The sequence below is a fragment of the Megalobrama amblycephala genome, linkage group LG1 (assembly GCF_018812025.1).
Source record: "Megalobrama amblycephala isolate DHTTF-2021 linkage group LG1, ASM1881202v1, whole genome shotgun sequence".
Classification (NCBI taxonomy): Eukaryota; Metazoa; Chordata; class Actinopteri; order Cypriniformes; family Xenocyprididae; genus Megalobrama; species Megalobrama amblycephala.
Genome location: NC_063044.1, coordinates 15,988,949 through 16,133,127, shown reverse-complemented (window position 1 = coordinate 16,133,127; position 144,179 = coordinate 15,988,949). Strand labels below are relative to the sequence as shown.

Sequence of the window (144,179 nt, the reverse complement as noted above, 5' to 3'; positions counted from 1 at the left end):
TTTGGTTAATTAAAAAAATATATAAAGCAAGATGCACCATTGAAATACATTATGTGAGATGTAAAGTTTATTTAAACTGCAAAAGTAAAGCATGCATTTAAATTGTGACAGATATGAAGGGGAAGGAGAATTTATGTGCATCAGGTTTTTTGACGAGAAAGACTTCTGCAAAGGACATGTGTGTGAATTGAAAAAGCTTGCTCTTCCCTGTTCGCTTCGTGCCAACGCACCGTCAGTCAGTCTCTCGCTGTTTGAGGATGACGAGAACATCAGTAGCACTAAAGTTCTTACAGTAACATAATGGTGCTCGCAGAGAGACCAGTGGAAATACCCCACTGACTGCAAACACTCATTCAGGCCTATACATTTTGGCATGTAGCTGTTTTCCAAGCACAAAACTGAGATGTAGGACAGCTTCATTACTCCAATAAAAAAAAAAAAGTTTGTGCTTGTCACAGACTTGAATGTCTGATGGAGACAGCTAGCAGTTCAACAATGTAGGCAGTTAGTCACATCAACTCCACTACAACACCGATTTAGAACAATGGTCTAACACCAATCCTATTGGTTGGATTATTAGAAATGTAATGCACCTGTCACTGCCTTAAAACAGCCATCTGATGCTTGAATAACTTAATCCTTTAAAGTTACTCAAATGCAGGTGACTTTTAGTCTTCTTAGATAAACAGCAGTAGCTTTAGGCTGTTGTCACTTTAGAAGCTGCAGTTATCTGTAACAGATGGTTATATCTTAAACTCGGAGGTGAAACATCAGGACACGCAAACAGCTCTGTTATTGAACATCCATTTATTCTTCTTTTCTCATTACAACCCTATAACCTTTTTCTGCACAGGAGTGCCCTCTAGTGTTCTGTTGGTTACACTACATCCCCCCCTTTTAGTCTCAAAATCTCATTATTATTATTCTACATACTTATATCCCCATGGTTATATATTCTCTTTTTTTTTTTTTTCCAGGGAACAAACATCTCAATAACATAACATTGAACTTTCTTTCTTAAGCTGGAAGCCAGGGTAGACTACCTGGGCATTCCTGACTCTGCTGAAGGGGTTATTCTGCCCTTTTCTTGACAGCAGGTCTACCTATGCTAATTCATCTTATAAGTCCATTCTTTCTGGTGGACGGGAAATCCTACCTGACCTTGTCACTGTAACGTTGACCTCTTGCTGAGTTGGTTCTGGAAGAACAGTAAGATGAGCTCGATTCCTTCTCAGTGTTCCCATCTCTGTTTCTACCTGATACGATCTTGGCGTTGCTGCTTCCCCCCGGACCGTTCCAGTGGTTTTCGATGTCCTGATCCACACTTTCTGTCCAGGTATGATGACTGGTAGATTTTTCGCTCTGTGTCTAGATCTGAATGTTTCCTGTTGTTTCTCTTTTAACATCCTATCTTTTCTTCTGAACACTTTCAGGTCAGGCCATCTTGGGGTGAGAGATTTAGGTGGAACTGGGACTGTTGACCTTATTCTTCTCCCCATCAAGAGTTCTGCAGGTGAGATCCCATGAGCTAATGGAGTCGATCTGTAGGCCAAAAGAGCTCTCTGAGGGTCTTGGTTCTTTCTCAGCATTTGTTTTACTGTACGCACCGCTCGCTCTGCCTCTCCATTGCTCTGGGGGTGACGTGGACTGCTTGTGACATGTTTGAAGTCATAGTCTCGGGAAAACTCTGCGAACTCACATGACGCAAACTGTGGACCGTTATCTGTCACCAGTGTTTCAGGGATTCCAAACCTGGCAAAGATGACCTTCAGCCTCTCCACTGTTGTTGCTGTTATGAGTTTTGGCAAGTTTGCAACTTCAATATATCTCGAGAAATAGTCAACCACCACCAGATAATGTCCTCCTTCCCATTGGAAGATATCAGCTGCGACTCGTTGCCAGGGTCTCGCTGGTAAAGGTGTTGGCATCAATTGCTCTGTTTTCTGCTGGGAATGCTGACAGCAGATGTCGCATCTCTCCACTAACTCTCTTACATCTCTTATAACACCTGGCCACCATATAGATTGCTGTGCCCTTGCAATGCACTTCGTCATTCCTTGATGACCTTGATGAAGTCTTTCGAGCATCTCTCTCTGCATGGGTTTTGGAATCACAATTCGTTCTCCTTTCAGTAGGATACCGTTTGCCACGTGGATATCTGCCCTATGAGACCAGTATGGCACGAGATGTTCCGACACCGTTTTCTGATGGTCTGGCCATCCTTTTTGTGTATACTGTCTTAGTTGTTGGCAGGTTAGATCCTCATTCTGCATTTCCTGAATCTGTTTCAGTTTTGTTTTTGTTGCAGGGATTTGTTGAACTATGAGATCCACAAAAACTCTGCACTCATCCTCCAATGTTTCGTTTTCTGTTGATTTTTCAGGTCCCGATGGCGCTCGTGACAACGCATCTGCCGTGACCAGTTGTTTTCCTGGAACGTACATGATGTTGTACTTGTATCTGAGCAGCCTCAGTCTGAAACGAAGAATTCTTGGAGGTAAATCATCAATTGGTCTGTTGCCCAACAGTGATATTAGGGGTTTGTGGTCGGTATGCACTGTAAATTCCAATCCAAGCAAATATGCACTGAGTCGCTCACATGCCCATGTTGTCGCAAGAGCTTCTTTTTCAATTTGTGCATATCGTGTCTCTGTGGGGGTTAGACTCCTTGAGATATATACGACAGGCCTCCACTCACCATTTTTTTGTTTCTGCATGAGCACCCCGCCTAGACCATAAGATGAAGCGTCGGCTGAAACTATAGTCTCACTGTTCGGACTATACTGTGCTAGTATAGCTGGTGAGCTGAGTTCTTTCTTTACTTTTGCAAACGCTTCTTTCTGCTGTGCATCCCATGTCCAGGTGTTGTCATTTCTTAACAGGTCTCTCAGTGGCTTCGTGAGAGTCGGCAAATGAGGTGAAAACTTCCCGACGTAGTTAACCATTCCCATGAAACGTCTCACACCTTCCACGTTCTCTGGCTCAGGCATGTTGAGGATGGCTTTAATCTTGTCCTCGTCTGCTTCGATCCCTTGAGCACTTATGGTATGGCCTAGGAACTTCACTCTATCAACAGCAAAGACACACTTATCATTCAGTGTTAGTCCTGCTTCTTCAAACTTCTTCAGCACCTCACACAGTCTCTCATTGTGTTCTTTTTGATCTTTTCCAAACACTAGGACATCGTCTGCATGACAAAGAGCTCCAGTCGTTCCTGCAATGATCTGAGAGATCCTGAGCTGGAAATGCTCCGGGGCTGAAGATATCCCAAAAGGAAGACGCCGAAAGCAATATCTCCCAAAGGGTGTAATGAATGTTGTTAGAGGCTCGGAGTCTTCATGCAAGGGTATTTGCCAGAACCCAGATGTGGCATCTAATTTGGAGAACACAGCTGCTCCCTCTAGCTGTGCTAAAGTCTCATCTACAGCTGGCAGTATGTGTCTTTCTCTGCACACATTCTCGTTCAACCGTGTGAGATCGACGCAAATCCTGATATTGCCATTCGGTTTTGGCACGACAACCATACCCGCGCACCAGGGAGTAGGCTCTTCGATTCGTCGAATGACTCCCATTTCTTCCATTCTGTGGAGTTCCAGTTTTACTTTCTCCACGAGCGGTAGCGGTACTCGTCGTGGGGCTGATAGAGCATACGGGACGGCTCCTTCCGACAGTTTGATCTTGTAGCTGCCCTCTAATTTTCCGAGTCCCGAGAAAACTTTGGGGAACATTGCCTTGTACTGCTCTCCAGGTTTGTGTATGTTGGCTACCTGTTGTAGTAATTGTAAGCTTTGAATTGCAGGCAGTCCAAGCAGCGGCATCACTAGATCCGTTACCACATATATATCCTGCCAAATTCTCTTTTTGTCCTTCTGCAGGCATGCACTAAACGTACCCATCACTTTCAATGGAGTACTGTTAGGTCCCAGGATCTTCTTTTTGGAATCTTTGAGTTTCCCTTGCTTTTCAGCTGAATACAAAGATGCTGGAATAGCTGTGACTGCTGCACCTGTATCTATTTTAAAGGTGATTGGTTCTTTATTCACCAGTATTTTCTGTTGCCACATATTCTCTTGTTTTTGGGTCTGGATTGTTCCCAAGAATGCAGACTCATCATATGAACTGTCAACGATCGCTTCGAGTCTTTGAACTGACCGGCATACTGTAGCAAAATGTCCTTTTTTTCTGCATTTTCTGCATTCCGCTTCTCTAGCTGGACACAATTTCCATGGGTGTTGTGGACTTTTTCCGCATCGCTTGCAGGAATCCATCTGTTTTATTTTAGGAGTCGCATTGTAAAAACTTTGCGTTCTCTGCACTGTCCCCTCTGCCTTTTGTAATGTCATTTTTGCTTTAGATGTTCTCTTTGTTACGACTGCATCAACGTTAACTTCTTTTACTTCGGACTTTTCTCGTCTTATTATTGGCTGCTGACGTTTTATTTCCTCATTTTGTCTGACCTGAGTTATTGTTTTATCCAATGTCAAATTTGGATCTAGTTGCAGTCTCTCTGAGAGCTTTGCATCTCTTATGCCCACTACAATACGGTCTCTGATCATTTCCTCATGAAGGTCGCCATATCTGCAGTGTTCCGCGAGCTTATACACGTCCGTGATAAAACTCTCTGCTGATTCGCCAGGCTGTTGAAATCTGCTGTTGAATTTCGCTCTCTCATAAATAACATTATGTCTGCCGATAAAGTGCTCACTTAAAGCCTTCTTGACTTCTTCATAACTCTTTTTCTCTTCCTCGCTTAGGGGTAACGTATTTAATATATCGTCACTTTTCTCCCCCATAATGTAAAGAAGAGAGTTTACCTGGTAGGCGGAGGGTTTTTCTGCAAGGCCCGATGCTACTCTGAATCGTTCAAAGCGGCGCATCCACTGTGGCCATGAACTAGGCTCGTCGAAGTTGAAACTTCCCGGAGGTGTCAGTGAAAATATCTGATCCATATTTTGACTGTTCACTTACTCTTAATCTCGAGCGCACTGCTCCGATGATCGTTTTCTTTTTTTCACTGGCCCGTTCTCAATTGCACTTGAGCACTGTTTCAATTCCCTTTTTTTTTTCTTGCAGTCCGTGTGCAACATCGCATTCTTTTCTCCCTCAATTCCTTATTTCATTCTTTCCAGGTTGTGGAAACCACTTCTGACACCATGTAACAGATGGTTATATCTTAAACTCGGAGGTGAAACATCAGGACACGCAAACAGCTCTGTTATTGAACATCCATTTATTCTTCTTTTCTCATTACAACCCTATAACCTTTTTCTGCACAGGAGTGCCCTCTAGTGTTCTGTTGGTTACACTACATTATCCACAGTTCAATTTACCTTCTCTTAATTTCTCATTGAGTGACCACACTAAACACTCCAGTATTTGTATGTTTATTTCCTAAATTCTAACCGTGTTTGTAAATTGCACAATTTGCTAACTGCATTCTTCTAATATTGTAATTTTGACATGCATTCTCTGTAAAGCTGCTTTGAAACGATATTGTGAAGAGCGCTATACAAATGTGAATTGAATTTCCTCTTGGTTTGGCATTGCAAAACTAGCTGTATTAGATATTGGTCTATAACTGAATATATGAAGTTTTTTTTTTAAAACAATCGAAATAGGGCTTGTAAATTTGTTAGTGAATGTCACCTGCAAAGTGTATACTAGTTTCAACCCATTTTCCATCCAAACTATGAATTATAACCTTATTTACACAGATTAGGCCATTACTCTGCAAAGTGTTTGGAAAAGCACCTTTGAGAAATCCACTACAGCTACAGGAGCATTTAGCTACAGGAGCATTTCATCTTTAACTTTGAAAGAAAAACAAAAACAAAGACTTGTATGAAATCCATTTTATTCAATGCAGGCATATTGGACAGGAGAAAGTGTAGGTCGTCTCAAATGCATCACCTAAAAGAGGGACAGGAAATGAGCTGGATCATATTCAGTGAACTTAGCAAGAGCAAAACAATTAAGATGCAAGCATACTTGTCTGATAGTAGTCATAAACCTTGATGACTGCTGGCTTGAGATCATTCACTGCAAGAACCTGATTCAGCTTCAAAGAGTAAGTCATGGGGACGCCTTTGGGAACCTAAGACGGAAAAGCTGAGTAGTACATAGACCGTACTCAAGATGACAGCCCCTGAATACACCCAATACACAGTCTCACCTCCTTCAGATACACTAGGACACCATCAGCTCCAGCATCAACCCGCTCCACTAGTGGGGCAAATGTTTGGGGTGAAGACCCCAGCTGAGGGGAAAGACCATTGTTTACATAAATTACATCCCAAGATGCTTGAAGCCAATCAGACTTTCTGAATATTAAAACATACGAACCAGTGACGTATCTGCCGTAAAGCCAGACAGGAGCTTAATGTCTACAATAACCATGTTAGTGCTTGCTTTTGCACCATTGTACCTGAATGAGGGTGATAAGGGAATAAAGGGGTTTAGTCAACAGGAGCAAGAACAGCTTCCTTTTGTAGGAGTCAAACATGAGCTTGTTTCAGGACAAAGCCAAAACTATTCTTACATCACAGTGAAGCTCAAGAGGAGATTGACTCCCAGTGGTTGGCAGTCTGCCTTCACCTTTGCTTCGACACTTAGCGTTTTGGGGACTTTAACGGGTGTTGGGATGTTGTAAAAACATGCAACCTACAGTAGTTCAGAGCAAACGAGAATTCACAAGTTCACTTACAAGTCAGTCAAGTAAATTGGTAAACATTTGGCGTGCTATACAGGGAGAGGGCTCAGAGCTCAGTAATCAGTCCGAACACAGAAATGGAGGGGATGAAGATAACGACCTGCACAGCCACACAGGAAGATCCTGACACTTTAACACTATATTTGCCAGGAACGTTCTTCAGCGGCATCTCCTGAAACAGCAGCCTGTTGTCCCGATTCACGGTGAAGCTATAAGACTCTCCTCCTGCCACCGAGGACTGTACAGTAACAGTGCTGGAGCCGTCCAAGCTGAATACTTTAGCAGCATACACAGACAGAGCATGAAGAGCCACCACAGTGTCCTAAAAAACAAGCACCAGATCAAAAACTCCACTCATAAATGATTGAGCTCATGTTTGGTCATCAGAGGTACCTGGGTGGAGGAAAAGCCTCCATAGGGATTCTGCTGGGCCATGAGCCAGTTGACAATGCGGTTAGCATAGCCCAGAGTTGCTGTTGAGAGAGGCTGTTCAGTGAGAACCGCTAAAAGCACATAAGAGCTGATCTCCACCGCCAGAGTATCACCAGATGAAGTCTGAGACCAATGGAGCTTAGTGCCTAAAAGGCAAGACAGAGGAGAGCAAGTTGATGACAAAACCTGATGAAGCAACATCAGGAGGCAAGTGAAATTTCACCTTCGGAAATGGCATTGTTGTTCAAGGCAGTTAGAAGCTGTGATCGAGTGCTGGTCTCTCCAGCAAGACTAAAGGAGTAGGCCAGCAGAGCAGTGGCATAAGTATTTCCCAGGTTACCAACGACAGGCCTCAAGCATGACAGAGCATTGGTGATGACGGGATCCTAAAGGAAAGAACAAAAACAAATTATGACAGCCTGAACAGGAAGGTTATCCACAAGTTGCTGATGCTCTTACTGTGACAGGGATGCCTAGTTCAAGCAGTGATACAACAACATAGGCGGTCATGGTCACACTGTCCCCAACGCCACCCTTAAAAAAAAAAAAAAAAAAAATAATAATTAATTGATTTACAGGAACTCCGCACCAAGCCTATTTGTTGGGGGCATATAAGACAAGTAATGCACCTTCATGTCATAGTGGTGCAGAGTTCCCTGCTGAATGAAACAACCATCTGAACCCTGCTTGCTGATCAACCAATCCTTTGCACTCTGCAGGACATGTGGATCGATGAAGATAAATTGCCTGGCTAGACCAAAAGTCCTCACGACAAAGGCAGTCAACCTGGCCATGGAGTTGACAAACTGAAACTTACAAACTGCTGGTGTCATGACGGATTACACAAGAGAACTGTCAAACTCACCATGTATTTGATTCATCATAACCAAATGTGCTGAATGAGCCATCGTTGTGCCTGTAGTTCAGTTGTCTTTGGTATCCTGTTCAGGTCAAAAGCCACATGTAAATTGGTCAGGAAGGGAGTGTATGAGGCAAGAGCAGGGGCCCCATTTCATAAAACAAGTTTGCCAAATAAGCTAGGCTCATCAGTTTGTCTCATTTTGAACCAAATCAACTGACAATCAGATTTACGGAAATCAGCCTGGGTTATTTGGTATACTCGTTTTATCAAACAGGCCCCAGGACTAAACCGCCTTGGAATTTAGTCCTTTTTTTATTTAAAGAGGATTTGGTCATCCATACCGCTTCGAAGGTAGCCAATGGCAGTCTCTCGGATGGCTGCGGTGAGTTGACCCGTGACTTCCAGGTACAGCAAGATGTAGATATTGGGAGCAAGAACAATCATATTCTGTTCTCCACAGCCATACGGCATCCTTAATAACTTATCCAGATTCTTCAGCGCACGACCCATTATGTCCCCTATAAGAGGTCAAGCATAAAACCCACATCAGAAGCAAGTTATTCTGGAAAAATGTAACATGTCAGTATTCTCAGTGAAAATGCTTTACCAAGGACTGAAACGGAGCATCTGGCTGATCCCTGAACCACATTTGTTGGAAACGTCAGAGTCACGTCTTCAGAAAGAACATTTCCTACCGGCCAAATAGAACAGATTAGCATTGAGCATTAGGTTAATGTTTGGCTGTACAAGGAGAAGGTGTTTGGGAAACATTGATTGCAAACAAACCCTTTGGGCATAATAACCAACTCTGGGCATTGGTCCTCTCAACTCCTTCAGCCTAAAAAGCAGTAACACCACATCAGTAACCGCATGATCTCCATGATCAAACTCAAGGCAGCTGGTTAACACTCACCAGGACGAGTAGACTTCGAGTGACTACATCAACACGTCCTCTTTTCGGCACAGTCACAGTCTCAGTTCCACATAGAGTACGGGACGGTTCAGCTGAAGCATTGACTGTCACATTGACAGGTCCTGCAGTGACAGACAGTTAGCAACCAAGACGTAACACTTGCACTTTAAAACTAGAGAGACAGTCCAAAACTGACCAAGAACAGAAGCGGTGAGAACCCATTTAAAGGTCTTTCTACCATTAGCACAAAGACAAGATGAATATGGCCCCTTAGATGATCCAAGAGTGAAGGCCGTGGATGAAGCTGGAGTTACTTTAACCTGCCAATGAAACAATACATGGAGCAAAAGACACATTACCCTCTATATAGAGCCATTAAGTAGGGATGCACAGTGCCAATAAGTGGAATATAGATTTGTTATTGATCTGATATAAATCCAGAGGTACACCATGACTAGCACAATCAAGTTCACTTGTGTATTCAATGTTGTGCTATTCTAAGATGTAATATTGTTTAGTGCGCGTATGCGATTAATCTTGGTTAGAATACGTTTGAGTTACACAAACTAATAACCATGATTGGGACGGTCATGCATGAGAACACTAGTTGTACCAAAACTGACTTCTCTGGGTTTATTTGCCAATGCGTTTTAGCATGTCTTTGTGGGGAGTGCATCCAGAACATGAGCACATTCTGACCAGAACAGTCAAATTTACATACACTTGTATCACTTTGTAGTGATTGGCTATTTTACAAACTTGACATTGACTTAATCTCATGACAGGTTTAGAGTAAAAGCCACTAGAAAAGCTCTGACTCCTGGTACTCATTCAACTCTTCAGCACTCATGCCCAAACAGCAACACATTAAAAGCCATGATTGGGACTGTCGTATGCATAGCATTGTAGTTTAATATTTGTTACATTTCTATAGCGCTTTTCTGGGTACTCAAAGTGCGTTACATATGGACTGGGGAAATCTCCTTAACCAAATGCACAACATCCAGCGGGATGCGGCGACGGCCATATTGCCCCCAATCACCCACCACACAGCTTATTGGAGACAGTGATGAAGCCAATCATTTAATGGGGATGATTAGAAGGCCATGAATTTGGTATTGGCCAAAATTCATAGTTGCACCCCTAATAAAGAGGAAAATAAACCATGACTGACCATGATGCACTTTGACAGGTAACTGAAGACCGTGGCCTTCAGCTCAAAAGTCTCCCCACGGATGATGGAGTATGGCAGGGAGAGCTCTAGGAAGAAGGGCTGGAAGACCGTCAGCTGAGCAGGAGGAGCCAGACCGAGACCTTTAGAGGACAGACAGAACGCCTCTGTCTCCCATGTGGTGATCGTGTCAGGAACCATGAGGGGAACTTGTGTGGATCCAGTAGCTCTAAAGTACAGGAGAGAGAAATAAGGGGAACAGAAGAACTAAACGAGATGCAACAAGAGATTCTTCACTAACCCCACTTGAACAAGCTGCCAGATCCAGGTTTCTGGAAAGTAAGATCTGACAGTTACTTTAACAGAGCGCATTTCTCCATCACTTCTGGCTTCTGGAGGAGCAGGAGCAGCAGCCACCACCACGTCAGGGGCTTCAAGCCTTTCCAAGGCTAAAAGAGCTACAGTTAGTTCACTGAAATAGAAGTTCTTACTTTCTGCATACACTACATACCAATTGTGTGGTGTTAAATCTTATGCTTGTAGATGCAAAGAAATTGGAATACCTCCCAAAACTCAAGAAAAGTTCAAAAGGCAATACATTTTACTGAATGACACTTCATAAACCAACCCATTGGCAAGCCGGGCCGATGCCGCCAGCACGGAGGGGCTCGTACAGCGAGATTTGTTGCGACTTTCATTCCCAGGCTCTGTCATGGTAACAAGTCAAAACAAGCCCAAGTTCAAATCAGTTACTGCATATTCCTCAGTGACTACATGGTCATAAATGGCTTTGTACCTTGAAGGTTGTGTAAGCTTTATTTGTAGGAACAAAAGGGCCACGATTTGGAGGAAGAATGAAGTCAAAATTTGCACGAGCAGCTCGACGGGGTCGAAAAGTACACTCCTGCTCATCCTCAACACTGTATGGGTAACCCGATAGTGATCGCACTGGGAGCAAGTCAAACACCTGGGACCAAGGGGAAATGGGACAAGATAGTAATGTTTCTGGAATCTTTAAAATGCATTAATTGTTGGTATATTACAGTCACAAAGTTTAAAATGTTACATGTAAAAATGTACACTAAAGCTGCTGCAAGGCACATTTCATACACCATGGTAATTCAAAGTGCTTTTACATGAAGAAAAAAAAAAAAAAAAAAAAAAAATTGCATAATAGAAACAGTAAAAAGAATTCCACTATCTGGATGGAAGAGTTAAGAGGTTCAAGTAGGAAGTTTAAGTATAAATCACATAATCACAACACAAGTTTGTCCAACTGATCAATCAGGATTCTTCATTCTAAAGCTGAACCTGAAGGTCAGTCAAGTCCAGTAAGAATTTAAAGACCCCGTGGTGAGAAGTTAGGAACTTGTTCATGTCTATCTGGGGTTTTAACATCCTTAACTGCAGCAAACTAGACAGTCAGAAATTACTCATGTTTCAGATGTCAAACTACCTTGTAACCAAGGAGTCTTAATGTTATCCTGCTATATTTTTCCATTGATATTGCTAAATCTCCATGATTTTTCATATGGCAGATGTATAATGCATATTACAAATGTCATGAACTATGCCTCTCCACTGTCGTTCAGAGTTGTTCAAAGGGTTTCTAAGGGTACCAATTGTTAGAAAGCAGCTGTCCAACTCCTGAATGAGAATATGGTTTAAAAAAAAAAAAAAAAAAAAAAAAAAAACAAATTAGCCATTTGATAAGTCAAAAGGCTAATCATAAGTTACCATTATGCATTGGACATTGTAAAAACTGATGGCATCATGCAGCGTTTACCTCAGTAACTTGACTGAGTGGATCTTGTCTGAGCTTGTACAAGTGAGTGGAGGCAGGGATATTTAGCATAGTCATAGATCAGTGTATATTAAATGAGGCAAAGGTATACATTCAAGCCATTTTAAAGGGTCATGAAACCCCAAAACACTTGAGATGTAAACAGATGTATAGGCTGCACATCATTGAAAACACTAAAAAGGTACTCATGTCATTCATAACTATATTTCACTTATTTGCATTTTTCAGAGCAATTTCTGTCTTCCTGTTTGAAAAGCTGAGTCGGAGCAACATCACAAAATCTGACGCCATAGTGTACTTTCGAACATGCTGACGTAGATTCTCGACATATACATTCATGACAAAGCTCATTCAATCCAATCACTGCACTGTAGTATGCATACAATTATAATTGCAGTATTATGCACGAGGAAGTATCACTCTCGCCTCGAACATATGTCTCTGACAACAGACCGTTTCCGCAGTGCTACAAAATGCATTTTCCTGCGACGCGACCAGAGCAGAGGTTTGTGCGCATGTGGATTACAGTAAAACAATCTACCAGCACAAATGGAAAATGTTTGCGTGAGATCGCATTACAGTGGAGAATTCAAATGGTCACAAAAGTGCTGTTCATTCTCCTCTGCCTGCTCGTTTAAAAACACGCGAGCCGTATAGGCTGTGTTTCCTTCAGCACAGCAGCACGTGTTTGTATTTTGCTCGCGATGCGGTCAGAACTGGAGTTTGAATACGAACACATGAAAAATACGATTGTTTTTATGATATACAGGCTGAGTGCGCATATGCTCGGCGATGAGTTTAATAACACTAGCCACGTGCACACTAGCCATAGGCACATAGCTCATACAGAATAAAGTATCTGTTTAAAGTTATTAACCAGCACTGTATAGTTATGCACATATTTCATCAAGTCTTCTTCAAATGAATTATGTACAAACTGGACACCAATACAGTGGTGTAGCCTCTCTGAACGCGACAATACAATTATTCTAATAGGCAAGACTGATTTTTGAGACTGCAGTGCTCGTAAATGTAATCAAAGTAGCCCATTATTAGCTCTATTATATATTATTTCACATTTCTCCCTTGTGCATGGGAGAATGTGGTCTTTCTCTCCGTGCTCATATATTAATATTCATTGTGTATAATGAGGTTGTTGTAGGTCTGTGCTTCATTGGTTGTTCTCCCACCCCCCACCCCAAAGAGTCATCAAGGGATTTTAATGATTCAAAGTCCAACTTTGTTACTACAGGGGGACTTTAAATCTGCAAATTGATACCATTTTAGGACTCAGACGTCTTCCTGGCTCCAGTATCCAGACACTTTGATCTACAGCGCTGAGGCCACACAGAGATCCTGCTTGAGCAGAGACCGTCAAAACGTTTCCCTCAGCAGGAACAGCTGTAGCGGGAGAGAACTGCAGAGACACCTGGAACAAGGAGTAACACGCTGTAGGACACGTCACCATTCCCCACTTGAAGCCAAAAATAGCTAGTGTACATACCTTGTTTTGGAAACATGCTTCAGTGTCAAAAGATGCACTAACAACAACTACATTCTCACTGGGCAGAACACAGTAGACCAGAATCTGCACTGCTGGAGCCATATCAACACCAACAGACAGCTGGAATGACACGGAGCCGCTCGTGACTTTATTAGAAGCCTTCGCTTTGACGGTCTTAAATCCATGGAGGACGATCACGCCTCTGGACAAGACCTGACAGAAGACAAAGTTGAAGATGGGTTTTTTTTTTTTTTTTTTTGGTCCAACACCCACCACACGTTCACTCACCATATAGACGACATCAGCACTGTAGTCACCAGACTCCCCAACAAAAGAATATTTCACGGTCACTGGAAAAGTAGCACCACATTTGAGTGGCTGCTCAAGCGTCACTATAGTCAGTTCACTAAGTGATGGGTTGTTGGGAGAATCAGGTTGGAGAAGCCGAACAACCCTCGTATCTGTAGTGAAGTATGGCGATTTGTAACTATAAAGAAGCCCTGGAGTCGCACTAGCCTGGGGAGCAAGGAATGCAATGGGTTTTTGCAAGAGTGATTGAAAGAAGTCTACATTTCACAAATATGAGCGAATCATACCACCAGATTCAGATCCGCTTTAGGAAGTTTAGCAGTGTTGAGAGAGAATGTGGCCAGTCCCTTTTGGTTTGTGGTCAGATTTAGCAGCGGTTTGTTGTCGTTACCATTAAGGAGATACACAGCTTTTTTCACAAATGGAGTCCCATCGAAACGAGACACTGTAATCTGTCAGGAAAGATCTCGGTTAGGAAACGGAACCAATGAGAAGGCTATGACAAGGGATAAATTTTACTTGCCTTTCCATTAATCTTTGACCCAGGTTCAATATAATCAGGGAGGTCCACAAATGTGACCTTGCCAACTTCAAATGTAATGGACACGGTTGCAGATTTTGACATTACTACATCTGAGGGAAAAAAAAAAAAAAAAAAAAAAAAAAAAAACCCACCAAGTCAACATCCTCCATACACATACTGTTGGTTCAGTTTAGACAATAGCTCACCTGTTCCCTCCTCAGTGACATTCACAGTCACAACAAACAAATCTTGAAGACTATTTTCAAATTTGGTGTTGAAAAACACTGAAGTTGAGATGGTAAAGGAGGCACATCCCGTGGCATTCATCTGGTAGAACAGAGTCACATTTAAGTCAAGCACAAGCAGAAGAAAAACCCTCCACTAAAAGGCAGGAGTTACACACCTTTGCGGTTTTACTCAGGCACAGACGGGTCACGTCTGGAACATATGGAAGTGGATCACGGCACACTTCCACCAATGCTTGACCAGGTACAGGTTGGCCATATGTGTATCTGGGAAAATTGTCACAAGATCAAGAATAGACTACAAACAAGACAAGAAAATAAAAGCCTCACTTACTTGGCACAAGCCTCAACTTTTAGTCCCACATCTGCAACACTGTATGTCTGTGACGTGTTTACAGTCACGTCAAACTTGGGTAAAACTAAACCAGAAACAGTGCTTCAGATTAAGAACTCTGATATGTTGTACTGTTGCACAGAGTGCTCAACTTACCATATTTTTTCACCTCAAAAACCTGGGAGATCTCTCGGTCACCAATAAAAGCCTTTAGGGTGTACATCCCTATCTGAGCCTCCGAGTTCAACTGGTGCGAAAGCTGCAATATCCACCCCGTTGAGGAAACATTGGTCCACTGACCAATCCGGTTATTATTATTGTCCTATTAAAAACAACAGCTCAGAGAAATACAATCAAGTACAAAAAGCTCTATTAAAAAGACTTGCATCAGAACGCTCACCTCAACCACGACCAGATTGTACTGCAAGAAGGGAAATATTAAGAATTGAAGAGCACAAACATTGATGTAGCAATATAAAAATGAACGGTTTGCTCATGGCTAGACCTTACCATCTGATCAAGAGGAACAAGTTGGTCATCCATGGTGACAACTCTGAAATTCACTGCGAAAACACCAACATACGTTTGTTGCATAATGCACTTGAAAGCGATAACTCGTAGCGCAATTGACTTTCTACACCCAATTCTGGGCACATTTAACGACTAGCTAAAACATTCTAAGACTGTGCTTAACACAGCGATTGTTTCCTGCAACTGAAGCGGATTTACATACTTGCACATGGAATTTGAACACCGAATGTAATCGCAGACTGAACACTACTGGCTCTGACTGGAAGCATTTGAGTGTGATCAGTCATAACTCATAAGCGTCAATTTACATTCATAATTGGCCTTACAATCATTAAGTGTGTGCACAGCTTAAGAGTCATCCAAAGATTCATTCACAGCTCACCTGTTTGTCCTGGATTGTAGATGGGTTTGTCTGTTTGGATGAAGGTCAAAGGTAGGTAAGACTTGAACATGACTTTCCTCTCTTCGGTCGCTCTGAAGACCTTCCCTTGAACTTCTACCTTCAGATTCTGCACTGATTCTCCATCTACTCGAGGAGCCTGCAGAGAAATTCAGTAAAACAAACGAGCCAGATGAAAAAGCCACATGCATCTAATAACAGACCTTGAAATCAAAGCAGCGGTGAAATGGCATCGTAGAGCACACGTTCACAAGTTCAGTCATTCCATTTTTGTCATCAAGCAGAGAAACAGTCATGGTAAGATGCTCTTGTGGATTCAGAAGAGTTGCACACAATTTGGCATCAGATCCAGACTCAATCACTGCAGGGAATGTCACCATGAATGACCTGTGTAAACAAAATTTAGGTTGAGACCAAAATGGAATCAGGCCAGAACATGTAGATGTTGGATTAACAGGGTTGCAGATCAAAACTAGCCCAGAGTGATTCTCCATCAGGGGGTGGGTTGGAGTGGGCAGGTGTAGTTGTAAGTAGTTGGGTTTGCTTATCTGGATGGGACAAGCATGCAGAAAAAAAAAACATGCACATGGATACCACAGATTTGGCAACACTGGGCTGCCATGGTCAAAATAAGAGCACAAGAAAAGTTGAACAGTTGGATCTTATTTATATTTAATCACTTGAGCACTAGATGGCTAAAGTACAATGTGACTAATGCACATTAACATGCAACTAAAGCTTGAGTCATTTTGCCATCTTTAAGACTAAACCAGCACGAACATTAGACCCCTTCTGTTCACTTCAAAACTCATGGTACTTACGGCTTTTTCTGTCCTTCAACAGCAAAGAGGAAAAGGGCTAAAATGAGCCCTTTCCAAACACAAATCTCTCTCACAGCCATGAATAGCAGTCATCCAAGACTAGACAGAAATCCAGGGTCTCTTTCAAAAACCCAACAGTACTTTAAAATTCACACTGTTCAAATGCTCTACAGCTTAACTTTGAATCATCTGCCAGTGTTATTTAAATGCTCTTAATAAATCAGAACAGGTTGATTTCGCACTCACAGGCAATCAAGCAGTCGTTAGGGCGGAGCCACTGTGATTAATCAGAGAGTTGGTTGCCAACTCTCATGCACTGAGGCAGAAGGGCAACACTGAACTGTGACTGGAGTGATGATGGTAGGAAGTGATGTTGAATCAGGAAGTGAGCAGGAAGTGGATTGGATGGAAGAAGGAGGTAGAATGAAATAGGAAAAGTAAATAGTAAGTAAAAGTAAATAGTCTAGTAAATAGTAAAAGGAAGAAAATACATCAACAAAACTCAGATAGTCATAAAGAGGTAAGCATACGGAAAGATATAAAAATAAATGAGGGACACAAGGTCATCGTTACATTTGAATCACCAGAATCAAGTAACCCATTAAAGATAAGTGAAGCATTAAAGAGCAAACTAGGGAACATTGTGTATGCCAAAACATTGCAAGATGGAAGCATAAGGTTATATGCAAAGATGAAGCACAGAAAGTAAAGGCATTGTAAATAAAATCACTGGCATGATACACAGTTAAATGTTCGAGCTGGAAAGAAAGAAGAGCAGTTAGAGGGGTAGTATATGGTATTCCTACAGAAGTGACTGAAGAAGAAATTAAAAGAAATGTATCAAATGCTAAGGTTAGCAAGGTGAAGCGGCTGCAATTCACAAGGGACGGACTGAAAAGAGACAGTTTATCTGTAATGATACAGTTTGAAGAAGAAGCACTGCCAGTAAGGGTGATGGTTGGATATATGAGCTTCAATGTAAGAGAATATGTTCCACCTCCGTTGAGGTGCTATAAATGCCAAAGATTTGGGCATGTGGCTGCTGTATGCAAAAGTAAACAAAGATGTGGCAAATGTGGAGGAGAACACCAGTATGGAGAGTGTGGAGAAAATGCGAAATTGAAGTGTTGCAATTGTGGGGAAGAACATAGTGCAGCATATGAGGGCTGTAAAGTAAGGAAAAGAGCAGTGAAGGTACAGAATATCAAGATAACTGAGGGGATAACATATGCTGAAGCCATTAAAAGAGTGAAGAATAGTGAAACTTCAGATCTAAATGAAAAAACAGACAGTATGGCTAGCCACAAAGGAAACAATCAATGCAACATCAAGTTTGTAACATTTATGGCAGAGGTGGTTAACTGTTCAGCTCAGACAACAAGTCGAACGGAAAGGATTAAAATCATAATCAGGGCAGCAGAGAAATACTTGGATGTAAGAGAAATAACAGTACAGAAAGTACAAGATACTCTAGTAGGAGATTTCCAAGGAACACAGAAAAGTAATGGATAAATAATGAGACTTGAAATTTTACAGTGGAATGCAAGAAGTCTTCTAGCAAATGGACAAGAATTCAAAAATATATAGATGAGTAAGAACAAAAACCAAATATAATTTGTATACAAGAGACATGATTTTAAAATACAGGGTTATGAAATAATCCATAAGGACAGATTTGAAGGAAATGGAGGAGGAGTAGCAACATTTATTGTATAAGCTATAGAGTTATAAATGTTAATGAAATTGAAGCAGTTATTATAGAAACATGGACAGAGGGAAGATGTATCGGAGTGATAGATTTTTATAACCCATGTAAGAAATTACAAAAAGATAAATTAGAAGAGATAATAGAATTAAGTGGTAATACAGTAGTGTGGTGTGGAGACTTCAATAGCCATAGTACGCTATGGGGTAGTGAAATCACAGATTATACTGGTAAAATAATCGAAGAGTTACTGGATGAAAATAGATTGGTGTGTATAAATGATGGATCTGGTACAAGAATAAATATTGTGAATGGGCATAAGTCAAAGGTAGATCTTACATTTGTATCAGAGAAGTAAGTTTATGGAAGGCATTAAAGGAATCAACGATATGGAGTGATCATTACCCAATAAGATGTAGTATAGGAATTATAGTTTCAAAAATAGAGCAGGGGAGATACAGTATAGATACAGTAGATGGAAGTTAAAAAATGCAGATTGGGAAAAATTCAGTTATATCTGTAGTCAGAGATTAATTATTATGGGTAATCTAAAATATGATGTGGAAGAATATAATACAAAAGTCTGTAATATTATTCATGCAACTGCAACAGAAATTATAGGTAAGAAAACAACAAGGACAAGGAAAGCAGTTCCGTGGTGGAATGAAGAGTGTGGAGTAGCTATTCGAGAAAGAAATAGAGCTTTTAGGAAGGTAAAATCATCGTTTTTATATGAGGATCTTGTGAAATATAAAAGGGCACAGGCGCTGGTAAGAAAAATAATTAAAGCTGCAAAAAGGAATTATTGGAGGGATTATTGTAATAATATTGGATGGGATGTACAAATTTCAGATAATTGGGGCATGATTAGGAAAACGGGTGGACAGCGTAAAAATTTAAGTATGCCGGCATTAAGAAGTGGAGAAGAAGTAGCGATTTCAAATGAAGAAAAAGCAATAAGGTGAGCTAAAGTGTTTTATAATATACATAGCAGTAATAGCAAAAAAAATATTAGGGAAAAAGTTAAAGGAGATAATCCTGAAATAACTAAAAAAATGTGAAGTTACTAATAATTGTTTAAATAAAGATTTCTCTCTGTATGAGCTTAAAAGGGCAATAATGAGTGTAAAAGAAACCTCTCCTGGAAAGGATGAAATTTGCTATAGCATGATAGGAAAATTATCAGATATAGCACTTGGAAGTATATTAAAATTATATAATAAAATATGGGAAGAAGGTAAATTGCCTAAATCATGGAAACATTCTATAATTGTTCCTATAGTGAAACCAGGGAAAGATAGATCAGAGGCAACAAGCTACAGACCAATAGCACTGACTTCAAACATGTGTAAGATAATGGAAAGACTGATTGTAAATAGACTTATGTATGAGATTGAGAGTAAAGAGAACAACAATAGACTCAATACTGTGTTTAGAATCAGAGATGAGAAAAGCTCAGACAAATAAAGAGGCTGTTATAGGAGTTTTTATAGATGTAGAAAAAGCATATGATATGCTTTGGAAAGAAGGACTACTAATAAAAATGAAAAATATGGGTATTTTAGGAAGAATGTACAACTGGGTATTAGACTTTTTATTTGACAGGACAATTCAGGTTAGAGTGGGAACATCATACTCTAGGGTTTATACAGTTGAAAATGGAACCCCTCAAGGGAGTGTATGTAGCCCCCTTCTATTCAATATAATGATCAATGATATATTTAAAGGGATGGGGAGGTCAATATAATGCAGACGATGGTGCACTTTGGAGAAGAGGTAGAAATATAACATACACAGTTAAGAAAGTTCAGCAAGCAATAAATAAAGTTGAAGAGTGGGTGCAGAAGTGGGGTTTTCGAATATCAGTAGAAAAAACACAGGTAATATGTTTTACAAAGAAGAAAAATGCTCAAATTAAGTTGTCTCTTTATGGAAAACAGTTGGAGCAGGTATCAGTAGTAAGGTTTCTTGGTGTTTGGTTAGTTGAGAAACTGAACTTTAATATACATGTAGAAAAGTTATTGACTAAATGTAAAAAAGCACTGAATGTTATGAGATGTTTAGCGGGTAGTGAATGGGGGGCGAACCGTAGTTCTCTCAGAAACGTATATCTAGCCCTCTGGCCCTCTTTGTTTAGGTGTCACACTTGCCTTCTTTATGGTCAAAAGTGACCGAAGCCTTGGAAAGTATCTTTCTTATTCAGTAATATTTTTTGATTATTATATAAAATTTTGAGGGTATTTTATGATACTATACAATATTTATACAATTTTTATTAACTATTTTTCCCCATTGAAAATAATAATAAAAAAAAAATTCTAACATATTTTTACATTATGTTTCAATTAAAGCAGTATTCCTTGTTAAAATAGAGACAAGGCATTTAATTTTTTTTTTTCAAGTTAGTGCCATTTGGTGAGAGTAAAAAAATAAAAACTTATGCAATGCCATGTTGTAACCACTAGATTCCTATAGATCTCTGTATAAAGTGGCTTATAAATTCTTTAGTGGTTTTTGGACACAAACACTTATTTTTATTAAGTTTTGGACATGGATTTATACTTAGACATTCTCAAAGACTACTTTTTGTCAAGGTTTAGATTTTTTTTTTTTTTTTTTGAAATGTTGATTTGAAGTGTCAGTTTTTGCATTAATTTTACTACAGTCAAACCTGAACACAGAGGAATAACATAATATAACAAAAATGATACAAAAATGAACAGGTGTGTTTTATAACAGCTTAATAAATCTGTGTCTGATCTGATTTCATCCTCTTATTTGAGTTTTGGCTCAATTTTACTATTATTGTTACAGCCACACTGGTTCATTTGTATGTGTATAATGGTGTGTTGTGTGTGTGTTTGTCTGTGAATGTGTGTAAGTGAGTGTGTGTTTGAGTGGGTGTTTCTGTTTTGTATTCTTGGTGTTTTAGAGTGTAACCTCTTTCTTGCAGTTCATTTTTTACTGCTTTGTGGCTGAATTTTTAATTTTAGTTCACACATTTGTATAAACTTGCTCTGTCTTATAGTCGTGCTAGTTCATATATGTGACCCGTCACGGAAACCAGGGACACAAGTCGGCAGCACAACTCTCGAGCAAAATGAGAAAGAAGCATTTTTTTTTCAAAATTGGTGATTTTCGTTTTTTTGCAGAATCTGTTAGTTGAGATCATGAAGAAGCCTTTCCATGTTTGAGATAGCAGTATTGGTATATTTAAAAGCGTACATTTTGAGGTTGAAATCGGTCGTTTTTCGGAGATTCTAGCACGCAGTAGGGGCGTGTTATTGTCTGTGTGTATTTCCATACTGGGAAGCGTGGCTACTTATTATGCAGCGCTCTGGCCGGCTCTAGCTGATATCAAAATTCAATGAAGAAACGTGGCCGTTACACCGAAAATGTTTTGAAGTACTTCTTCGACAAGCCGGATGCTTATGAACAAGCGCTCACTGATTCTGAAGACGATCTGAGTGACGATGAAAGCGGCATAATAAGACATTACCTCTCTGGAGTCGGGTAACGCGCCGGCGCATTTTGCAGGATTTTTTTCACATTGCAGCAAAACAGATTTAAAATAGGCCTACTCCGTCATTTTTTGTCAAAGAGACATACGTAATATCAATTGAAACTATAGAATGTCTTCTTTTATTTGTGTACACTCAGAGTAAAAACAAAATGTTGTGCTTTTTGAAAAATAAAGAAAACTAACATGATGCGTGATCTCTCGTCTCCCTCTGAACGAAGTCCAATCTGATAGTTCTCAGAAAATGAACTGTAACTTAGTGAATACTAATCACAGAAAAAATTACACTTATGTCTAAAAAAACGTTGAAATGTCAGGTTTTAAATCGTGCAAGTCAAATCGAAAAAAAAACCTTCTGTGTTTATGTAATCTGTATGAAAAGAGAGCCATGTCAGAAATCCGTGATTCAGCTCATTATCTGCTAATGCGGCCACGCCCACGGAGCCAGCGCTATTCAGACGCAAATTCAGTCAATACATGCATTCATCGTCTCAATCGTGTATTTATTGTCTTGAAAAGTGTTTTGAATAGCCATAGTTAGCGATCTCTGGCCTCTGTTAGTTCAGTTAGTATCCTTTATTATTAATAGTATGCGGTCCATGCAGCTTTACAGGGGGTATGGCTTATCTAAATGAGATGTAAATGAGCCCTATTGTCACTCCCAGCAGGTGAGAACTGCAACTTTAGAGGCGTTTTTCTCCCTATAGAGCTTTCTTGAGTGCCTACCTTCAAATGGCCACAACTTCTCCAAATATTATCAGATTTCCATGTGTTACACATCGTTGGAAAGCACTTTCAGAATCTGTGAATAACTCAAAATGCCCCAGAACCGACTTGTGTCCCTACTTTCCGTGACTGGTCACATATAGGTGTGTGGGGGTGGGTGTGCCTATTTTGCACTCTTGGCATTTTAGAGTGTCCCTCCTTCAGTGCTGTGCACTATGTTCCTTCATAGTGTCTGATTTGTAGTTTGTACAAACACAAGATTCTCTGAGTTGTTGTATTTTTTCGTATTTCCCATTAATTTCCTATGTCGGTCATTTATGACCAAAAAGAAGGTAAGTGTGACTATTTTTTTACGACCCCTTAACATGTCTGAATCATGTCCTTGATTTTTTTGTGTGTTCATATTGCTAATGTGACAAAAGTCACCAAGTGTCATCTCCTTCAGACGAAGCTAAAATTTTTCGGTCAAAAATTACCGAAGAGGGCCAGAGGGCTAGCAATTATTAGGTCTGCTATAGATTATGGATGTATTGTATACGGATCAGCAAGCCAGCATGTTCTAGAAAAAATTGACAAAGTGCAGACACAAGCTTTGAGAATATGCTGTGGAGCGTTTAGAACATCACCCAGAGCTGCTCTGCAGGTAGAAATGGGTGAGATGCCCTTAGAAGATGCATGCAATTAAAAATGACTTATTAAGTATCTTTAAAAGGCCACAACAGTAAGCATCCAACTAAGGCAATATTTGAAGATTGTTGGGAGCATGAGAGAACAAAAATAAAAAGCATTGGGTGGATAGCAGAAGAAATAGCACAAAAAAATGGATTTAGTACATAGGAAATACAGTTATACAGTGCCTATAGCTGTACTCCCTCCGTGGTTATTTAAAATGCCTGCAATAGATCTTTATTTACTAAAAGAGGAAAAATCCCATAGTGGTATAATAAATAAAGTAAATCATTGTATTGAACGGATGTACTATGATAATGTACAGATTTATACAGACGGTTCAAAAGATCCAGAATCCAATAAGACAGGAATAGCCACAGCTATACCACAACAAGAAATAATTATTACAAAAAGAACACCAGACTACTTATCTGTTTTTACTACAGAATTGATTGCTATTGTTATAGCTTTACAATGGTTGGAAGAGACTCAGATTAAGAAAGCAGTAGTATGCTCAGATTCTTTGGCGGCTTTAAAAAGTATTAAATCAGGTCAATCAAATTGCAGACAAGATATTATAATAGAAATAATGCAGCATGTTGGAATAGATGGAAACAAAATGTCAGATAAACATGCTAAAAGATCGTTAAATAAAAATAATGTAGAAATTGATGTAAAAATCAGTAAAGCAGAAGCAAGATAATTATAAAGCATGCTGTTATTAAATCTTGGCAACAAAAATGGGATATGGAGAAGACCGGTAGACATCTATATAATATCCAAAAGAAAGTAGGATTACAAATTGAATTGAATTGAATTGAATTAAATGGAAACTTGCATAAAATCAGGAAACACCCTTCTGGGTTTTGTAGATTTTGTGGTGAAACTGAAACAGTGGAGCATATTTTATTACAGTGTAGAGCATATAGTAAAGAGAGACAAATGCTGGAAACAAAGATACAAACAGAAGGGGCAAGTAATATGACATTAGAACAAGGCAATAGAAAATTGAGAAGAATGATAATAAAATATATAATAGATAAAGGAAATTTCAGGAGAATATATTCTTTTTTTAAAAGAATTTGTATGTGTATGTACGTATATAGTCCTTCTGTCTCTCCCTCGCTCCTGCTTCTCCTGGCGTTTTATACTCTCTCCATGCCAATTACTGAAACAAGAGACAGGTGTTCATTATTCGCACTTAACCCACTCACTCGCCGTGTGTCTCCTGACTCTCTCTCCTGCTGCAGACCAGCCTGCAGACCGAAAAGAAGTGTAACAAATTGGTATAATCCGAATGGCATTGTGAAAGCTGTTTTCTCTTTGGATAATGGAGACAAGGGGATCTGCCAATAACCCTTGGTTAAGTCCAATGTCGAGAAAAACGAGCCGTACCAAGCCGGTCAAGCAATTCATCAACCCTTTAGGAACCAAAACTATTGGGCTCATCCAGTTACTGTTGGATTCTTCTATTTCTCCCATTTCAAGCATCGCACCCAATTCATCCTGAACTACTTTTTTCTTGTGTACAGGTAAGCGATACGGCCAGCTGCGAATCACAACGCCTGGCTCTGTCTCGATATGGTGCTGAATGAGGTTTGTACAGCCCGGTAGGGGAGAAAACATGTCAGCAAACTTTGCCTGTAATGTAGTTAAAACAATGAGCTGGGAGGGCGAGAGATGATCTCCCCCTGGGGCCAGAGCGAGAGATTGTTTTTTTATATTCGCCTCTGGCCCAAGATCATCCTCTCCGCTAATCTCCGTCGCCAGCATCACTGCCTCTGCCTCATTCCTTTTTTTCAGGAGATTGAGGTGATAAATTTGACATGCTCCCCTCCTATTGGACTGTATTACCTCATAATCGAGGTCCCCAACTTGCCGTGTGACGTCAAACGGTCCTTGCCACTTTGCAAGTAATTTTGAACTTGACGTTGGGAGTAATACAAGCACTTTATCTCCCAGTGAAAATTTATGCAAATTGGTCCCCCTACTATACAACCGGTTCTGTCTGTCCTGGGCCTGTAACAAATTCTCCATAGAGAGCCGCCCCAAAGTGTGAAGTTTTGTTCTCAGGTCCAGCATATACTGAATTTCATTTTTAGATTGAGAAGGTCCGTCCTCCCAAGTTTCTCTTAGGACGTCTAACACCCCCCTGGGCTGACGACCATAGAGTAACTCGAAGGGGGAAAGCCCCGTGGAGGCTTGCGGGACCTCTCGCACAGCAAACAACAGAGGTTCCAACCATTTATCCCAATTTATGAATTATTGTTTTGAGCGTGCGATTAAAACGTTCGACCAGCCCATCTGTTTTTGGGTGAAAGACGCTGGTACGAATCGATTTAATGCCCAATAACTCGTAAAGTATGTGTAACGTCCTTGACATAAACGCCGTGCCCTGATCAGTGAGGATTTCCTTAGGAATTCCCACCCGGGAGATTAAAGAAAACAGTGCGTCAGCAACACTCTTAGCGGAAATGTTGCAGAGTGCCACTGCTTCGGGATATCGTGTTGCGTAATCCACAATGACTAATGCAAAACGATGTCCTCTCGCTGATCGCTCTAATGGCCTGATGAGGTCTATACCAATTCTCTCGAAGGGGACCTGCATTAATGGGAGGGGCACCCTTCTGGTGCATTTTTCCCCCAAGAGGCATCCGTACATAAAAACCCCAATAATTCTGTAAACGGCGGCCAATTTGTTCCCAAAATTAACGGATGCCGGAGGTGCGGATTAACTGCCACCTCAACACTATGCTTTTGGCCCCGAAATTGGATAATGACTGGCACGATAGGATATTCCACCACATCCCCATGCACATACCGCACCTTAACCATGCAGCTTATATCCAATGCCCCGGATTGTATCAGACTTTGATGGATCGAGGTTTGGTTACATCCTGAATCCACCAATGCCTGATAGGTGCCCCACTTGATACTCACATGTATTTGGTACCACCCAGCTTGACCGGGGGCAGCCTGTGGGACATCTGGGACCCGGACTATTGTCCCCACCTCCATAACAGGGCACCTGTCCACAAAATGCTCCGGGTCCCCGCAACGCCAGCAGGCTGGCCCAGACCTCCCCGCCACTCTAGTGGCAGGGAGTGGGTTAAACAACTGACGTGGAGAGAGCAGAGAAACACCCTTGATATTTATCAAGGGTGCCAACAATTTTGTTTGCGATTTTACGATTTTACGACTACGATTGAGTTTACGATTACATCAAGAGACATACTACCAGTTTCCCATGGGGCGAGGAGAAGATCGTAAATGCTTCTCATTTCCATGGTTTCTGAAATAAATTATAATAAACTATAATTATAAATATAAAAACAGTGTAAACACATGTAGAAACTACATCGACTGAAGCCCAGTGGACGGGGACAGCGTTGTGATGATGTGGGGCATTCTAAAACATTTACCATGAAAAACGCTTAACATGGCTTAATGTACTAAGACAAGATATTACCAGACAAAACCCAGTAAACATCATAATAATAAACCATGTACAGCAAAGCAGATGAGCCCAGAATATGATCGCAATGCGTTTTCCTCCCATAGAAACCAGTTATTATAAATACGTTTAACCCTTAAATGCATACCTCGGGTCTTTTGTGACCCGGGACGTCATTCACTACCCTCCTCCTCGTTCATTTTTTAAAGTTAGACATCAACCTTCTTGGTATTCCTCAATCAATTCATTATAAAGAATATAAGAAAAAAATCATAAAATTATAAAAGAATGCCTATTTTTGTATTCATTTTTTTGTAAAAATTGTATAGGGTCGCAAACAACCCGAGGTGTGTATGAGTGTACATATATTTTTCTGCACAACAATAATTGAATCTTAGATGACGGAATAAGTGTGATTCACCTTTATTCCACAAGGTGGCAGTGTCTGATACACAATGCTGAAGTGACGACTCATTTAGACAGAAAACAAAATAATAATAACAACATGAAATGGCTCAGTGATTTACTACAGAACAAGTACTGAACGCAATGAAATATGACTGTAACTGTTACTGGATTGATCTGGTGAAGCTGTTAGTGATAGAAATATTGATTTTGAAGATGCTGAAAATTAAATAGTTTTGAGAATACGTTTGAGATCGCAAATGGGCTCATATTCGTGACCAGAAACATAAAACTAGCCCATTATTTGCTGAATTTACTGGGAAATGAGCTCTGATGAGGACAGTGATGATGGCATAAAACATCTGCTCAGAATGAGCCCTTTCAAGCTCCAAAAGGTACCAAGATACGATTTATTTTATTCTTCTGTAATTGTTACTCTAATATCAGAGGAGTTTTATATTATCGCGACAGGTAGAGATCCTTCCATGTTAGATATAGTTCCGGGTCGATAAAGACCCGAATATGTAAGAATGATTGGCGAAACAGTCATGCATTTAAGGGTTAACATTCCTTTATGTAGCCTAAGTGATAATAAAAGATTAAATTCTGTACAAACCAAGTTTGGTCTTTTAATGTCACTATCTTTGTACATTAAGATCCAAATAAATCTTTTTTTACAGCTCGATTATTAAAATCAGCTTGATTATATGACAAGGATGTTTAAAGTTATGGAACTTACAGTATGTATACTGATACAAAAGAACTCTTAGACCTTATAGATCTTATTTCTCATGTCGTGGTCCCTTTAAAACACATGTACTCTATTTTTTTTTAATGGTTTTGTACAATAGTTGTTTAATGTTGTTTGTTCAATTTCCACATAAAGCTGTGTTAACTAGCTTGAATAGTGTGGAGAACTGCCACAAACACAAATAGCCTACACCTATTTTAAATTGATATAAAATGAATAATGGGATAATGTGTGCTTTTAAGTTGACCTTCCAATGTTATTTGCAAGGTATAAACATGTTTAAGTTCATAAAAGTCTATCAGAAGATTGAGCAAGTTCTCCTCCCCCAGTTATGCCATGCTAACTAGCGTTTCCCTCCTGCAGCGTTGCTGGCACTACCTGAATCATTGTAAGATGAATGTAAAACACGAACCCTTAATAAAAGTGAATCAGTTTAATTGAATATATAACAGTTAAATAAAGAAATTATAACAAAAATATATTTTTTTCTACACTGCCAGAATTCTAAAAGAGAAGGAGAAGAAGAGAGCTAGTTCAAGATGCGCATTTATGGTTAAAATTTATTTTCGACTGAAGAAAGAAAGACACGGACATCTTGGATGACATGGGGGTTAGTAAATTATCAGGAAAAGTTTATTTAAAAATGGACTAATCCTTTAACACTGTGATGCAACATACTAAATTATACAGTGCTAAACATGTTACAAACATTCTAAATTATGATAGCAACACTTATCTGAATGCTAAAGCGTGCTATTATCATCACGAAACAGGAAGTTGTTGTAACTCAATCATACAATGTCCAATCTGCCTAAAACTTCATATTTGATAAGTGCCCTACCTGAAGTCATCTACTCAGCAAAATTTAGTTGCAGTCATAGCGCCACCAGCTGGTAGCAGGAATTGTGGCAAATACAAATGACTAAAGTCATCCTCCTGTATTTATATACTTAAATGCATATTGCCTACCGTGCTGTTTTCCTAAATGCTTCTCAATTCTTATTTGTGCATGCTCTTTTCCTTTCCTCACTTCCTTTTCACGTCTTAGCTCCACCCCTTCAGGATGGGAGAGAAAAGATAAAATTTGAAGTTTTTCATACTTTTTCATATTGGTTAAAACAATGGCTATTGAGCAAACAGACATGTCAACATTAACATTGATGTCAATATTATCATTTATCAAATAAGAGCTGGACACAGAGATTATATTGTTAACTCTATATTTTAGTGGCTAGTGTTATTGTTGAATTGAAATTGTGTATTTTTAGTGGGGAGTCTTACTGATGAATTTAATGTAACTGTTGTTATTGCTGAACTGAAGTGCTCATGCACTCTAAAAAATGCTGGGTTAAAAACAACCCAAGCTGGGTAAAATATGGACAAACCCAGCAGGTTGGGTTAAAAGGCACCTATTATGCCCTCTTTCACATGATGTAATATAAGTCTCTGGTCAAGTTTCAGCTTAAAATACCCCACAAATTTGCCCCTATTTGGGGGTAAGCAAAAACATGCCTTTTACTATATTGCTGGCTAAAAAAAAAAAAAAAAAAAAAAAAAAAAAAAAATCGAAAATTGTTTGAAAAAAAAAAAAATGGCTGGGTGAAAACAACCCAATCCCTTGTTTTGTCCATATTTAACCCAGCAGTTTTTAGAGTGTGGTAATTCTGGAGGGTATTGTTTTTATGAAATTTGTGTATGCTATATTTTTTTTTTTTTTTTTTTTAGAGAAATTGTTCATCTAGTGACCTACCCAAGGACTACAGATGGAAATTAGCTAATAGCTAAATCTGGTACAGAGCATCTCTCTACTTGAGATTAATGTTTTTCTGTGCATTGTCCTTGATAAATAAGTGAAATGATATCCTCACTCCCTTTAGCGTTTCACTTCATAGCATCAACTGCACTGGAGGTATCTGCCTATATGTTGTTAAAGTTTGGTTAATTAAAAAAATAAAGCAAGATGCCCCATTGAAATACAGTATGTGAGATGCAAAGTTTAAACTGCAAAAGTTAAGCGTACATTTTAAATGGTGACAGATATGAAGGGGAAGGAGAATTTGTGCATCAGGTTTTTTGACGAGAAACTTCTGCAAAGGACACATGTGTGAACTGAAAAAGCTCGCTCATCCCCGTTCACTTCGTGCCAACGCACCATCAGTCAGTTTCTCGCTGTTTGAGGATGACGAGGACATCAGTAGCACTAAAGTTCGTACAGTAACAATCGTGCTCGCAGAGAGACCGGTGGAAATACCCCACTGACTGCAAACACGCATTCAGGCCTATACATTTTGGCATGTAGCTGTTTTCCAAGCACAAAACTGAGATGTAGGACAGCTTCATTACTCCAATTAAAAAAAAAAAAAAAAAAAAAGAAAGTTTGTGCTGGTCACAGACTTGAATGTCTGATGGGGACAGCTAACAGTTCAACAATGTAGGCAGTTAGTCACATCAACTCCACTACAACACTGATTTAGAACAATAGTCTAACACAAAGCCTATTGGTTGGAGTATTTTAGAAATGTAATGCACCCATCACTGCATTAACAGCCATCTGATGCTTGAATAACTTAATCCTTAAAGTTACCAAAAAGCAGGTGACTTTAGTCTTCTTAGATGAAGAGCAGTAGCTTTAGGCTGTCGTCATTTTAGAAGATGCAGTTATCTACACTGTTCAATTTACTTTCTCATACTTAATTTCTCATTGAGTGACCACACTAAACACTCCAGTATTTGTACATTTCCTCTTGGTTTGGTATTGCTAAACTAGCTATATTTAGATATTGGTCTATAACCAAGTAAGCTTTGTAAATTTGTTAGTGAATGTCACCTGCAAAGTGCATACGAGTTTCACCCCGTTTTCCATCCAAACTATGAATTATAACCTTATTTACACAGATTAGGCCATTACTCTGCAAAATGTTTGAAAAAGCACCTTTGAGAAATCCACTACAGCTGCAGGAGTATTTAGTTAATTTGGGTTTAACTTCAATAAGTGAAAGCTCAACCAGTTAAAGGCAGCCACTGCCTAAGTGAAACCCTTAGTCTTGCTTGAGTGCCTTCAGGTCATTAGAACAATTGAAAAGAACTTTGCAATTTAAAAAAAAAAAAAAAAAAAAAAAACACAAACTTATAAAACTGAGACTTATAAAATGGATTTTATTCAGTGCAGGCATATTGGACAGGAGAAAGTGTAGGTGGTCTCAAATGCATCACCTAAAAAAGGACAGGAAATGAGCTGGATCATATTCAGTGAACTTAGCAAGAGCAAAACATTATTAAAATGCACAAGCATACTTGTCTGATAGTAGTCATAAACCTTGATGACCGCTGGCTTGAGATCATTCACTGCAAGAACCTGATTCAGCTTCAAAGAGTAAGTCATGGGGATGCCTTTGGGAACCTAAGAAACGGAAAAGATTAGTACATAGACAGCACTCAAGATGGCAGCTCCTGAATACCCCAATATACAGTCTCACCTCTTTCAGGTACACTAGGACACCATCATCTCCAGCATCAACCCGCTCCACTAGTGGGGCAAATGTTTGGGGCGAAGACCCCAGCTGAGGGGAAAAGACCATCGTTTACATAAATTACATCCCAAGATGCTTTAAGATTCAGAAAGTCTGATTGGCTTCAACATACGAACCAGTGACGTATCTGCCGTAAAGCCAGACAGGAGCTTAATGTCTACAATAACCATGTTAGTGCTTGCTTTTGCACCATTGTACCTGAATGAGGGTGAAAAGGGAATAAAGGGGTTTAGTCAACAGGAGCAAGAACAGCTTCCTTTTGTAGGAGTCAAACATGAGCTTGTTTCAGGACAAAGCCAAAACTATTCTTACGTCACAGTGAAGCTCAAGATGAGATTGACTCCCAGTGGTTGGCAGTCTGCCTTCACCTTTGCTTCAACACTTAGCGTTTTGGGGACTTTAACAGGTGTTGGGATGTTGTAGAAACATGCAACCTACAGTAGTTCAGAGCAAACGATAATTCACAAGTTCACTTACAAGTCAGTCAGGTAAATTGGTAAACATTTGGTGTGCTATCCAGGGAGAGGGCTCCGAGCTCGGTAATCAGTCCGAACACAGAAATGGAGGGGGATGAAGATACAGACCTGCACAGACACACAGGAAGATCCTGACACTTTAACACTATATTTGCCAGGAACGTTCTTCAGCGGCATCTCCTGAAACAGCAGCCTGTTGTCCCGATTCACGGTGAAGCTATAAGACTCTCCTCCTGCCACCGAGGACTGTACAGTAACAGTGCTGGAGCCGTCCAAGCTGAACACTTTAGCAGCATACACAGACAGAGCATGAAGAGCCACCACAGTGTCCTAAAAAACAAGCACCAGATCAAAAACTCCACTCATAAATGATTGAGCTCATGTTTGGTCATTAGAGGTACCTGGGTGGAGGAGAAGCCTCCGTAGGGATTCTGCTGGATAACGAGCCAGTTGACAATGCGGTTAGCATAGCCCAGAGTTGCTGTTGAGAGAGGCTGTTCAGTGAGAACCGCTAAAAGCACATAAGAGCTGATCTCCACCGCCAGAGTATCACCAGATGAAGTCTGAGACCAATGGAGCTTAGTGCCTAAAAGGCAAGACAGAGGAGAGCAAGTTGATGACAAAACCTGATGAAGCAACATCAGGAGGCAAGTGAAATTTCACCTTCAGAAATGGCATTGTTGTTCAAGGCATTTAGAAGCTGTGATCGAGTGCTGGTCTCTCCAGCAAGACTAAAGGAGTAGGCCAGCAGAGCAGTGGCGTAAGTATTTCCCAGGTTACCAACGACAGGCCTCAAGCATGACAGAGCATTGGTGATGACAGGATCCTAAAAAAAAAAAAAAAAAAAAAAAAAAAAAAGTATGAGCTGTCATAATCCTAAGTTGCTCATACATCAACTAGAGACGCTCTTACCGTGACAGGGATGCCTAGTTCAAGCAGTGATACAACAACATAGGCGGTCATGGTCACTCTGTCCCCAACACCACCCTAAAAAAAAAAAAAAAAAAAAAAAAAAAAAAAAAAAAAAAACACACACACGATTTACAGGAACCCTGCACCAAGCCAATTGGTTATAGGGCATTTAAGACAAGTAATGCACCTTCATGTCATAGTGGTGCAGAGTTCCCTGCTGAATGAAACAACCATCTGAACCCTGCTTGCTGATCAACCAATCCTTTGCGCTCTGCAGGACTTGTGGATCAATGAAGATAAATTGCCTGGCTAGACCAAAAGTCCTCACAACAAAGGCAGTCAACCTGGCCATGGAGTTGACAAACTGAAAATTACAAACTGCTGGTGTCATGACAGATTACACAAAAGAACTGTCAAACTCACCATGTATTTGATTCATCATAACCAAATGTGCTGAATGAGCCATCGTTGTGCCTGTAGTTCAATTGTCTTTGGTATCCTGTTCAGGTCAAAAGCTACATGTAAATTGGTCAGGAAGGGATTGTATGAGGCAAGAGCAGGGGCCCCATTTCATAAAACAAGTTTGCCAAATAAGCTAGGCTTATCAGTTTGTCTGATTATTTTGAACCAAATCAACTGACAATCAGATTTACTGAAATCAGCCTGGGTTATTTGGTATACTCGTTTTAAGAAATAGGCCCCAGGACTAAACTGCCTTGGAATTTAGTCTTTTTTATTTTTATTTTTTTTTTTTATTTAATTTTTTTTTATTTATTTAAAGAGGATTTGGTCATCCATACCGCTTCGAAGGTAGCCAGTGGCGGTCTCTCGGATGGCTGTGGTGAGTTGACCCGTGACTTCCAGGTACAGCAAGATGTAAATATTGGGAGCAAGAACAATCATATTCTGTTCTCCACAGCCATATGGCATCTGTAATAACTTATCCAGATTCTTTAGCGCACGACCCATTATGTCCCCTATAAGAGGTCAAGCATAAAACCCACATCAGAAGCAAGTTATTCTGGAAAACGTAACATGTCAGTATTCTCCGTGAAAATTCTTTACCAATGACTGAAACTGAGCATCTGGCTGATCCCTGAACCACATTTGTTGGAAACGTCAGAGTCACATCTTCAGAAAGAACATTTCCTGCCAGCCAAATAGAACAGATTAGCATTGAGCATTAGGTTAATGTTTGGCTGTACAAGAAGAATGTGTTTGGGAAACATTGATTGCAAACAAACCCTTTGGGCACAATAACCAACTCTGGGCGCTTGTCCTCTCAACTCCTTCAGCCTAAAAAAGCAGTAACACCACATCAGTAACCGCATGATCTCCATGATCAAACTCAAGGCAGCTGGTTAACACTCACCAGGACGAGTAGACTTCGAGTGACTACATCAACACGTCCCCTTTTCGGCACAGTCACAGTCTCAGTTCCACATCGAGTACGGGACGGTTCAGCTGAAGCATTGACAGTCACATTGACAGGTCCTGCAGTGACGAACAGTTAGCAACCAAGATGTAACACTTGCACTTTAAAACTAGAGAGACAGTCCAAAACTGACCAAGAACAGAAGCTGTGAGAACCCATTTAAAGGTCTTTCTCCCATTAGCACAGAGACAAGATGAATATGGCCCCTTAGATGCTCCGAGAGTGAAGGCCATGGATGAAGCTGGAGTTACTTTAACCTGCCAATGAAACAGTACATTGAGCAAAAGACACATTACCTTCTCTATACAGAGCCATTAAGTAGGGATGCACAGTGCTAATAAATGGAATATAGATTTGTTATTGATCCGATAGAAACCCACAGAGGTACACCATCATGACTAGCACAATCAAGTTCACTTGTGCATTCAGTGTTGTGCTATTCCAAGATGTAATATTGTTTAGTGCGTAGTAATAACCATGATTGGGACAGTGATGCATAGAACACTATTGTACGAAAACTGACTTGGCAATGCGTCTTAGCGTGTCTTTGTGGGGAGTGCATCCAGAACAGTCAAATTTGCTTATACACTTGCATCACTTTGTAGTGATTGGCTATTTATATTACAAACGTGACATTGACTATTAATCTCATGACAAGTTTAGAGTAAAAGCCACTAGAAAAGCTCTTCAGATTCCTGGTACTCATTCAGCTCTTCAGCACTCATGCCCAAACAGCAACTCACTAAAAGCCATGATTGGGACTGTCGTATGCATAGCATTGTAGTTTAATATTTGTTACATTTCTATAGCGCTTTTCTGGGTACTCAAAGTGCGTTACATATGGACTGGGGAAATCTCCTTAACCAAATGCACAACATCCAGCGGGATGCGGCGACGGCAATATTGCCCCCGATCACCCACCACACAGCTTATTGGAGACAGTGATGAAGCCAATCATTTAATGGGGATGATTAGAAGGCCATGAATTTGGTATTGGCCAAAATTCATAGTTGCACCCCTAATAAAGAGGAAAATAAACCATGACTGACCATGATGCATGATGACAGGTAACTGAAGACCGTGGCCTTCAGCTCAAAAGTCTCCCCACGGATAATGGAGTATGGCAGGGAGAGCTCTAGGAAGAAGGGCTGGAAGACCGTCAGCTGAGCAGGAGGAGCCAGACCGAGACCTTTAGAGGACAGACAGAACGCCTCTGTCTCCCATGTGGTGATCGTGTCAGGAACCGTGAGGGGAACTTTTGTGGATCCAGTAGCTCTAAAGTACAGGAGAGAGAAATAAGGGGAACAGAAGAACTAAACAAGATGCAACAAGAGATTCTTCACTAACCCCACTTGAACAAGCTGCCAGATCCAGGTTTCTGGAAAGTAAGATCTGACAGTTACTTTAACAGAGCGCATTTCTCCATCACTTCTGGCTTCTGGAGGAGGAGCAGGAGCAGCAGCAGCCACCATGTCACGGGCTTCAAGCCTTTCAAAGGCTAAAAGAACTACAGTTAGTTCATTGAAATACAAGTTCTTACTTTCTGCATGCACTACATACCAATTGTGTGGTGTTAGATATTATACTTGCAGATGCAAAGAAATTGGAATACATCCCATAACTCAAGGACAGTTCAAAAGGAAATACATTTTACTGAATGAAACTTCATAAACCAACCCATTGGTAAGACGGGCCGATGCCGCCAGCACGGAGGGGCTCGTACAGCGAGATTTGTTGCGACCTTCATTCCCAGGCTCTGTCATGGTAACAAGTCAAAACACAAGCCCAAGTTCAAGTCAGTGACTGCATATTCCTCAGTGACTACATGGTCATAAATGGCTTTGTACCTTGAAGGTTGTGTAAGCTTTATTTGTAGGAACAAAAGGGCCACGATTTGGAGGAAGAATGAAGTCAGAATTTGCACGAGCAGCTCGACGGGGTCGAAAAGTACACTCCTGCTCATCCTCAACACTGTATGGGTAACCCGATAGTGATCGCACTGGGAGCAAGTCAAACACCTGGAACCAGGGGGAAAAGGGACAAAATTAAGATAATGTCAGGTTCCTGGAGTCTTGAACTAAATGCATTACATAGCATTAATTGTTGGTATATTAGTCACAGAGTTTAAAATGTTAAATGTATAAAAAAAAAAAAAAAAAAAAAAAAAAAAAAAAAGCTGCTGCAAGGCATAATTCATACACCATGGTAATTCATTCAAAGTGCTTTACATGAACCAAATACAAAAATTATTAATAAATAAAAAAAAAAAAAGGATCACATAATAGAAAAAGTAAAAAGAATTCCACTATCTGGATGGAAGAGTTAGGAGGTTCAAGTAGGAAGTTTAAGTATAAATCACAACACAAATTTTGTCCAATCGATCAATCAGGATTCTTCATTCTAAAGCTGAACCTGAAGGTCAGTCAAGTCCAGTAAGTATTTAAAGACCCCCTGTGTCAAAAAGTTAGGAACTTGTTCATGTCTATCTGGGGTTTTAACATCCTTAAAATAGTAAACTAGACTGTCTGAAGTTACTGATGTTTCAGTAATGTTTCAAACTACCTCGCAACCAAGGAGTCTTAAATGTTATCCTGCTATATTTTTCCCATTGATATGAAAAGTCATGTAGATTTAGCAATATGGCGGGTGTATGATGCATATTACAAATGTCATGAACTATGCCTCTCCACCGATGTTCCGAGCTATTCGAAGCATTTCTAAGGGTACCAATTGTTAGAAAGCAGCTGTCCAACTCATGAGAACATGGTTTAAAAAAAAAAAAAAAAAAAAAAAAAAAAAAAAGCCACATCATTATCAAATGGCCAAGTCAAAAGGCTAATCATAAATTACCATTATGCATCTGACATTGTAAAAACTGATGGCATCGTGCAGAGTTTACCTCAGTAACTTGACAGTGGATCTTGTCTGAGCTTGTGCGAGTGAGTGGAGGCAGGGATAATTAGCATAGTCATAGATCAGTGTATATTAAATGAGGCAAAGGTGTACATTCAAGCCATTTTAAAGGATTAAGTACTTGTCACTGGAAAAAGTAGTCGTGTCATTGGTGATCAAAGAGGCGTTAAGGGATTTAAAGGATTTAAAGCCCAACTTTGTTACTACAGGGGGACTTTAAATCAGCTGCAAATTGATACCATTTTAGGACTCAGACGTCTTCCTGGCTCCAGTATCCAGACACTTTGATCTACAGCGCTGAGGCCACACAGAGATCCTGCTTGAGCAGAGACCGTCAAAACGTTTCTCTCAGCAGGAACAGCTGTAGCTGGAGAGAACTGCAGAGACACCTGGAACAAGGAGCAACATGCTGTAGGACACATCACCATTCCCCACTTGAAGCCAAAAATAGCTAGTGTACATACCTTGTTTTGGAAACATGCTTCAGTGTCAAAAGATGCACTAACAACAACTACATTCTCACTGGGCAGAACACAGTAGACCAGAATCTGCACTGCTGGAGCCATATCAACACCAACAGACAGCTGGAACGACACTGAGCCACTTGTGACTTTATTAGAAGCCTTCGCTTTGACGGTCTTAAATCCATGGAGGACGATCACGCCTCTGGACAAGACCTGACAGAAGACAAAAGTTGAAGATGGACAACAAAAAAATAAAACCCACCAACTACACGTTCACTCACCATATAGACAACATCAGCACTGTAGTCACCAGACTCCCCAACAAAGGAATATTTCACAGTCACTGGAAAGGTAGCACCACATTTGAGTGGCTGCTCAAGCGTCATTATAGTCAGTTCACTAAGTGATGGGTTGTTGGGAGAATCAGGTTGGAGAAGCCGAACAATCCTCGTATCTGTAGTGAAGTATGGCAATTTGAAACCATAAACAAGCCCTGGAGTCGCACTAGCCTGGGGAGCAATGAATGCAATGGGTTTTTGCAAGAGTGACTGAAAGAAGTCTACATGTCACAAATGAGCAAATCATACCACCAGATTCAGATCCGCTTTAGGAAGATTAGCAGTGTTGAGAGAGAATGTGGCCAGTCCCTTCTGGTTTGTGGTCAGATTTAGCAGCGGTTTGTTGTCATTACCATTAAGGAGATACACAGCTTTTTTCACAAATGGAGTCCCATCGAAACGAGACACTGTAATCTGTCAGGAAAGATCTCGGTTAGGAAACTGAACCAATGAGAAGGCTATGACAAGGGATAAATTGTACTTGCCTTTCCATTAATCTTTGACCCAGGTTCAATATAATCAGGGAGGTCCACAAATGTGACCTTGCCGACTTCAAATGTAATGGACACGGTTGCAGATTTTGACATTACTACATCTGAGGAAAAAAAAAAAAAAAAAAAAAAAAAAAAAAAAAAACCCCAAGTCAACATCCTCCATACACATACTGTTGGTTCAGTTTAGACAATAGCTCACCTGTTCCCTCCTCAGTGACATTCACAGTCACAACAAACAAATCTTGAAGACTATTCTCAAATTTGGTGTTGAAAAACACTGACGTTTCGACGGTAAAGGAGGCACATCCAGTGGCATTGATCTGGTAGGAGAACAGAGTCACGTTTAAGTCAAGCACAAGCAGAAGAAAAACCCTCCACTGTAAGGCAGGAGGGACACACCTTTGCGGTTTTACTCAGGCACAGACGGGTCACGTCTGGAACATATTGAAGTGGATCACGGCACACTTCCACCAATGCTTGACCAGGTACAGGTTGGCCATATGTGTATCTGGGAAAAAGGTCACAAGATCAAGAATAGACTACACACAAGACAAGAAAATAAAGAGCCTTACTCACTTGGCACAAGCCTCAACTTTTAGTCCCACATCTGCAACACTGTATGTCTCTGATGCGTTTACGGTCACGTCAAACTTGGGTAAAACTAGACCAGAAACAATGCTTCAGATTAAGACCTCTGATGTGTTGTACTGTTGCACAGAGTTCTCAACTTACCATATTTTTTCACCTCAAAAACCTGGGAGATCTCTCGGTCACCAATAAAAGCCTTTAGTGTGTACATCCCTATCTGAGCCTCCGCGTTCAACTGGTGCAAAAGCTGCAATATCCACCCCGTTGAAGAAATATTGGTCCACTGACCAATCCGGTTATTATTATTGTCCTATTAAAAAAAACAGCTCAGAGAACAACAATCAAGTACAAAAAGCTCCATTAAAAGACTTGCATCAGAACACTCACCTCAACCACGACCAGATTGTACTGCAAGAAGGGAAATATTAAGAATTGAAGAGCACAAACATTGATGTAGCAATATAAAATTAGCCATTTGCTCATGGCTAGACCTTACCATCTGATCAAGAGGAACAAATTTGACATCCATGGTGACAACTCTGAAATTCACTGCGAAAACAAACATACGGGTTGCATAATGCACTTGAAAACAACTCATAGCGCAATTGAATTTCTACACCTAATTCTGGGCACGCATTTAATGACTAGCCAAAACATTCTAAGACCATTGCTGTGTCCCAATTCACCTACTTATACTACGCCCTAAAAGTATGTACTCTTTCTGTGAACAAAAAGTACTTTTGAGTATGTAGCAAAAGAGTAGACAAGCTTTGGGACATACTAACACGTCATACAATCGCGTCTTTTCTGTCGCATCCGGTCACCGTAAACTGGCCCGTCAATCTTACATCCTCCACATTGCATTTAGTTAATTTCCTACCATATCGGAGAGAAATGCAGCACGTTGATATGCAGTCGCGGGTCTTTCATGTGGAGAACTCTCCTCATTAATGCATAATGATGCATTTAAAAGTTAAAGGCCATTCAGATCTTTATAAAAGTCCACATTGGTATTTCCAGATGAAAAATAACACGGATAACATTAAATATATATTTTCTATCAGGTTAAACTGATTATTAGTCACTCAAACCTCTCAGCATCGATCGCGCATATAGGTTTTGTAGTTTAACATTTTTTACTTGTGTTTGTAGTTCTGAACTGTATCCTCATCCAATGCACAGTAGGTTGTGGGCAATATTAGCCTTTATAGTGTGCACGGATCCACACTTCGAAAATCTACCGGAAATAGTAGACCATCCGGGGACTTTTGGCATACTCTTTTCAACATACTATGCTTTGGGACACTTATTTTAATCTCACATACTATTTAGGATGAATAGTATGGACACTGGAACGCAGGGTGTGCTTAACATACAGCGATCGTTTTCTGCGACTGAAGCAGATTTACATACTTGCACATGGAATTTGAACACCGAATGTAATCGCAGACTGAACACTACTGGCTCTGACTGGAAGCATTTGAGTGTGATCAGTCATAACTCATAAGCGTCAATTTACATTCATAATTGGCCTTACAATCATTAAGTGTGTGCACGGCTTACGATTCATCCAAAGATTCATTCACAGCTCACCTGTTTGTCCTGGATTGTAGATGGGTTTGTCTGTTTGGATGAAGGTCAAAGGTAGGTAAGGCTTGAACATGACTTTCCTCTCTTCGGTCGCTCTAAAGACCTTCCCTTGAACTTCTACCTTCAGATTCTGCACTGATTCTCCATCTACTCGAGGAGCCTGCAGAGAAATTCAGTAAACAAACAAGCCAGATGTAAAAGCCACATGCATCTAATAACAGACCTTGAAATCAAAGCAGCGGTGAAATGGCATCGTAGAGCACACGTTCACAAGTTCAGTCATTCCTTTTTTGTCATCAAGCAGAGAAACAGTCATGGTGAGATGCTCTTGGGGATTCAGAAGAGTTGCACACAATTTGGCATCAGATCCAGACTCAATCACTGCAGGGAACGTCACCATGAATGACCTGTGTAAACAATTTAGGTTGAGAGACCAAAGAGGAATCAGGTCAGAACATGTACATGTTGGATTAACAGGGTTGCAGATCAAATCTAGCCCAGAGTGATTCTCCATCAGGTGGTGGGTTGGAGTGGGCAGGTAGGGTGGTATGTTCGAGCATCAAATTTGTAAGTAATTGGGTTTGCTTATCTGGATGGGACAAGCATGCAGAAAACACATGCACATGGATACCAGAGATTTGGCAACACTGGGCTGCCATGGTCAAAATAAGAGCACAAGAAAAGTTGGATCTTATTTATATTTAATCACTTGAGCACTAGATGGCCAAAGTACAATGTCTCATTTTGCCATCTTTAAGACTAAAGCAGCATGGACATTAGACCCCTTCTGTTCACTTCAAAGCTCATGGTACTTACGTCTTTTTCTGTCCTTCAACAGCAAAGAGGAAAAGGGCTAAAATGAGCCCTTTCCAAACACAAATCTCTCTCACAGCCATGAAGAGCAGTCATCCAAGACTAGACAGAAATCAAGGGTCTCTTTCAAAAACCCAACAGTACTTTAAAAACCACACTGTTCAAATGCTTTACAGCTTAACTTTGAATCACCTGATAGTGTTATTTAAATGCTCTTAATAATTCAGAACAGGTTGATTTCGCACTCACAGGCAATCAAGCAGTCGTTAGGGCGGAGCCCTGGTAATTAATCAGAGAGTTGGTTGCCAACTCTCATGCATTTGGGATGGAACACGTTCATCCATCAACATCTCACACCAAATACGAGACTGCCCCAGGGACAGGCAACGTTGGTCCCTGTATTTCGCTGTCCTGCAGAGTTTTGCCAAAGCCACCGGAAGGCAGGCTAGCAACCTTTAGCCAATTTTTTTTTTTACTGGACTCATTTACAGTTTTAATATATTATTTAAGTGTTGAGTGATGTTGTACAATATTGTAAAAATTTTGCCATGAAAAAGGAACTTGTTGTAACTCAGGCATACAATGTCCGATCTGCCCCAAACTTTGCATGTTTTATTAGAGTCCTGGGGCCTTATGTATGCAAATGCCTAAAACTCAGATTTTCCGAATGCACAAAAGTTTTACGGCAGAACCTCCGCAAAATTCCCAGTCATTATAAAATGCAGTCAGCTGAAGATTTGCGTACATGAACCTCCGCCCCATCTCCTCCCCAAAATCACCATCTCTGGAGCCTAGTTTTACTATGCATTATGTCATCTGCATATACTTTCCATGCATATTCTCATGACACCAGGTACATAACATTAGTAAAAATATGACTATAAATGCCATCATTGTTTTGTTTTGGAAAAAAAAAGAAAAAAAGAATCAAACTTGAATAAAATACTGTTCAGAATGTTTTTAGTGAAGAGTTATTCTCATTCTTTTTCACTAGCCAGATAATATTTTTAATGGTTTTATACAAATCAAATGTACAAATCAATTTTGCCTATAAGATTAACATAGCCTATATTTTAGGATGTTTATACATTTTTAATTGAAACAGATAGACAGACTTATTTTTGCATTGTAAATTATTGTAATCATTGTATGAGTATGAGCGTATATGAGTGCATCACTGGCAAAACATTTTAAAAATGGATATCCATTTTAAAATGGATAAACATTTTAAAAGTGGATATCTTACCATTTCCTTCAAAATCTATCTTTTAAATATAATTTTTCATAATATTGGAAAGCCTATGACAGGAGTTATCTTTAGTCTAGCCTACTAGCACAACTGCACTCAGCAGATGTTGTACGGTACTGTGTACAGTAGACATCATAAAACAAAATTTACAGTATTTCGCTGATGAATAAATAATGTCATGGCAGAAAATAACACAAATATCCTGTTTTGCATCTATTTAATATTGCTTATTTTTTGTTGTTTTCACCCAAAAATGAAAGTTATCCCATGATTTACTCACCCTCAAGCCATTGATCTTTCTGATGAACACAATCAAGAGATATATTTAAAAATATCCTGGCTCTTTCAAGCTTTATAATGCTAGTGAACGAGGGGTGAGATTTTGAAGGCCTTTATTAACCCCCTTGAGTCATATGTATTTTTTTTTTTTTTTATGATGGATGGATGTGTTTTTGTTGTTGTTGTTGTTGTTGTTTTTTTTTTTTTTTTTTTTTTTTTTTTTTTTATGGGTGCTTCAAAATCTTGCCCTCTATTCACTGCCATTATAAAGCTTGGAAGAGGAATTTTTATTTAAATATATATCTGATTGTGTTCGTCTGAAAGAAGACTTGAGGGTAAGTAAATCTTGGGATGTTTCTGGAGTAATAAACCTGAAGATTCAGCCTTGATCACAGGAATAAATTATATTTTAAAGTACATTAAAATAGATAAAACATTATTTTAAATTATCATAATATTTAACAATATATTTTTTCTGTATTTTTGAACAAATAAATGGAGACTTGATGAGGGTCTATGTACCCTCATCAAGGGTGACTACACACATCAGGGTGACTAGGAGCATGATATTGTTCAGCCATGACTTCCTGTTTCACAGGAGTATAAACATGAGGAAACACAAAGGCCAATTTCACGTAATCATTCATCACAATGAGAAAAACCAAAGAATATAGTTCTGATGTGCAGAAAATATTGTTGAGCTTCACAAAATAGAAAGTGTCTGTAAGAAAATAGCTAAAGCATTAAAATCCTCATTTCCACTATCAGGGCAATAATTAAGAAGTTACAATCAACTAAAGATGTTACAAATCTGCCTGGAAGAGGACGTGTGTCTAAATTGTCCTAATGCGCGGTGAGGAGGAGAGTTTGAGTGGCCAAAGACTCTCCAATGATCACAGTTGGAGAATTGCAGAGATTAGTTGAGTCTTGAGTCTCAGAATGCCTAAAAAAATTATCAAAAGCACCTACATCCCCACAAGTTGTTCGGGAGGGTTTCAAGAAAAATCCTCTGCTCTCATCCAGAAACAAACTCCAGCTTAATCAGTCAGACACTACTGGAACTTCAAACGGGACCAGCTTCTATGGTCAGAATAAATCAAATAAGAGCTTTTTGGCAGCAAACCCACCAGATGGGTTTGTGCACACATGGAAGTACCCCATGTCCATGATTAAATATACTGCTGGGTCTTTAATGTTGTGGGCCTATCTTTCTGCTAAAGTTCCTGGACATCTTGTTCAGATACAATCTTATCATGGATTCTAGTAAATACCAACAGATAAAAAATCAAAACCTGACCGCTTCTGCTAGAAATCCAATTATGGGCTGTGGTTGGATCTTCCATCAGGACAATGATCCAAAACAAACATCAAAACCAACAGAAAAATGTGTCACTTTTACTTAATCAACAGGGCAAACAAGGACTGTGGAGCATCAGGAGTCAGTCCAGATGAAAAAAAAAAAAAAGAATAATCTGTTTCACAAACTTCATCTTGAAGTCAGGCATTTCAATAACATGAGACCTGCAGATATTCTTCATATAACTGCACATTCTTTACAGTCCAATGAGTCTTGTACTGAAGAGGAGCTGATTTAGACTTTCATTCAAAAACTATTGATGATGAACTACAGAGCAAGATACACTGTAAAATGTTTATTGTCAAATTAACAGTAACTTACTGGCAACAATTATCCAGTAGTTGCTGTATTTAATACCACAGTAAAATTACTGTAAAAATAACTACAGTAGTTTTACTGTACTGTACTGTAAAATAAAGTATAATGCTGTACTTTATTTTACAGTATGCCTAAAACTACTGTAGTTATTTTCACAGTTCATTTTTATTTATTTTAAGTTAACTGTTATATATTCAATAACACAAATTATTGCTTCAGATCAACTTTATTTAGGTTTCATCTTTTATATTTCTGAACTTCAATACAGAAATTTACCAGCATATTAATTTAATCAATTAACAAAAAAATACAATTAAATTCATACCACTAAAATCACATTAACACATTGTGCCAGTGGAAAATAAATGTTGGAAATATAAAAATAAAGTTTGAAGAGTTAAAGTACTTAATTAGTAGCAGTATACAACAATAACCAGTGAATACATATCATCCTACATCTTAAAACCACATGCCATAAAGAAAAGGGTCTTCTTTATTGCGACTCCCCCCCCCCCCCTTTTCGTCTTCATAACGACTCTTCTGTCTCACGTTAGTTCAGCCGGTCTCTGCCAGCGCCGCTGTGGGAGGAAAGAGCTACTTAGTGCGGCTTAACAGGGAAATGAGCACCCGCTTCGATGTTCTTACGGATATTTATAAACTAAAACATATTTATACCTTGCAAACAATATTAGTACAAAACAAAAAAGGCGATTACATGCGTTTTAAAACTGACCTACCAATTTCAGGTAATAGGCTTTTCGTCTTCACGGCTCTTCCCGCCTGTCTCGCGATGGTCCAGCCGGTCTGCCAGCGCCGCTGCGGGAGGAAAATTCTAGTTAGTGCAGCTTAAATGGGAAATGCTCACCCGGTCCGATGTTCATACATATATTTATTAACTCAAACATATTTATACTTTGCAAATAACATTTGTATAAAACAGATAAGGCAATTACATGTGTTTTAAAGTATACCCACCTACCAATTTCACGTAGGCTACTCCATCCTCGAACTTTAATCTTCACCACGCTGCAGGAGGAAAATGGCAGAAAATGAACGCTTACTCATGTATTTTTATGGAAATGTATTAACTAAAACGTAGCTTTATATCTTGGAAATAACATCAGAATAAAACATAAAGTGAAAAAAAAAAGATAAAGTTAACCTACCGTTGTAGGCTTTCATCTTCATGATGAGTCTGTCATGCGTGAGGAGGTGTGTGGTTGTTTTTCGCGGTCATTTAGTAGCCTACTGTATTTACATATACAGTAGGCTAATATTTTCCCAGAATGCATTGAAAATCTACAGTAACATACTGTACACAGCTTATACAGCTGTGAAAACTACAAAATCTACAGTAATATGCTGTACTCAGATTCTACAGTAAGGAACTGTTGAGAACACAGTATAATACTGTGAAAACAACGGAAATCGTTTACAGTGTACATTAAAACTAAAGAGACCAGTAAACAGGTTCAAACAAAACAAAGACTGAAACAAGGACTGAAAATGTCCATGATATTTTTGAAATAATGTCTTTGACAAACAAAGGAACAAGTCGATCTGAGCAAATACACCCGATGGATGTTCAGATGGCCGTGTTTCATTGTGCCGATGGTTTCTTGAAGCAGCTTTTTTATTTTGGCCGTGACTGTATTTTGTGAGGTTTTTTTATGGTTAGCTCACAGAAATCCTCAGAAATCAGAGCTTGTTTGCCCATCCATCATCTGATTTTGTATGAAATCTGTCCAAAACTCCTCTGTCCCCCAGCCTGTGACCTGCAAGCAGATTGAACTCAGTTTGAAGGACATCTCAATTCTCTAATTGCACTGCAAGGAGATGAGGAAAGAGGAGTGAGAAAGCTTTTTTGAGGAGTAATGAGCGAGGACACAGGTGTATCTTCCCTCACATCCTAAGAGAGTGGAGCTAAAACGCAAGGAAAGGAAACAAGGAGAGGAAAAGAGGATTCACAAATAATAAATGAGAAGCACATCTATCCATTTCTTGGGATGTTTCTATATCATTTCCTCATTCTCTGCTGCCAGTAGGCAGAGATGTATAAAGTACTAGAGACCGCGACTTGAGTAAAAGTACAAGTGCTCTATCAAAAAAGTGACTTGAGTAGAAGTTGAAGTGCTCTTTAAGCACCACACTTAAGTAGAAGTACTAAAGTATTCAACATTTTTTGTACTTAAGTATTGCAAGTAGTTTATTTTAAAATTTACTACTCAAGTACTGAAAGTAAAAGTACAAGTATTGTGTTATGTAGTTATTAAAGAAAGTAGTCAAAAGTTTAAACATCATATTGTTTTTTATTATTTCAAATGATAAACCTAAAGGACAATCACAATTCCTTTGGCTGTAACTTTTTGTAAACAAAAACAGATGTTTTTAAGTAGGTAGGTACCACTTGAGATGCAGACAAGTTGAGATGCTTTGTTTGTTGTCAGCACTTTGATTTCATTACCAATTTTATAATTAGGCTAAATTATTTTTTTTAGGTAATTTTTCTACACATTGTCATATAAATAACCTAAAAATACTGTAGTTCATTAAGATTAAATCTTAGTAACCACTCTTACTAAAAAAATGGGGTATGCACACTTATATTCTCATTTCAAGAGGTGTTCTGAGTAAATGATTTGTTTGTAACACTTTATAATATGGTTTGATTTGTTAACACTACATTAGTTAATGTATTAGACTAATAACCAGCATGAACTAACCATGATCAATACATTTGTTACTGTATTTATTAATCTTTGTTAATCTTGGTTAATAAAAAGACAGCTGTTCATTGTTTGTATATGTTACTTCACAGTGCACATTAAATATGTAAACAAATAGAGAGCAATTTGAGAGCAAGACAGCGCTCGTGTTGTTTTAAGACGGTGAATGCGCGCGCGCGGCCGGGGCTCGCTCGCTCTCTCTCTCTCTCTCTCTCTCTCTCTCTTTCAGTGCAGGAAAACTCCTGCATTAGTTATGTCAGTGTAAAACTATAGCTACTACCATTAACCTATAAAACACTACTACACTATAAAAACGGGCATGTGATTAAGCAGCACCAAAGGAGACATGCTCTACGATTTATTTTTGGCAACAGTAGGCTGTCATAAAATAAGAGAAAGTTGACATTAGTGATGGGTCAAAAATACCATTCAACGCGCTGCGTGACAGCCTTTATGATAGCCAGCTAGTTAACGTTAAGTGAACACCGCAGCATGTCGCTAGTTAGCAAAAGGGCTTAATTTACTGATGGTGTAAGGTGGTGTTTTTGGTTCGTCCATCTTTTTCGCTGATCAAAAGGCAGAACGGGAGCACGCGCAGTCTTCTTAATCGCTTGATTCGCTCAATGATGTGCCAGCTTCATCAAACCTGCCATCCACCGTTCTGGCAGTGGTAATGTGGGTTTGGAATGGAATGATTCGTAACATTTTTATAATTGTAACGAGTAACGATGCAGCACATAAAAAATATCGGAGTAAAAGTATTAAACTCATTGAAAATATGTACTGAAGTAAAAGTGGAAGTAGGAGAAAAAAATAATACTCTAGTAAAGTACAGATACCGCATTTTAGTACTTAAGTACAGTAGTGAAGTAGTTCTACTTCGTTACTATACATCTCTGCCAGTAGGTCACATGTTGCCTGTAGTGGTTTAACGGTCAGAGAATGTGATTAAATGTTTTTTTTTTAATTGTACTAAATAAATATGAAAATGGCAGACTTGATTTATATCCATGTCCATGGATTACGTTCAGTACAAAGTTTCTTTATCGCAGTAAACAACTGCAGTTTGAAGTGTGTTTTTGAAGTTTGTCCCGTGACAGACGGGCATTTGAGGGCAACTTTCACACAGCTTTTACAAACCTCAGTATTTTTTTTTTTTTTTTTTTTTTTTTTTTAAGATCACTGCAGTGCGCATGTCTCTTTCAGACCAGATTTCAGGAGATGCGCTTCTCGCTTAAACACATTTCAAATAGGCTAGATTTCCTATAACCATGAAATAGTATACATAAGGCTTTCAGTCATGTGCACGAGTGTCACGATGAAGATATTCACTCCGTTTTGTGTTTTTCTTCTTTATGGGACTTTGCCTTCAATTCAAGCAGGTATTTATTATTATTAATATTATGATGATTATTATTATTATTTTCTGCATTTTTCAGGGAATCAAAGTGAAAGTAACAAGCATGTGTATTTTTTTAACATTATTGTTAGGGCAGAAATGTAATTACAATTACAATTACAAATTTATGCCAACATATGAGTATTTTATGTATCTAAATGTGTGATTTTTTGCAGTCCAAATAACTTTAATGAAATTTTGATTATTTGCTTGTTTTATTTGCTGGCCAAAATAATAATACTAATAATAATAAAAATCCTGATGTTCACACTGATATAACTGCTCCAACACTTTTTCGTAGCTTAGAAGTTTCGACAATCAGGTCTTCATCAGGCACAAACTTTGTGAAATAGGATACAACTCTTTATAGACAACATGTGATCACCATCATTAGGTTCAATCTCAATCCATCTCAATAACTGTTCTGTTCAATTTTAAGAAGAAATAATTCTGGAAACAGAAAGGACAACAACAACACTCATTAGATACAATAGACATAACTGGTTTTGCATCAGCCGATCTTTGTTTTTGTTCCTTTGCCCATAAACCATCTGTATGGGGATGTTAGTATATAAATTCTGAACATCAAACGAGGCGAGAAAAAAACTCAACAACAGCAGCATAGTGATTCAGTAAAGTCCATGGAATCACTTACATACAATGGCAAAGTAGGTACAAACTATTCAATAAAATAATAATCATTCTCAGTGCCAGAGACTATCAATGCCACTCACAATATGTTGCTTCTTCAAAATCATATCCAGACCTTTATGGTAGATATATAACAGGAGTAATAAAGGAGCAATTTCTCCCTTTTCAAAATGTTACAACAACTTAGAGTGGATGTAGGTAGGTTTAAAATTTGTTAGTAAGGTCAGCAAGTAAACATTCATAAAATACATTCAATTTTCTCCAAATTTCCTTTACATAATCTGCAGTTTGTTGAAGTACAATGGCAGTAGGATAGTAGTTGTCAGTAGGATATCTTTTAAGATCAAGTAAAGCATCCCTTTACGCTTTTGACAAACTATTGGGCTATAAACCATATATTGTCTCTTGTAAATAACTAGAAAAATAACAAAGTGCCGTAAACAGTTAAACGGTTTGCACTAAAGTGGTGTTATGATTATGTTGGGCCAGTTCGAATGAAGAGACAAAAGCCTGAGGTGGAGAATATCAATGTTATTTATTGTTGATCAGTAGAGATGAGCCGAGTGGAAGCAGAAAAGAAGAAGAAACTTCTGAGTCTAGCATGTGGGTTTTTAGGCAAGGAGACAGTTCTTTGTTCTTGGATATTGGTTCCTGTTTTTTTGCCTTTGATAGCAAAATGGGAAACAGGTCTTGCAAACTGCATTTTCTGAAAAGGGATCCTAGCCCTTCAGTAAGATACAAGACAAATTAAATAGAGATAGAAAAATATTACATTCCCACATAGTGAGATTAAAATAATATGATAATGATTAAAAGTTTGCAATATAAGGCAGTATAAAGGGCTGTTTTAGTACTGGTAAAAGAACTGGAAGTGAATGACATCGCAAGTCAAACATTCAAGTTAGAAATGGCTGCGCCTGCTTTCTCATTGATTGACTGGTGGAAGTGTGCTGTCAGCTCCTGGAAGACAATTTTTCGCCACTGGTTCATTTAAGATTTTCCCATTGGGGGGTTTTATAATGTTTATTATTATTATTATTATTATTATTATTATTATTATCAATTAAAGAGATCCCAAAAAAAAAAAAGAAAATTCTGTCATCAGAATTTGCACTTTAGTGCATTTACTCACCCTTTAGATTTTTCCAAACCTGTATAAATTTATTTGTTCTGGTAAGATCCTCTCGATGACCAGGAACTTCAGAATCTCAGAATGTTACACAAACCTGTTATAATCAACTAGGCCTACTGTAAATATGCATCTCCTTCAGAACTGCGGTCCTCTGTTGGAGACGATGTCCTCTGGAAGTCCATATATGCGGAAGACCTAGTTTCAAAGGTGTTCGGCAGTTTGCATGGCTGTGGGTAGTTTCGGTAGAGGTATGAGATGGTATGCTTTGAAGAAGCGGTCTATGGCGGTTAGTATGGTGGTATAATTTTTTGGAGGCTGGGAGATCTGTGATGAAATCTATGGCAATGTGGGACCAAGGATGTTGTGACAGAGGCAGGGGTTGCAGTAGACCAGCGGGTAACTGATGAGGCAGTGTGTGGGTATTGCAGGTCACATACTGACCTGCCTCTGCCACACTGTTTGACAAATAGGGTGGTGTCTTTACCCAGGGTTGGCCACCAGAAATGGTTCTGCAGCAACTGAATAGTGTCCGTGATTCCAGGGTGCCCTGAGGAGGGTAGGCTGTGGACCTGGGATCAGGATGCAGAAGGTTTCTGGGACAAATACTTTATCAGGAGGACATTCTGTGGAGGACACTCTGTGGGGATTTCGACCTGAGCATTGGCCTGTTCCAGTTCGGTCATGTGCTAATCCACCATTGTACTGCCAGGATAGGGCATCAGCTTTTGTGTTCTTGGACCCAGGACGGTATGTGACTATGAAGTCAAACCTGGAGAAGAATAATGTCCATCAAGCCTGTCAGGGATTGAGTCCCTTGGCAGTTATGAGATATTCAAGGTTTTTATGATCAGTGAGTACCACGAACCGGTAAGTAGATTCCTCTAGCCAGTGTCACCACTCCTCAAAGGCGGCCTTCATGGCCAAGAGTTCACCGTAACTGACGTCATAATTCTCTTCTGCTGAATTGAGCTTTCTGGAGTGGTAGGCACATGGATAAAGCTTACATTTACATTTATTCATTTGGCAGATGCTTTTATCCAAAGCGACTTACAAGTGAGGAATACAACAAGCGAGTCGTCATGACGAGGGAAATAGACAAGAAGTGCTCATAATACAAGTTATAGGCAGTGCTCAGATTATCCTAAGCTACAATAGAGAGGAAGTGAAAGGATAGGTATAAGAATTTTTTTTTTTTTTTTTTTAAGATGAGGTTAAGTGCTCACGAAAGAGATGGGATTTCAGCTGTCTTTTGAATATTGGCAGGGATTCCGCATTCCGGATGAAGGCAGGAAGATCATTCCACCAGCAAGGGACAGTGAATGAGAATGTTCTGGAAAGTGATTTCGTGCCTCTCTGTGATGGTACCACAAGCCTTCGCTCCTTTAATGAGCGCAGGTTTCTGGTAGGAGTGTAGACTCGTAAGAGTGAGTGGAAGTAGGAGGGTACTGAGCCTGTGGTGGATCTGTAAGCAAGCGTCAACGCCTTGAATTTGATGCGAGCAGCAAGTGGTAGCCAGTGAAGAGAGATGAAGAGAGGCGTGACGTGGGCTCTTTTGGGCTTGTTGAAGACGAGACGTGCTGCTGCGTTCTGAATCATTTGTAGAGGCTTGATTGTGCATGATGGCAGTCCAGCCAGAAGAGCATTGCAGTAATCAAGCCTAGAAATGAGCCTGGACCAGAAGTTGTGTTGCATGTTCTGTTAGAAAGGGCCTGATTTTCCTGATGTTGTAAAGTGCAAATCTGCATGACCGAGCTGTCTTTGCAATGTGGTCTTTGAAGGTCAGTTGGTCATCAAGGATTACTCCAAGATTTCTGGCCGAATTTGATGGGGTAATTGAGGATGTGCCTAGCTGGATGCTGAAATCGTGATTTAGAGTCGGATTGGCAGGGAAGACGAGAAGCTCAGTCTTAGCCAGGTTGAGCTGTAGATGATGTTCTTTCATCCATGCCGAGATGTCCGCCAGACAGCTTGAGATTCGTGCAGCTACTGTGGGATCATCTGGTTGGAATGAAAGGAAGAGTTGTGTGTCATCAGCATAGCAATGGTAGGAGAAACCATGTGCCTGAATGATGGGACCAAGTGATGTAGTGTAAATGGAGAAGAGGAGGGGTCCAAGAACTGAACCCTGAGGAACACCCGTGGTCAGTTGATGAGCTTTGGATACCTCCCCTCTCCAGGCAACCCTGAAAGACCTTCCTGTGAGATAGGATTCAAACCAGAGAAGTGGAGTACCTGTGATGCCCAGTGACGAGAGGGTGGACAGGAGGATCTGATGATTCACCGTGTCAAAGGCAGCAGATAGATCGAGCAGAATGAGAACTGATGATTTGGAATTAGCTTTTGCAATCCGCAGGGATTCAGTGACCAACAGCAGTGCAGTCTCAGTCGAGTGGCCACTCTTGAAACCAGATTGATTGACGTCCAATTGGTTGCTCTGTGAGAGGAAAGATGACACCTGGTTGAAAACAACTCGTTCAAGTGTTTTTCCTATGAATGGTAGGAGAGAAACAGGTCTGTAGCTGTCTACAAGAGATGTGTTTAATGTGGGTTTCTTAAGCAGTGGGGTTACCCGAGCCTGCTTGAATGTGTTAGGGAAAGTGCCAGTGTGGAGAGATGTGTTGATAATGTGTGTAAGTGCTGGTAAAAGTGTGGGAGCAATGGCTTGTAGAAGGTGTGAAGGGATGGGATCTAGAGGGCAGGTGGTTGGATGATTGGAGAGGAGAAGTTTGGATACTTCTGTCTCAGTGAGGGGGGAGAATGAAGAGAGGAGGTGTGTGGCTGTGTGTGTGGTTGGTCTGTGTTCCTGTGTGTGTGGAGCGGAGAACTGACTGCTGATGGTAGTTGTTTTGTCAGTGAAAAATGTAGCAAAATTATCAGCAGTAAGGGATGAGGTGGGTGGTGGTGGAGGGGGACAGAGGAGAGAGTTGGGATGGTTTAGAGCTTAGGATGGTTAGAGCTTAGGATGGTTACCTCGTCTTTGAGACAGAACGGCGCCAAGACTAGAGCTGGAGGCATCAACCTTGACAATGAAGGGGAGATCTGGATCAGGGTGATGTAGAATGGAGGCAGTGGTGAAGCGTTCTTTCAATTGTTAAAAAGCCTGAATGGCGGTTGTGGACCAGATTATTCGGTTGTTCCCTTTCTTTACCATGGATGTTAGTGGGTTGGCCACAGCATTGAAATTCCTGATGAACCGTCTGTAGAAGTTTGAGAATCCCAAGAATCTCTGCAGTTCCTTCAGCATGGTGGGTTGTGGCCAGTTGAGAACGGCGGTAACTTTCTGTTCATCCATTACGATTTCTTCTGGACTGATGATATAACCCAGGAAGGCGGTTGACATCTTGTGAAACTCACACTTCTCTGCTTTGGCATACAATTGATGGTGAATGAGTCTTTTAACTACTGCTCTGACCTGATGAATGTGTTCTTTGAAGGTGTGGGAATAGATCAATATATCATTGATGTAGACTGTGACAAACTTGTTAAGCATGTCTCTGAAGATGTCATTGATGAAAGCCTGGAATACTGACAGACTATTGACCAGCCCGAATTGCATGACAAGATATTCATAGTGCCCTGTAGTTGTAGAGAGGGCAGATTGTAAGCACAGTGGAGATCGAGGTTGGTGTAATACTTGGCTGTGCGTAGCTGTTCAAGGGCTGCTGGAACCAGAGGTAGTGGATATATAAACTTGACTGTAATTTCGTTAAGTCCCCGATAGTCGATACAGGGCCGAAGACCACTGTCCTACTTATATATGAAAAAGAAACCAGCAGAGGCAGGGGACATAGATGGATGAATGAAGCCCTTTGCTAGCTCCTGCTCAGTGTATGTTGTTCATGGCTTCAGACTCTGGTTGTGAGAGTGGGAATATACAAATCTTTGCAGGTGTGGACCCTGGAATGATGTCGATGGCACAGTCGTAAGGACGATGGGGTGGTAACTTGGAAGCACACACCTTGATGAAGGCTACAGATAAATTCTTATACTCCTCAGGAAGGTTGGTATCAGGAGACCGTTCGTTAATGTGCATGGTTCTAATGTAGAGAGGAGAGACATGAGACAGACATTCGGGGTGACAGGCTTTATTCCAGTGGGTGATCAGACCCTCTCTCCAAGAGATATGGGGGTTGTGTCTGCGAAGCCAGGGTAATCCAAGAATGATATATGCAGTGGAAGTAGGCAGAATGTAGAACTGGATGGTCTCGGTATGGAGGAGATCCATCTGCATCACAAGCTCCTGCATGAGTGCAGTTGCATGTCTGATGCCCAGTGGTCGACCGTCTATCACCTCCACTGTCAGGGAAGAGGAGCATTCAGTAAGAGCAATACAATGATGCTGGGCAAAACCATGAGACATGGTGGCACAGTAACACACAAGTCAGGGTTGAAAGTCTGAGTAATGACACTCACCGATCTTTGATTCTCAGGACTGGGACGTGATGGGCAAGAATTTCTCAGGTGACCAGGCTGTCCACAGTATAGACACAGACGCTAAGCGAGCCGTCGGTTCTTTTCATCTGTTGACAGGTGGTATGAATTGACTTGCATGGGTTCAGTCTCATCTGCAATAGCGTACGAGGGAGTGCGAGCAGTACTTCAGTGGCTGGGTTTTCTAGATCTAATGAGGTTTTCAATCTGTATGGCGAGCTCAAGGAATTGGTCTAGATCCCTTCCCTCATCACGACAGGCCAGTTCAGCTTGTAATTCCTGAGACAAACCCCTCCAAAACAGTACTTTCAGTGTGTCACTCACCCATGTCGTCTGAGCAGCGAGTGTGCGGAATGTGAGGGCATACTCCGCGGCCGTTCCTCTCCCCTGGGTGAGCTCCAGAAAACGGTCGCCTGCTCCTTTACCCTCGCTGGGATGGTCGAAAACCCTGCGGAATCTCCACATTAAGAACTCAAAAGAGGGAAAGGCGGAGCCATCTTCTCTCCATACAGTGGAAATCCACTCCAATGCTTTACCGGTGAATAATGAACAGACAAAAGCGATCTTCCCAGCCTCAGTGGAATATAACGTGGGTTGTTGGTTGACAAAGAGTGAGCATTGTAGAATAAACCTTTTACATTTCGTTGGATCGCCGTCGAATCTCTCAGGAAGTGATAGTCGGGGGTTAACTTGCGGTGGCGTTTCTGCCGCATGGTAATGGCGGATGCAGCAGGTGTTGGAGAGCACACGGATTGGAAATTCGTGGGTATGGTTTATTAATCCGTTGGCACGATTTTTTAAACAGAGGAAACAGTTTAAGAATTTGTGAGCATGGTTTATAAACTGAGGGAACAAATTGCAAAACCGTAGGCACAAATTGTTTTTTTGTTTTTCTCCTACAGGTGACATGCCAGGCTCCGTATATATTTACCCAGCCCTTGGGTTAAAAACAAACCATATTGTGTTGTTTTAACCCAGTGTTTTTTAGAGTTTGACATCTTTCATGATTTTTTTTTTTCATTAATAATGGGTGTTTCTGTATATTTCTGTATACTGTTATCTTGTTCTGTTAAAATAATCATATAAAAAATCATATAAATCATAAAAAATAATCATATAAAATTATCCAACTGGCTGAATCTAAAATAGTAAAAAAGTAATGGTTTTATAATTATAATTAGTTTTTTCTTTACTTTTTATGGGTATTTTATCTCTCTTGATTGCAGAGAGACACTCGCTGTATTACATTTACACGGCCTTGTCTAAACCTGTGGATCTGCCGGGCATCTATGAATTCACTGCTATGGGTCTGCTGGACGACACACAGATCGACTATTACAACAGTGAAGAAAAGAGAAAGATTCCCAAACAGCAGTGGATAAAAGAGAAAATGCAGGAAGATTACTGGGAAAAAGGCACTCAGTCCAGAAAGAGTAAAGAACAGTGGTTTAATGTGAACGTCCACATTCTGATGGACCGCATGAACCACAATAAATCAGGTGAGAAACATTCATACAGATTAACATGAATATACCCAGCTTAATTATTCATATTATTTTTTATTATTGTTGTTGCAAACATTTTGCTTCTCCATGTCAGATCTTCATGTTCTTCAGTGGAGACACGGTTGTGAAGTTGAGCAGGAGGGAGATGAAGTGAAGTTTCTCAAAGGCATTGATGAGTACGGCTATGATGGAGAAAACTTCTTGTCTTTTGATGATAAAGAGTCTCAATGGATTGCTGCAGTTGATGAAGCTCTACCAACCAAGAGAAAATGGGACAATGTGCCGATCCTAAACCAATACACCAAAGGATACCTGGAGAAAGAGTGTGTGGACTGGCTCAACAAATACAGAGAATATGGAGATGAGAAGCTCAGAAACGGCTGTGAGTTTGGCTGTGTTCACACTGTCAGTCCAAATCTGATTATCCGTGCATCCGAATATAATGTGATCTTAAATGATTCACTTTCCACTATGTGTATCTGTTCAGATCTGATTTGTGTGTCCTGTGGTGCTCTTTCATTTTCTGGAATATCTGCAATGATGTTGTGTTGGTAGGTATTCGGAAAAAAACTAAAACAAAACAAAAAACAACAGCAGCAGCAACATAGAGGGGTTTGCAGTACAGATGTGTTCTTAATTAAAACACGACACAATGTGTAGCTGACAGTCTGAACTACTGTGTCTCCTGAAGGAGGCCAGTCTCAAAAACATGTCACCATTATATAGTAATTTTCTAGCTGTACTTGCATCTAACTGCAACAACACAACCTTTCAGCATGTTTCCTTGCTTGTTTTTTGTTTGTTTGTTTTGCCCTTCACACGTGCTAAATCTGATCTGAATCCAAACGGATATGCACAAAAATCGTATTTGAACTGACAGTCTGAATGAGGCTTAAATGTGTTTGTATTTGTTTATTATATAGAGATGAAACTGATTGATGAACTGATTCTGTGTTTTCAGCTTCTCCAGATGTCCATGTGTTTGAACAGAAGAATACCAATGACAAAAGCAAGCTGAAACTCACATGTATGGCCACTGGCTTCTACCCCAAAGACGTGATGTTGACAATTAGGAAAACTCACACACCTCTGCCTGAAGATGAGATTGAATCCACAGGAATCAGACCAAACCATGATGGATCCTTCCAGATGAGGAAGAGTGTGGGGATCAAGAAGGAGGAAAAAGATGAATATGATTGTTTTGTGTCCCACAAGAGCATCAAAGAACCAATTATCATCAAACTGGGTAGGAAAACTGAAAGCATTAATTCAATTATTACATACATTGTAATACATTTTTCAGATATTATTTTTTTTTATATTAAAATTTAAATATTGGATTACATTGAACCAGATATTGTCAGTAAAACTGACTCAGTTACACAAAAACTACTTAGCCCCTGGGTAAAAGCAATAAAAATAATCAAATAAAATTATGCAAGTGGCTGAATCTAAAATAAAATAAAATAACTAAAATAATTAGTTTTTTCTTGCCTTTTAATTGGTATTTTATCTCTCTTGATTGCAGAGAGACACTCGCTGTATTACATTTACACGGCCTTGTCTAAACCTGTGGATCTGCCGGGCATCTATGAATTCACTGCTATGGGTCTGCTGGACGACACACAGATCGACTATTACAATAGTGAAGAAAAGAGAAAGATTCCCAAACAACAGTGGATGAAAGAGAAACTGCAGGAGGATTACTGGGAAAAAGGCACTCAGTCCAGAAGAAGTAAAGAACAGTGGTTTAATGTGAACGTCCACATTCTGATGAGCCGCATGAGACACGATCAATCAGGTGAGAAACATTCATACAGTTTACATGAATATACCCAGCTTAATTATTCATATTATTTTTTTTTATTATTGTTGCAAACATTTTGCTTCATCTATATGTCAGATCTTCATGTTCTTCAGTGGAGAGTTGGTTGTGAAGTTGGGCAGCAGGGAGATGGAGTGAAGTTTCTCAAAGGCATTTACGAGTTCAGTTATGATGGAGAGGACTTCTTGTCTTTCGATATTAAAGAGACTCAATGGGTCGCTCCAGTTGATGAAGCTCTACCAACCAAGACAAAATGGGACAATGTGCCGATCCTAAACCAATACACCAAGGGATACCTGGAGAAAGAGTGTGTGGACTGGCTCAACAAATACAGAGGATATAGAGACGAGGAGCTCAGAAACGGCTGTGAGTTTGGCTGTGTTCACACTGTCAGTCCAAATCTGATTATCTGTGCATCCAAATATAATGTGAGAGCCCGATCACACAAAAATGCGTATCAGTTACGAGTGTGCAATCTCGTGGAAAATGAGTTTTGCCGTGCATATGATACGCACTTTATGGCATATTATACGCACAAACCCCCCATGTGGTGAATCGTGTTGAATGTGATCTTAAATGATTCAATTTCCACTATGTGTATCAGTTCAGATCTGATTTGTGTGTCTTGTGGTGCTTTTCTTTTCTGTGGTTCTTTCATTTTCTGGAATATTTGCAATGACCTTGTGTTGTATTTGGGAAAAAAAACAAAACAATAATAAAAGTAATAATAATAAAAAAAAAAACAGCAGCAGCAACATAAAGGGGTTTGCAGTACAGATGTGTTCTTAATTAAAACACGACACAATGTGTAGCTGACAGTCTGAACTACTGTGTCTTCTGAAGGAGGCCAGTCTCAAAAACATGTCACCATTATATAGTAATTTTCTGCCTGTACCTGCATCTAACTGCAACAACACAAGCTTTCAGCATGTTTCCTTGCTTGTTTTTTGGGATTCTGGGAAACAGAGTCCGGGACAAACGTGACTGTAATAACAACCTTGTTTCTGCAATGACTTTCAGCATGTTTCCTATAGCAATGTCTGGCATGTTAAAGTGATTTATTTATTTTTATTTTTCCTTGTTTGTTTGATTGTTTTGCCCTTCACACATGCTAAATGTGATCGGATGTGCATAAAAATTATATTTGAACTGACGGTCTGAATGAGGCCTAAATGTGTTATTGTGTATATGTGTATTTGTAAGTGTGTATTTGTTTATTATATAGAGATGAAACTGATTGATGAACTGATTCTGTGTTTTCAGCTTCTCCAGATGTCCATGTGTTTGAACAGAAGAATAGCAATGACAAAAGCAAGCTGAAACTCACCTGTCTGGCCACTGGCTTCTACCCCAAAGATGTGATCTTGACCATTAGAAAAACTCAAACATCTCTGCCTGAAGATGAGATCAAATCCTCAGGAATCAGACCAAACCATGATGGATCCTTCCAGATGAGGAAGAGTGTGGAGATCAAAGGGAAGGAAAAAGATGAATATGATTGTTTTGTGTCCCACAAGAGCATCAAAGAACCAATCATCGTCAAACTGGGTAGGCAAACTGAAAGCATGAATTCAATTATTACATACATTGTAATACCTTTTTCAGATATTATTTAGAATTTAAATATTAAGTTATTGTTTCAGCTTTATGAAATACTATGTTTGAGAATAGTTGCATTGACACTACACTTCATTTTATCGTGGTTTTCCAGCTGCTGAATCACCGAATGCAACTAATCCTGAAGAACCTGGTGGTACGTCTTCACTACTTTTTTTAAGCTTTGTTATGTATCACTGTAAAGCTGCTTTGACACGATCTGCATTGTAAAAAGCGCTATATAAATAAAGGTGACTTGACTTGATCAGGCAAATTTCAAGTACAGCAGTGGAGATTTGACATTTCACTGTTTCTTCAACAGGACAAGACAGTTCTGCAGAATCACCAGACATCAGGGCGACTGTTTTCATATTTTATCTCTCTCTCATATTTCACTTAATCTGGATATTTTGAAGCACTTTGCTTGAGAAACCGACATTTTAGACTAAGTACAAAAAAATAAAGATCTTTTCATTTGAAAAGAGCTGATTTTCCAGACTCAAATTGAATGTTATGAATATAATGACATTTTCAGCCATTAAAAATGAATTATGCAAACGTGTGAGTTTGTCTTTCTGACTTCCATAGACACCCAACAGCATGTTTCAACTGTAAAATAGAATTTACATCAATATTTTCAGTAATAAAATCAAGTAATGCAGACATGCAGTCTCCAAAAACACAAGCCCAAGCTCAAGTTCAAGTCAGTGACTGCATATTCCTCAGTGACTACATGGTCATAAATGGCTTTGTACCTTGAAGGTTGTGTAAGCTTTATTTGTAGGAACAAAAGGGCCACGATTTGGAGGAACAATGAAGTCAGAATTTGCACGAGCAGCTCGACGGACCTCTTAAAATACATACAAATTGCAGTAAGGGCGGGTTGCATATTCATGTACTTAAAGGGTTAGTTCACCCAAAAATGAAAATTCTGTCATTTATTATTCACCCTCATGCCGTTCCACACCCGTAAGACATCTTAATTTTTTTGGGTGAACTAACCCTTTAACATACTTCAATACTGAATGTATGAAACTGTTTTATGACACCACCATGTAAATGTTTAGGGCGATATGAAAAACGAGTATAAACGTAATTATGTCATTGAAAATCTATTATATCATTATTATAAAAACTTATTTTTGTGTAATTTATATGCAAGTAGCTTCCAAATCAGTTAATTTTAACCTTTAATATTATAATGATGTACAAGTTGTGGTTCCCTGTATAGGTTACAGCATTAGTGGAGAGATTTTTTTTCTTTGAGGAAATTTGCCATGCACTGTACCTGATAGGCCCCCAATTAATCTTTATTGAATTGAAGGTAATCAAATCGCAAGCTTCTGAATCAAAATCAAATCCAATTGTGAAATTTGTGTCAGTGCCCAGCCCTAGTGTCAACATTTTCTTTTTTTTTTCTTTTCTTTTTTTTTTTTTACTTGAAGCAAATGTTGTTGTTTTTTTTTTCTTGTGGGAGTGCATCAGAGTGCTTAGTTTACATGTTAAAATCGCAAACATTTTCTCCTGGGGGATGATGCCCCCAGACCCCCCTACAACTATTTACATTGTAAAGGTCACCTTTTTCACCACTTTGGAGTTTGCAGGTATGTGTATGGGCAGTTTAATGAGTCGTTAATATTAAATGATTTACATTTTAGACACAATATTGCCTGTTTTGCTCAATTTCGTCAACAGAATAGCTCCAAACAAAGCCACAGCAGAACTGTCTATAAATCTGAATATAGTTCGACATTCTACATTCATTGTAATTAGGTAACATGTTAGTTTTGCATGTACTGAAAATAACAATGACCATAAAACCTTTGAAAATAGAGAGCAAAACAAAGTTTTCAGTGTCAAACTTCACCTTTAGTGGTTCATTATTATGCGCTCAATGTAAAGTATAAGCAGTATCTGTTACAGCATATGAAACTTGAGGTCCATTCCCATCAATTCCCCTCACAGATCTGAAACTTTGACATTTGACTTGGCATTCAGTAACAGTTTACCACAATACAACATCGAAACAATCACACAAACGAACACATAAAAACATTTACAAAATCGCTCAGGTCTGAATGAATTCAACATATTTTACTCACATACTCGCTGCTGCTGCACTAAATGTTTGTTTCAGTAGGAATGATTAAATATGTTGCGTCGAAAAGATTCACTTAACCATCACCATCACAATTCATTTGTTCATGAGTTTCAGCCATAGACAGGTGTGGAACGGCATGAGGGTGAATAATAAATGACATAATTTTCATTTTTGGGTGAACTAACCCTTTAAGTACATGAATATGCAACCCGCCCTTACTGCAATTTGTATGTATTTTACGAGGTGGCCAATTCGTACAAAGTCCAATGACCTCACTTGTATGAATTCATAAGTTTTTTGCTAAATTGTACGTATTTTACGAGTGGACAAATTCGTATGAATTTGCACGAATGACCTACCCTAAACCCCACCCTTAAACCTACCCATCACTGGAGTTTAGACAAATCGTACAAATTCATACAAGTGAGGTCCTATGAATTCATACGTATTAGCCACCTCGTAAAATATGTACGAATTGGTCAATGACCTAGTCACAGTGGATATATATATCAAAATGCTCCTCTCTAAGTTCATTTTTGTAGCTGACTAACAAGTTTTTTTTTACAATAAACAGCTTTTCTGAGGTAAATGTTACGGTAAATGTGACATTTTTACAAGTTATTTTATTGGAGCATTTCCGTAGTTGAAACAATGATTAATCGATTAACGTTAAATATGACGTGATATGGATTTCAGTAAGTTGTACTGGATCTTTCAACATGCCTTCGGTATTCATTCATCCTACATCCATTCATGTTTATTTTGCGTTGTAAAGCAGAAGAGATAATCGGTTCACATGCGCTCTGCCTCTGTTTGAACTGAAGCGCTAGAGCCAGTGGTGTAGTCTACGTGATACGCAGGTATACCGCCGTATACCCACTAGGAATGTTCAAGGATTTCCGTATACCCACTTAAAAAGTGCGAGGATACGTAACCATCTAATAAATCACAAAATATGTTTTGTGGTTTGTTGCTTTTGACATGAAACAAAGTCTCATATTTGTCAAAGTCTCAAGTTTCATATTTTGCCCATTTTACTTCGGAATAATAATAATAAAAAATACCGTTTTGGTGCTCTTTAATGTGTCATGACAGCTGTAGTAGTTCCAGAGAAGCGGCAGCCTGACGTGCATGTGAACTGATCCTCTCCTTCGCTTTAATACCAGTTACAGCACGAAATAAACATGAAGAAACATCTCAAGGTTTGATAAAAGATACAGTACAACTCAACGAAATCCGTATCAATTCTCGTGTAATCACTCAATCAGTTTTTCAACCTCGGAAAGACGTCAATAAAACAGCTTGTAAACAATGTCACGTAATGTCACATTTACCTCAGAAAAACATATTCAGTGACCATAAACTCATTAGTCAGCTAGAATAATTAACTCTACAGAGGAACATTTAGCTAAATATATAAACCATATTACATATAATTAATTATAATATTTAATGTTCTTTAATAGCCTATATTATACATGTTTGAATAAATCCATCAAGTTGACAGCCACCATTCAAATGTTTATATTTCAAAAAATGAATTGGAGTAGAAATAAATTTAAATAGGCCTATTATAACCTTATTATAAAAATTTTGTGTAAAAAACAAACTAAAACACAATTACACTAAAAAAGTGTAATTTAAGTTTGTATACAACTCTAACCTTCAATATTAATGTAGTACCAAATGATTCGCATACAGCATTAGTTGAGTTTTTTTCTTGAGAAAATTTGCCATGTACTGTATACCTGATATACAGTATATCCAAAATAACTGATATTGACTTAATGAATTGAATTGCATAACTATGATGACAGACTGGCAGGAAATGGTGCAAAACAGAAAACAAATTTCAAACAGGGTGATATTGTGACATACTGATAAACTTAATCTTTCCATTATTGTTACACTCTAAAAAATGCTGGGTTAATGTTGGGTTGAAAATGGACAAACCTAGTGATTGGGTTGTTGAAGCCAACAGTTGGGTTAAATGTTTGCCTAACCTGCTGGGTAGTTTTATTTAAGTTTTATCATGTTTAAAAATGACTATATGTCTGGCTTAAAATGAACCCAAAATAGGTTGGAAATTGAAAATTAGTCACATAATTACTAGATGCAACTATAATAATCAAAAGGTGATCATTTATTAATAAACAATTTAATAAAAGTTTATTGCTTAACTATTATATTTAATATTAATAAATGTTCATTTCCAACATATTTTGGGTTCCTTTTAAGCAAGAAATAGAACAATTTTTACACAATAGTTTGGTTAAAAAAACTACCCAGGGCAAACATTTAACCCAACCACTGGGTTAAAACAACCCAATTGATGGGTTTGTCCATTTTCAACCCAACTTGGGTTGTTTTTAACCAAACATTTTTTAGAGTAATAATAGTTGCAACTTGCACTCTTAAATGTGCATTGAAACTTGCCAGCTGATAAAACTTATGCTCCAGGGACCATATTCAATATAACATCTAAGGCTATCTTAACTGGCTGAGTTAGATGGTGATTGACACTAAACTTTGATTGAAAATCAGTCCAGTGTCTTCAGCTGTAAATGTCACTGGCTGTTAAAGTCTTTTGTTGATTATAATAAATTGACATGTAGATAACACACACATATGCAGTCTTTCAGAATGCTCTAATATACACTCTAAAAAATGCTGGGTTAAAAACAACCCAAGTTGGGTTGAAAATGGACAAACTCAGCGTTTGGGTTGTTTTAACCCAGCGGTTGGGTTAAATGTTTGCCCAATATGCTGGGTAATTAAAATTGACTATATGGATGGTTTGAAATGAAGCCAAAATCAGACATATTACTAGAGCCAACAATAATAATCAAAAGGTGAACATTTATTAATAATCAATTTAAAAAATGTTTATTGTTTAATTATTGTTTATTAAACCTGTTAATAAATGTCCATTTATTAAACATATTAAAGGTCCTGTTTTTCGTGTTTTTTTGAAGCTTTGATTGTGTTTATAGTGTGCAATATAACATGTGTTCATGTTTCGCATGTAAAAAAACACAGTATTTTTCACATAATTTACTTATCTGTATACCGCTGTTTCCACTGTCATAAAAACGGGCTGATGACTTCCTTGTTCTATGAAGTCCCTCCTTCAGAAATACGTAACGAGTTCTGATTGTGCCAGCGGTTCCTGTGTTGTGATTCGACAGCAGCTTAGCGAACCTTGCCCGGAAAGGTCACGCCTCTTACCATAACGTGGAGATGCACGCGCTCAGTGTTATTGTAAACATGTCTTTAATTTTACCCTATCAATTTGAGCCGGAATCAGACCCGGTGATTGGACTGCGGGATGAAAATAACAGCGTTTCGACGACATGGCGACAAACACACTCTACAAACGCAACTCTTGTGTATTCCTGTGGGCGGAGGTTAGTCAAAAAACTGTTTTAGTGACGTCATTAAAGAAGGAAGTAGAGGGATGTAGTCCAAACTGGCCGTTCGATGTAGGCGACTTCTGTTAAATAAAATATCTCGCTTGGCATTGAACTTTGAGCTTTAAAATTTTACAGATTTTATTTATACTCTAACAACAACATTACACACTAACTAAAGTTTGAAACATGGGATCACGAAGAACGGGACCTTTAATAAATGTTAATTTCCAACATACTTTGGGTTCATTTTAAGCAAGCAATTTTTTCATTTTTAAACAATAGTTGAGTTAAATAAAACTGCCCAGCAGGTTGGGCAAACATTTAACCCAACCACTGTATTAAAACAACCCAATCTCTGGGTTTGTCCATTTTCAACCCAACTTGGGTTGTTTTTAACCCAGCAATTTTTAGATTGTAGCCTTGATCAGATGCATACTACATGCATTAGCGAGTGTGGCGGTGCTTATGGGGTGTCGCTTACCTGGGACAGTTAAGTATGAGGCCGGGAGGGATATACTCACTACAAAAAACTAGACTACACCACTGGCTAGAGCGATGTGTCAGTCGCACCACAGCGCCAAAAAACATAACGACAGCTCGAGAGACGTTTATGGTCTCACTCCAGTCTATGGGAAAGTAGCCCATTTTTGAATTATTGTGCCTGCAAACTCACCCTGAGACCCCCACCCCCAAAAAAAAAAAAAAAAAAAAAAAAAAATCAGATCTACACAATTCACATAAATGACATATTTTGATTCAAAACGGCAAATTTCACCGAAAAGCGACTAGTTTGCAGGTATAATAATCAATATCACGTTTGCAATCGCGCTGAAATTTGTGGGAAACACAACACTCTTTGTGTGATTGCTTAACTATATCATATGATATAAATATAGCCTAAAAGACATACTCAATACAGGAGCATTTTTACTGCATTTTAATAAAGTACATCACATAGAGAGAGCGAACACTATAAATGCACCTGAACCAAAAAGGCTATATCACACAGTGTATGCGTATATGTGTATGTTTGGTTTTTGCAAAGTGAGGGACATACTTTATGATAGGGGTGTGCCCAAAGCCGAATACGGATAATGGCTTCAAAATGAATAACAGATAACGAATAAATGCAGATAATATTCAGCTGAGGCTGACACAGTCAGTCCTTGTGTTTGCTGGATATCAGGTGAGCCAGGGACAAGCATGATAATATACATAAACCTCTAAAGTCACTGTGCAATAATGAGTGTGTGAAGTGAATGCTTAATTTTTGAAATGAAAAATGAAATGAGAGCAAATCAAATAGCCACATTTCTGTTGTCTCTCCTTGTGTCTCAGAAATCAGAGCTAAAGTAAATCAAAAAAATTATATTTTCTTCCATTTTAGATATGATTGAAGAGGAGGAGGAGAGTGAAGAACTGAGTGAAGTGGAGGAGGAACATCATGACAAACCTGGAGAAAAACCTTTGAGTCGCTCAAAGACTAAAAAGACATTTTTAAAGAAAAGAACAGCCAATAAATCTACAACCTGCACTCAGTGTGGAAAGAGATCACACGCAAACATAATCTTGAGTGTCACATGAGGATCCACACCAGAGAGAAGCCGTTCACATGTGGTCAGTGTGGAAAGAGTTTCTCAGAGAAACGAAGACTTGAGATTCATGTAACAGTTCATACTGGAGAAAACCAGTCGGAGACTTTGAGTTTGTCTGTTATTGACTTAGCAAGTTGCAGTATCGTGACTAAGAGAACTGTATTTTTGTACGAACAAGCATGTGGCGGTTCGACTCAAATGCATTAGTAAACTAATTAGCACCCTCTGACTAAGAATCATAAACTGCCGAATTTACGTTTGTGAGTCGACGCAGTCGGCCGATGCGAAATTCTCTAATCGATGATGGGTCCGTAATGAACGAATAATTGAAAATTATGAGATCCAGATTAATCAAAGTTCTAAATTAAAGCACAACTAATCTTATGATCAGCTGTTACATCAGCAAATTGTGAAACTAATGCTGCGTTCACACCGAACGCGTCTGGGGCGTCAAATTCGCGCCAGACGCGTCTAGTTGGACGCTTGAACATTTTGAAGTCAGACGCTTCGGACGCGCGTAAAATTCGCTCAATTCGCGCGTCTAAACAAAGTGTGTTCAGACGCGATTCAAGGGAGGGGCTTTCATCTTTTGCACAGATCCTCTGAATAAACACATAATCTCGTCAGATGGAAACCTGTAGCAATTTAACTCGGTTATGCCGGCCGGATTTTGAAATTGGGCTAGTATCAACGGCTAAAATCATGCAAAAAGTTTTAGAGGCAAGCCAGATTGTCCGATTTCTTCGCTTATTCTTTTCCAGGCAAGGTCCTTTTTATTCCTGTCTCGATAAAAATATAATGACACATCATAGAGCTCAGGGTGGCAGCGACATCTTTGTTCTGGTCTCCACCGCTGATCACATCATAAACACGTTACTACCAAAGCAGAGTCCCTGATTGGTTAACGCGCCGCGAATTTACGCCAAAGTTCAGATTTTTCAACTCGGGCGTTTGGGCGTCAGACACTCAATTCGCGCGTCAGCCGCGTGAACGCTAATTCGCGCCGCGCCATTCGCGCCGCGCTAGACGCTTGATTCGCGCCGCAGGACACCTAGACGCGCGTTTACATTGACTTAACATGTAAATCAGACGCCCCAGACGCGTTCGGTGTGAACGCAGCATAAGAGTCATTTATAATTGAAGAATTCAGATGCAAAAGTGCCATCTGATATTTTCTTCTAAAATTAGCATTTTTATCAAGCTCGTATGTTTAGGTTCAGTAATTTAACTTTATTGTCAATTAATAGTTCATTTTCATTGCCATTAAAGTGAATTACTGAACATAAACATACAAGTTTGATAAAAATGCTCATTTTAGAAGAAAATTTCAGATGGCACTTAGAGGCTTTTGCATCTGAACTCTTCAATTGGAGTCAGATTAAATTATTCACAAAGTCAGAATTGAATTAGAAATCAAAGTTGTACTAAATTACGATGATTTCTACAGAAGTGCCAGAGGACTTACACGCGAAATACCGTCGACCAGACCACTAGACGGCGTTGTTGGGCTGGTGGGTGGAACTTTACAGGAGCAATGACATTTCCTCTGTCTAGATCCATAAAGGTACTAAAAACACATCTAAATCAGTTCATGTGAGTACAGTGGTTCAATATTATAAGATAAGAATATTTTTGGTGTGCCAAAAAAACAAAATAACGACTTATTTAGTGATGGCCGATTTCAAAACACTGCTTCAGAAAGCATCGGAGCACAATGAATCAGTGTGTAAATAAATCTGCCCAGCAGGTTGGGCAAACATTTGGGCAAACAAAACCCAACTGCTGGGTTTGTCAACTGGGTTTGTCAACTTTTTGGATTATTTTTAACCCAACATCCAAGAAGCAATATCATCGACTCTCTCAAAAAAATAACACAAATAAAGAAATGCAATCACAAATAGGCACATATGAATCATAAAGTTGCCTCCAACTGCACTTTTCTTTTTACCCATCAGTGAAAGTGAGAGCAGATGGTGTTGCTGCTTGAATTTTGTAACCATGATGCAACTTCGTGTGGGAAAGCCAGAGAAACAAAAAAAAAAAAAAAAAAACACACACACACTCTCACCCACACACAAACACACTCTAACAGCAGGCCCAGACAGAGGGAGGACAGAGTTAAGGTTCACAGGACCTACAATTTCCACACTTTTATTTGCCCTGAACATCTTGTAAGTAATATAAATGTGTAAGGGGGTGTACAGCATGTGGTCATTGAAAATGTGTTCTGGTATACATTCTTCACGGTCCAGCCTTCCACGTGCATCAATGAGTCTTGGCCGCCCATGACCCCTGTCACTGGTTCACCACTGTTCCTTCCTTGGAGCACTTTTGATAGATACTGACCACTGCAGACCGGGAAAACCCCACAAGAGCTGCAGTTTTGGAGATGCTCTGACCCAGTCTTCTAGCATCACAATTTGGCCCTTGTCAAACTCGCTCAAATTCTTATTCTTGCCACTTTTTTCCTGCTTCTAACACATCAACAACATATTCAGTTGCTGCCTAATATATCCACCCACTAACAGGTGCCGTGATGAAAAGATAACCAGTGTTATTCACTTCACCTGTCAGTGCTCATAATGTTATGCCTGATCAGTGTATATTCTACACCTATATAGCACTTTAAGGTGTTTTTTCGGGTGTTTCTAGCTCACTTTCTCATTCTGTGCTGTCAGTAGGTGTCCTTTAACAGTCAGAGAGAGTGATTAAATCTGTTTGTATTAAATGAATCTTAAAATAGCACACCTGATTATGAGTTTCTATACATGGCTTGGGTGTTGCAGTACAAGCTTCTTTATTTCAGTAAACAATTGCAGTTTAAATGTTTTGTTTTTCAAGTTGTGACAGGCATGAGTGCATCACAAATACGAAAGTGCATTTTTTCACAGCTGACAGTGTTTTTCCCCCTCCCCCGTTGTGGTCTTTGTTTTACCTGCCAGACTTAAACTGCGTGTTCATGCCTGTTTCTGAAGATTTCAGGTGATTTGCTTCCTGCTTAATACAGCACATCTAAATAGGCTTTCGGTCATGGGCACAACTGTCATTATGAAGATCTTCACTCTGCTTTGTGTTTTTCTTCTTTATGGGACTTTGCCTTCAATTCAAGCAGGTAAATGATTAAAAGTTTATAAGAGAACCAAAGTCAAAGTAAGTAAGGAGCATGTGTCAATTTAAAATGTCTTTGTCTTTGTAATGACAGGATGAAAATACGATTACAAATTTATGGTAACATGAATATATTTTGATACAAGTGAACAGGTATTTTTACCAGTTTTGTCAATCCACTAATAACTGGACCAAAATTTTGAACTATAAGCAGTGGCTAATTTGCCACCACCGTTCATAATTCATATCATAATAACTTAAGTTTTTATCTCATAATTCTGACTTTTAAAGTCATTATCTCAATTTAGTAAGTCATAATAATGTAAACTCTAAAAAATGCTGTGTTAAAAGCAACCCAAGTTAGGTTGAAAATGGACAAAGCCAGCAATCGGGTTGTTTTAACCCAGTAGTTTGGTTAAATGTTTGCCCAATGTTACTTAACCCAACTATTCTTTAAAATTTACTATATGGTTGGCTTAAAATGAACCTAAAATAGGTTGGAAATTAAAAATCAGACACATAATTACTAAATGCAACAATAATAATCAACTGTTGAACATTTATTAATAAGAAATTCAATGCTTGTTTATTGTTTAATTATTATTCATTAAACGTATTAATAACTGTTAATTTCCAACATACAGACCTGGCCAAAAGTTTTGAGAATGAAATAAATAGGGGAGAACCGGAACGAAAGTGATTTTTTCAGAGCTCTGACTACATTTGCATTTCAAGTTCTGACAGCACATTCAGCACTCAACCCTTGATGGAGCTGCCAAATATCATGTGATTTCGTCATCGTTTCCTGCGGTTTGGTCCGGAAAACAGTTTTCGAGTGTGGTAAATAAATTGTTGAAGTGGTACTTTTTTCTAATTACAGGTTGTGTTTCTCGTTTTATGTGTCACAATAATGGACAATCTACAGGTTATTTAGTGCTGTAACACATCCTGAAGTTTAACTTTTTGTCAGTATGTTTCAGTATAAAAGTAATTGTTAAATGTCAGATGTTCCTGTCAGGACGTAACACTTGTGTTTATTTTGTCCCACTGTTAATGTGATGGCTTTCTCTGCGTTGCCGCATTTATTAAAACATGTTCATGTCGTATTATACTAACAGAATATGCCAAGGGTGAGAGTCAGAAAGACAGACAGAGGTCTGATTCAGCCAGATGTTTATAAGAGGGCGTTTCTGGACATATGTTGCTTATTTCTGTATGTCACCATTTATTTAGTCAATCTGTTTGCATTTACCATAGTCACATTTAGCTTTTAGCCATACCTTAGCTTTCCACACCCACCTATGAATTTGCAGTGTTTCTATTCAGATGTTTTTTATGCATATTTTGAATTTATGCATAAAAACAGCTGGATTGGAAACATGACTACTGCTACATTATGTTGAGCATTTATATTATGCTAATTTAATTTAATTTTCATATTGTTCAAACTGTTGAAAAAAGTGTTTTATAAATTAAATTGACAAAAAAATATTCTAAACAACTCAAGTTTGTATTGTCGGGTTAAGTTATATCTAAATATATTTTTTAAATACAAAGATAGTATATTAAATACAAAGATAGTATATTAAAATTATTATAGAATTGAAATTAAATTTACCTTGGCATAGTTGAATAACAAGAGTTATGACATACGGTGAGTCTCAAACTCCACTGTTTCCTCCTTCTTATGTAAATCTCATTTGTTTAAAAGACCTCTGAAGAACAGGCGAATCTCAACATAACACCGACTCTTACGTAACTGTCGGGATCATTAATATGTACGCCCCCAAATTTTGCATATACCAGCCCATGTTCAAGGCATTAGACAAGTCAGTATTAACGTCTGGAGCAGCACAGCCGAATCAACAGACTTTATGCAGGTAAGCAAGCAAGGACAATAGCGAAAATGGCAGATGGAGCAATAATAACTGACATGATCCATGATAACATGATATTTTTAGTGATATTTGTAAACTGTCTTTCTAAATGTTTTGTTAGCATGTTGCTAATGTATTGTTAAATGTGGTTAAAGTTACCATTGTTTTGTACTGTGTTCACGGAGACATGAGCCGTCGCTATTTTCATTTTTAAACACTTGCAGTCTGTATAATTCATAAACACAACTTCATTCTTTATAAATCTCTCCAGCAGTGTAGCATTAGCCGTTAACCACGGAACACAGCCTCAAATTCATTCAGAATCAAATGTAAACATCCAAATAAGTACTATACTCACATGATCTGATGCATGTATGCAGCATGCATGAAGAAAATTTTGTAAATGTTAATAAGGGGTTATATTAGCTGTTTGTAACTTTGTTTATGCAATGTATTATAGAGTTGCAAGCTCGGGGGGCGGGAGCGCGGGGATTTAAAGGGGACACACGCTGAATCGCCGCATTTATAATAATGCCCCAAAATAGGCAGTTAAAAAAAATGAAAAAAAATGTTGACTATTTGGTATTTTGAGCTGAAACTTCACAGACACATTTAGAGGACACCTTAGACTTATATTACATCTTGTGAAAAAGCATTCTAGGGCACCTTTAAAAGCACATTTTAGTTCATATTTCATGGTGTCTCAAAATAGCACAGTTGAGTACAATTAGATGTTCTGAAGATGATCTTAAGAAGTACTGAGGAAGAATTTGTTGTATATTAAGTACAAAATTAGTGCACAGTGAAGATGAACGAAGGTCATTTTTAGGTGAACTAACTGATTAATGTAATTGTCAATAAATGCCCTTGACACTTATGAAATGCTTGTAATTATACTTCAGTATACCATAGTATACTCTATACCAACTGTGTACAGTAACATCTGACAAAAATAAATAAATAAATAAATCTAAAAACACTGAAGCAGCAGACTTTGTGAAAATTAATAATAGTTTGGGTTAATTTTAAGCAAGCAATACAGTATTTTTGTTTAGCAATAGCTGAGTTAAATAAAATTACCTAACAGGTTGAGCCAACGTTTAACCCAACACTGAGTTAAAACAGCCCAATTGCTGAGTTTGTCCATTTTTGACCCAACTTTTAATTAATTTTTAATTAATTTTTAGAGTGTAATATTAAAACTTTACTTTCATTCAGGAAATTTCCCCTCTGGAAGTTTTTCTCTCAGAAAAGAACATAAAATGACCGTTGACAAATTAATCCAGTTTTGATCAGTTTGGCACAGACTTCCCAACATTGGGTTACATTGATCCAGTAGCTGGGTTACACAAAAACTACCCAGCACCTGGGTAAGAAATAGTCAAATATAACCCAATAAAATTACCCAATTGGCTAACAAAAATTATCTAATGGGATCCTTTTGTAAAGTGCTACCAACTGGTCATTATAGTTCCAAGAAACAAAAAATAAAAAGTAACTCTGCATTTTCTTTTATGCCTTTTTATGTCTAGTTTATTCCTCTTCATTGCAGAGAAACACTCGCTGTATTACATTTACACAGCCTTGTCTAAACCTGTGGATCTGCCGGGCATCTATGAATTCACTGCTATGGGTCTGCTGGACGACACACAGATCGACTATTACAATAGTGAAGAAAAGAGAAAGATTCCCAAACAGCAGTGGATGAAAGAGAAACTGCCTGAGGATTACTGGGAAAAAGGTTCATCCATATTCTGATGAACCGCATGAACCACAATGGATCAGGTGAGAAACATTCATACTATTTAACCTGCACATGATTTTTATTATCACCACCTCACAACAAGCATTTTGATTTGTGTCCATTTCAGATCTTCATGTTCTTCAGTGGAGACACGGTTGTGAAGTTGAGCAGGAGGGAGATCAAGTGAAGTTTATAAAAGGCATTGATGAGTACGGCTATGATGGAGAAAACTTCTTGTCTTTTGATGATAGAGAGGCTCAATGGGTCGCTCCAGTTGAAGCAGCTCTACCAACCAAGAGAAAATGGGACAATGTGCCGATCCTAAACCAATACACCAAAGGATACCTGGAGAAAGAGTGTGTGGACTGGCTCAACAAATTCAGAGGATATGGAGACGAGAAGCTCAGAAACGGCTGTGAGTGAATGTGTGTTTGTAGATTATCTGCAGCTGATGAAACTGATTGATGAACTGATTCTGTGTTTTCAGCTCCTCCAAATGTTTATGTGATTGAAAAGAAGAATACCAATGATGAAACCAAGCTGAAACTCACCTGTCTGGCCACTGGCTTCTACCCCAAAGATGTGATGATGATCATTAGGAAAAATCACACATCTGTGCCTGAAGATGAGATTGAATCCACAGGAATCAGACCAAACCATGATGGAACCTTCCAGATGAGGAAGAGTGTGGAGATCAAGGGGAAGGAAAAATATGAATATGATTGTTTTGTTTCTCACAAGAGCATCAAAGAACCAATTATCACCAAATTAGGTATGCAAACTTAGGGTATGTTTACATGACAACGGTGTACTATAAAAGTGAAGTTTTTATCCCACCACTGCCAAGACAAATGTTGGGGTTGTTGTGGCCTAATGGTTAGAAAGTCAGACAAGTAACCTGAAGGTTGTGGGTTCAATTCTCAATACCGGTAGGAAAGGACTGAGCTGCCTTTGAGCAAGACACTGTGTGTGTGTGTGTGTGTGTGTGTGTGTGTTCACTACTCACTAGTGATTATGTTTGTGCTCTACTTTGTGTTACCTTACTTGACCATCACTTTCACTTTTTCCTATGTGTTTTTCACGTACACATAAAAACATTGTCAAAACGATCCCTGTTCACACAGATCTGCGAAAACAATTAAAAACACTGTATTATTTATGCCAGGCCAATAGATGGCGATGTCATTATGTAAAAAAAAAAAACCACTACGCACCTATAGACTGAACATATAATGCCCCTTTTCAGGCTCTCAAAACACTGTTGTCACGTAAAATGAATGACCAAAATAAATAAAAATAGCCATTTTTAGTTGAAAATGGTATCGTGTAAACAGCCCATAAAATCTGAATTAAATATTATGTGACCTGACACAATAACATTAAATGTGTATGAAGTATCATGTCTGAGAATAGCACTGCCACTACACACTGCAATTTATTGTGATTTTTCAGAACACGCTATTGGATCATTGAATGCCAGTGCAGCTGATGCTGAAGAGCCTTTGCTCAAGAAAGAAATTGATGGTATGTCTTTTTAAGCTTTGTTATTTATCAGGCAATTTTCAAGTGGATTCAGCAGTGGAGATTTGACATTGCACTGTTTCTCCAACAGGACAAGAGAGATCTGGAGAATCACCAGACATCAGGGCGACTGTTTCCATATTTTATCTCTTTCTCATATTTCATTTTATCTGGATATTTTGAAGCACTTTGCTCAAGAAACTAACATCTTAGACTAAGTGCCCAACGAAAGATCTTTTTATTTGAAGAGAGCTGATTTTCCAGACTCTAATTGAATTTTATAAAATTTAGCTATTCAAAAAAATGCAATTAATCAAACATGCAAGTTTGTCTTTCTGACTTGCAACAGGATTGTTTCCATGATAAAATAGTATTTTCATCTGTATTTTCTATCAATATTTTTTTATTTCGAAAAACAAAAACAAGTACATTTTGCCAGACATACACCGTAACAAATGAATAGCTGTCTCTTAAAGGGTTAGTTCACCCAAAAATGAAAATTCTGTCATTTATTACTCACCCTCATGTCGTTTCACACCCGTAAGACCTTTGTTATTCTTCGGAACAAAAATAAAGATATTTTAGTTGAAATCTGATGGCTCCGTGAGGCCTTCATAGGGAACAATGACATTTCCTCTCTCAAGATCCATAAAGGTAGGCTACTAAAAACACATCTAAATCAGTTCATGTGAGTACAGTGGTTCAATATTAATATTGTAAAGCAACGAGAATATTTTTGGTGCACCAAAAATTTTTTAAAAAAATAACGACTTATATAGTGATGGCCGGTTTCAAAACACTGATTCACAATGCTCCGATGCTTTCTGAAGCAGTGTGTCGAATCTGCAGTTCAGAGTGCCAAAGTCATGTGATTTCAGCAGTTTGGCGGGTTTCACCTGCGATCCGATTCATGATTCGATACACTGATTCATAATGATCCGATGCTTTCTGAAGCAGTGTTTTGAAATCGGCCATCACTAAATAAGCTGTTATTTTGTTGTTGTTGTTGTTTTTTGGCGCACTGAAAATATTCTCATCGCTTTATAATATTAATATTGAACCACTGTACTTCGATGTGTTTTTATTACTACCTTTATGGATCTTGAGAGAGGAAAATGTGAAGTGAAAATGTGATCCCTCCCTATGAAGGCTTCACTGAGCCATCGGATCAACTAAAATATCTTAATTTGTGTTCCGAGATTAACGAAGATCTTACGGGTGTGAAACGACATGAGGGTAAGTAATAAATGACATAATTTTCATTTTTGGGTGAACTAAGCCTTTAACACACATTGCAAAAGCTACATTTTACAACTTGTGGCCACATTACCACCTCGGGTGTGCATTATTTTCTAAGAATTTAACAGCCTGTCGTCAATTATTCCTCACTTAGAACTGAATATTCCATAAAACATTATTCTGTTAATAATAATAATAATAATAATAATAATAATAATAAATCCACACTGAAGGTGAAATTGGATAAAGCCTATTTACGCTCCAACAGTAGGAAAGACATCTTGGTAAGAAGCACACTAGGTGAAATGTGTAACGTCAGAAGAGAACTTAAATGTCGGAACAACTTTCAGTTTCACTTTTGAATCATGTACCGCTGTTTGTCTCCTGAAGGAGGCGCTGTGACTCCATCAGAAACACCAGCGAAACAGCGACGTGCCGTGCTAGATCAGCGGTTGTGAAATGTATTAGCTTGTTACGTCCTAGAGCGTTTTAATATCACTTTATTGTCAAATCCCTGTGTGTCCTGTGTTGTGCTCTGTTTCTCTCCCTCACTCTCTTACTCAGGTTAATTACCACCAGCTGCAACTCGTTGTGAGCATGCCTGAGTCTGAGCAGGGCCGTCGCCAGCATATAGTATTCGGTTTCCATAGGGGGGCATACATTTTTATAATCTGGTCATTCGCATTCAGAAGATCCTGTGCACAAGATAGTCGATCTAATTAGATCAAACTACACCAAAAACGAAACCCCTTTGCATTATGGCAATACTTTGCAAACACGAGGCACAAAAGCTTTTCAATTCCTCGAACAGCACAATAATAAAAATGATACATACCAAAATAGCAATAAATAGGCTAGCCTAATCTGTAGCATATTTAAGTGTAACTGAGTGTACCTTAAAATAGTGAAGGCGGCAGGTCTCCGATGATAGTCATTAATAAATACGGCCTAATTATGTTTCGAGTTCCGTTTTGTGTAATAATGCGTTATATATTAATTTTCTGTCAGCGGAGGGTGAACCAACTAGGGTATAGATGCATTCCCATTTAAAAACATATTTAAACAGTTTTGAAATAGTTAACTTACTTGTCACAGCACAACCTACATATTCCAACATAAACACTGTGATAAATTATTATTTGTTAATAAAGTGTTTACGTTCACAAACCACTGTTATACAGATTCGCACACGGGATGCAGAGAGTGCGCAAAAGGAGCTCTCTTTATAATCAGTGTATTGCGATCTCAAGAAGTTCTGTAACATGAATTAAACTGACTGCATAATTACATAACAATTTACATAATTGTTTGTTAACCAAAATTTTTGATTTCTGGAACGCAATACGTCAGGTAGTTAAACTCGTTTTGAGCGGTGAGTGGATTTTGAGTTGTAGACCTGGCATATTCCCTCATTATAATTCGTTCCAGAAATCAACAGATTGTTTCGTAACTAGAAGCTCAACGTAAGGATTGTATATTGTTGTTCAGAGCGCAAACACAGAGGCGCACTGGATTTTGCCAACGCCAATATGCTTAATTAGACCGGTATTATGTGCGTTCCCTCTACAAGCAATCAGAAGCAGCAGCAGGTACAGTGGTTTGAGTGAGAAAATAGTCTCAAGTCCATCGGGCCCAACACACTCCGCCTAATTTCTATATCATATTTCTGAAGACAATGTGTTATTTAAAGTTACCGGAGAAAGTTTTCCTATGAGCTAAATGCTGCTGAAGACATTTCGTTCTGGATAAGTAAATAGCCAGATTACAGATAAGTTTTTGCTCTCACAATTGTTTTTAGGGGGCACGTTTTGTCCTGGGGGGCACTGCCCCTTATTGACGGGCCTCAGAGAGGGATTCAGAAGATCTCAGGAACACTTCTCCCCAGCCTTAAGTGGAAATTGTGTTGTTGTTTTTCATCTTTGATTTTGAGCAGCAACATTCTTTAGGTAAGTAGATTCTATAAATCTTAGTTAGCTCCTGTTTTGTCAGAGAGGGAGTTATTTGTGTTGTTGTTTTTCATTTTAGGCCATACTCTCTGTTTTGTTTATTATTTTAGGCCTGAAGATTTATTCCCTCATGTTCTTTTGTTAAGCTCTCTTTTTGGTATAAGGAAATAAACATTTTTACTTTCCTTTAAAGTGGTGTTGCGTTTTCCCTCTGAGTCTGAGGCTGAAGTGTGTCCTCCACGTTTTCTTTTACTGCGTTAGGCCTACCTTTTATTAGCTTATCTTATTTTCTTTTGTTACCTTCCCTCCTAACCCCTAGACTAGGAGGGAAACGTACAAGCTCAATAACATTAATCAGATTTAAACAATATTGTTTTTAACATGTAAAACAAATGTAACTAACCCTTTTTATTTGTATTTTTCTGTCAGTAAACCATCCAATAATGAATTAATTGGGGGTTTCCTTCATTTGTTCATTAATAATATATAGGCTATTCTCAAAACGTATTATATATTATATGTTTAAATAGCCTACTGAGTACCCACTATAGACCTTATGTAGCTCCGCCCCTTTTCAGCGCTGCGCTCGTTGTCTTTTGACTTCATTTCCATAGCGATCTTACATATAATGAATGAACTGCTCGTTTTAAAATCTTCCCGGTCTACTGACATTTATTAAGACATCTGCTTTAAACATAACAATGCTCATGATGACTTTCATTAACTATACAACAGGTAAATCTACTTCTCCAGCTAATTATTCTTCAACAACGATGCCATAGAAATACAGAGCTAACGCAAATACAAAAGTTCAAAGACAATTCCAAAAAATGGCGGCGCACTTGTTTCTCTGGTAAATAAGGTCTAATTAACAACAGGTACTTACGGTTATAAGGGTTAGTTGCATGTAATTATGCATAATTTACTGTTATTACTATGGTAATTAGCCTACATGTAATAATGACACTTGAATAAAGTGTTAACAAAAACATGTTTAGGACATTTGCATTATAAGATTATATAGGGAGACTTCGTATAAAAAGGCTGACTTGTTATTTAATGTTTGCTAAATAAATCTAATCTCCTCTTATTTAAACCTTTAAATGCATGACTGTTTCGCCAATCATTCTTACATATTCAGGTCTTTATCGACCCGGATCTATATCACGGAAGGATCTCTACCTGTCGCGATAATATAAAACTCCTCTGATATTAGAGTAGCAATTTCAGAAGAATAAAATAAAGCATATTTTGTCACCTTTTGGAGATTGAAAGGGCTCCGTTTGAGCAGATGTTTAATGTCATCATCACTGAGCTCATTTCCCAGTACATTCAGCAAATAGGCTAGTTTTATGTTTGAGGTTGTGAATATAAGCCCATTCGCAAACATATTCTCAGAACTATATCATTGTTTCGATCCCTAACAGCTTAACCAGATCCATCCAGTGACAGATCAGTCATGATCGCATTCAGTGCTTGTTCTGCAGTAAATTGCTGAGCCATTTCATGTTTGTCTTATTATTTCGTTTTCTGTCTGAATCAATCTTCATTTCATCATTGTGTATCAGACATTGACACCTTGTGGAATAAAGGTGAATTGCACTTATTCTGTCATCTAAGATTCAATTATAGTTGTGCAGAAAAAGTATGCCTACACTGATACTCACCTCGGGTCGTTAGCGATCCAATACATATTTTTACAAAAAATGAATTCAAAAATAGGCATTCTTTTATAATTTTATAATTTTTTTGTTGTTATATTCTTTATAATGAATTGATTGAGGAATACCAAGAAGGTTGAAGTCTAACTTTAAAAAATGAGGAGGAGGGTAGTGAATGACGTCCTGGGTCACTAAAGACCCGAGGTATGCATTTAAGGGTTAATAGTGCAGAAATCCCAGTATGTTGGCGTGATGTCTTCACTTGTTTTGCCGACGTGCAATTTTATTACAAATAGTGATATCAGAGCTATTCAACACTTAAAATATTAAATAATATATGAAATAATAGCCTAAATCATGCATTTTGTAGTTGAATTATGTGAGATTCTTTGCTGGAGAGCTGGAGAGCTCAGGTGAGTGACTCTGGGAAAACGGCCTAATAGTGCATCAGAAACATTAAGAAAAGCTCCAAACAATCATCAGATCAAACATGACTGGCATTGATGGGGGGAGTATATCTGTATCGTTATTTCTAGTTCCTCATCCGGCTGCCTTGTTGTTTTAGACAATGGTCATGCATGATTAAATGTTTTTTATCTGCCCTGTGACAGTATTTTGAGTGTGTTTTCACACACCCTGTGCAAACCTGCCTGTGTTTGTTTTCATGCTCTTTACTTGCTTGATCCATTTCAAGTTTAGGCTATCCCTCTGCTCAAAGACACTTTTCATCAGAAGTGAGTTTGTACAAATTGTTATTTTTCTTTCACTTTTAACAGCTGTGAACTGAATCATGTGCTGCTGTTTGTTGAGCTCTGATCTCTGTTTCACTGCATTAAGGTCTTTAAATTCCAGTAATTCATGAAGACTCTGGCATTGCTATAATAGCCTCGATGATCTCTAATGTTTGAGCAGCAGCAACACTGGGTTAATAGATAAGAATGTTAGATATTTGCTGTAAATTCTGCTTTAATATTTGTGATGTGAATCTCTCTCTATTTTCTGTTGTCTTATCTGATCCAGCAGGTGGCGTTGTGACTTCTGTAAAAACTGCATCAGAAGGACACACAGAAGTTTGTGTCCCTGCGTTCCAATGTCCATACTATCCATCCTAAATAGTATGTGAGATTAAAATAAGTGTGTCCCAAAGCATAGTATGTTGAAAAGAGTATGCCAAAAGGCTAATATTGGAAACTTTAATATAAAGGCTAATATTGCCCACAACCCATTGCGCATTGGACGAGGATTCAGTTCAGAACTACAAACACGAGTAAAAAGTGTTAAAAAACTACAAAACATGGCGGATACGCGCGATCGACGCTGAGAGGTTTGAGTGACTAATAATCCGTTTAACCTGATAGAAAATATATATTTAATGTTACCCGTGTTATTTTTCATCTGCAAATACCAATGTGGACTTTAATAAAGATCCGAATGGCCATTAACATTTAAATGCATCATTATGCATTAATATGAGGAGAGTTCTCCACATGAAAGACTCGCGACTACAGATCAACGTGCTGCATTTCTCTCCGATACGGTAGGAAATTAGCTAAATGAAATATGGAGGATGTAAGATGATTGACAGGGCAATTTACGGTGACTGGATGCGACAGAGAGCAAAGACGCAATTGTATGACGTGATAGTATGTCCCAAAGCTTGTCTACTCTTTTGCTACACACTCAAAAGTAAGTACTTTTTGTTCACAGAAAGAGTACATACTTTTAGGGCGTAGTATAAGTAGGCGAATTGGAACGCAGCGTGTGTGTGTGTGTGTGTGTGTGTGTGTGTGTGTGTGTGTGTGTGTGTGTGTGTGTGTGTGTGTGTGTGTCGCGCATGCGCACAGCTGCCCTCTCGAGTTTTTTGCTCAGCCACAACCTGAAAGGAACTGTTTTACCTTTTCAGATTTAAAGCTCGTGCAGCAGTGTGTTTGTAGATCATTTTGTTTTCAGACATGTCCTGATGAAGTGTTTCTTTTGGAGTATTTTATGGGAATAAAATCTCATCTGTTGGATTTACAGCGCAAGTTTTTGGATCTGTATACATACAGTGTTTATTTGCTTCTGTGAACGCGATCATTGTTTGGTTTGATCTAATCAAAAAACAAAAACAAAAAAACAAACAAACAAAAAAACTACAGGTTAAACCGGAGAGACAGAAAACAGAAACGTGGATTCTGGAGTTGAGTTCTGGTGGAGCAGCCTATACATTTATAAAAGAGAAAGTTTTTGCAGCTGTGTGAAAAGAACGGAACTGGAATGTAAACCTGAAACCGTTGAACAGCGACATAATTGATCGATTCCCTTTTTTGACCGGTGTCTCTATTTCGGTTTGAAGAGCGCGTCCTCGCGTCAATGATGCTTTAACCGGACTGACTGAAGTATATCCAGTCATGTGTTCACTGAAAGCTCTTCAGGACTGGTGTCGAGATGTTTGTGAAGGTTACTCTAATGTTCAGTTCACAGATATGAGCTCCTCATTCACTGATGGACTGGCTTTCTGTGCGATCATCCACAAACACAGACCCGAGCTACTGTAAGAATCAGGAGTTTATTTCGATCAACTGTAACTGAGTCATGAGTTTATGATAAGAACTGATTCATGAGTTTAATACGATCTACTGTAAGAACCAATTTACTTATACTCATAATTGTATTAATATCTTATACTGTAAGAATCAACTTTTTTTTGCCATGGTATTATAATTGTTCAGTGCCATGGTATAATCTGATAATGAAAATATTAAGGGTTTTTTTTTTGAACATGTGAACATTTACCATATAGTATTCTATGGTAACTATGGTGACTTTTTAAAATAGTTGCCAAACTATTAAATGATTTATTATTAGAGCAAAATGAAATAATGAAATTAAATTGTATCAAATTTCACAGATGTGAGTGTTAAATTTATCATGTCAAAACATTAAATAGCCTATTATGGTAGTTGCGCATATATATTTTGGACACTCCCTTCTGCCCCAGTTTGAAAACTCTTGCTCTAGATTAGGTAAATGTACATATCAGTAGTGTTTTCTGGCTGGTTTAGAAACCTTATGTCAGTTTCTTCTCATATCCAGCATGTGTCTGATGTATCTTCAGCTCTATATGTTTCTCTCTGCAGTGATTTTCACTCTCTGTCCAAACACAACGTCTACAAGAACATGCGTCTGGTGAGTTTCTGAGTTCAGCTGGACTTTAGTTTCTGGAGCTGAAGGTGTTGAAGCTTTATATGGAAGCTTTGTCCTTAGAAATGACAGTAAACCATCTTAAGACAGGAACACACCAAGCCGACGGTCGGCCGTCGGGCAGTTTTTGTTCGACGGCCGACTAAGTTTTCTCAGTGTGTTCTGCACCGTCGGCTGAAGTTGGTCCTCGTTGCCTTTTTTTCGGCTGATTCGACACATTGAATCGGCGTCGGAGCTTGTCGGTCCATCTGATCGTTCTGATTGGCTGTTCAGATACTGCCATCCACTGGTTCAGAAAGGCATTACAGCTTACGCAGGCACAGAACTGACGTGCTACTTGGCCGTCGGCTGTCGAGCATTGGTTTGGTGTGTCAGGCCAACTTTGGACACAGATGCTGCTGACGTAAACCAACCCCGCAGTCTGCTTTCGTCGCCACTAGTTCGTCTGCTTGGTGTGTTCCGGCCTTTAGATCTCAATTTTTTTACCCCAGAATAAACTACCTGTGATTATTGTACCTGTGTTAAATGTTCTGGTTGAGTAGTTTGTCCATCTCATGTCGTTTATATCTCGTCATCATCAGGCGTTTTGATGTTACGGAGCGTGAGCTTGGAATTCCTGCTCTGCTGGATCCGGATGAGCTGTTGTGTGAGGAAGAGCCGGATCTTCTGTCCATCGTCACTTATGTCTCACAGCTCTACTGTGTCTTCAATGGAAAATCTCATGGTATGGATCATGATGTTCATCATGATTCACTGGAGCTGAAATTTGTGACTTTAATATATTGATAATCTCTGGATCTGATCAGACAGTCTGAAGAATTCTTTGGAGGCTGAACCCAGCAGTACCAGAACACAAGAACAGACACACACTCCGGTATATGCCCGTCTGTCTCCCAGAAAAAGGGCGGAGCCTCAGGAACCTCCTAGCCCCACCCCCAGATCACAGGACCATCTCCCTGACAACGGTTAGAATCTTCACTTCCTGAGTTACTGTATAACATTTACTATTGTTACAGTTAACTAATTAGTTAGAGTTAACTATTGAAGATCTCACGTGTCCATCATGATTCACTAGAGCTGAAATTTGTGATTTTAATTTATTGATAATCTTTGGATCTGATCAGAAAGTCTGAAGAACTGTGTGGAGGCTGAACCCAGCAGTACCAGAACACAAGAACAGACACACACTCAGGTATGTGCCTGTCTGTCTATCTGTCTGTCTGTCAGTCTGTCTATCTGTCCATCTGCCTGTCTGCCTGTCCATCCATCTGTCTTGTCTGTCTGCCTGTCTGTCTCCATCTGCCTGTCTGTTTCTCCATCTGTCTGTCTGTTTCTCCGTCCATCAGAATCAAATAATATGTAAAAATCAAAGTTATGTTCTCTGATGAAAGTAAATTTTGCATTTCCTTTGGAAATCAGGGTCCCAGAGTCTGGAGGAAGAGAGGAGAGGCACACAATCCACGTTGCTTGAGGTCCAGTGTAAAGTTTCCACGGTCAGTGATGGTTTGGGGTGCCATGCCATCTGCTGGTGTTGGTCCACTGTGTTTTCTGAGGTCCAAGGTCAACGCAGTCGTATACCAGGAAGTTTTAGAGCACTTCATGCTTCTTGCTGCTGACCAACTTTATAGAGATGCAGATTTTCCAACAGGACTTGGCACCTGCACACAGTGCCAAAGCTACCAGTACCTGGTTTAAGGACCATGGTATCCCTGTTCTTAATTGGCCAGCAAACTCGCCTGACCTTAATCCCATAGAAAATCTATGGGTTATTGTGAAGAGGAAGATGCGATATGCCAGACCCAACAATGCAAGAAGAGCTGAAGGCCACTATCAGAGCAACCTGGGCTCTCATAACACCTGAGCAGTGCCACAGACTGATCGACTCCATGCCACGCCGCATTGATGCAGTAATTCAGGCAAAAGGAGCCCCAACTAAGTATTGAGTAGGGATGTCCCGATCAGGTTTTTTTGCCCTCGAGTCCGAGTCCGAGTCATTTGATTTTGAGTATCTGCCGATACCGAGTCCCGATCCGATACTTCTATAATACATCAAAAAAAGAATAAAGAAGAGCGAAAAAAAACAGATCCAGGACGTTCCTTATTTTTTATTTAATTACAAACAGAGCACTTCTGTGAGGTAGCTTGAACAATCAAGTAATAAATAACATAAATTGTTCACTTCACTTCACTTTAGTGCAACAGTAAATATAAAAAAGGCTAATATAAAAACAAATATATTTGGTTTGATTTGGGTATGCTGCAGTCTGTGTAATAACTAAAATAATGTTTATATATATGTCATATTTTCTGGCTAGTTTACTTTAGTTTTTTTATAATACACCATACTTTAACCCAAACTGAATAATAAAACAAGTTTAAATGGGTAAATCTTCTATTATTATTTTTGATTCTTAATTTTCTTTTCTGTCATACTCAAATTCTTGTTAAAACACATTAGACATGCGTATTGTGTGCATTTTGAACACTTTTTGTGTGAAATTATATTTATTTTGTCCATCAAAAGTGTGCTTTCACTTTAATTACGCGTCAGCAGCGCAGCGTGTGTCTCAATCAGCTCCCTAGTTCAGTAGTCAGGGCACTGATCAGGGTATCAGCCACATTCACTTTCATTATATACTGATTCACGACCTAGGGAGCTGATTGAGACACAGGGATAGACTCGGTGCCGAGACGATCGCGGCACTGCTGCTTAAGGCTGGAACACACCAAGCCGACGGTCGGCCGTCGGGCAGTTTTTCTTCGTCGGCCGACTAAGTTTTCTCAGTGTGTTCCGCACCGTCGGCTGAAGTTGGTCCTCGTCGGCCTTTTTCCGGCCGATTCGAAATGTTGAATCGGCGTTGGAGCTCGTCGGGCCGTCGGGCCATCTGATGATTCTGATTGGCTGCTCAGCTACTGCCGCCTGCTGGTTCGGAAAGGCATTTCATCTCACGCAGGCGCAGAACTGACGTGCTGCTTGGCCGTCGGCTGTTTAGCGTCGGTTTGGTGTGGCAGGGCAACTTTGGACACAGACGCTGCCGACGTGAGCCAACCCCACAGTCTGCTTTCGTCTCCGCTAGTTCGTCGGCGTCGGCTTGGTGTGTTCTGGCCTTTACGCGACGCTCCTGCCTGACGCTTTACGAGCTGCTCCTGCTGCCTGTGTGAATGCATCCGTTGGTTGACATGCACGCTGAAAAAAATATGCGCTACTCACGCGCCGCTTACGCTTGCAGTGTGAAACAGGCCTAACTCTGTGCCACCGCATCACTATAGATGTGTTAAAAATAATGAGAATATATATACATATATATCCGAGTCCTGATCGGAGGTAACGTCCGATTCCGATCGAGTCTGAAACCACATGATCGGGCCCGATTTCCGATCACGTGATCGGATCTGGACATCCCTAGTATTGAGTGCTTTACATGCTCATACTTTTCATGTTCATACTTTTCAGTTGGCCACGATTTCTAAAAATCCTTTCTTTGTATTGGTCTTAAAGGTCCCATTCTTTGTGATCCCATGTTTCAAACTTTAGTTAGTGTGTAATGTTGTTGTTAGAGTATAAATAAAATCTGTAAAATTTTAAAGCTCAAAGTTCAATGCCAAGCGAGATATTTTATTTAACAGAAGTCGCCTACATCGAACGGCCAGTTTGGACTACATCCCTCTACTTCCTTCTTTAATGACGTCACTAAAACAGTTTTTTGACTAACCTCCGCCCACAGGAATACACAAGAGTTGCTTTTCTAGAGTGTGTTTGTCGCCATGTCGTTGAAACGCTGTTAATTTCATCCCACAGTCCAATCACCGGGTCTGATTCCGGCTCAAATTGATAGGGTAAAATTAAAGACATGTTTACAATAACACTGAGCGCGTGCATCTCCACGTTATGGTAAGAGGCGTGACCTTTCCGGGCAAGGTTCGCTCAGAGCCATAGAGAGACAAAGCTGCTGTCGAATCACAACACAGGAACCGCTGGCACAATCAGAACTCGTTACGTATTTCTGAAGGAGGGACTTCATAGAACAAGGAAGTCATCAGCCCGTTTTTATGACAGTGGAAACAGCGGTATACAGATAAGTAAATTATGTGAAAAATACTGTGTTTTTTTACACGCGAAACATGAACATGTTATATTGCACACTATAAACACAATCAAAGCTTCAAAAAAACACGAAAAACGGGATCTTTAAGTAATATTCTAATTTTCTGAGATACTGAATTTGGGATTGTCCTTAGTTGTCAGTTATAATCATCAAAATTAAAATAAATAAACATTTGAAATATATCAGTCTGTGTGTAATGAATGAATATAATATACAAGTTTTACTTTTTGAATGGAATTGGTGAAATAAATCAACTTTTTGATGATATTCTAATTATATGACCAGCACTTGTATATAACTCACTCGTCTAAATGCAACCTGTTGAAACTTTTAATAATTCTGTCCTCGTACAGTTTTTTTTTTTTTTTTGGTCAATAAATAGACTGTGTATTGTGTCTGAGCGCCAAGAGAACTGATAACAGCGGCTACGAGCAAAACTCCTTCCAGTAAGAGATCGCCTCTTATTTAACACAGACCAATGAATTTCTTATCGAATGGAGATGTTTCTTTCTTTTAGGTACATCCATGCATGCTTGTTGCAAAAAGATGTACAATAGGCTACTTTGAGGAAATGAATACTTCCACAGAATGAATAGTCTTGTTTTATTTATTACATGTCATAACATAACAGAACTTCCAAAAAAGGAAGTATTGAAATTTTGAAAGATAATATTCAAAAGGTGAACATTTATTAATAAGAAATTAAATATGTTTATTGTTTAATTATTCATTAAACTTAATCAATGACAAACCTTAAATAAAGGTTAATTTCCAAAATATTTTGGGTTCATTTTAAACAAGCAGTACAGTAATTTTTAAACAATTGTTGAGTTAAAAAAAAATTGCCCAGCAGGTTGGGCAAACATTTAACCCAACCGCTGAGTTTGTCAATTTTCAACCCACCTTTTTGGGTTGTTTTTAACCCAGCATTTTTTAGAGTAACTTCACCTTTTAACTGACATCTCTATAAATAGAATAATAAATCTGTCAAAAGATGGAGAGGAGAGAGAAATCTTTCCACAGCTCTACTGTCCCACCCCAATGTCCCGTGTAATATTTTCTTCATTCTATTTATTTTTTTACTTATTTTCATTTAACTTTTGATACACACTGCCATGCTGGGGCTACTTAATGGTTGCACTGTGTTCTGCTGTTTGTTCCACCACTTTGAAACAAATGACATGACTAAGGCTAATAAGATGCACAATATGTCGGAAGACATGCCGTGGGTCAGACTTGATACACCTAATTTTTGTTTTGTAAGAAGCCTTTCTTGAAAGGTAATTTTGTTTTGTATAAATTGTATCTTAATTTTAATCAATGTTTTATCAACCAGTTGCCTGGATTTAATAAAGAAGAAAAAAAACGGCGACTGTGAATGTCACAATTAATTGATAAGATATTGTTGGTTTAACACATTTAAGTTGAACACAAGTAGGCCTACTGAAAACTGGCAGTTAATAATAATCAGACACACACAGTCCATATGTTTGGACTGTTCCTCCCCCTTGCGCAGGAAGCTGTTTTTTTTTTTCCTCCAGAAGCACTTGAACATAGGACAGAAGATTATTGATTATTGTGTTTATAGTTCATATCATACACCATATGCACTCCTGTAACTTTCATCACCAAAAAAATAAATAAAATAAAATACAAAAAAAAAGTGTGGTGATGACGTGACTACCTACCTGAAAAATTCCAATACAAAACACATGCAAACATGACTTTTAATTATCAAAGCAGTCAACATTTATTAGATTAAAATGCCAGCAATTTTTGCAGCCGACACCGCAAAATCTGTGTCCATCTGTGTGCAGCCCAAATTTCGAGACCACACGGACGGTGCGTTTGCAACAGGGTATGCGCAAGCAGGACAGAAGATTCCACTAGGTGGCAATACACACAGTACTGAGCACAATGTGCAGTCATTGAGGAAGAGTGTGTAAAGAGTAAACTCGGAGGTATGCCGTCTCCATCGTTTTTGATTCCTGTTCTCTTGGTGTATCTTCTGAACTATGTTGCAATGGTGGATGCACTATTTTTCTCCTCCGATCCTGCCAAGTGAATATCCCATTGATAACACAATGTCTGGTAAAGAGTATAGAAAAAATTGTACTGTGCATGTGTCGTACTCAGTCATCCGCACGCATCCGTGGTTTAGTACACTTTGAAAGATGCACGGATGCGTCTGGGCGTGGAAATTGAAGTATGCACGAGTGGTGCATGTGTTTTGCTACCATAATTAACTGTATTGTTTTGTCATTTAATTGTATATGTTTCGATTAGCATTAGTCTGTGAATGCGCCATATTTGATTGTAAACGTACCTTGCGTTTATTTACAGGTATGTTCTTTTGAGTCCATGGATCGAATTAAAGGAAGATGCAATCTATACAATTTCTAAGCATGCCACACCTTCACTTTCTTCAAGGCAGGGCCTAATGTGATTACTGAAATTGATTATGGGGTGTATCCTTGATGACATAGCTATAATTGGGGGAGACTGTGTGCCAAGAGGACAAACAGCCTCTGCTGAATAGCATTGGACCTCAGCTGATGCGTGCCACAAGGAAAAAATTTCCCTTGTCTCCTGAAGTCCAACTCCTAGCAGCCTTTTGATTTTATGCAACAGGCAGTTTTCTCCAGGTACTTGGTGATGGGTTTAGACTAAGGCATCAGTGTCAAGAGCTGCTCAAGCGGTCACCAATGCATTACTTCCACTTACTGTGGAACACATTAAATTTCCAGCGTCACGACAGGACTTCACAGAAATACAACAGTATTTTTTAACACATCATCACATCCCACAGGTCATCGGAGTGATCGAGGGTACCTTGATCCTGATCCTTACACCATCTGTGGATGGCCATGCATATATATTTAACGGAGGCCAGCTAGTAGTCGCTGTGCGAGTAAACCTCACTCCTCTGATCTCAAGAGATGCTCTGGTGACTGACGCTAGAGGTTGCATCCTTTAGCCTCCTTGTTAGAGTGTCCAACTCCCACCCCAGAGACTCAGGTTTGAGGCCCGCGCAGAGTGGGCCGAGTAGGACCTGGGTAGAGGGGCTACATATATGCCACAAAGGCTATGACTGCCAGGTGATCTGTGACCATAAGGGTTTGAATACAGACAATGTTTCAAGGCCCAGAAGCACACAGGACCAGATCAGCAGCCAGCCAGCTCCAGGACCAGAACAAGTCCATCAGCAGCTCGTAAGTGAAGAAATGGTGAAATTGAATGGTCTTACCCAAGAAATGAGCCACCCCGCATGGCTGCCAATGTGATAAAGATGCAACCAGGGCCAACACGGATGGCAGTTACTCATGTGCAGGACGTCAGTCTTCTTTTGAGCTGATGCTCAATCTTATCCTCTTCTTCAAAGTCCCTGTCAGACACCGAATTTTCAGAAACCTCTTCCTCTATATCATCAAAAGCTTCTCTCTCTTCCAAAATCAACTGCAAGGTCCTCTGAGCAGCAAATCTTTGATCTTGATAAGGAATCAAACTGGCAAAGCTATATTTATTGTGTATTTATATTTATTGGTTGCAAACATTGTTGCAACACCAGCTCTCACAAAAAATAACACAAATAAATAAATGAAATCATAAATAGGCACATACTAATCATAAAGATGCCTCAAACTGTACTTTTTTTTGTGACATTCTGTTTTAACCCATCAGTGAAACTGAAAGCAGATGGTGTTGCTGCTTGAATTTTGCAACCATGTTGCAACTTTGTGTGGGAACGGCAGAGACACAAAACTCACACTCACTCACTCACTCACTCACTCACTCACACACCAGACAAGAGGAGGGCAGAGTTAAGGTTCACAGGACCTACAATTTCCACACTTTTATTTGCCCCCAACATCTTGTGTGTAATATAAATGTGTAAGGGGGTGTACAGTGTGTGGTCATTGAAAATGTGTTCTGGTATATGTTCTTAATGGGCCAGCCTTCCACGTGCATCAATGAGTCGCTGACCCTGTCGCTGGTTCACCACTGTTCCTTCCTTGGAGCACTTTTGATAGATACTGACCACTGCAGACCGGGAACACCACACAAGAGCTGCAGTTTTGGAGATGCTCTGATCCAGTCTTCTAGCATCACAATTTGGCCCTTGTCAAACTCACTCAAATCCTTACGCTTGCCCATTTTTCCTGTTTCTAACATATCAACTTTGAGGACAAAATGTTCAGTTGCTGCCTAATATTGGTGCCGTGATGAAGAGATAATCAGTGTTATTCACTTCACCTGTCAGTGCTCACAATGTTATGTACTCTATAACTGTATAGCACTTTATCAAAACTCGGGTGTTTCTAGCTCACTTCCTCATTCTGTGCTGTCAGTAGGTGTCCCTGTAGTCCTTTAATAGTCAGAGTGATTCTTATTATTATTATTATTATTATTATTATTATATAATTGTACTAAATTAATGTTAAAAGAGCAGACCAGATTATGAGTTTCTATTAACAACTATATGCATGGCTTGGGTGTTCAGTACAAGCTTATTTATTTCAGTAAACAACTGCAGTTTACATTTTTTGTTTTTGAAGTCTTTCCCATGACAGGCATTTGAGTGCATCACACATACAAAAGTGAATTTTTTCACAGCTGACAGTGTTTTTCCCCCTCCCCCACTGTGGTCGTTTTTTCACCCGCCAGACTTACAGGTCACTGCGGTGTTCATTGCCTGTTTCTGAAGATTTCAGGCGATGCACTTCCTGCTTAAAAACACATCTAAATAGACTTTCGGTCATGGGCCCGAGTGTTATTATGAAGATCTTCGCTCTGCTTTGTGTTTTTCTTCTTTATGGGACTTTGCCTTCAATTCAAGCAGGTAAATGATTAAAAGTTTATCAGCGAACCAAAGTCAAAGTAACTAATGAGCATGTGTCAATTTAAAATGTCTTTGTAATGACCGAATGGAAATACGATTACAAATTTATGGTAACATGAATATATTTTGATACAAGTGAACAGGTATTTTTACCAGTTTTGTCAATCCACTAATAACTGGACCAAAATTTTGATCTATAAGCAGTGGCTAATTTTCCACCACCGTTCATAATTCATATCATAATAAGTTTTTATCTCATAATTATGACTTTTAAAGTCATTATCTCAATTTAGTAAGTCATAATAATGTAAACTCTAAAAAATGCTGAGTTAAAAGCAACCCAAGTTAGGTTGAAAATGGACAAACCCAGCAATAGGGTTGTTTTAACCCAGTGGTTTGGTTAAATGTTTGCCCAATGTTACTTAATCCAACTATTCTTTAAAATTTACTATATGGCTGGCTTAAAATGAACTTAAAATAGGTTGGAAATTAAAAATCAGACACATAATTACTAGAGGCAACAATAATAATCAAAAGGTGAACATTTATTAATAAGCAATTTAATGCATGTTTATTGTTTAATTATTCATTAAACTTATAAATTAATGTTCATGCATTAAACATATTAATAAATGTTAATTTCCAACATACAGTCCTGGCCAAAAGTTTTGAGAATGAAATAAATATTAATTTTCACAAAGTCTGCTGCTTCAGTGTTCATAGATTCTTTTGTCAGATGTTACTATGGTAATCTAAAGTATAATTCCAAGCATTTCATAAGTGTCAAAGGCATTTATTGACAATTACATTAAGTTTATGCAAAGAGTCACTGTTTGCAGTGTTGATCCTTCTTTTTCAAGACCTCTGCAATTCGCCCTGGCATGCTGTCAATCAACTTCTGGGCTGAATCTTTTGTTACGAATTAGTGATTCGGATCACATATCAAACTGCCAAAGCAGTGTTTTGAAATCGGCCATCGCTAGATATTGTTGAAAAGTCGTTATTTTTTATTTTATTTATTATTTATTTATATTTTGCTGCACAAAAAGTATTCTCCTTGCTTTATAATGTTAAGTAGGTAGAACCACTGTACTCACAATAATTTTTAAATATGTTTTGAGTACCTTTGTGGATATTGAGAATCTGTCATGATTATCAGCTGGAGTGCCCTTGATAGCCACCAGAGGGCACTCTACCCCAAACTATTATCAATATCAAAGACTTCAGTTCCCATCATCCTTTGCCCAGACTTTTCAGCCATGGTTGCATTCAGCTGTTCCTCATTTCATTGATAGTTTGTCAATATAAGCCTGGTTTACTCATCCATTCCCTGTGAAGTATTGTCTGGTGTCACAACTGAGCGTTAATCCTGTGTTCCCTTGCCCTTGGTTTTGATCTCTGCCTGTTTTCTGGATTACCCTGCCTGCCCTGTGTGTTTCTGCCTTGTTGTATGTTTTGGACTGCCTTCTTGTGTATTTATGACCCTTTGCCTGTTCTTGACCTTGATTGTGGATTACCCTTAATTAAACTGCATTTGGATCCTCAACCATTCAAGTCTCGGTGTAGTTGTGACAAGTTCAGTGGCATTACTGGCAATTGAGGCCTCACTGAGCCATCAGATTTCATCAAAAATATCTTGCGTTCTGAAGATAAACTAAGGTCTTATGGGTGTAGAATGACATGAGGGTGAGCAATAAATGCAGCATTCATTTTTGGGTGAACTAACCCTTTAAGTTTATGCAAAGAGTCAATATTTGTAGTGAAATGAACAAAGATGAACGAAGGTCATTTTTAGGTGAATTAACTAACCCTTTAATGTAATTGTCAATAAATGCCTTTGACACTTATGAAATGCTTGGAATTATACTTAGATTACCATAGTAACATCTGACAAAAAGATCTAAAAACATTGAAGCAGCAGACTTTGAGAAAATTAATAATTGTTTGGGTTCATTTTAAGCAAGCAATACAGTAATTTTTTTAGCAATCGCTGAGTTAAATAAAACTACCCAGCAGGTTGGGCAAACATTTAACCTAACCACTGAATTAAAACAACCCAATTGCTAAGTTTGTCCATTTTCAACCCATCTTAAGTTGTTTTTAACCCAACATTTTTAGAGTGTAATCCAAACCTTACTTTCATTCAGGAAATTTCCCCTCTGGAAGTTTCTCTCAGAAAATAACATAAAATGACCGTTGACAAATTAATCCAGTTTTAATCAGTTTGGCACAGACTTCCCAACATTGGGTTGCATTGACCCAGCAGCTGGGTTATACAAAAACTACCCAGCACCTGGGTAAAAAAAATTGTAAAAAATAACCCAATAAAAATTGGGTAACAAACATTACCTAATGGGATCCTTTTGTAAAGTGCAACTGATTATTATAGTTCCAAGAACCAAAAAAAAAAAAAGTAACTGCATTTTTAGAGTGTAGTTCTTTTATGCCTTTTTATGTCTAGTTTATTCCTCTTGATTGCAGAGAGACACTCGCTGTATTACATTTACACGGCCTTGTCTAAACCTGTGGATCTGCCGGGCATCTATGAATTCACTGCTATGGGTCTGCTGGACGACACACAGATTGACTATTACAATAGTGAAGAAAAGAGAAAGATTCCCAAACAGCAGTGGATGAAAGAGAAAATGCAGGAGGATTACTGGGAAAAAGGCACTCAGTCCAGAAAGAGTAAAGAACAGTGGTTTAATGTGAACATCCATATTCTGATGAGCCGCATGAGACACAATGAATCAGGTGAGAAACATCCATACAGTTTAACCTGCACACGATTTTTTATTAAGACACAACAAACATTTTGACTCTTCTCCATTTCAGATCTTCATGTTCTTCAGTGGAGACACGGTTGTGAAGTTGAGCAGCAGGGAGATGAAGTGAAGTTTATAAAAGGCATTGATGAGTACGGCTATGATGGAGAAAACTTCTTGTCTTTTGATGATAGAGAGGCTCAATGGGTCGCTGCAGTTGATGAAGCTCTACCAACCAAGAGAAAATGGGACAATGTGCCGATCCTAAACCAATACACCAAAGGATACCTGGAGAAAGAGTGTGTGGACTGGCTCAACAAATTCAGAGGATATGGAGACGAGAAGCTCAGAAACGGCTGTGAGTGAATGTGTGTTTGTAGATTATCTGCAGCTGATGAAACTGATTGATGAACTGATTCTGTGTTTTCAGCTCCTCCAAATGTTTATGTGATTGAAAAGAAGAATACCAATGATGAAACCAAGCTGAAACTCACCTGTCTGGCCACTGGCTTCTACCCCAAAGATGTGATGATGATCATTAGGAAATATCGCACATCTCTGCCTGAAGATCAGATTGAATCCACAGAAATCCGACCAAACCATGATGGATCCTTCCAGATGAGGAAGAGTGTGGAGATCAAGAAGGAGGAAAAAGATGAATATGATTGTTTTGTGTACCACAAGAGCATCAAAGATCCAGTTATCACCAAATTAGGTATGCAAACTTAGAGTATGTTTACATGACAACGGTGTATTAAAATCGTAAAGTTTTTGTCCCACCGCTGCCAAGACAAATGTTAGGATAGTCATGGCTTAATGGTTAGAAAGTCAGACAAGTAACCTGAAGAGGTTGTGGGTTAAATTCTCAATACTGGTAGGAAAGAACTGAGCTGCCTTTGAGCAAGACACCAAATGTGTGTGTGTGTGTGTGTGTGTGTGTGTGTGTGTGTGTGTGTGTGTGTGTGTGTGTCACTACTCACTACTGATAAATGTTTGTGCACTACCTTGTGCTACCTTACTTGACCATCACTTTCACTTTTTCCTTTGTGTTTTTCACGTACACATAAAAACATTGTCAAAACGATCCCCGTTCACACAAATCTGCAAAAACGACTAAAAACACTGTATTATTCATGCCAGGCCAATAGATGGCGATGTCACTATGTCAAGAAACACTACGCACCTATAGACTGAACATATAATGCACATGTGAATGACGTCAACATTTTCACAAATACTGATTTTTGTAATTTCAAGAAAGAATCTGATGGTATGTTTGAACTGTTGCTTTAATATAAACCATGCAAATTTCATGTAGATTCACACCACAGCACTGGAGATGCACTTTGACATTTCTCTCTTTCTCCATCAGGACGCAAGAGTGGTGAAACACTAGACATCAGTGCGACTGTCTCTCGGGAGAAAACCAAACAAAGTATGTTTTACCTGAAATATCAGTGCTGTTTTGACTCATTTCTGTTTCTCCATAGGCTCTAGTGTAGCACAGGAGAAATATCATTACATTTAGAGCTTCTTACAGGAGCTGCTTGTTAATTGTAAATATAGCATTAAAGGATTAGTTCAGTTTCAAATGAAAATTAGCCCAAGCTTTACTCACCCTCAATCCAACCTAGGTGTATATGACTTTCTTCTTTCTGATGAACACAATCAGATGTATATAAATAAATATCCTGACACATCCAAGATTTATAATGGTAGTGAACAGGACCAACAAGTATATGACGCTGAAGAAAGTGCATCCATCCACATTCATCCATCATAAACGTACGACACACGGCTCTGGGGGGTTAATAAAGGCCTTGTGAAGTGAAGCAATGCGTTTGTGTAAGAAAAATATCCATATTTAACAAGTTATGTTCTGATAACTGATTGACACTAAATGACTAGCGGAAGAGGTGTAACTCTAGTCTGACAAGTAGGCGTGACCAAAATTGTATTATCTATAAAACACATTTTTATACAAGTCTAAATGTTGTAATATGTATTCCACATTATCATAATATGTTAGGAAGTCTCACAAAACCAGTTCTGGGCAAGGTACTCAAAAAATAGATTCAGAGAAAATTGCTTATTACACTATAAGCTGCTTGACAAATGTCTGCCAAATTCATTCACTCATTTCCATTCATTCATTCAGTGGACTATATTAGTAGAGTGATGTGAGGAATAGTGAATGAGGGTATATGGGGCGATTATAAATACAGACCAGGTCTCTGGAACTATCCATCATTTTCAAAACAGTTCTGCAAATATATTAACTTCCATCTACAGCATAAATGTGGATGTTTTGTTGATCACTTTGTTGTTTTGGATCTTTCTTGAATGATTTTCTGCTCTTTTTAAATCAATGAGTGGAATTCCATTAACTGTGTTGTAAGAGTCTTTTCTTGGACTGAAATCAAGGAAATGTTTCCAGTAGGATCTTATTTGATCCTGTTAGGATATCTTGGGATTTTGACTAAAATGTCTCTGAATTGCATATCTGGCTTTGTTATCATAATACATTTAGTCTATTTGGTACCGAATGTGTTTATAAGTATTAGTGATCAGCTATTTCATGCATATTTTATTTCTCTTTATTTCAGAGAGACACTCGCTGTATTACATTTACACAGCCTTGTCTAAACCTGTGGATCTGCCGGGCATCTATGAATTCACTGCTATGGGTCTGCTGGACGACACACAGATCGACTATTACAATAGTGAAGAAAAGAGAAAGATTCCCAAACAGCAGTGGATGAAAGAGAAAATGCAGGAGGATTACTGGGAAAAAGGCACTCAGTCCAGAAAGAGTAAAGAACAGTGGTTTAATGTGAACGTCCATATTCTGATGAGCCGCATGAGACACGATGAATCAGGTGAGAAACATCCATACAGTTTAACCTGCACATGATCCTTTATTATCACCACCTCACAACAAACATTTTGATTTGTGTCCATTTCAGATCTTCATGTTCTTCAGTGGAGAGTTGGTTGTGAAGTTGAGCAGGAGGGAGATGAAGTGAAGTTTCTCAAAGGCATTTATGAGTTCAGCTATGATGGAGAAAACTTCTTGTCTTTTGATGATAGAGAGTCTCGAATGGGTCGCTCCAGTTGATGAAGCTCTACCAACCAAGAGAAAATGGGACAATGTGCCGATCCTAAACCAATACACCAAAGGATACCTGGAGAAAGAGTGTGTGGACTGGCTCAACAAATTCAGAGAATATAGAGACGAGGAGCTCAGAAACAGCTGTGAGTAAATGAGCGGTATTTGTATTTGTTGATGATCTGCAGCTGATTGATAAACTAATGCCTGTGTTTTCAGCTCCTCCAGATGTTCATATGTTTGTGAGAAAATCCATTTACAAAAGCAAGCTGAAACTCACCTGTCTGGCCACTGGCTTCTACCCAAAAGACGTGATCTTGACTATTAGGAAATATCACACATCTCTGCCTGAAGATGAGATCGAATCCACAGGAATCAGACCAAACCATGATGGATCCTTCCAGATGAGGAAGAGTGTGGAGATCAAGGGGAAGGAAAAAGATGAATATGATTGTTTTGTGATCCACAGTTCCCTCAAAGAACCAATTATCAACAAATTAGGTAGGCAAACTGTAAGCATTAATACAATTATTAGATACATCATAATGCCCTTTCAGATATTATTTAGAATTTAAATATTAAGATATTGTTTCAGCTGTATGAAATATCATGTCTCAGAATAGTGCTGCACTGCCACTATACTTGATATTCTTGTGGTTTTCCAGGACAAGCTACTGAACCATTGAATGCAAGTGCAGCTGATGCTGAAGAGCCTTTGCTTGAGAAAGAAATCGATGGTATGTCTTTTTAAGATTTGTTATTTATCAGGCAAATTTCAAATAGATTCAGCAGTGGAGATTTGACATTACACTGTTTCTCCAACAGGACAAGAGAGATCTGGAGAATCACCAGACATCAGGGCGACTGTTTTCATATTTTATATCTCTGTCATATTTCATTTAATCTGGATATTTTGAAGCTCAAGAAACTGACATTTTAGACTAAGTGCCCAAAGAAAGATCTTTTCATTTGAAGAGAGCTGATTTTCCAGGCTCAAATTGAATTTTATGAAATTTAGCTATTAAAAAAAAAAAAAATGCAATTAATCAAACGTGAGTTTGTCTTTCTGACTTGCAACAGCATGTTTCTTCCACAGTAAAATAGTATTTCCATCAATATTTTCTATCAATATTTTTTTTATCTCGAAAAACAAACAAACAAACAAAACAAAAAAAGTATATTTTGCCAGACATGCATAGTAACAAATGAATAGCTGTCTCTTAACACACATTGCAAAAGTTACATTTTACAACTCGTGGCCGCATCACCACCTCGGGTGAGCATTATTTTCTAGGAATTTAACAGCCTGTCCTCAATGATTAGAACTGAATATTCCATAAAACAGGATTCTGTTTGTCTAAATAAATAAATAAATAAATAAATAAATAAATCTCCACTGAAGGTGAAATAAATAAGTATATTGGATAAAGCCCATTTACGCTCCAACAGTAGGAAAGACACACACTAGATAGCAAAGGTGAAATGTGTAACGTCAGAAGAGAACTTAAATGTCGGAACAACTTTCACTTTCACTTTTAAATCATGTGCCGCTGTTTGTCTCCTGAGGGAGGCGCTGTGACTCCATCAGAAACACCAGCGAAACAGCGACGTGCCGTGCTAGATCAGCATGTTGAAATGTTTTAGCTCAGTAACATTAATCAGACGTAGGCTAAACATTATTTTTCAACATTTAAAATGAATGTAACTAACCCTTTACGAATGTATTTGTCTGTCAGTAAACCATCCATTAATGAATGAAGTAATTGGGGTTTTCCTTCATTTGTTCTTTAATAATATATAGGCTATTCTCAAAACGTTATATATTATATATTTAAATACTGAGTACCTACTATTAATTAACAACATGTACTTACTATATGGTTATAAGGGTTAGTTGCATGTAATTGTGCATAATTTACTGTTAGTTCTATGGTAATTATACAAAAAAAAGGACATTTGCATTATAAGAATATATAGGGAGACTTCATATAAAAAGGCTGACTTGTTATGTAATGTTTGCTAAATAAAATGAGAAAATCTCCCCTTATTTTAACCTTTAAATGCATGACTGTGTCGCCAATCATTCTTACATATTCGGGTCTTTATCGATGCAAATCTATATCTAACACGGAAGGATCAATACCTGTCGCGATAATATAAAACTCCTCTGATATTAGAGTAACAATTACAGAAGAATAAAATAAATAATATTTTGTTACCTTTTGAAGCTTGAAAGTGCTCATTTTAAGCAGATGTTTTATGCCATCATCACTGTCCTCGTCAGAGCTCATTTCCCAGTAAATTCAGCAAATAATGGGCTAGTTTTATGTTTTAGGTCACTAATATGAGCCCATTCGCGATCTCAAACGTAGCCTATTCTCAAAACTATATAATTTTCAACATCTTCAAAATCAATATTTCGATCGCTAACAGCTTCACCAGATTCATCCAGTAACAGTTACAGTCATATTTGATTGCGTTCAGTACTTGCTATGCAGTAAATCGCTGAGCCATTTCATAGTGATGGGAAGTTCGGTTCTTTTCCACGAACCGGTTCTTTCAGACAGTTCGATTCAATAAACCGGTTGAAAAAACCGGTTCACCGGTTCTTTTACGCTCCGACGTAATGACGTCATCCGCGATGACGTCGTCTATCGCGGGCCGGGATGAAAAAACTTAACACATTCAAATATATAAAGTCAGTAATCATAACATAAGTCAACTAAAACATTATAATCTGAAGCGTTTCTTACAATTTAGTTTAGCATCTAAAGCATCCAAACACATGACACATAGCTACAGGCAGTGATGTGCAAACAAAGTTTTACAGTTATAAAGTGAATAAATTAGTCTTCATCAGAGCAGAAACCATGATCCTCTTACATTACGATTTATTTGTAATTAAATAAACTTACGTTTCGCCAGATTGGCCCCTCATTCGAGCCCTCTCATAGCATCAGTTGTTTTAGTTAGCAGGTGCTGTGATGTTACTGTTCTGTAGCTTTAGATCACACGCTGAATCACGCATGCGCAGTATCATCAGTTCATCGGTTCTCAAATCGGACACGTCCGAAAGAAGCGGTTTCGGTTGTGTAGGCCTACTGATGATCCGAAAACCGTTGCAACCGATTCTACTCGAGAACGAGATTGAGATTCGAGAATCGCGAGAGCGATTCAAAAGGTCGCTTGTTTGCTCTCGCTGTAGTTTGATTATGTCATGTTTTATTGTTTTTTTATACATCATATTTTTGTTTAGAAATTAAATAAGCTGTCCATGGATTATTTATGAAACAAATAAATGTTTCCAATCTTTAAAAAAAATTAACTTGAAAGCACAACTGCACAACTTTCACTATATTGCTTTTTAAATAACATTAATATAGAAAAATAAATTTGAAGAAATATTTCTGAACAATAGTTTGATCTGTGTACAAAATATTATGTTCATGTTGGCATGTAGTTTATTATGTACAGTATTTTATGCTATTAATCTGCTATGGTGTATTTGGAAAAGCACAATAAACTTTTTGTATTTTGAATTAAGTCATAAACATATTTCCAGTATGTTTTATATTATCACACTGTCCGATGTTCAACAAAAATTGACTAACGTGCTTTTCATTCTCTTGGAAAATTGCACGCATGCGCAGTATCATCAGCTCACCGGTTGTCAAATCGGACAGGTCTGAAAGAAGCGGTTCTCGGTCGTGTACTGATGATCCGAAAACCGTTGCAACCGGTTCTTGACTCGAGAACGAGAACGGTGACAGGCCGTGTATGATCGTTCGTGTGCGCCGCGCACGCGCACTCGTATAAGCTGCTCTGCTGCTCGTGCTCATCATCATCAGTTCTCTCTTCACAGCAGGTTAAGTCAGTGTACTGTTGGATTAACTGAATAACTCTGGGATGTTGGTTTATTTCGAGAGGTAATGTCAGGCACGTCAAAAAGTGAATAACTTTAGTAATTTGTGGATTCGTGTTTGCTAACTGGAGATGCGAACTGTTTGGAATGATTCAGACCGATTTGGTGAACTGGTTCGACCGGTTCACTGAAAAGAACCGGTTAAAAAGAACGATTCGTTCGCGAACCGGACATCACTATCTCTTATTATTTCGTTTTCTGTCTAAATGAATCGTCACTTCATCATTGTGTATCAGACATTGCCACCTTGTGGAATAAAGGTGAATTGCACTTATTCTGTCATCTAAGATTCAATTATTGTTGTGCAGAAAAAATATGCCTACACTGATACTCACCTCGGGTCGTTAGCGATCCAATACAATTTTTACAAAAAATGAATTCAAAAATAGGTATTCTTTTATAATTTCATGATTTTTTTCTTGTTATATTCTTTATAATGAATTGATTGAGGAATACCAAGACAGTTGATGTCTAACTTTAAAAAATGAACGAGGAGGAGGGTACTGAATGACGTCCCGGGTCACTAAAGACCCAAGGTATGCATTTAAGGGTTAATAGTGCGGAAATCCCAGTATTTTGGCGTGATGTCTTCACTTGTTTTGCTGACGTGCAATTTTATTACAGATCGTGATATCAGAGCTATTCAACACTTAAAATATGAAATAATATATGAAATAATAGCCTAAATCATGCATTTTGTAGTTGAATTATGTGAGATTCTTTGCTGGTTCGCTGGAGAGCTCAGGTGAGTGACTCTGGGAAAACAGTATAGCCTAATAGTGCATCAGAAACATCGAGAAACGCTCCAAACAATCATCAAATCAAACATGACTGGCATTGATGGGGGGATATGTATCTGTATCGTTATTTCTAGTTCCTCATCTGCTGCCTTGTTGTTTTAGACAATGGTCATGCATGATTACATGTTTTGATCTGCCCCGTGACAGTCAGTATTTTAAGTGTTTTGACACCCTGTGCAAACCTGCCTATGTTTGTTTTCATGCTCTTTACTGGCTTAATCCATTTCAAGTTTATCCCTTTGCTCAAAGACACTTTCCATCAGAAGTGAGTTTGTACAAATTGTTATTTTTCTTTCACTTTTAACAGCTGTGAACTGAATCATGTGCTGCAGTTTGTTGAGCTCTGATCTCTGTTTCACTGCATTAAGGTCTTTAAATTCCAGTTAATTCATGAAGACTCTGGCATTGTTATAATAGCCTCGATGATCTCTAATGTTTGAGCAGCAGCAACACTGGGTTAATTGGGTTAATAGATTAGAATGTTAGATATTTGCTGTAAATTCTGCTTTAATATTTGTGATTTGTGAATCTCTCTCTATTTCCTGTTGTGTCTGATCTGATCCAGCAGGTGGCGTTGTGACGTCTGTAAACACTGCATCAGAAGCACACACAGAAGTGTGTGTGTGTGTGTGTGTGTGTGTGTGTGTGTGTGTGTGTGTGTGTGTGTGTGTGTTTTTTTTTCTCGAGTTTTTTGCTCTGCCACAACCTGAAAGGAACTGTTTTACCTTTTCAGACTTAAACCTCGTGCAGCAGTGTGTTAGATAATTTTGTTTTCAGACATGTCCTGATGTGTTTCTTTTGGAGTATTTTATGGGAATAAAATCTCATCTGTTGGATTTACAGCGCAGGTTTTTGGATCTGTATGCATACAGTGTTTATTTGCTTCTGTGAACGCGATCATTGTTCGGTTTGATCTAATAAAAAAACTACAGGTTAAACCGGAGAAACAGATTGACGGACCGCGACACTGAAAACAGAAACGCGGATCCTGGGGTTGAGTTCTGGTGGAGCAGCCTATACATTTATAAAAGATAAAGTTTTTGCAGATGTGTGAAAAGAACGGAACTGGAATGTAAACTTGAAACCGTTGAACAGCGACATGATTGATCGATTCCCTTTTTTGACCGGTGTCTATTCCGGTTTGAAGAGCGCGTCCTCGCGTCAATGATGCTTTAACCGGACTGTCTCAAGTATATCCAGTCATGTGTTCACTGAAAGCTCTTCAGGACTGGTGTGGAGATGTTTGTGAAGGTTACTCTAGTGTTCAGTTCACAGACATGAGCTCCTCATTCACAGATGGACTGGTTTTCTGTGCGATCATCCACAAACACAGACCCGAGCTAACAGTACTGTAAGAATCAGGAGTTTATTTCGATCTACTGTAACTGAGTCATGAGTTTATGATCTACTATAAGAACTGATTCAAATCATGAGTTTAATATGATTTACTGTAAGAATCATCACTGATTCACTTAGTCGTGAGTTTATGATTTACTGTAAGAATTAACAGAGTCATGAGTTAAAAAAAATTAAATAAGCTAATCTATATAATATATAAGCTAATATGGCACCACTTATAAAGTACCATGTATTATACAGTAATTGTTCAGTGCCATGGTATAATCTGATAATAATATAAGGGTTTTTTAACATGTGAACATTTACCATATAGTATTTTATGGTAACTTGTTAGTTGCCACACTATAAAAGGATTTGTTTTTTTCCTAATACTGTCAGCTTAGTAAACAAATTTAATAAATGATTTATTATTGAAGCAGAATGAAATAATGAAATTAAACTGTATCAAATTTCACAAATGTGAGTGTCAAATTTATCATGTAAAATCATTAAATATTATGGAAGTTGCACATTTTACCTATGTATATATATATATATATATGCTTACACTCCCTTCTGCCCCAACTTTTGCTCTAGATAAGGAAAATGTACATATCAGTAGTGTTTTCTGGCCTGTTTAAAAACCTCTCATGTCAGTTTCTTTTCATAACCAGATGTGTTCAGCATGTGTCTGATGTCTTCAGCTCTGTTTGTTTCTTTCTGCAGTGATTTTCACTCTCTGTCCAAACACAACGTCTACAAGAACATGCGTCTGGTGAGTTTCTGAGTTCAGCTGGACTTTAGTTTCTGGAGCTGAAGGTGTTGCAGCTTCATATGGAAGCTTTTTCCTTAGAAATGCCAGTAAACCATCTTAAGGCAGGAACACACCAAGCCGACGTTCGGCCGTCTGGCAGTTTTTGTTCGTCGGCCGATTAAGTTTTCTCAGTGTGTTCCACACCGTCGGCTGAAAGTTGGTCCTCGTTGCCTTTTTTTCGGCCGATTCAACATGTTGAATCGACGTCGGAGCTCGTCGGTCCGTCGGGCCATCTGATCATTCTGATTGGCTGTTCAGATACTGCCACCTGCTGGTTCGGAAAGGCATTTCATCTCACGCAGGTGCAGAACTGACGTGCTACTTGGCCGTCGGCTGTCAAGCGTCGGTTTGGTGTGTCAGGCCTACTTTGGACACAGACGCCGCCGACGTTAGATCTCAATTTTTTTGCTCCAGATAAACTACCTGTGATTATTGTACCTGTGTTAAATGTTCTGGTTGAGTAGTTTGTCCATCTCATGTCCTTTATATCTCGTCATCATCAGGCGTTTGATGTTGCGGAGCGTGAGCTTGGAATTCCTGCTCTGCTGGATCCGGATGAGCTGTTGTGTGAGGAAGAGCCGGATCTTCTGTCCATCGTCACTTATGTCTCACAGCTCTACTGTGTCTTCAATGGAAAATCTCATGGTATGGATCAGGATAGTTAACTACTAAAGATCTCATGTGTTCATCATTCACTAGAGCTGAAATTTGTGATTTTAATGTATTGATAATATCTGGATCTGATCAGACAGTCTGAAGAATTGTGTGGAGGCTGAACCCAGCAATACCAGAACACAAGAACAGACACACACTCCGGTATATGCCTGTCTGTCTCCCAGAAAGAGGGCGGAGCCTCAGGAACCTCCTAGCCCCACCCCCAGATCACAGGACCATCGCCCTGAGAATGGTTAGAATCTTCACTCCTGAGTTACTGTATAACAGTTACTAATGTTACAGTTAACTATTAGTTAGTTAGAGTTAACTATTGAAGATCTCACGTGTCCATCATGATTCACTAGAGCTGAAATTTGTGACTTTAATTTATTGATAATCTCTGGATCTGATCAGACAGTCTGAAGAATTGTGTGGAGGCTGAAGCCAGCAGTATCAGAACACAAGAACAGAAACACACTCAGGTATGTGCCAGCCTGTCTATCTGTCCGTCAGTCTGTCTATCTTTCCATCTGCCTGTCTGTCCATGCATCTGTCTGTCTTTTCTCTCCGTCTGTCTGTCTGTCTCTCCGTCTGTCTGTCTGTCCGTCTGTCCGTCTGTCTCTCCGTCTCTCCATCTGTCTGTTTGTCTGTCTCTTTGTCTGTCTGTCCATCTGCTTGTGTCTGTATGTCTAACTGTCTAACAATTAATCTCTCTCTCATTCCCTCAGTTCACATCAGATATGAGCAGATCTTCAGATAAAAGAGTCTGTAGTGTCTGTCACAAACGTGTTCATCTCATTGAGAGGGTTTTGGTGAAGGGACGCCTGTATCACCGTGCCTGCTTCAGGTAACACACACACACAGACACTCACTCTCACACACACATACACACTCTGATAGACCTGATCCTCTTACATTGTGTTTCAGATGCAGTCGCTGCCATCGCGCTCTGCTGCCGATCTCTTTTACAGTTGACAGTGAGACGGGTTTACTGCAGTGCAGTTATCACTGCAAAGCTGCTTCTGAACACAACCGGCCTGCAGATACTGCTGAGACAGATGGAGACAGAAGTGAGACAGATGGATACAGAAGTGAGACAGACGGAGACAGAAGTGAAATGGAAAGAGACGGGGTGAATGATGAACATCTCTCCACCTCATCAGACATAGACATCCAAGAACCTCCCAAACCCGCTCCCAGAAAGAGGGTGGAGCCTCAGGAACCTCCTAGCCCCACCCCCATATCACAGGACCATCGCCTTGACAATGGTTAGAATCTTACTACTTACTACTATATAGCATTTACTATTGTTACAGTGTAAACATCAGAAACAAACAGTTCCAGTTCTACATACATCCAGAGCAATTTACACATTTCCAGGAGGTAAAAGACGTTATAAATAAGACTATTTAAAATAACATTTTCTTGCCATCTAATGGACAGGTACATTTGTGACCACTGAGGTGGCTCCATGGCCTCCCCCTAATGCTCTTTCTCTTGGCTTGTGTGTTTTTCGTTGTCTTGTCTTGGAGTTTTGTTGTGTGTGTGGTATTTATGTTCTGCAGAGCAGCAACCTACTGAAAAACAGTTTTATACTGAGTCAGGCCCGATTGTTTTAATCATTTCCTGCTTAAAAATACAAATATATATATATATGTATATATATATATATATATATATATATATATATATATATATATATATATATATATATAAAGAGAAGTATATTGGATGAAGCCCATGTGCATACATAATGTGCACTCAAACAGGACATCTTGCTGAGAAGCACACTATAGTCGAGGTGAAATTTGTAACGTCAGAAGAGAACTTTAACAAAACGTCAGAACTACTTTCACTTTCACTTTTGAATCATGTGCTGCTGTTTGTGTCCTGAAGGAGGCGCTGTGACTCCATCAGAAACACCAGCGAAACAGCGACGCGCTGTGTTAGATCCGCGGTGATGCAAAGTTTTAGCTCAATTACATTAATCAGATGTAAACAATATTTTTGTTTTATTTTATTTTGACTTTATTTTAATGTGTCATTGTTACAGTGTAATTATTAAGTTGGGTTTACTCTAATATTAATTAACTAGGGCAAGATTAAGTAGGATTAGGGTTTGGTTGAGGGTTAGTTGCATGTAATTATACATTATTTACTGTTATTACTATGGTAATAAGGCTAGTAACATAGGACACTGTCAAATAAAATGTTACCAAAAACTACATGTTTAGGATGTTTGCAATGTAAGAATCTACAGGGTAACATGCTCGTTTTTGTGAATTGTGGGGACATTCCATAGGCGTAATGGTTTTTATACTGTACAAACTGTATTTTCTATCGCCCTACACTACCCCTACCCCTAAACCTACCCATCACAGGAAACTGTGCACAATTGGGGACATGGGGTTATGTCCTCTTAAGTCACCTGTTTTTGTAATACCTATGTCATACCCCTGTCATTATACACATTTGTGTCCTGATATGTCACAAAAACGCGCGCGCGCACACACACACACACACACAGCAGCAGCAACACTGTTATGTTGGGCTAATATAATAGATTAGATTGTTAGATAACAAACAGAGAGAGAGATTCAGAAATTGCTCTCTCTCTATTTGCTGTTGTGTCTGATCTGATCCAGCAGGTGGCCCAATACAAATGTTCCTTAATTTATCAACAGTACTAATGGACAAATAAAATAGACAACTTATGTCTAGTTACTTGTAGGCTACATTTGTTTATTTACATTACTTGCATTCATGTAATGTAACCAGTGTTGAATTTGTACAATACCATGCATTTTCATTATTGTGATATATCGCATTACCACATATGGAGACATGTCTAATTTCAACTAAATAGTGTGATCACTTACATAGATAGTTGTAATTGGTGACAAGTACTTTACAGAGAGCAAACTTGCATTTAGTAAGAAGCAGTTGTATAAATCTAGGATAAAAGATCAAAAGATCACATTGAGACAAGTAAAAGAATAGTGTCAATAATTCTAAAAGAGGGGTGATACACCTAGGATAACAGTGGCGAACATCCAGGGGACATTTCCTGTTTGCATAGGGTCCCCCAAAGCCCTCCCCTCTGCACATACCTGCTGCAGTCCACCCAAATTCAAAATATTGAAGGAATTTATATCACCCACGCCTCCTCCTCAGACTCGACTCTCACACAGGTTGCCAGATGAGGACACACAACAGGAATGAGGACAACTGACAACGGAAAGCCACTAGCTTCCTGTAGGTTGATCAGCTAATGCAGGGGTGTCCAATCCTGCTCCTGGGGGGCCACTGTCCTGCAGAGTTTAGCTCAAACTCTAATTAAACACACCTGAACCAGCTAATAAAGGTCTTAGTCTACTATAGGCTAGAAACTTCTAGGCAGGTGTGTTGAGGCAAGATGGATCTAAACTCTGCGCCAAACCGCTTTCCTCAGAAAAAAGAAAGTCATATAGACCTTGGATGGCTTGAGGGTGAGTAAAGCTTGGGATTATTTTTATTTGAAAGTGAACTAATCCTTTAATAAAAATGAGACCATTTACAGATAATATTATAATAGCTAACAAAAATCTATTATAATAAGGCCTATTTGGTGTCCCTTTCGAAATATCCCTACAATTGTCACAGTCACCCTCATGTTCTGTTTGTTTTGGTTTTCTTTTGTCACTTGGGCTGCCTTGTTCTACGTTTCTGCCACTCATCAGTCACCATGAACACTAACCACCATCACAGCTGCACGTCATTAGATAATTCTCCCTTTGTGTATTTAAGTTCCTAGTTTGTGCTCAGTTCTTTGTCCGTTCACCCTCTTTATACGTTGTGTAGTGTCTGCCATTCTGCCTGTTTGGATTAAACTTGGATTTTTATATTGAACTCTTCTTCTTCGTCTTCCTTTGTGAACACAGCCTGACAACAATAAAGGAAATGCTAAATGGAAACAACATTTTTAAAAGGACTTGACTGATTGGAAGAAATACATCTTGTGCAAATTGCGTAGTAGAAACAGATTTATTAAACACTGGTATAGTATAACAGAACTCTATTTAAAAAGGCACAGCCAATGATCATTTAAGGGAGGGGCCCACCGACATATTTAAAGTTTTCTTTAAATGAGTCTGCTGATTTATATTGCTTTATTTTTTTCATTGTATGTTGTTTTTGCCCATTCTTATATTTCAATAATAATTGGCTATTACTTATTTATCGGTGTTGGTACAAACTTTATTTCATATTTTGGTTGACCATGATCGAACAGTATTTAAGGTGCTTATATTAAAGTCGTATATACAGAACAGTAGACATAAAGGCAATCAGCATAGCAACCAAAGTGATTTTTGGAATGAAAAACCTTATCTATCCATTGTCCATTCAGAATCCCTACTGTCCCATCATATAACTCAAAAAAAAAAGAAAGAAAAATAGAGCGAAAAAATAAACAAGTAAATAAATCACAACTAATTTCAAGATAATTAAATGCAATGCAATAAATATCATGCAGGAACAAAAAAATTATCAAAATGCAGTAAGCAGCCGCATAAGAGAAAAACAGGCATAAGGAAAAAATAAATAACATCTGGATCCAAAGTTTAACAAAAGAAGAAAAAAAACAAACATGAGGCATAAAAATACAAAGCCTAGAGAGCGCACGCGAGAGAGAGAGCGAGACGCAATCACACTTTCTTAAATAACTTCCTACCTGGTTCCCCGTATATACACTCAACAGTCCCCCCCCCCCCCCCCTAATTACAGAATAGGAAAGAAAAAACAAATCATTGACGACTGTCACAACCATAGGTCACAACTATGTTTCCTTTTCACCAAACAAATCTCCCTTAATTGGATTTAAGCAGGAGTGGTACTGCAACCTACTAAACCCATAGTACCCATAGTAACAGAATTCAACAGAACCTTGGTTTTTCTCACCCTTTTTATGCAATCAAATCACATCATGCCAAGCAAAAACAATCATTGAATAACACAGCCTGATTTCTTTTGTAGTTTATTAATTTCTTCTAGTAGCTCAAGTCTCTCTTGTTCTTTCTTGGCTTCTTGCTCTTTCCTGTCCTTTTCTTTCTCTTGGAGCTCTTTTATTTCTTTTTCTTTCTGATCTTGTTCTTGTTCTAGCTTCTTTATTTCGTCTTCTTTCTGGAGCTGCAGGTGTTTATAGAGTCTATCCAGTAATTCATACTGTTTCTGCTGTTCCTCCAGCATCTTCTGGAGCTGCTCTTTTCCCTCTTTAAAATCATTCAGTTCTTCTGCTTGTTTTCTGGCTTCATCTTCATGTTTCTTCTTCATGACTTTTATTTCCTGTTTATGTTTCTGTTTCATTTCATCTCTCTCTTTATATTCTCTTTCTTTTCTCTTCTTCTCCTCTCTTTCTCTTCTCTTGATCTCTTCTTCTCGCTCTTGTTTCAGATCTTCTATCATTTTCTTCCATCTGTTTCTCTCTTCTTCTCGTCTCTCATCATCTTCTCGTTTTATTTTCTCCCACTCCTCTTTTCTCTCTCGTTCCAGCTGCTCATAATGCTTTTTCATATTATTTTTCTTTTCCTCATATTCTTGCTCTTTTTCTTCTCTCTCTTTTCTCTGTTTCTGTCTCTCCTCCTCTATCTTCTGTCTTTCTTCTTCTCTCTCTCTTTCAAATGTCTTTCTCATTTTCTCCATTTCTTCTTGTTTTTCTCTCAGCTGTTCCTCGTGTTTCTCTTTTCTCTTTCTTTCCTCTTCCTCTCGTTCTCTCGTCTGTCGTTTCTTTTCATCCTCCCATTCTCTCTGCTGTCGTTTAATATCCTCTTGAGTCTCTTTTCTGTCATTTTCAGCCTCTTTTATTTTTCTCTCCCATTCTTGTCTTTCTTTTTCCTCCTCTTCAATTCTCCATTTCTCCTCTGAGTCTCTCTTTTTAGTTTCTTCTTCTTCTTTCATTCGTAACTCTGCTATAATACGTTCTTGTTCACTTTTCATCTTTTCTTGATCTTGTCTGTATTTCTCTTCTCTCTTTCTATCTTCTTCTTCTCTTTCCTTTTGCTGTTTTTCGTACTGTAATCTCTGTTTTTCAGTCTCTCTCTTCATCTCTTCTATTTTCTGATGATATTCAGCCCTTTGCTGTTTTTCCTCTTCTGATCTTTTCTGGTTTTCAATCTGTCGTTTCTTCTGTTCTGTTTTCTCTTTTTCTTCAAACTCTTTTTTGAGTTTTTCCTCTTTTTCTCTCAGTTGATTCTGCATCTTCATTTTCTCCTCATCAGCTCTTTGTTTCTCTTCCTCGAGTCTCTTCATCATTGTTTTCATTTCCATCTCATATTTGGCTTTTAATGCCTCATTTTGATCCTGAATTTCTCTTTCTCTCTCTTTCATTATTTCTTCCATTCTTCTTTTAATGCTCATCTCTGCCTCCTCAAACATGCTGTTAGTAAAGTATCGACCCTCATTAGTATTTTTCAGCTCTTCTATCATGTTTAACAGTTGAATCACTTGAGATCTGTCTTGTTTTTCTCTGTTATTGAAAGCCAGGAATCTGTTTCCACAATCTCTGATCAGTTTCTTGAGTTCTGCATTATTACTTCTCTCCACATAATCTTCTATAGATTCATCCTCGAGATCATCTCCTCTAGTGAACAGAACGATGCTGAACTGAGCAGCTTTTGGACCAAAGATCTTCTTTATCAGATCCATAGTGTCCATCTCCTCCTTGGTGATTCTTCCCAAACTCAACACAATGACAAAAACATGAGGTCCAGGTGATGACATTGAAACACATTTCATTATTTCTTCCACCACTTGATCATTTGACAGTGTTGTATCGAAGAGACCTGGAGTATCAACAACAGCAACTGATCGACCATCAACTTCACCAACTCTCTTTTCACAAACAGTCGTCACTGAATCTGTGCTTAATTGGCTCACAAACTCCTTTCTTCCCAGAATAGTGTTTCCTGTTGCGCTCTTTCCATTTCCTGTCTTACCGATCAGCACAATCCTTAGACACTCATCATCATCTGGTTCATATGCAGCACCTGAAAATCATAAAAAAATGTATGTATTACACTAATTTAATGCAGGTTTAGTTGGGGTGTTTTAATCGGTATCAAAAAAAAAAAAAAAAATATATACATGGAACAGTTTCACTGCACAATATAAAATGTGTTTTAGCATTTTGGGTCATTTTACATGGGTTTATATTATTTTTATCCAAGTGCTTAGTAGTTTTTGTGTAATTCAGCTGCTGGCTCAATCTTTCATACAATACACCAAAACACCTATGATGTACCTGCTCACATCAATCATCAGTAAGTCATTGTAACGCAGTTTTGTGTGATCTGCACACACACACACAAAAAAAAGGTTCTTCAGCAGTTTTTTGGGGGTGGTTAAGGTGATATATAGCACCACTGCCATTTAAGAACCCGTTAAGCCTGTATATAGTCCTTTAAAGGTTCTCTAACTGTCTCCTTAGTCTCTATGTTTAGAATACATTAAAATACACCGTTAAAACAAGTAAAATGCATTAGAACACAGGGTGCCAAACATTAATGAAATAATTGTTAAAGATAGTTTGAAAAAGAAATAGTCAATAACTGGCAGAAGTGTCCTAAATTAAATTAATGATATGTTACTAATTACTAATTTATCTGAAAATGGGGTAATAAGATTATTTTTTTCTTTTCACTAGCTAACATTACCCTCAAGAGGACAGCAACTTATTAAGTAGTGAAGTACATTTTCTGCTGTTTATCATGGCCAATGTCTCAGGTTATGTATGTAACCATGGTTCCCTGAGAACAGGGAACGAGACACTGCATTTGGCACGCTTTGGGGGAATGCCTCCTTGTGAACCGGTGTCTGAAACAATTATCAAATCACGTGGGGAGTACTGGGCTCAACCTAGCAGGAAGACCATACTGTAGGCATAAACATGGAGGCTCCCAGAGAGCCTGCAACATGATGTAATTCTACATCATGTAGAATATATCACAGCAGCATTGCAAAGGCCAGCCATGTCAAAACTACAAGCTTAATCTGCTAAAAGACACCCAGATGTGGGGGATTCGCTTACAGGGTGGCCTGTGAAGGCAGATCCAAACAGGTTCTGCGACTCCAGAATGACACAGGCATCAGCTAGTGGCAGTGTCTATGCTCTAAAGGAGCCAAATCTGAGAACCAAACTATCCAGTGAGGTTAACTAGTTTAACTCGACCAGGCAATGTACTCAGTAAAAACACCAATAACCCTTAAAGTAAGGGGAGTACAAAGAATTTTACACTACCATGTTCTGAGGGAGGCAAAAAACAGGCCTACTACTTCAAGCGATCACGGGCATAAACCTGTAGCAGTGCAAGTTTCCAAGTGAGCAAAGTCTAACTAAAACACCTACCAACAAGCCTTGCAATACTGTGTTCTGAACGAGGCCCAAACAGAGCCTTCTATTTCAACCAACACGAGTGTCAACTTGTGGCAGTGTTCAAGCTCTAAGGAAGTCATATATGAAAACCAAACTATGTAGTGAGGTTCACTTTATTAAACTCAACTGAAGCTTTTAACAGGCAATATACTCAGTAAAAACACTTTTTACCCTTTCAGCAAGGGGAGTACAAAATACGTCACCATAATCTTAAGGAGGCCCAAGTCAGGCCTACTACTCCAGAACACATGGTTGCTAGCCTGTGGCTGTATTAGAGTTACTGAGCTCACAAAGTGTTGGGCTGGAATCAGAAGTAAGGGGAAAGACGGAAGTCAAAGTACCACTAGATAGTTTCTATTCACACAGTGAAAAGGGGCCTACACCACCTGAGACAACAGCACCAGGGAGACTTAGCAATAGTCTGTTACCTTAGCTGCTATCTATTTTGCACCTACACTGAAGGGATAATGGGCCTTGGCCTGACAACTCTGATAAGAGGAGGCCAGAACTAGGAAAAACTATACTCACATAACAGGGGTAGTATAAAAAGGGTGTAAAAAGCTACTAGAAGACCGCCTTAACCCTAACATGTGATGTAAATGTATGTCCAGTTGTAAAATAATGGGACAGGTGCACCAGAACTGCAACTGATAGAATGCGCAATGTAAAAATCAAGCTGTCATTTAATTTGCTTTTGGGGGTCCCCTGGTGGTGGTGGGGCCCTAAGCAGTCGCTTAGTTCACTTATAAAGAGGGCCGGCTCTGGTGAGATGACAAATGGAACTTCTGACTGCATCTGCTCACTAGACTTTATTTAAAATTAACTATTTGCATTTTTCTTGACCAACATCTGTTGTCATCCTGGTGAAAGTTCAATATCATGGTCCATTCCAAGATTTTTAAATGAAGGTAAGAAAATTAGAAAATAACTATAAGTTATTTAAAGCCAGTCATATAGCAACCGTGCTTAAACTGACATTAAGAAGTCACACAGGGATTGTTTCCAGGTTTCAAAGCTTTGCTATTTAATTAAAAAAAAGTCTGTATTTATGCTAATGTTAAAAGTGTTTAATTTAAAAGACTGACACTGATGTGAAAGCAGACACAAATGGTAAATATTAATACTAAATATATTAACACTATATATAAGGCATTCTTTTAAGCCCTCCATAATATGATGGTGTAAATTATTTATCCTTAGCCCTGAATGAATTAAGCCTTTATAGACATGAAACATTGAATTGTTTAGATTTTCTCTCTTAATGCCGGAACACACCAAGCCGACGCCAACGAACTAGTGGTGACGAAAGCAGACTGCAGGGTTGGCTCATGTTGGCAGCGTCTGTATCCAAAGTTGCCCTGACACACCAAACCAAGACAGCCAAGTAGCACATCCGTTCTGCGCCTGCGTGATAAGAAATGCCTTTCTGAACCAGCAGATGGCAGTAGCTAAACAGTCAATCAGAATGATCAGATGGCCTGGCGGACCGACGAGCTCCAACAGCGATTCAACATTTCGAATCGGCTGAAAAAAAGCCGATGAGGACCAACTTCAGCCGACGGTGCTGAACACACTGAGAAAACTTAGTCGGCCGACGAACAAAAACTGCACGACGGCCGACCATCGGCTTGGTGTGTTCCTGCCTTTAGTCACACACAAGATCCTCAACCTCCAGCGCATGTACTCATTCTTTGTCTGACTATCAAGAGACATAAGCGCAAAACCAGCAAGCAAGGGCCAGCATCAGATTTAGCACTGATGTTATGGCAAACAGGTAGGCATGCATTTTGTTTTTCGCAATTGATTTGTTTATGTTATTACCTTCCATCATTTTACTAGTCTTAAGCTGTTGCCAATAATGTTGTCGTGTTTAATCAGATTGTCCACGACACCCTGGAAAAACAATCTAACGATGAGAAAGAAGACTACGATGACACAGACTCGCAATAATGTTGCAATGTCATTTATGGTTATGGTTGTAAATACCATAATGCAGTGGTTTTCAGTCATCCTGCATGGGGATCCACAGTTCAATTCATGAAGCTCCCTGCAAATGAGCTGATGATCTGATATCAGGTGTTAAATAAAGACATAAAAATGTGTGGAGTGCAGCTTTTTTAGGTCCACTTTATATTAAGTGGCCTTAACTACTATGTACTTACATCTAAAAATAAGTACAATGTACTTATTGGGTTCATATTGAATTGTAAAACACATTTGCAGCTATTGAGGTGGATACGGGTAAGGTTAGGGAAAGCTTTGGTGGTATGGGTAGGTTTAAGGGTGGGTTAAGGTGTAAGGGATGGGTCAACAGTGTAATTATAAATGTAATTACAGAAATTAATTACAGATGTAATTACATACAGGTGTTTTTAAGATATAAGTACAATGTAAAAACATGTATGTACACAATAAGTGCATTGTATCAAATGGTTAATTTAAATGTAAGTACATAGTAGTTAATGCCACTTAATATAAAGTGGGTCCAAAACACAAATGTAGTTATTTTAATGAAATCTGAGATATTTGTTGATTCATTGACAGTATACAAATTCCACTGTGATTGTCCAACTAATCCATATGTTTGATTTCCGTATTTTCTGAAGAGACTTGCATTATGTGAACATTTAACTTTGTCTTTTTATTCACATATAAACCTTTATAAACAAATATATGATCAGATATGGTAAACGGGAATTCACGCATGAGTTCATTCTCGTGTTATGCAGCATCGTTTGAGCTTCCACAAGAACTATTTGTGCTGATCATATAAGGTGACCGTGTCTCTTCAGAAAATTTGGACTAAATTGCTAAAATTCATATGGATTAGATTTACAATCCCATTATGAATTTTTGAAGCATAGTCAATTTTATTTCAAAGACGAACAGAAGTCTTACAGGTGTGGACCAACATGAGGGTGATTAAATGCCAGTTTTTGGATGAGCTATCCATTTAAAGCACAATTCTCATCAAACATTACTAGTACTGAGTTTTATGTATTCATCTTTGCAAATATAATTTTTTTTTTCCATCTCGTTTAATGTAATTTGTTTTTGCTGTTTACAGTCCTGCACCTGCACCAGTATTGAAGGCCATCTCAGTCGGAGGGAGGACCACCAGCCATTCCTACTGGTACTGAGAAGGATCAAGGGCAGGATCGACAAATTCTTTGTGGCTGAAAAAGCACCTCATCTCTTCTGAAGGAACCAGCTCCTTGAGTGCTATCGAACATTAAGTCTACTGTTTCTACCTGCTATGTAGGTCCTTTATCTTTATCTTCCTGCTACACTCAACAACACTGATTTTGGTCTTACCAATGACTCTCCCAAAGTAAAGGAATTGCATGGGAAGCATTGACAAACTTTTGACAACATTTTTTTCAGAGCCCCATGTATTTAAAGTACAGATATTGGAAGTAGAGTATGTTCAACCGCTAACATTTTGAAGTTTTACAGGTCTTTTGACCTTCAGAGTTCACATGAGTGAATTCGATGAATTTGTTTGAACTGTTATATCTAAGACGTGTCATTGTTGAAAATAAAGGTTCAAACTGATACAATGTATTGACTGTTATTCAATGCACACATTGTGTTTTTAGTTAAACTGAATACAGATTACATTGAATGACAAATCAGGGTTTGCATGAACACGATAGTAGTGTGGAAAGAACTCTCTTGGTGTTGACACATCTAGTGTAGTTTTAACACTACCAGTGTAAATGAGGGGAAGAAACACCAATAATTGTGTTAATTATGAACACTTACAGTGTTGTTTTAACTCCATACAAGTGTTAAAAAACTGGTAGGACCCGCCACAGTGTAACACAGTAACTGCGTGACTCGCCATAGACATACACGGAGAAAAGTAGCTCCGGCTAGAATGTTCCTCCACAAGACGCGTGCAGTTCTGTTTATTAACCGCTAGAGGGCCAAAAATCGCGGACAGCAGCTTTAACTCTCTTTAGCGTGAACCTGTATAAACCCTGAACATTTTTTTTAATTTTGGCACTGTGAGTGTGAATTTAACAATTTAAAATTTGCTGATGGCAGGGGATGCTGGTAAATGTTCAGTTTTGGTACTATTAGGTTTGACTGCAGCCTTTGATACAGTTGACCATTCTATTGTAAGTAGTATGCTGAAAACAGTGGGTCAGAGCCTCGGGAAAGGCGCTTGATTGGTTTGTGTCTTATTTGTCAAACAGGTCATTTGTAGTGTCAGTTGGAGATGCAGTATCCCAACGTTCAGAAATGATGTGTGGAGTTCCGCAGGGTTGCCTGTTAGGACCAATTTTCTTTTCAATTTACATGCTTCTACTAGGTGCTGTAATTCTCAACCATAATCTAAATTTTCAAAATTTCAGTATTAGTGTACTGGATCTTTGAATTATATCTTAAAGGGACAGCAGTCTAATATTCCTGCTATATAATTGAACAACAAGGTACAAAGAAATCACTCCTGACTGAATAGATTTTGTAACTTCAATAATGTTTCATCTTAACTATTCAGCAAATTATTCGCAGAAGTTTTGTCAGAAGAAGTCTCGGAGTCAAATGCAATTTCACAATGTTTATTTTGAAGAGATAGAGAGAGGGTCAGACAGAGCACAACAGTCACAGTTCACAGGTGAAGAACCACACGCGGCGTCCAGCGATGTAATCCACTCTGGTCGGTGACCGGAGAGAAATCCTCACACGACAGAAGACTGAAGATGTGATTCACACCAGCAAAGAAAGAGACAGCTCACCGCAACCCGGAGGAGACTGGATCTCGTCTAAAGACAAAGCGCACCAGCTTCACCGGGAAACAAGGCAGGGTTCACTCGAGGTCAAGTTCACGAACACTCACAGACGTGTGAACTCCGGGCAAAGACAAACCTCCAGATGCCGGCGACTGAATCAGAGACAGAAACTGAGAGAAAATGAATAACTGGACCAGACAGCGTGACTGTGACCAACCAAGACAATGAGCGCGCGACGAAGGACAGGACAACGTGCTACTTAAAGAAAACAGCTAATGAGACACAACAGGTGAACACTTACCGAAACGAGTGGGAGGGGCTAGTGCACACGTGAGGAACTGCCACCAACAGGTAAGTAAATAAACATACACACACGCACCATAATTCACCCAGGAGTCGTGACAGTATCCCTCCCCCCAGGACCGGCACCGGACGGGCTCTATGAAGACTCACCCTGTCGTCGACGGAAGTCCTCGATCAGACCAGGATCCAGTATAACCCGGGCCAGAACCCAGCACCTCTCCTCCGGACCGTAACCCTCCCAGTCCACTAAATACTGAAAACCTCTGCCCCTGCGACGAGAATCTAGTAACCTCCTAACTGTATAAGCAGGAGCACCATCCACTAGACGAGGGGCGGGGGGGTTGGGGGCAGAGGCGGAGGAATTAATAGGGGCAAAAAACACAGGTTTAACCCTGGATACATGAAAAACAGGGTGAACCCGACCAAGAGTAAGAGGTAACTTAAGCTTTACCGTTACCGGATTAATGACCTTAGATATACTGTATGGCCCAATGAAACGAGGAGCCAGCTTACGAGAAGGCTCACGGAGAGGCAAATCCTTGGTGGAAAGCCATACCTTTTGTCCACACACATAACGGGGTGGAGGTCGCCGGTGACGGTCAGCCGCAGCTTTGGTTCGTCTGGAGTTCTGTAATAAAAGTGATTTAGCTCTCCGCCAAGTGCGTCTGCACCTGCGCACGAAAGCTAAAGCAGACGGAACCGCTGCGTCGGGCTCCTGTGATGGGAAAAGGGGAGGTTGAAAACCGATAGACAACTCAAACGGGGACATATTAGTAGACGCAACGGGAAGAGAATTATGAGAATACTCGACCCATGGAAGCTGTTGGCACCAAGAGTTCGGATATTGTGACGACAGACAGCGAAGCATTCGACCGAGATCCTGATTAGCCCGTTCGCATTGCCCATTGGTTTGCGGGTGGTAACCAGAAGACAAGCTGGCTGTAGCGCCGATCTGTCTACAAAACTCCTGCCAAAAACGAGAGATGAACTGAGGACCCCTATCTGAAACTACATCAGTCGGAATACCGTGTAACCGAAAGACGTGATTAATCAAAACCTGAGCCATCTCTTTGGCAGAAGGAAGTTTAGGTAGGGGAATAAAATGAACCGCTTTAGAGAAACGATCCACCACAGTCAATACGACAGTGTTACCATCAGACGCCGGTAAGCCGGTGACAAAATCAAGGGCTATATGAGACCAAGGGCGGGAGGGCACGGGCAAAGATTTAAGCAAACCAGCGGGAGGTTGATTAGAAGTCTTGTTACGAGCACAGACTGAACAGGCTAATACAAACTGTCTGACGTCCGTAGCCATGGAAGGCCACCAGAAACGTTGACGGATGGCAGCCAACGTTCTCCGAACTCCCGGATGGCCGACAAACCTGGATTCATGACCCCACCGGATGACATCGGAACGTAAACGCTCAGGAACCCATAGACGACCCGCCGGACACCCCTCCGGAACTTCCCCCTCTCGGCCGGCCTCCCTCACCCGCTGTTCGATTCCCCACACGAGGGCACCGACCACTCTCCCTTCCGGAAGAATGGTTTCGGTCCGCTCAGACTCAGAACCTTCGAACAGACGGGAGAGAGCATCCGGTTTAGTGTTTTTAGAACCTGGCCGGTACGAGAGGGTGAAGTTAAAACGGTCAAAAAAAAGTGCCCAGCGAGCCTGTCTAGATGTTAATCTTCTGGCTGAACGGACATATTCCAAATTTTTATGATCCGTCCAGACCAGAAAGGGCTCCGAGGTTCCCTCCAACCAGTGACGCCACTCACCCAATGCGAGTCTAACCGCCAGCAGTTCCCGATTACCTATGTCGTAATTTCGTTCCGCTGGGTTTAACCGGTGAGAGAAAAAAGCGCACGGATGCACTTTCCCGTCAACGGGAGATCGCTGAGATAAAACGGCGCCTACCCCGACATCAGATGCATCCACTTCCACTATGAATTGCTTAGCCGGATTGGGAATAGAAAGAATAGGCGCAGAGATGAAACGGGACTTTAATTCATCAAAGGCTACCTGAGCCTCCTTATCCAATGGAAACACACTTTAGAAGAAGTGAGAGCGGTAAGAGGTTTAGCGATCTGACCAAAGTTTCTGATGAAACGCCGGTAAAAATTGGCGAAACCCAGAAATCGCTGAAGCTCCTTACGAGTGTCGGGCACTGGCCATTCGGCGACCGCTTTAACTTTAGCGGGATCGGGACGAATCTCTCCCTCGGCTATGACGAAACCCAGAAACGAAACCGACTCCTTGTGGAACTCGCACTTCTCCGCCTTAACAAAGAGCTGATTCTCTAAAAGCCGTTGTAAAACCTGGCGAACATGCTGGGTGTGTATCTGCATAGAGGGAGAAAAGATGAGAATGTCATCAAGATACACAAAGACAAACTTGTTAATCATGTCCCCCAGCACTTCGTTGACCATGGTTTGGAAGACAGCTGGTGCGTTACAAAGGCCGAACGGTAAAAACGCAGTATTCCCAGTGCCCTGATGGTGTATTAAAGGCTGTCTTCCACTCATCGCCCTCTTTGATGCGTACCAAGTGATAAGCGTTGCGCAGATCTAACTTGGTAAACACGTGCGCTCCCTGTAACAACTCGAACGCTGACGACATTAAAGGCAAGGGGTACTTATTCTTAACAGTAATGTCGTTCAGCCTTCTGTAATCAATGCACGGACGAAGAGACCCGTCTTTCTTTTTAACAAAGAAAAATCCAGCACCAGCTGGAGACGAGGAGCGGCGAATGAGACCGGCATTTAAAGCTTCATTGATGTACTTATCCATAGCCTCTCTTTCTGGTTTAGAAAGGGAAAATATACGACCCTTAGGCGGAGAAGTACCTGAGAGAAGTTTGATTTCGCAATCATACGACCGGTGAGGAGGTAGGGAAGTAGCCCGAGCCTTACTGAACACCTGATACAGATCGGAGTACTCCGCCGGGACCCCCGAGAGATCAACGGCCGGAACCTGAGAAGAAGAACAGACGACAGGAGAAGGAGCAGGACCAAGACATGAAACATGACACGAAGACTTCCAAGACAACACAACACCGTTCTGCCAATCAACGTGAGGATTATGTTTGGTCAGCCAGTCATGACCTAAAATGACTGGAGATTGAGAATCCTCTAACAAATAAAATTCGATCTCCTCACGATGATTGCCAGAGACAAACAAACTCACAGGGGGTGTGCGATGGGTGATAACAGCCATATGCTGACCCTTTAAAGTCCAGGCGGAGAGAGAGGAAGACAGAGGGATAAAAGGAATATCCCACGATGAGGCCAAAGCGGCATCTAGAAAGCTTGCCTCCGCACCAGAATCCAACAACGCCTGTGAATGAAAAGAAGTCAGTTTAAAGTTCACTATTACAGGTAGTGTAGTGCAGCTTACGGGAGACTTTAATGACGACACGCCCACCGAAACTCCCGAAGTCATCGGCGGGCAGTACCTTTTACCGGACATGCAGCAGCGATGTGCCCCGCCTTACCACAATACAGGCACAATCCACAGGACAGACGACGCTGTTTCTCAGTAGCGGTAAGGCGGAGCTTGCCCAGTTGCATGGGCTCCTCCGCTTGAAGAGATGACGATGCGGTGGTCTCCTCCGACTCAGAGACGGCGAGATGTCGAAATGATCGGCGGAGGTCTCGTTGACGGTGGCGAGTCTCGATCCTCAACGCCAGGTCGATCGCCGTCTCGAGAGATGCTGGGGGGTCCCTTGCAGCGACCTCGTCCTGGATGGCAGGATTGAGACCTTCGAGAAACTGAGCCCGAAGTGCCGCGTCATTCCAGCCGCAGGTAATAGCCAGCGTTTTGAACGCGATGGCATAGTCTGTGACGGAAGAGGTCCGTTGCTGCAGCCTCACCAGCTCGGCTGCTGCCATGTCCCCGCGAAGCGATCGATCAAACAAACTCAGCATCTCCGTCTCGAGAGCCTCAAACGACATCGTGCACGGAGCCCTGGCCCCCCATGCAGCCATTCCCCACTGTCTCGCTCTACCGGTGAGTAGTGTTAAAACGTAAGCCACCCTAGTAGTAGAAGCGGCGAAACGCCGGGGCTGGAGAGCGAAAACAAGGGCACACTGCTGCAGGAAGTCCCGACAGGTGTTGGGGTCGCCATCGAAGGACGGAGGTGTCGCCGCGTGTGGCTCGCGGTCTGCAAATGTAGTCTCAGCGGGTACAGAGGAAAGACGCTCACCGAGCAGAGAAACAACCTGCTCAACCCGGGTACTGAGCTCTGTAAATTGTTCAGACAGGAGACGAAAGTCTCTGGCAGCTGCACTCAACATTGACGAATGCCGCTCAATTGCCGCTCCCTGCTGATGAAGTGCGGTCTGCACGGAATCCGAACCCTCCGAACTCGCTGACTCCATCTCTGGCGCGCTCATCTGTCAGAAGAAGTCTCGGAGTCAAATGCAAGTTCACAATGTTTATTTTGAAGAGATAGAGAGAGGGTCAGACAGAGCACAACAGTCACAGTTCACAGGTGAAGAACCACACGCGGCATCCAGCGATGTAATCCACTCTGGTCGGTGACCGGAGAGAAATCCTCACACGACAGAAGACTGAAGATGTGATTCACACCAGCAAAGAAAGAGACAGCTCACCGCAACCCGGAGGAGACTGGATCTCGCCTAAAGACAAAGCGCACCAGCTTCACCGGGAAACAAGGCAGGGTTCACTCGAGGTCAAGTTCACGAACACTCACAGACGTGTGAACTCCGGGCAAAGACAAACCTCCAGATGCCGGCGACTGAATCAGAGACAGAAACTGAGAGAAAATGAATAACTGGACCAGACAGCGTGACTGTGACCAACCAAGACAATGAGCGCGCGACGAAGGACAGGACAACGTGCTACTTAAAGAAAACAGCTAATGAGACACAACAGGTGAACACTTACCGAAACGAGTGGGAGGGGCTAGTGCACACGCGAGGAACTGCCACCAACAGGTAAGTAAATAAACATACACACACACGCACCATAATTCACCCAGGAGTCGTGACAAGTTTAAGCTTGCTTGTTCTTTTATTTAATAATACTACCAGTGCTTTAAGTGGGCCGGTACGCACCGGTACTCAGTACCGCCACTTCCAAATATAGCTCTTGAGCGTACCGGCACCTCTCCGTGCGCCCAGAACGTGCTTTTAGCGTACCGGTACGCTCATTTGGACATCTATTTTAATAGAAGTTTTAATCCTTTGCCTGCGCTGCCGCTTTTCAGAGCGCCCTTCACAATGCACGGCACGCTTCCTAATTCGTCCCACCGAGAGCAGAGACTACATTACCCATACACCCTTGAGTTTTACAAGTGAAAAACGCATGCGTCGCTTTTGCCGCTGTCAGTGTCAACAACTCAACGTGGCCGGAGAGGGTGTGTGAAACGCGCACACTCGGCTCGGTAAAAATACAAATACAGTGAACAACACTTAAGACAATGTTTATGTTCTACTGTTCTATGGTTATGTTGTGTTTTATAATTTATTTTATGTGCATTTTGTTAAAAAAAAATTCAATACCCTTTTGCACATTTTATTTATGTTCAGTAGCTCTTTCTAGCTCAAGCAAATCCACAAACTAATAAAATGATTTATTATTTCTTATAAGGTCGTCTGTTGACTGCTGTATAAAACCCCTTCAATATAGTAAAAAAAAAAAAAAAAAAAAAAAAAAAAAAAAAATATATATATATATATATATATAGGCTATAATAGAGTACCGGCACCTCTTTTGGGCCACTTAAAGCACTGAATACTCATTTATCTACTCATTTATTTAATAATTCATTTAATTTTATTATCACAAGAAATGACGCGGTCGATATCCGAAAGCTTTATATTCTAATCGCTGAACACATCAGACAGAATTCCAATGTCTTTACGTTATTCAGCCTGAGGGTGGCGCTCTAATGATGATTGACAGACTTTAGTACACACAACACACAGAATCTTAGAATTGTAGTATTTTTGCTTCGAATTTTGTTTTAGAATAGTTATGTAGGAATTCGAGTGAGAAATTTGTTTTGTCTATTTTCAGAACAAACATAAACAACATAACTACTATAAAAGCTATAAACATGAGCACGTTTAAATTAAAGATACGCTACTCCACATAGGAAGAACAGACATGCCAAACAGTTACTGACCTGATGCAGACACACATCTGAAGCGGACTGATATCGTCTTGGTCTGGAGGTGTACGTGAGGTGTGTTAAACGTGGAAATAAGCGGGGCATCCAGAAATCTGCCACAATGGCTCTCTATGAGAGGGTGCTGCAGTTCCATTTTACACCACTGATTTACATAGGAAAGTTGTGGGGCGCTGTAGAGCTGGGAAGAGCTCTGAGACCGGCTGCCCCGCTTAGTTTTATGAATACATGCCTGTCGAATCCATGCGCTACATTAATATATCCTGCTCAGTTTACGACTTAAAATAGTCTAGCAAATCTGAAAAATATTTGTTGCAGAATGCTGAACACATTTATAATTTATTATTAATTCAGTGTACATAGTAGGCCTATATTTTAGGATGAATATTTTGGTGAGGCTCTGCCCCACCTGCCCCACGAGCCGCGGCTGCTACAGAAACTGAAAGTAAAAACTGACTGAGCTTTTGGCATCTGTCGATGCGTTAACGGCGCATATCTTCTCAGAGACTGTTAATTTATTTTCTTGATATTTCTCTTGTGGTCCATAGTGAGGAAAAATATAAAATTATTCTACAATATTTCGTGTTAAACAAGTTGTTTTTTAAATGAGGAGTATCCAACTAATCTTTTATTATCCTCATTCACAGACAGGGCATCGGTTGCGGTGATATGCGCTGTGATATTGCTGAGCAAATGAATAACAATATTATTTTAATAATAAAAAGAAGAATAATTTAATAGCCCTGCGTCCCCCGTCCGATATAGCCTAGGCTACGCCACTGTGAAGGGATAAACGGAGTTTAGGCACGGCATCAAAGGACGATATCGTTATCATTAATCTGTTTTTTCCATAGACTGTAAAAAAAGATGGACGACGCGACGCCGCTTCCTTCCATTGTAATGAACTGAAGGTAAAACGGACGATGATGGGCGTTGACATGTTGGAACCTGGGCATGCGCAGAAAGACTCGTCGGTGAAACCAGGAGGCGGAGGCGGAGTCGCGGTATCAAACTTCCGCCCAGACGTCTGCGTCATCAAGATCAGATCTCCTATTTGTTTTATTATCTATTGTTTATTATATTTTTCTTTTCCTCCTCCCTTTTTCATTTGGCTTAAACGATGGCTTAATTACATCTGGCAATAAGGAATTTACATTTTTTTGAATGTTTATTAATGCACATTGTTCAGTTTTAAACTAAATTACTCATAACTAGGTCAAAACAACATATCGTAATTGATGTATTTTAAATAAATAAATTATACACAAATTAAAATTATACTTGTAAAAAAATATTCTGTTTCTAGAGCAATAATATTTTTGAAACCTCTGTAAAGGTGAACTAACTCTACAGCAGATCGATTGCTGTAACGTTAGACAGTGCTCTTTAATTAACTAGAGTAGGATTAATTTTGTCCTGATAATTATTATTGTATACCCATAAAGATAATTAGTAACTGCCAGATTATGATCACCTGCTTTTTCCGTCATGGCTAACATTAGCCGTGTTATCTTGGCTAATAACATTTAGCTTATAAAGCCCACATTTAACGTGACCGAAAAAACTCAGTGATCCGTCAGATCTGTAGGTCGGTTAGGACAGTTTACTGCTGAACAACAAATTTTGTCAGTGAGAAATAACACAGAAATCGAAAAATAATAGTTATTTATTCATCTTCAATCTCCCCTCAAAGCTCCGACAGTCCTCAGAGAAGCTGTCAATCAACTGTAAATCGTGACGACACGCCCCGTTTCTATAGCACCAAATTGCTTGCAAAAATCAAACTGATCACAAAAATGAACTATTGAATATATATCAGCATGATAACAACTACCTTAAATGACCAAAACCATCTTTCGGAAAATTTTATTGTACGTGTAATTAATTTTTTGTTATTTTGACAAGTGCCATTAGTTTGCATTGAGAGGGCGGGTTTATGACTTGTACTGCATCCAGCCACCAGGGGGCGATCAAAGAGCCCGCGGCTTCACTTTTCAGGACGTATGAGACACACCCGTTTTTTTCCACATCTCTCTGAATAGTGGCCGCGTTTTTTGTGACTGTCTTTCCGCGCTCACGGGCAAAAGAGTATCTTTGTAAGGCTCGCGCTCAACTGTGCCCGAGACGGAGCGACGGAGCGGTACCCGGGAAATGAAATATACCCGGGCCTTAAACGCTTCAAATTGTAGTGGACGAGCTGACGGATCACAACGGGAAAAATTATGGGGGGGCGACTACGTATATATATATATATACGTATTCGAACATCTGTTTTGTTGAAAGGTACAGTACAACTTATTGAAACAGTTATATATCTTGTAATCACCTAATCAGTGTTTCAACAACATAAAAAAACAGCTTGTAAACAATCTGTCATGTATAGCATTTACCTCAGAAAAGCCACTCAGTGTCCACAGCTTGTTAGTTCCCCAGAGAAACAAACTCTTTCGCTTAAAGGTGCTCTAAGCGATGTCACATGTTTTTAGGCCAAAACATTTTTTGTCACATACAGCAAACATCTCACTATCCGCTAGCTGCCTGTCCCCTGAACACACTGTAAAAAACGTGGTCTCTGTAGTTGCCACAAGCTCCAAAAACAGCAACAAAAACTACCTGGTGCAGCCTGGACCACAAAACATAATAAACACGCTCCAGCCAATAACAGAAAAGAATGATTTTAAATGTGCGTTCATGACTGTTTCAGGAAGCACGAACGTCAACAGTAAGTTACTCCACCCAGGATCGCTTAGAGTACCTTTAATATATGCACTGTATTAGCCTATATATTCATTATATTTTATTTAACCTTTTAGAGACGCAAATTTGTAACGCGAAATAAAATGGCCAGAAGACTGCCTCCTGAATATTATAGGTTGTATTTTAAACAGAATTAATATTTTGGAAGGGAAATCTTAAAGATGAATATGGATTATTAAATTTTTAACAATGAAAATATGTGTGAAATGTTTTGAATTGTAATATTCACGGCTTAAATATGCAACCATGTTGAATTTGAGACCATAAAAAATGCAAACCAATGCATTAAAATACAAGCATGGTTAATGCAGGTTAATGAAGCAAGATTCACATGCAGGTGTTGTAACTTTGGAGTTTAAACTTAAAAAGTATGAACTTAAAGACTTTCTTTATCACTGGCAATCAATAGGAAGCTTCTTCAGGTTTATTTTAATTAAATCTAGGCAAATATTATTTTTTTAATACAGCATCCTATTACTTTACATGTGTTTTGCTAACTCATTTGACCAATTCATGGGACTGAATCAATAATCATGAACCAAGTGAATCTAGTTGTGATTCTACATTAACAGTATTAAGGGCACAAAACATGATTGTTCATGATTGGAATATTTTAAAAGAAAAGTGTGTACATTCTTATAAAGATGCATAAGCTAATATTAAAACAAAAAATGCACTAACCTTTTGACTGAATCTTCTGCTTTAACACTTTATTTTCATTCTCCATTCTCTTCAGTTCTTCTTTATATTTCTCCTCTGTTTCACTTCTGACTCTGTTCTCTTGAGCTTTCATATAAATCTGAAGTGAATATGGTTCAGTCTTCGTGTTCTTTACATAATCCAGTAGTTCTGGGATCTGTTTTGAGTTTTCAGGTTCCTTTAACCCAATCACTCTGTATCGACCCCCATAGAGGCTGATTAATCTCTGAGATTCTGGGCAGGAGTTTATGAAGTCCATCACTGGTCTTTCAACAGTGCTCTCTGTTGTGAAAAGGAGTATGAAGTGATCTCTGGAGCCAAAGAGGTTCTGGACCTTCTCAATTTCTGCTTTGTCTTCATCAGTCAGTGAAGCTGCAGGAATAATAAGGAGGAAAGCATGAACTCCAGGATCAGACACACAGCTGAGAGTCTGACGCATCACTTCCTCCTCTGAGAGATGAGTGAGAGCTGGAAGATCCACAATACTGATCTGATGTTCATGTACATTCTCCATCACACACTCTTCACTGCTCTCTCTCTGATGTGAAGGATTGATCTTTTTTCCTTGTAAAATTTTGGACACAGAGATGTTGAGTGTTGTATCACTTCCACACAGCACCAGATTTAACTTCTGTTTTCCAGAGACATTCAGTGACACTGAAAAAAGATTAAGAAACATTAAAATATCTTAAGATACAACTGGATACCATCATTGGGCCAGTGGGTGAACCTTACATTATAAAAGCAATACATGTGTTAAAACTCAGCAATAGTCAAAGAGAATTCAAAAATCTCTCAGCAAGCTTTGGTGTTAAAAATTGTTGTTTATAGTTTAAATTGCCATTCATGATCATAATATAAATTAATTTCCGAAAACCTACTAAAAGACTTTGAACTCTACCTTCATCACTTCTGTCTTTCTGGATTTCTTTGGGCTTTCCGTCATCTTTGTGATAGGAACACTCCTCCATTTCTTCCACTGATTTGCTCTGCTCTTGTTTTGCTGATGTTGGTGTTCCTTCTTCATATATCCCACATGTGAGATAATCTTGATGATTTCCCATGAGTATCAAATGAACTGTCTGAAATATCTCAGATTGCCATTCTGGTTTTCTCTGATCAAGATGCAGATGTCCTCCTCTACACTCTGAAGTTAGCTGTTGAATTAATTCATTAACATTCACATGAGCGCCTTTAGCACCGCGCATCTTTTTATCAGTTGTGATCACTACAGTCCATTTAATCGCCTCTTCACTGAATTGTTTCAGCACATATTTCACTCTTGTCATGTCCTCCTCAGTGAAGTCATTGTGCTGCAGTACGAGTATGAACGCATGAGGTCCTGGATCAGACAGAGACACACACTCTCTCACTGCCTGTGTGATCTGATCATCTGAGATGTTTGTCTGGAGCAGCTGAGGACTGTTGATGACCATCACGTGTCTGTCCTTCAATCTTCTTCCGACTCTCTCTACAACATCTGGAGGAGCTTCTCTGTCAAACGCTGCTCGTCCCAACAGGATGTTTCCTACTCGACTGTTTTCTGCCACACTTTTCCCCAGCAGAACAATCCTCAGATCACTCACTGAAACACATAAAATCTGCATCACACAAGCTGACTCGGAACAACTCAATTTATATAATGGTATCACATTAAGCAACTTTTATGTATGAATTTGCCCTTCTCAGTCACTGAGCCTGTCACATTCACTGATTAAGAACACAGGATAGGTGACACACTAAAGGACTGGACTTGGCTCATGTCTTCTCTCTGATTCCCGGTCACGTGACACTTTCCTGAGTAAGAAAAGGAGCACTTTGCAAACATTTAAACTCTTATAATAAACAGAATTCGAACATTTCACAAAAACCATAATTCCTTCTGGCCATACAACAATGACATTCCCAAATAATGGAACTATAAAACCAATTGTATCTAACAAATTATGTATAAAATCCTCAGTAGACATGCATAGACTTACTATTTAAGTAACAAAATTCCTCTGTTCATTAAAAAAAAAAAAAAAAAAGTGTTTAGGCCTTCATCTTTTTATTGTTAATTCATTATTGTTACGAAGGGAGACTCAGGCAGGAGATCCAAGTGCAGCATTTATTTACAAGTGAGAGTGGTCGTACAGGCAGGGTCAAAACAGGAACAAACAGGAACAGTGAGGAACAGGCAGAGTCGTGGTCAAGGAACAGGCAATGATCAGGACAGGCAGATATCACTCACAGGTCGGTATACAAGCAAGAGGTCGAGGCAGGCGGCAGACAGGGATAAACAGGGTAACAGGCAGAACAGACAGGGAATAAACGCTCAGAAATGACACACAAGGTAATCAAGACTTCGCGGTGAGGTGGTGTGTGTGTGAGTCTTTTATAGTCCTGGTAATGAGTATCAGCTGGGTGTGGTGATTAGTGTGGAGTGTGCATGGCTGTATGTGGCAACAGGTGATTGGTGGAGTGAGTGCATGTGATAGGCAGAGAGGATTATGGGTAATGAAGTCCGGGATGTGACAGGAACAGACGTGATCGTGACATAACGCCCCCCTTCCGGAAGGCGCGTCCTCGCGACGTAAATGGCACGAATAGGGAGGGGGGGTGGGTGCATTGGAGTTCAGACGGGAATAGGGTCTCCAATGCAAGTTCCAGGGCAACCATGGCGGGTCAGGTGCCAAGGGCGGCCACGGCGGGACAGGAGTCACGGGCGGCCGCGGCGGGTCAGGTGGCTCGGGCGGCCACGGCGGGTCAGGTGGTTTGAGCAGCCACAGCAGGTCAGGTGGTTCAGGCAACCACGGCAGGTTAGGCGGCTTGAGCAGCCGCGGCAGGTCAGGTGGCTTGGGCAGCCACGGCGAGACAGAGTCCGTGAATGACCACGGTGGGTCAGAATCCATTAATGGCCATAACAGTACAAAGGCCGATGACGGCAGTGACCAAGCAAGGTCCCCACCCACAATCTCCCCACCCTCAGGTATACTGCCCCCCCCCAAAAAGTTCTTGGGGATTTCAACGGGGCATGTTGCGGGCTTGTGGGCAAGGAGTTCGGGTGGCTCTGGCAGGGCAAGATTCTTGAGTGGCGCTGGCAGAGCGAGGAGCTTGGGCGGCGCTGGCAGAGCGAGGAGCTCGGGCGGCGCTGGCAGAGCGAGGAGCACAGGTGGTGCCGGCAGAGCGAGGAGCACAGGTGGTGCCGGCAGAGCGAGGAGCACAGGTGGCGCCGGCAGGGCAAGGAGCACAGGTGGTGCCGGCAGGGCAAGGAGCACAGGTGGCGCCGGCAGGGCAAGACGCTTAGACGGTGCTGGTAGAGCATGACGCTTGGGCGGAGCAGGAGAGACCTCTGGAGTGGTCTCCAGGCCCACAGCGGCCTCTTGAAGGGCGTCTGCATCTTGAGGAGAGGAGGACGCCTTTCTCCTCCTCCTCCTCCTCCTCCTCTTCTGAGGGTGAGGCGATGGTTCACTGGTTGGAGCGGGTTCTGGAGCAGACTCAGTGGCTGGAACGCCCCCTGCATCCTTACGCACCGCAGGGGCGGCCATCTTGCCCGTGGGCACTGGCAAAGCAGCCCTTTTGTCCATCGCGTCCAGGGCGTTTGACTGCGTTACACCCGGCGAACATGAGTTCGTAGCAACCGGCGAACTTGAGAGCGTCGAAACAGGCGAACTTGAGAGCGTCGAAACAGGCGAACTTGAGAGCGTCGAAACAGGCGAACTTGAAAGCGAAGTGACCGCCGGGCTTGAGTGCGAAGCGACCGCCGGGCTTGAGAGCGAAGCGACCGCCGGCTTGAGAGCGAAGCGACCGCCGGGCTTGAGAGCGAAGCGGCCAGCTGACTTGAGTGCGAAGCGGCCGCCGGGCTTGAGAGCGAAGCGGCCAGCTGACTTGAGTGCGAAGCTGCCGGCTGATGCTTGGGAATGCCAGCCGCTCGCGCTGAAATCAGCGGTGGGTCAACCACACTGGAACGTAATCCTTGCCGTTCTCTGATTGATCCAGAGACGAGACGTTGCTCTGGGCGATCAACGGAGACTTGCCGTTGTTCTGGGCGATCAGCGAAGACGTGACGTTGCTCTGGGCGATCAGCGAAGGCGTGACGTTGCTCTGGGCGATCAGCAAAGGCGTGACGTTGCTCTGGGCGATCAGCGAAGGCGTGACGTTGCTCTGGGCGATCAGCGGAGACGTGACATTGCTCATGGAGATCAGCTGGGACATAGACTGGTGTTGTTGTAATGGTGGCCGCCATTTTGTGAATGTTCTTCGATGCGGCGTCCATTACGTGATCAAGCATGGTGTCGCGTTCTTCTGCGACACCCACAGTAAAGGGAGATCCGCTCAGTAGTAAAGCCTGTTCAATATACTGTTCCAACGTCCCGTTTGGATTGTGTATCGGCATGACAGCACTGAGTGGGTCAGATAGTCCACCGCGAAAAAATATCATAAGACACTCCTCGGTAAAGCAGGTCAAATGCGCCAGTTCAATAAAGTCTGTTACATAATCCTCAATGCATCTATCTCCCTGACGGAGACCGATCAACTGGGCGGATGGATTCATGGTGGTAATGACAGGAACACTCACGAAAGCTGCTGGATCTGTGTTGGCGAAGTCTTCTGTTACGAAGGGAGACTCAGGCAGGAGATCCAAGTGCAGCATTTATTTACAAGTGAGAGTGGTCGTACAGGCAGGGTCAAAACAGGAACAAACAGGAACAGTGAGGAACAGGCAGAGTCGTGGTCAAGGAACAGGCAATGATCAGGACAGGCAGATATCACTCACAGGTCGGTATACAAGCAAGAGGTCGAGGCAGGCGGCAGACAGGGATAGACAGGGTAACAGGCAGAACAGACAGGGAATAAACGCTCAGAAATGACACACAAGGTAATCAAGACTTCGCGGTGAGGTGGTGTGTGTGTGAGTCTTTTATAGTCCTGGTAATGAGTATCAGCTGGGTGTGGTGATTAGTGTGGAGTGTGCATGGCTGTATGTGGCAACAGTTGATTGGTGGAGTGAGTGCATGTGATAGGCAGAGAGGATTATGGGTAATGAAGTCCGGGATGTGACAGGAACAGACGTGATCGTGACAATTATGTTGACAGCTGATCCAAAAAGATATGCAATTAACTGTGGCTGCACAACAACAGATTTGGAAGTAAAATCTTATCCTAAGGTAAAATTATTAATAGTATTACTTTTACAATAATGTATTCTATGGAAACAAAAAGAAAATATGATCTATCCACTCAAAACAAGGGTTCAGATGGCACGCAAGTACTTGCTAGTAGCCTATACACTTAGTTTCTATTCATTTTTGTGGCACTCTCCACAGACATCATGGAAAGGAAGCCGGGATGTCAGAAAGTGGCATCCTGTTTGTTTTCTTCATTTTACAAAAGCACAACGGGTAACACTTTATTTTAAGATGACATAGTTACAAGTTAATACATGTATCTGCTATAATAATAAGAGACAAATCATTTGGCATTGTCTTTTCTTCTTCTTTCTTTATTTATAAAGCACATTTAAAACAACCATGGGTTGACCAAAGTGCTGACAAAAGTGCATAGAATGAGAAAAACAAATGAATTAAATATTAAATATAAATATTAAAATATACACAGCAATATAATAACTATTTGACTTATATTTTAGAACATCATCTGTTCAAATAAATAGGATTTAATCATAGATTTAAAAACAGAAGGAGAGGACACACGCATTTGTCTGCTTTAAGTAAAGTACTTATTTAAAATAGCCATAAGATATCATGAAGTGGGGTAACACTTTACTTGAAGGGGTGTGCATAAGACTGACACGACACCTTCATAATCATGACATGACACATGTCATGAATATGAAGGAGGTTTTATGCATGTTTATGACAACTGTCATTAAGTGTCATTCGCTCAGTTATGTCATTTTTAATGCAAAGATGACATTGTTTGAGATGTCTGTGTTATGACAACTTGACATAAACCAATGCATCATAACCTGTCAGTGTCTTTGTCATGACAACTTGACATTATTTAGCTTTATGGGTTAACATTACATTAAACTGTCATGTCGTTGGTTTTGACATTGGCTCTCATGAGGCCATTATAATAGTGTCATGAATATTTATCTTGACCTCAACTACAGGCTAAATTGAACTTGTCATTAAAATGTCATTAAGTGACAATACTCTGACAAATAATTTTATAACAGCGTCATGAATATTTTTCATTTCATGTTTTTTTTTTTTAAGTTTCCTCCAACAGAAGGTCAGATAATAGACAATTTCAAATTTCTTTAAAAAGATGACACTGTTATAAAAATAATGGTAACATTTTATTTTAGGGTCTTTTAACTAGTTGCTTATTACTATTAGCATGCATATTACTAGAATATTATTAGAATAACTATAATAAATTATTAGATTAATTATTAGAATTACTAGAATAAATAAATATTATTTTATTAATAATTAATAAGCACATATTAATGCCTTATTCTGAATGACCTTATTCTACATTCTTAAACCTACCCAATACCTAAACTTAACAATTAACTATAATAAGCAGTCAATTAGGAGTTTAGTGAGGGAAAAGTCATAGTTAATCATTTATATATGTGTTCCCTATACTGAAGTGTTACCAAAATAATGTAATGTAATGTTTACCCATAAAGTTAAGTAGTTTTTAAAGTTTGATAATTAATCTGCTATGTCATGTTTATGACAGGTTATGATGTTTTGGTAATGTCAAGTTGTCATGACAAAGACACTGACAGGTTATGATGTATTGGTTAAGTTGTCATAACTCGGACATCTCAAACAATGTCATCTTTGCATTAAAAATGACATAATTGAGCGAATGACATTTAATGACAGTTGTCATAAACATTCATAAAACCTCCTTCATATTCATGACATGTGTCATGTCAAGATTATGAAGGTGTCATGTCAGTCTTATGCACACCCCTTCAAGTAAAGTGTTACCTGAAGGGGTTATAAGATATTTGATTTGATCATTTTTATTGCACTACTTAGGAAAAAATGTGTTTCATATGTGTTCCAATATTCTTTTAAATAGACTCCAAAACTATGTTGGCATTAGTGGAATTGCATTGTCATGGTTCAAATCATACTTATCTGACCGTTATCAGTTTTTAGTAGTAAACAAAGAGATGTCATATCGATCACAAGTTAAATATGGAGTACTGCAAGGCTCAGTACTAGGACCGTTGCTTTTCACTCTGTACATACACATAACATCAATTTATATTTTCATATCTGTTAAAAGATTATTATGCTGCATAAATTAGGTCAGCAAAAACTGGGAACACTTCCTATAACACCAGATGTACTTGTTACATCAGAAGAAGAATGGCATCTACGCTAATATTAGTCTCTCTGTTTATCCCGAGGTTTACCGTAGTCAAACCGTTCCATACCGGCATAATGAATATGATCAACTAGATGGAAGTGGATTAAATATTTTTACTGTTGCAATCTCAATCGGACTTATGACCTGTAATGCTACCTTTTGTTTGTTTGTTTTTTGGCATATTTTACTGTCAGGAGTACAGAGAATATATTACATAAACATTGTAAGGACAAATAAAAAGGTTTGTAAAAATGTAATCAAATCAGTTTATAAAGATAACAATTTAGTTTAAAACATAATCAAATTAATTTAATTAAATTAATAATTGGTAATAAGCAGGCTAAATTTTTACTGTGCAATATCTGTAATTTCAATGAAGACCTTTGAAAATGTTTTTAATACTAACACTTTCTTTTTCTATTTGTCTTCCTTTCTGATTAAAACATAAATAAATAAATAAATAAATAAGATCATAAAAACAGAAAAAAAAGTAGAGAATAAAAAAACTACCTTTGTAAAAGTAGAGAATAAAAGTTGATATAAAATATATTAAAACAGTTTAGAATAAAAAAAGATTATAAATGAAAAACATCTAGGTTACCATTGTTACCCCCGTTCCCTGAAGGAGGGAGTGGAGACATTACGTAGATACTGACGTAATGAGGTCTCGCTTGGGAGCCCAATCACCTCCAATGGTACAAAACGAGCCAATGGGAATTGGCCAGTGAGATTTACATGCTGGGCCACACCCCCAGCATCCGGGTATAAATAGGACCGGCATACTCACTTTCATTCATATTTTGCTGAGGAGCCGAGATAGGTACCCGGCCATTCAGCGGTGACTCAGGGCTATGGCAAGGGGAAGTAACATCTCCGTTCCCTCCTTCAGGAAACGGACCCATTCAGTCAGTCACGTTCAACGTTACAACGATACTGATATAATAGGGTCTAATGGAAAACCCCATAGCAACTGAGCCACATTATGATTGTTAGGAAAGCAGATGCTGGCAAGCCATGGCGTGCCCAAATGCAGGTGCTAGCACAGACCTGTAACCCTCCAGAGCTCAGAGTAAGCCCAGGGTGTCTTGCATACCAGTGGGATGGAGAGGAAAAGGCGTTACACAGGAGGTGGTCAAAGCTACTGTTCCTTACCCCTGGGGAAGAGTGCTTCGGGACTTGATTCCTACGTTTTTCAGCCATGACCAAAACGCCAGCAAAGCATTCCCTGAGGAGGGGAAAGCTACAGAAACCACACCCTGCCCAAAGGGAGGTAACGTGTGGAAGACACATATGCTTTGAAATTTTTTCAGTGGAACCGCTGTTTTCCGCGAGAACAAGTTCAGCACTGACTGTGCACGCTCGTAGGTGAGACGCACTGTCATGTTCAAGATTCAAGATTACTTTTATTAGTCCCAAAGGGAAATTTATCTTGGACAAAGGGCTGCCACATATAACATACAATTGTAATACAATAATAACCAACACAAACACAATACAAACACTACTCAATTCACACTGACTTGAGTCCTGAATTTAGAAGATTCACTGATAATGGTATAAAAGAATTCCTGTACCTGTTCAGGTATCTTTTCCGATATTTAACCGGCACCCTATAGCGTCTACCTGAAGGGAGTAATTCATATTCAGGGTACAGGACGTGGGAGTTATCTGCTAGAATTTTATTTGCCTGTTTGACTATAGACTTCTCAAAGAGAATTTGGAGGGAAGGAATCTCCCTCACCCCTATCACTTTCATTGCTGTATAGACCAAACTGTTTATTTGTGATTTTAACTTAACTGATATGTTACCAAACCAAGCTACGATTCCGTAATGTAATACACTCTCAATCACAGCGTGATAAAATAACATCAGTACTCTCTGTCCAACCCCAAACACCCGGAGTCTTCTCAAGAAGTACAGTCTCTGCTGGATCCTAGAACAAACATAACTCACATGGATATTCCAAGACAGATTACAGTCAATATGAACCCCCAAGTATTTGTAAGAATAAACCTGGGCAATACAAACGTTCTGGACCAACAATGGAGAATGATCCCCCACATGTCCCGGGTCAAAAATCATTTCTTCTGTTTTTTTTTGTATTTACAATAAGATGATGCTCCTCACACCATTGTATAAACTTTTTAACCTCCAGACTATAACCAGAAATATCAGTATCCATATCCATAAGTCCCAAGATTGCAGTATCATCAGAAAACTTTACAATAAAAGTACTGGAATGACTGCTTATACAATCGTTTGTATATAATGTAAACAGAATGGGAGAACTCACACATCCCTGAGGGACACCTGTATTGATGACTTTAAACTCAGATAATGTCTGATTCATCCTGACCTGCTGGGTCCTGTTGGTCAAAAAAGAACCATACCACCTGATAATATACGGATTAACGGACATTTGTATGAGCTTACTAAGAAGGATGTGTGGCTGCAGAGTATTAAAGGCAGAGCTGAAGTCTACAAATAAAAGTCTAGCACAGGCCTTGGGGTTTTCAAGATGTTGCAGAATAAAATGCAATATGGTTAGTATAGCATCATTAGTACCCCGATTGTCTTTATAAGCAAACTGATATGGATCTAACTGTCCCTTAATATTTGACTTCAGCTTCCTCAACATAAGCTTTTCCAAACACTTCATTACAATAGAAGTCAAGGCTACTGGTCTGTAATCATTACTTTCTTGAGGAACAGGTTTTTTTGGTATAGGAATAATGGTTGCCTTCTTCCAAAGCGATGGAACTGTATAAGAGTCAACTGACCTTTGAAAGACAGGGACCCAAGCTGACGTAAGTTCCTCTGCACATGTCTTCAAAAGAAATGCTGAAACATCATCAGGGCCTGTTGCCTTATTAATATTTATTCTTTTAAAAAGTCCTATGACCTCCCCTGAACTAATGCCTATCTTTGGAACACAATCATCAATTATTATGGTATTAGTTACACTGTCCCGTTCTAAAGAAAAATCATGTGAATCAAACCTGATGTAGAAGTTATTCAAATCATTTGCCATGATGTTATCGTCTATTGTGTGCAATGGTTTCCTAATGGAAGTCATATTTGTAATGGATTTCATGGTTTCCCAAAGCTTTTTTGTATTATTAGCACAGAAATCCTTCTCTATAGATTCTTTATATTGATTTTTAGCTCTGTTAATTTTCACTTTCAGCTCCCTTTGTGCTGATTTTAATTGCACTCGGTCCTTATTCCTGAAAGCCAGCCTCTTGCGCTTAATACAGTCCTTGATGTCCTTAGTAATATAGGGTTTGTTGTTAGGATAGAGTTTTATTGTCCTTTGGGGTATCACAGCATACACACAGAAGTTAATATAAGCTGTAATGACTTCTGTGGATTTATTCAAATCAAACTCATGGAAAATGTCCCAGTCTGTGCTCAAGTAACACCCTTTCAAGGTTTCAATACTATCAGTGGACCAAGTTTTAACAGTTTTTACAAGGGGTTTGCTCCTTCTGAGGGCTGAACGATAAATGGGAATAAGCTGAACAGTATTATGGTCAGAACTGGAAAGTGGTGCTTTAACTCTTGCTGTATACGCGTTCTGGATGTTTCCATAGCATTTATCAAGAATTTTACCATTTCTGGTACCACATTTAATATACTGTTCAAATCCAGGTAATGACATTTCTAGTTTACAGTGATTGAAATCCCCTAAAATGAGCATAGGAGCATCTGGTGTACGTTGTAGCTGTCTATGTACACAATCCACCACTTGGGCCGCAGCTTTCCCAGCATTTCCACTTCGGGGCACATAAACAACACACATCACAATGTTCCCAAATTCCCTCGGAAGGAAAAATGGCCTGAGACTCAAGCATAATAGCTCAATATCCTGATTGCAGATAGTCTCTCGTATGGTATATTGCCTGCACCACATATCATTAATAAAGACACATAGTCCACCTCCTCTTGTCTTACCCGACTCCAGGGTCCTATCAGAACGAACCAGGGAAAAACCGTCCAATTCAACAAGTGAACAGGAAATATCCGGATGCAACCAAGTTTCAGTAAAAACCATGGCACATGATTTGCGGTACTCATAGCAGGTTCTGATGCAAACTTTAAGTTCGTCCATCTTATACCTCAGGGAGTGCACATTACACAGGATCAACGATGGCAGGGGAGGCGTCTACGAAGCCTCTGCCTCACCCCCCCTCGTCTGCCCCTTCGCCATTGTTTCCTCGGCCTTTCCACATTCTCAGACTGGTTGTCTCGCCATCGATACCTCCGTGGTCTTTGTAGTTCCTTGGGCACGTGGGCCAAAAGCTGTATCCCTGCCCTGCCTGAAGCTCGAAGTGACAGGAGCATTTCCCTGTCGTAAACACGCATTTCCTGGTTGTTCCCATGAAATGCTGTTCTTATTGTTTGGCAGCAGCCTACTAACAATAGCAGCAAAAATAGTCCCGTCCAGAAAAGTCTCCAAAAATTCACCATCTTGCAGTGGTTACATAACATTAACATTAAACAAAAACAAACATAAGACTTATTAATCACTCAATCACGATTAAAAAAGACAATATGCAGCAGCACAGTTGCCCGGGTCACTACAGTGCAGCGCCGCCGGAAGTCTACTTAATAGTGAGAATGAACAGCTGTTGACCGAGTCCAGCTCCACATCGAGAAAAGAGATGCTCTGCATGGGGCAGAGCTTGCTCTTTTCCCAGTTGACCCGAAGCCCCAACTGGCTGAGGTGACTGAGCACCAAGTCCCTGTGTTTACACTACTGCTCTCGCGACTGGGCCAGAATGAGCCAGTCATTGAGGTAGTTGAGTATGCAAATGCTCACTTCCCTGACCGGGGCAAGGGCACCTTCCACGACTTTGGTAAAGATGCAAGGTGACAGGGACAGCCCGAAGGGTAGGACCTTGTACTGATATGCCTGACCCCCGAACGCAAAACGTAGAAATGGTCTGTGTCGAGGGAGGATCGAGACAAGTACGCGTCCTTCAGGTCGACTGCTGCGAACCAATCCTGAGCACGTGAGGATGCGTTTCAGCGTGAGCATCTTGAACGGGAGCTTGTGAAGGGCCCAATTCAAGCGTGAAGCGCTGTGGCCCAAATCGGGAGGCAGTGCGTCCCGAAGTAGAGGCTGTGAATGGCTCCGAGTGTCCCGTGAGGGACAGGGCAGGATAGTGTGGGGAGGCTGTGCGTCCCCGGGGCACCAAAGCCCTGCCCGTGGTCAAAGAGGGTGTGGCTGAGAGTGAGAAAGTGGTGCGTCGCACACTGTCAGCACAGACCCTGTATGACCAGCAGCGGAAATAAAAAGGAAAATAAAAAGAAATAAAAGGAAACACAGGATTATCCACCCAGCCCTCTCCAGGGGGAAGGAGCGGTGCCTTCACCGTCTCCTGGGACAGAGCAGTCCCCTCCGTCTCTGGGCCATCCATCTCAGAACCACTTCTTAGGCTTCTTCTTCGAGGGATTAACGGCCTGGGTGGGTGGCGTCGCCTTCCTGCGGGTGGTTCGGGGAGGATAGGAAGATCCCAAACTCCCGGGAGCCTGTGCTGCTGCAGGGGGCGAGGTCAGTCGCCATGCGCAGTTCTTGCAAGAGCCCTGGCTCAGAACTACCCTCGTGCAGCTCCTTGAGCGCTTTCGCCTGATGGACCTGCAAGATGGCCATGCTGTGCAGGGCGGAGGCTGCCTGTCCAGCAGCAGAGTAAGCCTTAGCAGCCAGAGCTGCTGTCGTCTTACTTGCCTTGGACGGGAGGCGCGGATTTCGCCAGGTGGCCGCAGACTTGACGGCCCCACCATCGAGTGTAGTGAGAGTGGAGAAGGCAGAAGAACGATTTCTGGCAGTAAAAGGTGCCTTCCACATCTTCTGAACCTTCCACTCGAGCCCGATGCCCAGGCAAGCATGGCTGACTCCGCCTGGACAACCACCTCGGAGGGCGAAAGCTCGGCATCCTCATCTTCTGAGTCCAAAAGCCCACTCCCCAATGCAGCGAATGACATCTGATCCTCATCTGGAGCTCCGAAACGATGCGGGGAACCTCTGTAGAGGGTCCCGTGGCAGCAGCCGGCAACTCAACGGCACATGGCGAGCCAGAGGAGTGGGAGGTTCGTGGAGGCGGTCCCGACGAAGAAGCTCCCACTGTAACCCTCAGATCTGCTAACCAGAGTGCTAACCAGACTGGCGGCCTTTACAGCCGCGGGTGACTGGGTAGCAGCAGAGGGGACTTGTACCTCTGTGTTAAAGAAGGAGATTCGTGATCGCAACGCCAACATGGACATGCCCTCGCAGTGAGGGCATGTGCCATCCACGAGTGCTGACTCAGCATGCTGTTTACCTAGACAAGTGAGACAGCGATCGTGGCCATCAGACGAGGTCAGGAAATGACCAAAAACATTTCACCAGATACTGTATAAAACATTTCACTAGAATAAAACATGTATAAACTGTATAAAACATTTCACTGTATAAAACATTTCACTAGATACTGTATAAAAACAATTATATAACATCTGCATAAAAGGCAGAATTTACTCACTGCTAGGACGATCAAGACTTGCGCTTCGATTGCGCTGTGTCCCTGGGGGGTGGGGGGGGTTGTCACTTTTGTAAGTTAATGCATCTGCATTGGAAATAATAAACAAATTACAAGCATAAATAAAATAGTAGTAATAAACTAGTATTACTACTAGTAATAGTAATAAAATAGTGACTGATGTCACTGCTGATACACAATACACAATAGGATAGGCTGAGAGGTGCCACATGTTATCCAAGTTAGTAGTCAACTTATTTTCAGCAGTCATCAAGCTTGTACACACTGGTCACAGTCTCAGACACGAAGATGAAAATTTCATAATCGTCATGTTTTCAGGCCATTTCAAGATTTATTTTGATGGGACATAAAGCGGTGATATCTAAATGGCTGAGTTATTTATTTACTTTTTAATTTGTATACCCATTGACACCATCATTGTCTTCATTCAGGCCGATTTGAGAATGAGAACGCACACGTAAACGTGAAGGGATTTATCGCATAAAATAATAATACCCAATCATAATAACCGATCACATCCAATCATAGCGCAATGGAGACATTGCCTCTCACATGACTTTCCCCCATTCATTCTCAACTACCCCCCACAAAACTCACAGCACGCATTAGCGGGTCTGTTTTAGGTCAATGGGATCAGAGGAGGCATGCCTCCCTCTGTGACTTTACCTGCGGGTGTCGCTGTTGGACACCGTTACTTTAGAAAAATGAGTGATTGTCACTTTTTAGTGACACATTTTGTAATACTTGCGCTCAACTAGTTAATAGTGAGAATTGGACCCTTAACTAAAGTGTTACCTTAAATTAACATACAGCTATGGAAAAAATTAAGAGACCACTCGAAGTTCAGAAATCAATGTTAAGTGGTCTTTTAATTTTTTCCATAGCTGTATATGCTAGCAGATTAATGTAAAAACATCACCAAAACCTTTCACCAGATACTGTATATAAACAATTATATTACATATGCAAAAAAGGTAGAATATACTTACTGTTAGGATGTTTAGCACATTGCTTTGTCACTGGGGGAAAAAACAACAACAAAAAAACCTGCTTGTATTAAATGTCCTAATTAACATCAAAATGATCATGACAGGTTGAATTTAATTTAATGAAAGTGCACTTTTCAGAAGTAATACAGGAGAAGGAAATCCAGTTCACAAACACTAAAAGGCCGTTGTTTATTTCCTGAACATTTACAACCTAAAAACACGTCCTAACTTCCCCAAAACAATTCAATGTAATGTAGACCGTCTATATTTTCATGAACAGCTCACTGCAACTCTTCACTGCAATCTAGATGTTTGAAATCTGCCAAACATACCCAAAACCAGCCCAAATTTTGTCCACCCGCCCAAACCAATTTTTACCCGCACAATCAAATTTAAAACCCACTCAATCTGGCAACAATACGCACCGTGCTCCTCCCCCTAACTACCCCCAACCCCCCAGCAGGTAAATAAACAGTAAACACATTTATAATGCAAAGCAAACAGCGTCAGTGCCACAAAATGTTACAAAATATAGAAGTGTTATTCGATTAGCCTATTAACAGATCAGATCGCTGTGATTAATGCTGCCTTTACGTGCTATCGGAATAACCATAAATACGAGTTTCATAGTTTAAAAAATTTAACATGAATGCCCTCTCAAGCAGTGTTGGGCAAGTTACTTCAAAAAAGTAATTAAT

At 39.7% G+C, this 144,179-nt stretch overlaps 7 protein-coding genes and 1 pseudogene across 8 annotated transcripts; 5 read left to right on the top strand and 3 right to left on the bottom strand.

Moving 5' to 3' along the window:
• Window positions 1-5,837: 5,837 nt before the first annotated feature.
• LOC125264398 (alpha-2-macroglobulin-like) lies at window positions 5,838-16,748 on the bottom strand. The gene is made up of 34 exons (XM_048183672.1): window positions 16,559-16,748; window positions 15,941-16,124; window positions 15,720-15,876; window positions 15,317-15,369; window positions 15,207-15,227; window positions 14,963-15,128; window positions 14,807-14,891; window positions 14,631-14,739; window positions 14,434-14,554; window positions 14,228-14,337; window positions 13,992-14,156; window positions 13,684-13,911; window positions 13,396-13,608; window positions 13,171-13,320; window positions 10,884-11,054; window positions 10,716-10,794; window positions 10,389-10,536; window positions 10,091-10,316; window positions 9,113-9,236; window positions 8,917-9,038; window positions 8,790-8,841; window positions 8,611-8,694; window positions 8,345-8,521; window positions 8,007-8,082; window positions 7,771-7,927; window positions 7,601-7,675; window positions 7,365-7,527; window positions 7,103-7,287; window positions 6,810-7,031; window positions 6,539-6,660; window positions 6,343-6,424; window positions 6,173-6,256; window positions 5,989-6,094; window positions 5,838-5,910 (listed from the first exon to the last, which is right to left on the bottom strand). The coding sequence occupies exons 1-34, from the start codon at window positions 16,636-16,638 to the stop codon at window positions 5,858-5,860; spliced, it is 4,350 nt and encodes a 1,449-aa protein (XP_048039629.1). The 5' UTR covers window positions 16,639-16,748; the 3' UTR covers window positions 5,838-5,857.
• A 14,176-nt stretch (window positions 16,749-30,924) lies between these two features.
• LOC125264391 (alpha-2-macroglobulin-like) lies at window positions 30,925-41,506 on the bottom strand. The gene is made up of 34 exons (XM_048183661.1): window positions 41,345-41,506; window positions 40,752-40,935; window positions 40,532-40,688; window positions 39,435-39,487; window positions 39,326-39,346; window positions 39,083-39,248; window positions 38,927-39,011; window positions 38,750-38,858; window positions 38,550-38,670; window positions 38,342-38,451; window positions 38,106-38,270; window positions 37,800-38,027; window positions 37,519-37,731; window positions 37,294-37,443; window positions 35,989-36,159; window positions 35,819-35,897; window positions 35,489-35,639; window positions 35,191-35,416; window positions 34,275-34,398; window positions 34,079-34,200; window positions 33,951-34,002; window positions 33,772-33,855; window positions 33,507-33,683; window positions 33,130-33,205; window positions 32,894-33,050; window positions 32,707-32,781; window positions 32,458-32,620; window positions 32,196-32,380; window positions 31,903-32,124; window positions 31,631-31,752; window positions 31,435-31,516; window positions 31,265-31,348; window positions 31,083-31,188; window positions 30,925-31,001 (listed from the first exon to the last, which is right to left on the bottom strand). The coding sequence occupies exons 1-34, from the start codon at window positions 41,422-41,424 to the stop codon at window positions 30,949-30,951; spliced, it is 4,353 nt and encodes a 1,450-aa protein (XP_048039618.1). The 5' UTR covers window positions 41,425-41,506; the 3' UTR covers window positions 30,925-30,948.
• A 6,977-nt stretch (window positions 41,507-48,483) lies between these two features.
• Window positions 48,484-60,387, top strand: LOC125264384. Its single transcript, XM_048183648.1, has 9 exons — window positions 48,484-48,652; window positions 56,110-56,382; window positions 56,483-56,770; window positions 57,350-57,634; window positions 57,917-58,189; window positions 58,292-58,579; window positions 59,477-59,761; window positions 59,925-59,966; window positions 60,132-60,387. The coding sequence occupies exons 1-9, from the start codon at window positions 48,571-48,573 to the stop codon at window positions 60,221-60,223; spliced, it is 1,908 nt and encodes a 635-aa protein (XP_048039605.1). The 5' UTR covers window positions 48,484-48,570; the 3' UTR covers window positions 60,224-60,387.
• A 9,467-nt stretch (window positions 60,388-69,854) lies between these two features.
• On the top strand, window positions 69,855-99,035 carry LOC125264363 (annotated as a pseudogene).
• LOC125264369 (H-2 class I histocompatibility antigen, Q10 alpha chain-like) lies at window positions 73,613-75,697 on the top strand. The gene is made up of 5 exons (XM_048183635.1): window positions 73,613-73,688; window positions 73,775-74,062; window positions 74,135-74,419; window positions 75,100-75,171; window positions 75,260-75,697. Exons 1-5 carry the CDS (start codon window positions 73,661-73,663, stop codon window positions 75,349-75,351), a joined length of 765 nt encoding a protein of 254 aa, XP_048039592.1. The 5' UTR covers window positions 73,613-73,660; the 3' UTR covers window positions 75,352-75,697.
• LOC125264373 (MICAL-like protein 1) lies at window positions 83,810-107,101 on the top strand. The gene is made up of 4 exons (XM_048183639.1): window positions 83,810-84,162; window positions 84,322-84,389; window positions 106,274-106,392; window positions 106,473-107,101. Exons 3-4 carry the CDS (start codon window positions 106,286-106,288, stop codon window positions 106,816-106,818), a joined length of 453 nt encoding a protein of 150 aa, XP_048039596.1. The 5' UTR covers window positions 83,810-84,162; window positions 84,322-84,389; window positions 106,274-106,285; the 3' UTR covers window positions 106,819-107,101.
• LOC125275500 (MICAL-like protein 1) lies at window positions 103,942-106,027 on the top strand (the record flags this gene model as incomplete). Its single annotated transcript, XM_048202901.1, has 5 exons — window positions 103,942-104,050; window positions 104,752-104,852; window positions 105,395-105,536; window positions 105,640-105,798; window positions 105,960-106,027. Coding segments are annotated over exons 1-5 (579 nt in total), but the record flags the coding sequence as incomplete, so codon positions are not given.
• Window positions 107,102-110,304: 3,203 nt separating the features above from the next.
• Window positions 110,305-143,774, bottom strand: LOC125264323 (GTPase IMAP family member 8-like). 2 transcript variants are annotated; one of them, XM_048183574.1, is made up of 5 exons: window positions 143,482-143,774; window positions 142,475-142,558; window positions 129,507-130,190; window positions 128,588-129,262; window positions 110,305-112,567 (listed from the first exon to the last, which is right to left on the bottom strand). In XM_048183574.1, coding segments are annotated over exons 2-5 (3,402 nt in total). In that variant the 5' UTR covers window positions 142,476-142,558; window positions 143,482-143,774; the 3' UTR covers window positions 110,305-110,525. The 2 variants fall into 2 exon arrangements, with proteins under 2 accessions (XP_048039531.1, XP_048039524.1); XM_048183567.1 differs by lacking the exons at window positions 142,475-142,558; window positions 143,482-143,774 and having other exon boundaries at window positions 129,507-130,511.
• Window positions 143,775-144,179: the final 405 nt, after the last annotated feature.

What these genes read in the sequence shown, in the direction of transcription:
- LOC125264369 (XM_048183635.1), top strand. Translation starts at nt 73,661, where the DNA reads ATGAACCGCATGAACCACAATGGATCAG. An exon ending in CATGAACCACAATGGATCAG is followed by an intron (nt 73,689 to 73,774) that starts GTGAGAAACATT and finishes TGTCCATTTCAG; the next exon opens with ATCTTCATGTTCTTCAGTGG. An exon ending in CGAGAAGCTCAGAAACGGCT is followed by an intron (nt 74,063 to 74,134) that starts GTGAGTGAATGT and finishes CTGTGTTTTCAG; the next exon opens with CTCCTCCAAATGTTTATGTG.
- LOC125264384 (XM_048183648.1), top strand. Translation starts at nt 48,571, where the DNA reads ATGTGCACGAGTGTCACGATGAAGATATTCACTCCGTTTTGTGTTTTT. An exon ending in CATGAGACACGATCAATCAG is followed by an intron (nt 58,190 to 58,291) that starts GTGAGAAACATT and finishes TCTATATGTCAG; the next exon opens with ATCTTCATGTTCTTCAGTGG. An exon ending in ACCAATCATCGTCAAACTGG is followed by an intron (nt 59,762 to 59,924) that starts GTAGGCAAACTG and finishes GTGGTTTTCCAG; the next exon opens with CTGCTGAATCACCGAATGCA.
- LOC125264323 (XM_048183567.1), bottom strand. Translation starts at nt 130,212, where the DNA reads ATGCAGATTTTATGTGTTTCAGTGAGTGATCTGAGGATTGTTCTGCTG. An exon ending in GAAAGACAGAAGTGATGAAG is followed by an intron (nt 129,263 to 129,506) that starts GTAGAGTTCAAA and finishes ATCTTTTTTCAG; the next exon opens with TGTCACTGAATGTCTCTGGA. An exon ending in GCAGAAGATTCAGTCAAAAG is followed by an intron (nt 112,568 to 128,587) that starts GTTAGTGCATTT and finishes TATGATTTTCAG; the next exon opens with GTGCTGCATATGAACCAGAT.
- LOC125264398 (XM_048183672.1), bottom strand. Translation starts at nt 16,638, where the DNA reads ATGGCTGTGAGAGAGATTTGTGTTTGGAAAGGGCTCATTTTAGCCCTT. An exon ending in AAAGTTGAGGCTTGTGCCAA is followed by an intron (nt 14,740 to 14,806) that starts GTAAGTGAGGCT and finishes CAATTTTCCCAG; the next exon opens with ATACACATATGGCCAACCTG. An exon ending in TATGATGAATCAAATACATG is followed by an intron (nt 7,928 to 8,006) that starts GTGAGTTTGACA and finishes CTCCATGGCCAG; the next exon opens with GTTGACTGCCTTTGTCGTGA.
- LOC125264373 (XM_048183639.1), top strand. Translation starts at nt 106,286, where the DNA reads ATGAGCAGATCTTCAGATAAAAGAGTCTGTAGTGTCTGTCACAAACGT. An exon ending in TATCACCGTGCCTGCTTCAG is followed by an intron (nt 106,393 to 106,472) that starts GTAACACACACA and finishes ATTGTGTTTCAG; the next exon opens with ATGCAGTCGCTGCCATCGCG.
- LOC125264391 (XM_048183661.1), bottom strand. Translation starts at nt 41,424, where the DNA reads ATGGCTGTGAGAGAGATTTGTGTTTGGAAAGGGCTCATTTTAGCCCTT. An exon ending in ACCGCTGCTTTGATTTCAAG is followed by an intron (nt 40,689 to 40,751) that starts GTCTGTTATTAG and finishes ATTTCTCTGCAG; the next exon opens with GCTCCTCGAGTAGATGGAGA. An exon ending in TGTCACTGAGGAGGGAACAG is followed by an intron (nt 38,452 to 38,549) that starts GTGAGCTATTGT and finishes TTTTTTCCTCAG; the next exon opens with ATGTAGTAATGTCAAAATCT.